This window comes from Coregonus clupeaformis, chromosome 27, assembly GCF_020615455.1.
Source record: "Coregonus clupeaformis isolate EN_2021a chromosome 27, ASM2061545v1, whole genome shotgun sequence".
In the NCBI taxonomy this organism is placed as follows: Eukaryota; Metazoa; Chordata; class Actinopteri; order Salmoniformes; family Salmonidae; genus Coregonus; species Coregonus clupeaformis.
The window spans coordinates 23889832-24034010 of NC_059218.1; the positions used below are offsets into that span (position 1 = coordinate 23889832).

General features: G+C 42.7%; 7 protein-coding genes and 1 non-coding gene across 11 annotated transcripts; 3 read left to right on the forward strand and 5 right to left on the reverse strand.

Annotated features, from left to right (window-relative positions):
* Positions 1–4032: 4032 nt before the first annotated feature.
* Positions 4033–35458, reverse strand: LOC121541650 (taperin). Its single transcript, XM_041850823.1, has 4 exons — positions 33242–35458; positions 7724–7919; positions 7002–7126; positions 4033–6840 (listed from the first exon to the last, which is right to left on the reverse strand). Exons 1-4 carry the CDS (start codon positions 35420–35422, stop codon positions 6778–6780), a joined length of 2565 nt encoding a protein of 854 aa, XP_041706757.1. The 5' UTR covers positions 35423–35458; the 3' UTR covers positions 4033–6777.
* Positions 35459–36783: 1325 nt separating this feature from the next.
* On the reverse strand, positions 36784–40221 carry LOC121541652 (transmembrane protein 203-like). Its single transcript, XM_041850826.1, has 2 exons — positions 40133–40221; positions 36784–38024 (listed from the first exon to the last, which is right to left on the reverse strand). Exon 2 carries the CDS (start codon positions 37708–37710, stop codon positions 37294–37296), a length of 417 nt encoding a protein of 138 aa, XP_041706760.1. The 5' UTR covers positions 37711–38024; positions 40133–40221; the 3' UTR covers positions 36784–37293.
* trnac-gca lies at positions 38938–39014 on the reverse strand. Its single transcript has one exon. It is a non-coding gene; the product is annotated as a tRNA-Cys (tRNA).
* Positions 39359–44095, forward strand: LOC121541651 (delta-aminolevulinic acid dehydratase-like). Of its 2 annotated transcripts, none has more exons than XM_041850825.2 (12): positions 39359–39563; positions 40848–40970; positions 41127–41177; positions 41717–41813; positions 41927–42062; positions 42167–42250; positions 42388–42476; positions 42642–42697; positions 42791–42878; positions 42975–43061; positions 43276–43405; positions 43512–44095. In XM_041850825.2, exons 2-12 carry the CDS (start codon positions 40855–40857, stop codon positions 43568–43570), a joined length of 993 nt encoding a protein of 330 aa, XP_041706759.1. In that variant the 5' UTR covers positions 39359–39563; positions 40848–40854; the 3' UTR covers positions 43571–44095. The 2 variants fall into 2 exon arrangements, with proteins under 2 accessions (XP_041706759.1, XP_041706758.1); XM_041850824.2 differs by lacking the exon at positions 39359–39563 and adding an exon at positions 40171–40310.
* A 6399-nt stretch (positions 44096–50494) lies between these two features.
* On the forward strand, positions 50495–69133 carry LOC121541653 (F-box/WD repeat-containing protein 5-like). Its single transcript, XM_041850827.2, has 9 exons — positions 50495–50721; positions 51677–51872; positions 52220–52377; positions 52897–53080; positions 63849–63997; positions 64313–64621; positions 67052–67380; positions 67620–67832; positions 68156–69133. The coding sequence occupies exons 2-9, from the start codon at positions 51686–51688 to the stop codon at positions 68421–68423; spliced, it is 1797 nt and encodes a 598-aa protein (XP_041706761.2). The 5' UTR covers positions 50495–50721; positions 51677–51685; the 3' UTR covers positions 68424–69133.
* A 9708-nt stretch (positions 69134–78841) lies between these two features.
* On the reverse strand, positions 78842–102885 carry LOC121541654 (TNF receptor-associated factor 2). 2 transcript variants are annotated; one of them, XM_041850828.2, is made up of 11 exons: positions 102801–102885; positions 100741–100948; positions 96756–96834; positions 96474–96572; positions 84031–84192; positions 83819–83893; positions 83364–83438; positions 81233–81472; positions 80512–80815; positions 80072–80220; positions 78842–79803 (listed from the first exon to the last, which is right to left on the reverse strand). In XM_041850828.2, exons 2-11 carry the CDS (start codon positions 100917–100919, stop codon positions 79585–79587), a joined length of 1581 nt encoding a protein of 526 aa, XP_041706762.1. In that variant the 5' UTR covers positions 100920–100948; positions 102801–102885; the 3' UTR covers positions 78842–79584. The 2 variants fall into 2 exon arrangements, with proteins under 2 accessions (XP_041706762.1, XP_041706764.1); XM_041850830.2 differs by lacking the exon at positions 102801–102885 and adding an exon at positions 102578–102794.
* A 309-nt stretch (positions 102886–103194) lies between these two features.
* LOC121541655 (ubiquinone biosynthesis protein COQ4 homolog, mitochondrial) lies at positions 103195–120399 on the forward strand. 2 transcript variants are annotated; one of them, XM_041850831.2, is made up of 7 exons: positions 103195–103277; positions 106287–106439; positions 107893–107989; positions 108142–108244; positions 108351–108480; positions 118668–118792; positions 119559–120399. In XM_041850831.2, exons 1-7 carry the CDS (start codon positions 103211–103213, stop codon positions 119751–119753), a joined length of 870 nt encoding a protein of 289 aa, XP_041706765.1. In that variant the 5' UTR covers positions 103195–103210; the 3' UTR covers positions 119754–120399. The 2 variants fall into 2 exon arrangements, with proteins under 2 accessions (XP_041706765.1, XP_041706766.1); XM_041850832.2 differs by having other exon boundaries at positions 118668–118761.
* Positions 120400–139381: 18982 nt separating this feature from the next.
* LOC121541162 (B box and SPRY domain-containing protein-like) lies at positions 139382–143098 on the reverse strand. The gene is made up of 6 exons (XM_041850140.2): positions 142605–143098; positions 141705–141803; positions 141319–141549; positions 140995–141020; positions 140743–140867; positions 139382–140538 (listed from the first exon to the last, which is right to left on the reverse strand). Exons 1-6 carry the CDS (start codon positions 142998–143000, stop codon positions 140003–140005), a joined length of 1413 nt encoding a protein of 470 aa, XP_041706074.1. The 5' UTR covers positions 143001–143098; the 3' UTR covers positions 139382–140002.
* Positions 143099–144179: the final 1081 nt, after the last annotated feature.

Genomic DNA, 144179 nt, shown 5'->3' on the forward strand with positions numbered 1-144179 from the left:
CAGTTTTGCTATATTTTATGTCAGCAGTTGTTATCAATCAATCAATCAATTTTATTTTATATAGCCCTTCTTACATCAGCTAATATCTCGAAGTGCTGTACAGAAACCCAGCCTAAAACCCCAAACAGCTAGTAATGCAGGTGTAGAAGCACGGTGGCTAGGAAAAACTCCCTAGAAAGGCGAAAGCCTAGGAAGAAACCTAGAGAGGAACCAGGCTATGAGGGGTGGCCAGTCCTCTTCTGGCTGTGCCGGGTGGAGATTATAACAGAACCATGCCAAGATGTTCAAAAATGTTCATAAGTGACAAGCATGGTCAAATAATAATCAGGAATAAATCTCAGTTGGCTTTTCATAGCCGATCATTAAGAGTTGAAAACAGCAGGTCTGGGACAGGTAGGGGTTCCATAACCTCAGGCAGAACAGTTGAAACTGGAATAGCAGCAAGGCCAGGCGGACTGGGGACAGCAAGGAGTCACCATGGACGGTAGTCCCGACGTATGGTCCTAGGGCTCAGGTCTCTCAGTTGGCTTTTCATAGCCGATCATTAAAGAGTTGAAAACAGCAGGTCTGGGACAGGTAGGGGTTTCGTAGCCGCAGGCAGAACAGTTGAAACTGGAATGAATTATGAATCATAATGAATGGCTTTGAAAATATAGGCTAGTGTTATGGAGCTGATTAGATGTAGTGTTGGTGCGAATAACGCCTCTCTTAAACTGTGAAGGAGATCTTAGTCAGTAGCTGTGGTTTGAATTAGACATGACATCTAGCAGTGGGATTGAATTAATGTATGATTGACTCTCTGTCACACACACACCTCCCTTATCCATCATAGGCTGGAATGGGCTGATTCAGTAGGAACGGGCTGCTGAGTGAGTGGGACCTCAGCTTAGACCTCCGCCTCCCTCATCCCTTTTAGATTGTGCACAACAAGTCTGACACGTATTTAGGAGGATAGGTTATAGACCGCTAGGTTGTTTTCTCTTTGAAATACCCATATTTTCTACAATTTTAATGATGTTGGGACTAGGAATGCAGGCCCAGGCTATATTTGATGGTAAGCATTCATAATTATAAATAATTGATCTAGGCTACAGCTCAAACACTGTAAAAACCGAGACATGTATACATGAAGTGAATACCATGGTTGTTTCCACATTCCACCTCCTAACAGCCAGTGTTGTTTCTTTCTCCCCAGGTATCGAGAGGCTGTGTTCTAAGAGGGATGAGCTGAACCGTCAGATCCAGCAGGAGGAGGAGGAGAAGGGTCGTCTGCAGCACGACATCTGTGTCCTCACCGAGAAACTAAGCCGCGTCAATGAGAGTCTGGCTCGACGACTCTCCGTCCGCGCTGACTTTGACCGCACCATCTGCGAGACCAAGGGTGCCTATACGAAGGTCAGGACAAGCCAGGGTTTAGGGTTTCTATTTTTCATATTTTTTCTCTGTGTGTGTTTTTCTGTGTTAAAACCATGAAAGCATATTATGTGAGCTTTACAGTACATATCAATTTGACTGCAAAAGGACCTGTAAATGTACTGGGTAAGACAACATTCTCCATGTCTTCTGACTCTCAAAAGAACGCTGGATGGAATTATTTGCAGCAATTCCAGACAGCAAACATCCCACGTGTTATCTTAATATCCAACTCCCTTGGTGTTACTAAGAGCCTAATGGCAGAGCAAACAAACGCCCATAAGTGTTGTTAATTAAAAACAACTGAGTGCTCAGAGCCAGACTCTTCCAATCAAATTGTTGCACAGCAGATTGTCTGATTAAAGTGGTAGTCTAGCTGTATCCGATCCCACTTGACTCAGTCTATGGTATTTCATACAGTAAATGCAATGGGTCTTATGTTGATTCATGTCTTACACTCTCTTAGATTCTGGAGAGCTGTCAAACACTGCTGAGTGTACTAAAGAAGGAAGCAGGAAATCTCGGCAAAGCCACTGAACCCGGAAGGAAAGACCACTGACGTCCAGACTACTGCCCCTAAACCTTACCTCTCACCCAGACACCAACACTTCCCCTCACCCTGGTAACTGTGGAATATAAATGCAACATGTGACAATTTCAAAGATTTTACTGAGTTACAGTTCATAACAGAAAATCGGTCAATTTAAATAAATTCATTAGGCCCTAATCTATGGACTGGGAATACAGATATGCATCTGTTGGTCACAGATATCTTTTTTAAAAAGGTAGGGGTGTGGTTCAGAAAACCAGTCAGTATCTGCTGTGACCACCATTTGACTCATGCAGCGCAACACATCTCCTTCGCATAGAGTTGATCAGGCTGTTGATTGTGGCCTGTGAAATATTGTCCCACTCCTCTTCAATGGCTGTGCGAAGTTGCTGGATATTGGCGGCAACTGGAACACGCTGTCATACACGTCAATCCAGAGCATCCCAAACATGCTCAATGGGTGACATGTCTGGTGAGTATGCAGGCCATGGAAGACCTGGGACATTTTCAGCTTCCAGGAATTGTGTACAGATCCGTGCGACATGGGGCCGTGCATCATCATGCTGAAACATGAGGTGATGGCGGCGGATGAATGGCACAACAATGGGCCTCAGGATCTCGTCATGGTTACTCTGAGCATTCAAATTGCCATCGATAAAATGCAATTGTGTTCGTTGTCCGTAGCTTACGCCTGTCCATACCATAACCCCACCGCCACCATGGGGCACTCTGTTCACAATGTTGACATCAGCAAACCGTTCACCCACACAACGCCATCTGCGCGGTACAGTTGAAACCATCCGTGAAGAGTACACTTCTCCAGCGTGCCAGTAGCCATCGAAGGTGAGCATTTGCCCTCTGAAGTCGGTTACGATGCCGAACTGCAGTCAGGTCAAACCCCTGGTGAGGATGACAAGCACACAGATGAGCTTCCCTGAGCCGGTTTCTGACAGTTTGTGCAGAAATTCTAAGGCAAAAGCTCTGGTGGACATTCCTGCAGTCAGCATGCCAATTGCTTCCTTAAAACTTGAGACATCTGTGGCATTGTGTTGTTTGACAAAACTGCACATTTTAGTGGCCTTTTATTGTCCCCAGCACAAGGTGCACCTGTGATCTTTTATTTCAACTCATGAAACATGGGACCTACACTTTACATGTTGCGTTTATATTTGTGTTCATATTTGAGTTCAGTATAATATACATTGAGTATACAAAACATTAAGAACACCTGCTCTTTTCATGACAGACTGACCAGGTGAATCCAGGTGAAAGCTATGATCCCTTATTAATGTCACTTGTTAAATCCACTTAAATCGGTGTAGATGAAGGGGAGGAGACAGGTTAAAGAATGATTTTTAAGCTTTGAGACAATTGAGACATGGCTTGTGTGTGTGCCATTCAGAGGGTGAATTTGCAACACGAAAGATTTAAGTGCCTTTGGACGGGATATGGTAGTAGGTGCCAGGCGCACTGGTTTGGTCAAGAACTGCAACGCTGCTGGGTTTTTCACGCTCAACAGTTTCCCGTTTGTATCAAGAATGGTCCACCCCCCAAAGGACATCCAGTCAACATGGGCCAACATCCCTGTGGAACGCTTTCGACACCTTGTAGAGTCCATGCCCCGTCAAATTGAGGTTGTTCTGATGGCAAAAGGAGGGGGGGCGTGCAACTCAATATTGTGAAGATTCCTTTCTCATTTACCTATTGCAGTGTATGGGACACACTCAAATGTCATTCCATGGGTTGTGTTTCTTGAGCGCTAGTGTCTTTCAACAGCGGCACATGAGACAAACACACACACACAGAGTCCCGGAGAGGTGCTGTCTGACACTTTGATGTGTAAATACTGAATAAATATAGCACAATGCAGGTTTAGGTGGAAGCACGATGCTCTATTCTTTCTACAGGCAAATCTCCTTCACATCAAATAAAAGCTTTTCTCTGAGATTTTTGAAGCTTTTTGTCCGCTTTGTTGATGTTCTGTTTATTAGGTCAGGTTTAACACTGCATTTATGAGTTTTGGCAGGGATGAAGTCATCAGAAACACTATAACATACTATTCACAGTCCTTCAAAGCTTCATCTATTTATTGAGCTTTTATTTGTACAGTTCTGACATCTTTTTTTCCCAAACCGTTAACAAGTACACATTTTACAGTAAGCACATCTCTTTGATGCTCGAGATTTATAGACAGAGGAAGAGAAAAACAAGATGAGACGGGGCTTCAGTATGACAGACAAGTACTGTTTCTTCTCAACAGGACCAGACAGATAGGACAATATCAATATCTTTCAAGTGAATCAGTCTCCATCACGATAATGGCCATCTCAGTCTTGCTTGTGTCACATACAGTATGATCACTGGAACATCCAATGATAAACCCTGGCTCTTGGGCCTCCGCTTCGATGAAAGCCAACATTAGAAGCACGTTTCCCAGGAAAAGCTGTCGGCCTCCTTAGGGATTTGGTCCTCAAAGGCAGCAGTTAGCACAGATGAATGGCGTGCGTGCTCTGTATTCTGTGTGAGATTGATCGAAGGACCAACAGTAGACACTAACCAGTGATCATTCTCTGGTCTTCCAATATCGTTTCAAGGTTGTGACAAACATTTTAAGAGATCATGGTATTATTGGGCAGTGAATTCCTCATATTCACCTATTTCTACCCGATGAGATACATATACATGGATTGATGAGCACCACTTTCCACTTTCACCTTTACTGTATTTCTTCTGAGGTGCAAAACAAAGCTAATACAATGACAGTGCAAATTAAAATACAATCTTGACATAAAACATAATCCAAGTCTGTCTAATCATGATACAGTTACAGTATACAGAAAAATGTAGCCTCCCAACAGAGCAGTCCCTTTGTGTCTGTTCAATCTAAACTGTTCTTTAGATTGACGATATGGAGAAAGAAAAAAGCCATAAGAGATTAAAGTAATACATTATTCTCATGAAAACATAATTGTAGATTATAGAAACTACATCAATACTGGCCAAAGGAGAACATTGGAAAATGATGAGAATGCGTGTGGTGGCCACAACAGCAATAGATGGAACACTTGACTCAATTGGCATTATAAGTAACAAATATTTCAAAGACTTGGAGCAACCTTGTAAAAAAACAAAACCCCGTTTTATTTCTTAATCTTTCACCACAGGTCTCAGATACAGACACAATCATTAGTTTCATAATCAATGTCGTCTTCATTACTAAAATGGACCAGCTCACGCTCTATGGAATGTGAGGCCAGGCTGTAAAGGTCAAAAGATTTTCAATGGTCAATGTGAAGGAAACACACACAGCCAAGAGGAGGCACGCACCCTTCCCTTCTACACCAGCTATTTGATCCATATACTATACATGAACGAGTCTCTGACATGCAAACTTCAACATTAAGAGGAAAACTCAAGCTTTCACAAACCCACGTGCTGGCGAATGGTTTCTCTCAATATTTGCTATTCATGGTTTATGTTGGATCTTTTTATCTTTCACAGGCCAGGGGAAATTGTTCTAATAACATTGTAGACAGTGGGTCTAATTCCAGACGACACCAAGGCATTTATACTCTACTATGCCTTTGACATGAAGCTTCTCGCAGAAGATATACATAGTATCAAATTTCCTCCCAAGGCAATCTTTTAAGCAGTACATCACATATCTTTGATAATCAAACATTAAATTGAGCAGGTCTACAGAGCTTTGCATAATCTTAAGGGGGAAGTGTTGAAGTTTGCTTGATCCTGGACTCTTCAGGCAAAGTCTCCAACACAGCATTGTCTTAAGGAAACATACAAAAACTAAAAGCATACTGAAGAAACCTACAGTAAGGGGAACCAAGTCAATAGAAATCAGAACGTGCAGGTACAAAAACAACAATGAACTAGACTTGTGGCACCCTTTCACTATTTAAGTCTTCAGTTTTAGTTTTTTGGTCTGCCATCCCCTATGGCGTGTGGAGTCCTCAGCCTACATTCTGGGAATCCAGGACACGATAACACAGTCTCTTCTTCACCACGATAAGGACGGGTACTGATGGCTTCCTTGTTTTGAAGGAATTTGGTCACTTACCTTCACAAGGTGATCTCCACCACTACATACATCTCCTTTACAAGAAGGACACATGGAGACCATAGACACCATATATACACATTATGTATAATATGACATTATTGATGGAGACACAGAGGCTGCGTTCAGACAGGCAGCCCAATTCTGATATTTTTTTTCACTAATTGGTCTTTTGACCAATAAGATCAGCTCTGAAAAATATCTGAAGTAAAAAGATCTCATGTGATTGGTCAAAAGACTAGTAGAGAAAATATCAGATTTGGGCTGCCTGTAAAACAGCCATAGAGATAGAGACATCGAGGCAGACAAATTGGAGCCAGATTGGCTTCTTCTGGAGACCGTAAGTCTGGGAAACTGCATTATAATGCATATTTATCTTAAAATCTCTGATTTATTTTGACAATCAAATACAGTCTGTCAGATCTGGTTCAGACTTCACTGCTCAATGGCAGTCAGTGAGAGGAGGTGGAGGAAGTGGAGGGGAAAGACAGATCAACTGTACAGGTAAGGTGAGGACAGTCCAGCTGCTTGAATCTGTGGTGGTTGATTGGTTGGTGGATGTCTGGGTGTCAAACTAAACTGTGTGAAAAAGAGGAGTGCTTTGACTGCGTTGAAGTGCGATTTGATGTCCAGTTCTGCTAAGTCTCACTGGTCCCGGCTGGGGGTTGTGGTTCCTGTGATTCTGGCTGCTGGTTCTGGTACTGGAGGGCAGTGGTCAGTCCTGTTTGGTCCAGGCAGATCAGAAGTACAGCGCAGGTTCACTGTTGAAGTCTGACAGAGAGGAGCTGTCTGCTGGGGTGAGCTGAGAGATAGATAGGGAATGAAGAGCAGGGTGGGAAAAAACACAGTTACATTTGTAAACCATGTGCTGTTATGTCATTCTTATAGTGTACAAGTAGCCCCGCACAAGTTAAGGTTGATGAATGAATGTGTCACATCATATACTTTAAAAAGAAGCCTCACCATAACTTCCTCTGACATCTGTGCGTGCTGGGAATTGGTGTCCCCCTGGTAAACAGGGTCATCAAGCTTATGTTCCTGCCAGGTGTTAAAATCCACAGTGTGCTTCGGAATGTAACTGGACAGATCTGAAGACATAGGAAATGGGGCAAAGCCCAATGTAAGTCTGTAGCACAATGGGATCATATATTCTGCATTAATTCTTCCAAGAACATAAGCATGAGCTCATGTACGGGTTAGTTAAAGATTGGCAATAAACTGTGTAATGAATAACTAATGTAGAGACATACTGCATGGCTACTGTTTACTGATAAACATTTTATGGGAGAGCAGATAAACAGCAACTTGTTTAGTTACATCCCACTAAAAGATTGTTCTTGCTTGCTGAATTGACCGCCCCAGCAGAGTTTCTATGTGTTTGGATGTAATGCAAACTCTAACCAGTAGGTGTCTCCCATGCTACATTATAACCAGTAGCAGTTCATCGCCAAACCCCCATTCAGCCATTTCCAGATTACTAATAGGTTGGACGGAATTAATTTCTCTCCCTTTCCTTATCTTACCCTCCTTACCATGGGAATAGGTTTCATTTAGTCTGTTGGATTCATTTCCCTCTAACCCTTTATCCTTTTCTCACTCCTCCAATTCCATCCCCTCTCTCTTCCTCTCATACTATCCGTTTCCTGCTTTCCTTCCCCTTCCCCCATTTCCTCTAGTTCTCTCACCAGTGCTGTTGCTGGTGTGAGTGGGGGAGCTGGTGTAGCTTGGACGAGGGATGTGGATACGGCCCACCATGCTGGGCTGATCTTCCTCCTCCTCCTCCTCCTCCTCCTCCTCCTCCTCTCCGCTGTCCCATACGCTGCTCTCGGAGGGGTACTCATAGGTGCTCTGGAGGCTCGACTCGTTGAACGAGATATTCAGCTGAAAGAGGGGGAACGGAGGATTCAAACAGACTCTGTGGTTAAATGCTAGGCCTGTTGTTTTCTTTACGATTTAGTGCTATGAATTGAATTGAAAATCAGGTTATTTCAGCATTTTCAATTAGTTAATTTATGTACAAAGCTTGCCACAAGAAGCATTTTCTTCCTCAGCACTACAGTACTAGTTCAATATGACAGTACTGCCACAACATATTAAACCTTGCAGAATTAAAATACCACCGGTTTATTGTGCATACTTAACTTTACTTGCCTATGATGACAGAATCATTTTATGACCACATAAAACATTAACAAAGCATTTTGTTTCCTTATTACTATCATTAAATCAGGCTGGCCTACTTTGATTGGATGCATTTCAACACCAGCATTATACGTATGTATGTGTACATGAACCAAACTGAACATAAGCACAATATCTTTATTGATTGGGGTTACCTTAAAAGGCACTTGTAATTTATGAGAATCTGTTCTTGGCCTGTGAGTTTAATTTCCCAGTGTCTGTCTCTAGTACCATGGCACAGGGCAGGTGGCAGCCTTGCAGGGGCTGCTGGTATTGTGATTGATGGCTGGGGAGCTCGTAAAACATCTCTGTTTGGCAACACCCCAGCGCTCTACAAACATTCCACCGTGGGGTGAGACTGTTGCGACATGTTGCGGAACACGACTGTCAACTTCACAACGGCAAACCTCAATGGTCTTAAGGCTTAAAGAAGCTCAAAAGAATGTTTAACTTTAAATGTCCAATAAACTGTTACAATTAAGCGTACAATGCAGACAAGTCCACAGTGTACTGCTGCATCTCCCTGGAGTCAGCTAATATCAGTGCTGAGGCTCTGATGTACCTCTCGCCCCTTGGCCATCTCCCCTTGGCTCCGCCCCCTTCAGTAGGTACTGCTCTAAATCACCCCTAATCTCCATCACATAGCCCAGCCCTTACCCTTCTCTAGCCCCTACCCCAGCTCCAGACCCAGTCTGGCCTGCTAGACTTATGGATATAGGGGCCAGACAGGGAAATCTAAATGTACACAGGCTAAGCATTGCGTCAATGCAATCACAAGAGATTTAAACTGTTCTCCTCTACAGCCAGAAATTCCAAGCTGGATTAAGCTAAATTCTAAAATGGCCTCCTTTAGATTCATGTTATAATTTAGTCTAATCAAAATGAGAATAGGCTATACCTCATCCGTTCAATAACTCAATACTTTCTCAAACTTGTCATTTCATTAGCCCTGATGGTATGCTTTGATGAAACAATAAAATACTTTGAGGCTTATTGCCTTAGAGGTCATTGCTAATTTAGGAAGTGCTTTAATTTTCACTTGTTGTGCATTTTCAGCTAATCATAAAAAACGTGTGCTTTGAGTGAAGGGAACGGGTAGCGCTGCACAATATGGGCCCAAAATCTAATCCAATCTTTTTACCAAATATTGCGATTGCGATTTGACGTGCAATATCGATCAAAACACTTGGGTGAACTGTTGGAATCACAGAAATAGAATGACTTGTATTAACAAGCAAAGTGGAATGCAGCATTGTCTTGTTGGAACAATCAGTTGACCGCATTTGACCTAACAGAACAACATGCAAACCTATAGTGAATCTAACAGCGAGGAGGAGTAACTGCGCTGCTTGAGTGACAGTGGGTAGCGCTTGGAGAAAAAAAACCATTAAACTAGAAAAACTGACATTACACGCGGCTGAGATGTGTTTCAAAATATTGTGTGCGATATGGATATTTATTTAAATTTGATTAATCGTGCAGCCCTAGGAAAGGGCTAGCTAGCAGACTTAAATTGTGACACGTCCAGAAAAGTATACCGCCAACTACCTTGAGTCGCTTCTTCTTCTGTGGGTTTTATGGCGGACTACATCCAAAAGTTGTATTGCCGCCACCAACTGGACGGTTTGAAACCATAAATAAAATAAATCCATACTTAAGTGATTCTAACAATCCACCCTAATAAAATAGTACATTGCCAAAACAAAACTCCCACTTCTTCCTTCTTTTAGTTCTCCATATCTCCCTTCTCAGGCTCTGAGAAGGTGGTACTGCTTTTGCTCATATTCCATGTAACTCCTTTGCTGTGAAATCTTTCAGCCCCAGGAACCGCTCCGCCTCAATCACAATGAGTTCAATCTTCCTAGATCTTTTCTCCACCTTGGCAGTGCCATTTATCACCATTGCGATAAAGGCCACCTTTTTAACCTTTAAAATGTCAGGATCCTCTTGGTGTAAGACAACCCCTGCAGCCTGCAGTGAAGACCTATCCACTACCATGGACTCTTCTGGTGCAACATTCAAACCCTCATCCCTTTTCACAGCTTCTGCAGATGAAATGCTCTGCACAACCCTGACTTTGGCCACCTCATTCTCCTTTACCCTTGTGGGGCATTCAGAAGACGTGGCTTCATGATTCCCACCGCAATTACAACATGTCACATTTTCTTCACTTTTATAACACATATGATCTTTTCCACATCTTGTACATCTCAGCTTCTCCCTTCTGCAAACACTTTCTACATGACCAAAAGCTTTACAATGTTCACACTGCATTGGTCTTGGGATAAATGCTCTAACGCTGTAGTTAATATACCCTAACCGCACTTCATTAGGGAGAAACTCCATTTCGAAAAACAAAAGAACATAAACTCTTAACTTTTCCCCATTCACCACTCGATACATCCGACGTGCTTCAATCACTCCAGGAATATTTTTCATCTCTTCCAAATCAACTTCCCACAAAACACCAGATATAACCCCCTTGAGGGAGTACCCTGTTCAGAAGAGACACACACACAACACTTCAAACTTATGAAATCGATTAAGACACAACGTACATTCCTTCTGATCCACAGAATCACAAAAAAATCAAAACAAGCCTGACTCTCGTGATCCTCACATCCTTCACTTTACCCAGCACTCTCTCCACCAGTGTGGGTAACTCAAATGGTTTCTTGAAGATTGGTACTCTGCTCAGCTGCTCCTTATTAACAAACCGTACTCCTCCTAGATACGAAGGGTCATTCTCATCACTGTACCCTACTTTGCTCCGTTTCCCATTATTTTGAACAACACTCAAATTCTCCTTGATTCTACCGCCATTGTATTCAGATTCCACTTCATCATCCGCTTCCGCCATCTTCCGTGAAGCTCACTTCGAGTCACTATCAGTCGATACTTACAGTTGAAGTCGGAAGTTTACATACACTTAGGTTGGAGTCATTAAAACATGTTTTTCAACCACTCCACAAATTTCTTGTTAACAAACTATCGTTTTGGCAAGTCGGTTAGGACATCCACTTTGTGCATGACACAAGTAATTTTTCCAACAATTAGTTTACATACACTAAGTTGACTGTGCCTTTAAACAGCTTGGAAAATTCCAGAAAATTATGTCATGGCTTTAGAAGCTTCTGATAGGCTAATTGACATCATTTGAGTCAATTGGAGGTGTACCTGTGGATGTATTTCAAGGCCTACCTTCAAACTCAGTGCCTCTTTGCTTGACATCAGGAAAAATCAAAAGAAATCAGCCTAGACCTCATAAAATAAATTGTAGACCTCCACAAGTCTGGTTCATCCTTGGGAGCAATTTCCAAACGCCTGAAGGTACCACGTTCATCTGTACAAACAATAGTACGCAAGTATAAACACCATGGGACCACGCAGTCGTCATACCGCATACCGTCAGCCGAGCATACGGCTCCCAAGTGGGTGGGCCTATGCCATGACTGCACCCCTGCCCAGTCATGTGAAATCCATAGATTAGGGCCTAATGAATGTATTTAAAATGGACTGATTTCCTTCTATGAACTGTAACTCAATAAAATCTTTGAAATTGTTGCATGTTGCGTTTATATTGTATGCACTCACTAACTAAGTCGCTCTGGATAAGTGCGTCTGCTAAATGACTAAAATGTAAAAAATGTAATACCGCTCAGGAAGGAGATGCGTTCTGTCTCCTAGAGATGAACGTACTTTGGTGCGAAAAGTGCAAATCAATCCCAGAACAACAGCAAAGGACCTTGTGAAGATGCTGGAGGAAACAGGTACAAAAGTATCTATATCCACAGTAAAACGAGTCCTATATCAACATAACCTGAAAGGCCACTCAGCAAGGAAGAAGCCACTGCTCCAAAATCGCCATAAAAGAGCCAGACTACGGTTTGCAACTGCACATGGGGACAAAGATCGTACTTTTTGGAGAAATGTCCTCTGGTCTGACGAAACAAAAATAGAAATGTTTGGCCATAATGACCATCGTTATGTTTGGAGGAAAAAGGGGGATGCTTGCAAGCCGAAGAACACCATCCCAACCGTGAAGCATGGGAGTGGGCAGCATCATGCTGTGGGGGTGTTTCGCTGCAGGAGGGACTGGTGCATTTCACAAAATAGATGGCATCATGAGGAAGGAAAGTTATGTGGATATATTGAAGCAACATCTCAAGACATCAGTCAGGAAGTTAAAGCTTGTCGCAAATGGGTCTTCCAAATGGACAATGACCCCAAGCATACTTCCAAAGTTGTGGCAAAATGGCTTAAGGACAACGAAGTCAAGGTATTGGAGTGGCCATCACAAATCCCTGACCTCAATCCTACAGAAAATGTGTGGGCAGAACTGAAAAAGCGTGTGCAAGCAAGGAGGCCTACAAACCTGACTCAGTTACACCAGCTCTGTCAGGAGGAATGGGCCAAAATTCACCCAATTTATTGTGGGAAGCTTGTGGAAGCCTACTCGAAACGTTTGACCCAAGTTAAACAATTGAAAGGCAATGCTACCAAATACTAATTGAGTGTATGTAAAAATCTGACCCACTGGGAATGTGATGAAAGAAATCAAAGCTGAAATAAATCATTCTCTCTACTATTATTCTGACATTTCACATTCTTAAAATAAAGTGGTGATCCTAACTGACCTAAGACAGGGAATTTTTACTAGGATTAAATGTCAGGAATTGTGAAAAACAAAGTTTAAATGTATTTGGCTAAGGTGTATGTAAACTTCCGACTTAAACTGTACCTTGTACCTATATTTGTCCTGTGTAACTGCAAACTTTTCTTTGGGTGCTGATATCCTTAGTTCTTTATAAAAATGTGTGACTTCAAAAGTTAGTGACTTCAAACGACCACTACCACTCAATACTTAATTTGATTTAACCTGTACTTTGACAGGGAGTCATGCTGAGAAAGTCTCTTTTACAGATACGAAAAAGCACTACGAAAGCACTCTTTTACATTATGAAAAGCAAAACAGAGATACAAAACACAAATCATAGAAAAACACATTCCTCAGTAAAAAGGTCCTCAATGAGCTGTCTGAATTTCCCTAGAGGCACCAAATCAGAGTTTGAGATTATTCCTCAAGTAAGGTGCAAAAAGGTAAATCTGCTTTTAGTTTAACTCAATACAGATCGAAGAGTTAGCCATCCCTGAGACCGGGTCTGGTAACTCGTCCATCTGTAGGTTAATAATGAAGTAAGGTTTGTGCATGAGGGCTTCATAAACAAAGAGCGCAATGCATTGATCTATGAGACTTCAAAAAGAGGGCCAGCCTACTTTCTGATAAAGAATGCAGTGATGTATACTGAACCTATCGCCTGTAATAAAGCTATGATAAACTGTGTCCAATAGCTTCAATACAGTGGCAGCTGCATTAATAGACATAATCTATAACCGGTGTCAATGTTGACTGAATTATTTGTTTTTGGCTATTTAACAAAATACATAACCTGTTCATATAAAGGAATGCTTATGGTGTACCTGTACTTGTCCTGATTGTCATAGAGTTGTCAGTGGGAGTTGGAATCCATTGTTTTTAATTCAACAAAATAAATTCTATGCGTCCCCTGCCAAAACAAAAAAACCTGCCGTGCAATATGGCTGCTCCTTCTCCGTTAACAAACAACTTGGAAAGAGGTCGGGTAAAATATTATTTTTTAATCAAATACTACAAATTTCAGCACTCAAAAGAAAAGTTTGCAGCTACACAGGACAAACATAGGTACAAGGTAAGCATTAAAGAATGGACATTTTTAAAAGTATTGACTGATAGTGACTCGATGTAGTTGGCGGTACACTCTTCTGGACGTGTCAGTGTGACTAAGAAGAGAAAGATTTGTAAAATAATGTAGATATAGATAGAAAGATTTTAGTCATAATGTAGATATATACACCTAGGAAATAGGGCTGGGAATTGCCAGGGACCTCACGATACTTAGGTGCAGACACGATATGTATTGCGATTCTCACGATTCTATATGTATTGCAATTCAATACTTATACTTGATAGGGCTGGGCGATATGGCCTAAATATTATATCACAATATTTTTCACATTTTGATGATATATGACGGTATTTTATGTTTTTGAATAATTAAAAAAGGTCAGTGCACACAAGGGGCACTATTTATTTCCACACCCCAGTGAGGTGGGGGGCACCCCAAGCTTTAGGGAGGCCCCAACCAAAACGGTATTGAAAACCATACCGTGGGTATTTCAAAATACCCCGGCATTAAAGTATATACAATATACCGACCCAGCCAAAAACCAACACTTTTTTAATCCTGTGATCTATCATACAGTTGCTGTGTGTTAGGCCTAAAATGTCCATGGCTGAGACAAGGTGACAGCCGTGGCCTTTCAGTGACAAACGACCAAATTAGGTGCACAAATACTATTTTGGGGCACATAAATCCATTCCTTTGGAGTCTAAAACCATATCACTGGATCTCTAGCCCCAAAAAGACCATCAGTTATAGACATCCGCTCTTTTATGTCTAAAACCTTGATCTCGCCCAAGTTCCCTGCTCAACTTAATCTCACCAAAGCATTTTCACCAAGTGGCTCATGTCCTGCTTTAGGAGTCTCCATGCCAGAGGAGTGTATCAATAAATCAGACTAGCCACTGGGTTAGCTTCCTCTCTGTGTAGATCTGGACTGAGACTTCAAGGCTGCCCCCCTCTCTCCCTCTCTCCCTGCCCACCCGTGGCTATGAAGGCCTGTATTATTGAAGCAGAAGCGATTGCCCTCCTCCTCTCTCTGGGCACTGAGACAGGCCAACAGAGGGCCGATTCAGGCCCCAGGCTCTTCCCATTCACCAATGCACACTTCAGCAGGACGGAGACCATAGAACCGGATTGTTTGAGCACTCTCGCTCTCCAATAACGGGACAATGACCAAGAAATGACTCAGCTGAAGAGAATGGCCAATTTGAGTATGTTTGGTGTTGGTTGTTCGTGATTTTCTTTCTTCAAGAGAGTAGTGAGTGTATAATTGTGGTGTGTTGAATATCATGTTTCTTTGTTTGCAAATCTGTCTGTTCGGGAGAGAAAGAGAACAGAGAAAGAGTAACAAAGCAAGAGAGGGAGAGAAAAAGCGACAGAGGGAGAGAGTGGGTTGTCTGTATGAATGTGCCTTGGCAAATAGGCGAGATGGGATTCGAGCCAGAATTGAAATTTTCCAGGCCACCCAACATGCTCTGTCCTAGTTTGGTTGAGGGTATAGAGACATGTTGCCCAATGACAGACACAAACACAGGGTAGCGAGGGTAGAGTCTGGTCGAGTTCCTCCATTCTGGCAGCAGATTGGAGGTGAGCTCTGCTGTGGAAGTTGGGTAGGCGCTACAGCAGCAGTAAGTACAATAGCGCAGGGTTTGTGTGGGTGTGTGTTGTGATAGGAGAGGGAGGGAGGAGGGGAGGGGAGGAGGGATTGCCTTGTTAATGCCTCTCATTGAGGTGTGGGACAGACTGACCAGATGCCTGATTAAAGCTAATCTCCTGCCAGGCAGTTACTATTAGAATCCTACTACACTCGAGGACTCAGGCAGCCACGCACATACATTGTCACATAAGTAGAGAGGAGATTGAGCATGGTTTGGAGTTATACCACTAACGCCCACCTAAAATGTTAATTTCAATTCCAATTTTGTACAAGCCTCAAAAGGAGACTGCACCAGCTCTACTAAACTGAATACAAAATGGCAGCAGGAAACATTGGTTTCTGAACTCTAACAAGCCTTAGCCAATCTTAGGACTGGTAAAATTACTGTATAATTGTGTAAATGACAATTATGGATGAAGTTACCATCATAACCGTTTAAACAGCTGATTGAAGACTGGACGGCTGGGCATTTGTGCGGCCGAGTCAGTATCCGCGGTAACATGGACTCTACAACATGAAACTTTGTTGTTCCTTGCTGAAACAAGCAAGGTGTTGTAGCAGTCTTTGGTTGCCTAGGCAACACCTCCTCCCTGCAGCAGCAGCACATGCAGGATTATATCCAATAATAGTCATCCAAAATTCCATGATCGTCACAGCCCTAGCAAATCTTCAACCATGTGTTAGTAATGACACTTACAGATTAAGTGTCTTGAAGAAGTACCCGCTTCCTCCTTAAAACCATAACAAACATGTGGGCAGAATCTCTCACAGTTGTGGATGGCAGTGTGGGTGAGCGTGGCAACATATGAAATCTCTGTTTACATTGCATGTCTCAAGAGTAGATTTGTCACGATTCCAGTATTGCAATAATTAGAGGTATCGCGGCAAGGAAACAAAATATGAAACGGACTGAATTTCCTGAGGAAAACAGTCCTAATGTTGGAAACACGCAGCTTTATGTTGCCACCCAGAATCACGTTTATTTTCCAAGCTATAGCACACAATATTTTACATACAGTAGGTTTTTTAAAGGACCAACGAGTTTAGTCTGCTTTGTGTTTCCTTTTTCTATGGAAAATCAGGTATCGTAGGATCACAATACCGGTGTCGTGACAACCCTACTCAAGAGTGTGAGTCACTCCTCCAGTTTGCCCTTTGTAGCTGTGTGTCTCGGTCGGTCGGTCTGTCCATGTTTGTGTGTCTGTACACCTGTTGGGCAGGGAATAAGGTCTCTCTCCAGGCTATCAGAGAGGGATTAGTGTTATGAAGCTGAAGTGAGTCAGACAGAGAGAGGGAGGGAAGAGGGAGATACTATGAAGTGTTTGTTTACTGCAGTGTGAGTTGTCTCTTAGATACAGTCGAAGAAAGAGAATGAGTGTACAGGTGAGAGATGTCAAATGAATGAAAAAGTGAGCTACTGTGCCCAGCAACCCAGCACCAATTAAGAGGAATTAAATGCAGAAATATGAGTCTTAAGATTAATCATCCATTACTTAATTACAATGTCAAAGCTAAGGTAAATATAAGACTGTGCCTTCAGAAAGTATTCACACCCCTTGACTTTTTCCACATTTTGTTGTTTCAGCCTGGATTTTAAATGGATTAAATTGAGATTTTGTGCCACTGGCCTACACACAATACCCCATAATGTCAAAGTGGAATTATGTTTTTAGAAATGTTTTCAAATTCATTCAAAGTGAAAAGCTGAAATGTCTTGACTAAATAAGTATTCAACCCTTTTGTTATGAAACGCCTTAATAGTAGGTTCAGGAGTAAAAATGTACTTAACAAGTCACATAATAAAGTTGCATGGACTCACTCTGTGTGCAATAATAGTGTTTAACATGATCTCTGTACCCCATACATATAATTATCTGTGAGGTCCCTCAGTCGAGCAGTGAATTTCAAACACAGATTCAACCACAAAGAACAGGGAGGTTTTCCAATGCCTCGCAAAGGGCACCTATTGGTAGATGGGTAAACAATTGTTTTAACAGACATTGAATATCCCTTTGAGCATGGTGAAGTTATTAATTACACTTCGGATGGTGTATCAATACACCCAGTCACTACAAAGATACAGGTGTCCTTCCTAACTCAGTTGCCGGAGAGGAAGGAAACTGCTCAGGGATTTCACCATGGAGGCCAATGGTGACTTTAAAACAGTTACATAGTTTAATGGCTGTGATAGGAGAAAACTGAGGATGGATCAACAACATTGTAGTTACTCCACAATACGAACTTAAATTGACAGAGTGAAAAGAAGGAAGCCTGTACAGATAAAAAAAAATATTCCAAAACATGCCTCCTGTTTGCAATAAGGCACTAAAGTAAAACTGCAAAAAATGTGGCAAAGAAATTAACTTTATGTCCTACATACAAAGCGTTATGTTTGGGGCAAATCCAACACGTCACTGAGTACCACTCTTCATATTTTCAAGCATGGTGGTGGCTGCATCATTTTATGGGTATGCTTGTCATCGGCAAGGACTAGTGAGTCTTTTATAGGATAAAAATAAACGGAATAGAGCTAAGCACAGGCAAAATCCTGAAGGAAAACCTGGTTCAGTCTGCTTTCCAACAGACACTGGGAGACATATTCACCTTTCAGCAGGACAATAACCTAAAACACAAGGCCAAATATACACTGGAGTCGGTTACCACGAAGACAGTGAATGTTCCCGAGTGGACGAGGTACAGTAAAAAAAAAAAGATTTTTTTTTTGTTACGAAGTGGATTTAAGGGAAAAGTTCTGGAATCCTGATGGCAGAATAGAATGGCCGCGGCTTGCGTTGCCGGGGCAACAGGCACCATGGACATACAATGCCATTGGATTTCTTCAAATTGTAGTATTACAAAGTGGGATTTAAATGTATTTGTTATTTTTTGTCAACATACACAAAATACTCTGTCCAAGTGGAAGAAAAAACGTTTTTTAAAGATAAATCAATTCCTAACTATACTGAAAAAATATATGAACGCAACATGCAACAATTTAAAAGATTTTCCTGAGTTACAGTTCATTTAAGGAAATCAGTCAATTGAAATAAATTCATTAGGCCCTAATCTATAGATTTCACACGAGTGGGAATACAGACATGCATCTGTTGGCCACAGATATGTTTTTAAAAGTAGGGGCGTGGATCAGAAAACCAGTCCGTATCTAGTGAGACCACCATTTGCCTCATGCAGCGCGACACATCTCCTTCGCATAGAGTTGATCAGGCTGTTGATTGTGGCCTGTGGAATGTTGTCCCACTCCTCTTCAATAGCTGTGCGAAGTTGCTGGATATTGGCAAGAACTGGAATGCGCTGTCATACACGTCGATCCAGAGCATCCCTAACATGCTCAAGGGGTGACATGTCTGGTGAGTATGCAGGCCATGGAAGACCTGGGACATTTTCAGCTTCCAGGAAATGTGTACAGATCCTTGCGACATTGGGCCATGCATTATCATGCTGAAACATGAGGTGATGGCGGCGGATGAATGGCACGATAATGGACCTCAGGATCTCGTCACGGTATCTCTGTGTATTCAAATTTCCATCGATAAAATGCAATTGTGTTCGTTGTTTGTAGCTTATGCCTGTCCATACCATAACCCCACAATGGGGCACTCTTTTCACAATGTTGACATCAGCAATACGCTTGCCCACATGACGCCATACACATGGTCTGCGGTTGTGAAGCCAGTTGGACATACTGCCAAATTCTCTAAAACAAACCTCTTATAGTAGAGGAATTTACATTAAATTCTCTGGCAACAGCTCTGGTGGACATTCCTGCAGTCAGCATGCCAATTGCACTGCTCCCTCAAAACTTGAGACATCTGCGGCATTGTGTTGTGTGACAAAATTGCACGTTTTATAGTGGCCTTTTATTGTCCCCAGCACAAGATGCACCTGTGTAATAATCATGCTGTTTAAATCAGCTTATATATGCCACACCTGACAGTTGGATGGATTATGTTGGCAAATGGACGTAAACACAGGAATGTAAACAAATTTGTGCACAAAAGTATGTGGACACCCCTTCAAATTAGTGAATTTGGCTATTTCAGCCACACCCATTGCTGACAGGTGTATAAAATCGAGCACACAGCCATGCAATCTCCATAGACAAACATTGGCTGTAGAATGTACTGAAGAGCTCAGTGACTTTCAACCGTCATAGGATGCCACCTTTCCAACAAGTCAGTTCATCAAATTCCTGCCCTGCTAGATCTGCCCCGGTCAACTGTAAGTGCTGTTATTGTGAAGTGGAAACGTCTAGGAGCAACAACGGCTCAGCCGCGAAGTGGCAGGCCACACAAGCTTACAGAACAGGACCACGAGTGCTGAAGCGCGTAAGAATCGTCTGTCCTCGGTTGCAACACTCACTACCGAGTTCCAAACTGCCTCTAGAAGCAACGTCAGCACAAGAACTGTTCGTTGGGAGCTTCATGAAATGGGTTTCCATGGCCGAGCAGCCGCCAACAAGCCTAAGCTCATCATGCGCAATGCCAAGCGTCTGCTGGAGTGGTGTAAAGCTTGCGCCATTGGACTCTGGAGCAGTGGAAACGCGTTCTCTGGAATGATGAATCACGCTTCACCATCTGGCAGTCCAACGGATTAATCTGGGTTTGGCGGATGCCAGGAGAACGCTACCTGCCGGAATGCATAGTGCCTACTGTAAGGTTTGGTGGAGGAGGAATTATGGTCTGGGGCTGTTTTTCATGGTTCAGTCTAGGCCCCTTTGTTCCAGTGAAGGGAAATCTTTACGCTATAGCATTCAATGACATTCTAGACGATTTTGTGCGTCCAACTTTGTGGCAACAGTTTGGGGAAGGCCCTTTCCTGTTTCAGCATGACAATGCCCCCGTGCACAAAGCGAGGCCATACAGAAATGGTTTGTTGAGATCGGCGTAGAAGAAATTGACTGGCCTGCAGAGCCCTGACCTCAACCCCATCGAACACCTTTGGGATGAATTGGAACGCTGACTGCAAGCCAGGCCTAGTCGCCCAACATCAGTGCCCGACTTCACTAATGCTTGTGGCTGAATGGAAGCAAGTCCCTGCAGCAATGTTCCAACATCTAGGGGAAAGCCTTCCCAGAAGAGTGGAGGCTGTTATAGCAGGAAAGGGGGTGGACCAACTCCATATTAATACCCATGATTTTGGAATGAGATGTTCGACGAGCAGATGTACACATACTTTTGGTCATATAGTGTAAGCTTTTTGTGCGTATGGAACATTTCTGGGATCTTTTATTTCATCTCATGAAACCAACACTTTACATGTTGTGTTTATATTTTTGTTCAGTATAAAATAGTCGTTGCATAAGTATTCAGCCCCTTTGTTTAGGCAAGCCTAAATTAGTTCAGGAGTAAAATGTATAATAGGGGTTGACATGCTTTTTGAATGACTAACCCTTCCTCTGTTACCCATACATACAACATCTGCAAGTTCCCTCAGTCAAGTATTGAATGAAACTGCTCTTAGACTTACCCAAGAAGACTCACAGTTGTAATCGATTCCTTAAAGGTGTTAACATGTATTAACTCAGGGAGCAGAAGATTTATGCAACGACTATATTTTTGTTATTTAATTTCAATTGATCTTTAAAAATCTTGATATTTCCTTTGACAATTTTGTGTAGATTGTTGGCCAACATTTTTTTTTTTTTTTATCCCACTTTGTAACACAGTAAAATGTGAAGAAATCCAAAGGGTCTGAATACTTTTGCAAGGCACTGTATGTGAGGGAGTGAGAGAAATGGGAGAGCAGAAGTGGAGCACGAGTAGGCTGTAAAGGGATGAGAGAGAGGAACAGGCATGCTACTAGAGACAGACCGTATTATGTATGCTCATTGAAAAAGGGGCACAGTGTGTGAGAGACTTAACTGAGTCTGATCATATTCTTACCACAGAAACACATAGTACAAGAATAGAATAACCTACAGCACGCAATGTCACCACAGACACAAAGATGATGGGTGAGAAAGACTAACTACCTGGTTGGTGCTGTAGCTGTCACGTCGGGGTTAGAGGGGAATTTGAATATTATTTGTTTGTATATAAATAGACAGTAGAACTGAACACCCACAGTGTGACATATACAGTCCAGCACCATTATCTACAAGAACACACCGAGGGCTCTATTTTCAGCTGGCATTAAGCCAGCGCAATCGTGCACTTGTTTGTAATATCGACCTGTTAAAGCCGACGCTCTTCTGTTTTAAAACCCTAGCGAAAGGATGGGTAATTTATCTTTCTTATATGAGCTTGCTTACACCGAGGTGGTAATATCTGAGGTGTGTCCTTAAAAACGTTTGCCAAAGTGACAATTTCAGGCCGCGCTGGTGGTGATATTTAAAACTAACGAAAAGCTGGTCTTAGCGGTAACGCGGTTGGTTATGACCAGTGGCGACCCTTCATTCAGGGCAGAGCCCCACCTATTTAGCTAAAAAAAAATGTTGGCCTGTTTTGCATGTTATTTTGGCATTAATACATGTCACATATCAGTTTGCAAACAATGCAAAAAATTAAATTCACTGAATTAATAAAGCTGCATACAAACATCTATTTTTTTGCTTTCTTTGAGTAAGGCAGCTCCAAAAAGCAGGTATTTCAGCCTAGCTCAGTGCTTTCTGTGGTGGTGGGGCAGCCAGCGGAAAATACGGAGCGTAGCGGTTGGTTATGTTCTCTAGTTGCGCTGTGATTAGCTCAGTGTTCTGTCACTCATGGGGACACTATGGCACTGCATAATCTACGGGGAGAGCTTGAAAATTCTAGCCCCTTTGGTGCTGCCAAAGAGTTACATTAGAAATGCCCATCCAAGAAGGCTCAAGGTCATTGGCCACAGATAAAATGACATCAAATCATGTTATATCTACCATAGATTTGATTGGGCTGATCATGTCAACATCATACTTTCAAAGTCTTAGCTAACAAGCTAGCAGTCATCATCATGAATCAAGTCAACAATCTACAGGCAAATCCTTTTCAAATGAAGATAAATTATAGATAAAACATATCTGTGTTCATCGGCCATTGGACATAAACATTACACAAGTTGGAAATTGCAAATTCAACAATGAGGGGTTTGGAATGAATCAGTGGCTAACTACAAGCGTTGCAAAGCAATCAATAGCCTGCTATTCAGTGGAGTGGGTGTCTGGTCCAAGTCTGGGTTTATGGGTGTCTTTTCCAAGCTTAAACGGATAAACAGTCGCATGCCATGGGCCAGAAAAGGTTGAATACATTGGCCATGCTGTCAATCCAGCATGACTTCTGCCGCGTTCAAAACAACCAGAAACTCGGAACTGGGAAATCTCAGATTTCAGTGAGTTCAAGACAACTGGGAACTCTGGGAAAGACAAAAAAACTAGCTCTGACTGGGAAAATACGTTTTGAACGGTCATCCAACTCGGAATTCCAAGTCGAGAACTCTGGCCTCTTTCTAGAGCTCCGACCTGAAGATCACTGACGTCATGATTCGACCTTGTTATTTTCCGAGTTCCCAGTTGTCTTGAAAGCACCATAAATCCAGAGAATGCCAGACTTTGATGACAAAGATTGACGACAAAATTTGCCCACGAAGGACTGCCGCGCCACCTTCCTGTTGAAGTGAGCACAGCACAACAAGGCGAGTCCAAAAATGTATTGTAGGCTGCTGCATAAATGATGTAATATGCCAGGGAGATATGTACAGTGGGGAAAAAAAGTATTTAGTCAGCCACCAATTGTGCAAGTTCTCCCACTTAAAAAGATGAGAGAGGCCTGTAATTTTCCTCATAGGTACTCGTCAACTATGACAGACAAAATGAGAGAAAAAAAATCCAGAAAAATCACATTGTAGGATTTGTAATGAATTTATTTGCAAATTATGGTGGAAAATAAGTATTTGGTCAATAACAAGTTTCTCAATACTTTGTTATATACCCTTTGTTGGCAATGACACAGGTCAAACGTTTTCTGTAAGTCTTCACAAGGTTTTCACACACTGTTGCTGGTATTTTGGCCCATTCCTCCATGCAGATCTCCTCTAGAGCAGTGATGTTTTGGGGCTGTCGCTGGGCAACACAGACTTTCAACTCCCTCCAAAGATTTTCTATGGGGTTGAGATCTGGAGACTGGCTAGGCCACTCCAGGACCTTGAAATGCTTCTTACGAAGCCACTCCTTCGTTGCCCGGGCGGTGTGTTTGGGATCATTGTCATGCTGAAAGACCCAGCCACGTTTCATCTTCAATGCCCTTCCTGATGGAAGGAGGTTTTCACTCAAAATCTCACGATACATGGCCCCATTCATTCTTTGCTTTACACGGATCAGTCGTCCTGGTCCCTTTGCAGAAAAACAGCCCCAAAGCATGATGTTTCCACCCCCCATGCTTCACAGTAGGTATGGTGTTCTTTGGATGCAACTCAGCATTCTTTGTCCTCCAAACACGACGAGTTGAGTTTTTACCAAAAAGTTCTATTTTGGTTTCATCTGACCATATGACATTCTCCCAATCCTCTTCTGGATCATCCAAATGCACTCTAGCAAACTTCAGATGGGCCTGGACATGTACTGGCTTAAGCAGGGGGGACACGTCTTGCACTGCATGATTTGAGTCCCTGGCGGCGTAGTGTGTTACTGATGGTAGGCTTTGTTACTTTGGTCCCAGCTCTCTGCAGGTCATTCACTAGGTCCCCCCGTGTGGTTCTGGGATTTTTGCTCACTGTTCTTGTGATCATTTTGACCCCACGGGGGTGAGATCTTGCGTGGAGCCCCAGATTGAGGGAGATTATCAGTGGTCTTGTATGTCTTCCATTTCCTAATAATTGCTCCCACAGTTGATTTCTTCAAACCAAGCTGCTTACCTATTGCAGATTCAGTCTTCCCAGCCTGGTGCAGGTCTACAATTTTGTTTCTGGTGTCCTTTGACAGCTCTTTGGTCTTGGCCATAGTGGAGTTTGGAGTGTGACTGTTTGAGGTTGTGGACAGGTGTCTTTTATACTGATAACAAGTTCAAACAGGTGCCATTAATACAGGTAACGAGTGGAGGACAGAGGAGCCTCTTAAAGAAGAAGTTACAGGTCTGTGAGAGCCAGAAATCTTGCTTGTTTGTAGGTGAGCAAATACTTATTTTCCACCATAATTTGCAAATAAATTCATTTAAAAATCCTACAATGTGATTTTCTGGATTTTTTTTCTCAATTTGTCTGTCATAGTTGACGTGTACCTATGATGAAAATTACAGGCCTCTCTCATCTTTTTAAGTGGGAGAACTTGCACAATTGGTGGCTGACTAAATACTTTTTCCCCCCACTGTATACTGTAGCTAAGAAAGTAATACTAAGTGTATGTTGTGCAGTAAGCTGTTAGTAGCCCATGTGCCTCACCCTAATAATTTGGTACCTTTCCCCCTCATAACTTACCCTACTGTTCTGACTTGGTGGTGCACATGTAGCCTATAGCCTGTTTTAGAGAAATGTAATCATTGAATATTGTAAGAGCTTTCATTGTGTGCTTATATGCCCCTTTTAATTATCCTAAGGTTCTGACTTTGTGTACAGGGAGAACACTGTAATAACGGCCCATGTTCTGAATTCTGTCGCTGTACATTTCAAAAGTGCAGAACAAATAGTTATATTGACGACGCCCGTCCTAGCTCGCTCATTAATGTCTTAATAATAAATGTAAGCAAGTCAGCCATATCAGCTATGTTTTTTTTTAAAGGCAGTAAATGAGGCTCAATGAACTGTTTCATGCCAAACAAGGCTCCACTGATAGCCAGGTGTAGTTGTGGTAAGGATTCACTCCATGGTGCTGAAAGGAAAGCTCTGCTGTTGGGACAGCTTTATGTAGGCCTTAACAGTTTGTGGGCATCGTTTGTCACCATTATAGTGCAATTAATGTATTGTTTAGTGTTGTGTTGTGGCTTTGCTGGCATGCATCAAGAACTTGTGTTTTTTTGCCCCACCAAGATTTACATACAAGAAACGCCACTGGTTATGAGATTGATTTTGACAGCGGAAGCGCAACCTATCCAGCCGTGATGCACAGTGCCCATATGCACATGGAACAAGAGAGTGCTTTTTGTGCCCGTAAACCTCTTTTTCCCACCAATTTAATTTAATTTAATTAAAAACAAAGTATAGCCTCCCCTCCTCTCAATGAAGGCCATTCTTTTGTCCTGCCCAATGCATTCGCCAAGTAGTCAAGACCATCATAAAGGGTTTGGCTTGTGATAAATCTTAAAATCACCAAAGCTTTATTAAAATAAGGTTTGGGAGAATCCCCTTTTTATCTATGTAGGCTGTTGTACATTATTTTAGCCAGCTCCTGTAATTATTTTGCATGTGCGTAAAAACCCCTCCATGTAGGCTATATGCCCATCATGGAATGAGAGATGATCCGTTGACACTCGTATTTATAAACATTAGTTATTTTCCTGTAATAATTGCTTGTTTTCCAGTTTGTTTGATTTAAAAAAACAAGCCCTTCCCCTACTATAGCGAAAGCTGGTTCAACAGCAATCAGTCTGGTGTCTTCCTTATCCTAACCATACATTAGTGAAGTAGCCTATCCATAAAAGGTTCTTTAAAAAATGGTCTACTCATTAGTCTTTTGCCGTAATGGCCATAACAGGCTACTCCATTCGGCGTGTATCCATCCCCATTTCCAAAAAACAACTTGTCCGGTTAACAAAGACGCACTCCTCCAAACAAATTCAAATTATTCAGTCCTATAACACCATATCAACGGTATCACTAAGCAATATTTTGCTCAGTGAGAACGTGCCTCACACATACAATTTAGGGGAGCCTAGTATTTTTTTATTTGAGGAGAAGTGTGATGTGTAAAGGTCTTTACTTGTTGAGGCCAATTACAATAATTATGACTGTCGGTCAACACTCCAAACGTATTGAACAAACACTAGATGTTTTGGTTTTGTACTGTTGCTATTACTCGTTACTGCAGCCGATGCTATTTAATAAACTATCAATCCACAATGGACCAGAAAGAGAATATTCCGTGCCCCCAGCCAAATTGGAGTTGATGACAATGCAAAGACCATCAATAACCTACAGAACTTGAGACAACGGCATGCAGTATTAAGCCATGAAACACGTTGATTGGCCAGTGAGTGGCCAAGCCCTCGTCACACCTATAATTTATATATTCATCACAACCCAGCCATTTCCCACCACCGCCAGCTATTGCGCTCATAATTCCCGCAGTGAAAATAGCCAAAATATTTCTGACACACCCCTGGACCTATAGCCCTACCGCCAGAGCTAAGATTGACCATTGTGTTAGGTTTGTTAAAATACAGTCCTCAGTGATATAAATAGTTGCTGTTCCATCTACCCACTTGACATGATCTCTCCATACACCCTCGCTGTCCTTTTTATACACATTTGAAACCACCTCTGCAGCATTCTGTCCATCCTGTTCTCAAACACTTTCTCTTACCTTTTCCTCTCTCTTTCAATCTCTCTGACACACACACACACACACACACACACACACACAGAGAGGGGTCAGGCCTGAATTAAAACATGACAATGGCACTTTGCTGACTAAATTGGCTGTGTGAGTGTGTGTGTGAGCATGTTTGTGCTAGAGCTGGGACAATAAACCTAAAATAAATCGACACTGACCATTCATCGCAGGAATTTTTATATCGTTCATTACAATAAGTAGCCTATAGTAGAGAATGTGAAGTTTGTGCATGTGTTTGCGATATGGGACTGTGTGTGTATGACTGTGTCTGTGTGTGCGCGCATGTGCCATCATCATGTTGCCATGGCCTCATTCCAATCGTCCCGTTTCTCACCCTGCTCGCCAGGCTCACAGAAGAACCCTGCAGCCAGATAACACTTACTGGAAATGTCACACTTGTCACAGGCACGCCGCAAGCAGGCCAGAATTAAGCTGTAGTCCCAGTATCAATGGCATAATTACACCTCTCCATGGGTCCGGAGGGAAACACTGTCCTATGCTGCAGTCGCTGCACATTAAAAACAGACCTACTGGAGAGGCACAGGCAGGCATGCTTGCGACCGTGAGACATAGTCATGTTGAATGTTCAAAAAGATGCTGAGGAGAGTGACTTAAACGATTCATCTAAACCGCACTGCGCCTCTTGGCTATGACAAACACACAAAGGTACACACACAGACAGACACAGTCAAGGAGGGAGCAAGGAGAGTGCAAACAGGGAGGAGCACAGGAGAAAATGAGGGCGTGAGGTTAGAGGAGAGAAGGGTGTGGTTACAGAAAGTGTGATGATGAGGGATGGGGAATGACTTGATGTGGTAAATAATTAAACAAAATGGACTTTCACATCTGGAGCCCAAGAACATAATAAGAATGTAGGAGTGTTTCCTTTCATTGTCCTTCCTGTGTGACAGACATGGTGCGTTGGTGTTATTTAAGTTATTTTTAACTTCCCTTACGCATGGCATGACATTTTCACAACCAATAAAAAGTAGCTTCTCTAAACATTGGATGACTGCTGCTAGGATTCTAGTTCTTCCAATTATGACATATTGCAACTTCATAACAACTTTGTATTAATGGTATAAGGTACAGCAGTAAAAATGGGATCTAGTGTTTGGTAGTTAGCCTAGATTGTCTATGCTAGAAAGTTTTGATACCTTGCTGATTCATCATATCCTCCTACTTCATTCTGGCCTATGTGGCAGTGTAACATTGCATGTAGCTCAGTTGGTAAAGCATGGTGCTTGCAACGCCAGGATAGTGGGTTCTATTCCAGAGACCACCCATATGTAAAGAAATGTATGCACGCATTACTAAGTTTCTTTGGATAAAAGCGCCTGCTAAATGGCATATGGTCATTTCCATGTAAAAGGACCCATGAGCACCAACGGGAAGTTCAACGGAGCACGTAAATTTGGGTGTCAAAGCTAGTGTATATTTTTGAGAAATTAAGGCATATTCATTTTTCCATCCTAAAAATTAGGAATAAGCAAAGGCTTTGATTTCTGGTCTAATAGATGGAAAGTTGGTCTTAGAAAACACCAGAGAAAGTCTTAAAAAGATAATAGAAAACAGTACCAGTCAAAAGTTTAGACACACCCACTCATTCCAGGGTTTTTCTTTATTTTTACTTTCTACATTGTAGAATAATAGTGAAGACATCAAAACTATGAAATAACACATATGGAAGAATCATGTAGTAACCAAAAAAGTGTTAAACAAATCAAAATATATTTTATATTTGAGATTCTTCAAAGTATCCACCCTTTGCCTTGATGACAGCTTTGCACATTATTGGCATTCTCTCAACCAGCTTCATGAGGTAGTCACCTGGAATGAATTTCAATTAACAGGTGTGCCTTCTTAAAAGTTAATTTGTGGAATTTCTTTCCTTCTTAATGCGTTGGAGCCAATCAGTTGTGTTGTGACAAGGTAGGGGTGGTATACAGAAGATAGCCCTATTTAGAAAAAGACCAAGTCCATATTATGGCAAGAACAGCTCAAATAAGCAAAGAGAAACGACAGTCCATCATTATTTTAAGACATGAAGGTCAGTCAATCTGGAACATTTCAAGAACTTAAAAGTTTCTTCAAGTGCAGTCGCAAAAACCATCAAGCGCTATGATGAAACTGGCTCTCATGAGGACCGCCACAGGAATGGAAGACCCAGAGTTACCTCTGCTGCAGAGGATAAGTTCATTAGAGTTTACCAGCCTCAGAAATTGCAGCCCAAATAAATGCTTCAGAGTTCAAGTAACAGACACATCTCAACATCAACTGTTCAGAGGAGACTGTGTGAATCAGGCCTTCATGGTCAAATTGCTGTAAAGAAACCACTACTAAAGGACACCAATAAGAAGAAGAGACTTGCTTGGGCCAAGAAACACGAGTAATGGACATTAGTAAATCTGTCCTTTGGTCTGATGAGTCCAAATTTGAGATTTGCGGTTCAAACCGCCGTGTCTTTGTGAGACGCAGAGTAGGTGAACAGATGGTCTCCGCATGTGTGGTTCCCACCATGAAGCATGGAGGAGGAGGTGTTATGGTGCTTTGCTGGTGACACCGTCAGTGATTTATTTAGAATTCAAGGCACACTTAACCAGCATGGCTATCGCAGCATTCTACAGCGACACGCCATCCCATCTGGTTTGCGCTTAGTGGGACTATGATTTGTTTTTCAACAGGACAATGACCCAACACACCTCCAGGCTGTGTAAGGGCTATTTGACCAAGAAGGAGAGTGATGGAGTGCTGCATCAGATGACCTGGCCTCAACAATCACCCGACCTCAACACAATAGAGATGGTTTGGGATGAGTTGGACCGTAGAGTGAAGGAAAAGCAGCCAACAAGTGCTCAGCATATGTGGGAACTCCTTCAAGACTGTTGGACAAGCATTCCAGGTGAAGCTGGTTGAGAGAATGCCAAGAGTGTGCAAAGCTGTCATCAAGGCAAAGGGTGGCTACTTTGAAGAATCTCAAATATAAAATATATTTTGTATTGTTTAACACTTTTTTGGTTACTACATGATTCCATGTGTTATTTCATAGTTTTGATGTCTTCACTATTATTCTACAATGTAGAAAATAGTAAAAATAAAGAAAAACCCTTGAATGAGTAGGTGTATCCAAACTTTTGACTGGTACTGTATATACACACACACACACATTTTAGTCATTTAGCAGACACTCTTATCCAGAGCGACTTAAAAAGGAGCAATTAGGGTTGCCTTGCTTATTTTTCACGTAGTCGGCTCGGGGATTCGAACCAGCAACCTTTCGGTTACTGGCCCAACGCTCTTAACCACTAGGCTACCTGCTGCCGACAGCATAGGTCCAAACTACAGTAGCCTATACTCCTCATCAGGAGTCCCATAACCGGATACCAGGCCCTAAACTCCAGCAGTAATGAACAGTAAACAGAGCTGACAGACAGCTGCTGCCTGATCAGCCTGGAAGACAAACAGCCGTTATGAGTGTCCTATCAGATAGCTGACAGTCACAGGCCTTTCCACTCACTTCCTGATGATGAGTGATATGGCCTTCTGCTGAGACAACAATATGATTATTCCTCGAGGAAGACACAGTTTATGTTTACTGATCGATAAATATGGAAATCAGTGCAAAAGAGACAGGGATCAAAGCATTTTAAAGAAGGTTATACTTTTTCAGCGATATGTTTGTGGAAAAGGTTTAGGCCTTATTATGAGAGTGAAGTACATTTGAAAATAGACAAATCCTTGAGGCTATGACCAGAACATCTCGTGTTAGTAGTCCAGCCAGGAGCTTACCTCTACGGGTATTTAGGTTAAATTGGGTATTATCAGCTTGTCACAGGCTCTTTTCCGTTTGAATCAAGGTTATTTACAAGTCAAATACAGTATTTGTAGTCTGGAATGACTGGCATTACTACCACACAACAACAGTATTTGCGAGAACAGCACAGTCACCAAACCGCTAAATCATCAACTTGAATGAAGACATATGAAGACATAATTACCTAATGTGTTGTATCAATTACACATTACACAGCTGAGCAGGGCCAGGCCCAGGCCTTCCACTGAGCAAACACATGGAAATGGCAACATGGATATGCAGTAAGAACATAAACGGCAGGAATGGTCTCTGCCCGTTACATCACAAACACATGGGCTGTCTCCTGTTTCCATTAATAACTTCAGAAACAACCACTCCTCCCCTTTCCATTCCCATCTCTTCCTGCCAGCTCCATCTCTATTCAATGACAGGGAAGTGCCATATATTATACAACAAAAGCTGTTCTAAAGGTACTGAACATTAGCCTAGAACCTTTGTAACACAAACCATTTTCAATCGAAGAGACTCAAGGCCAATGAAATTATAAATTCAATCTAGGCATGTAACGTACTTTAAGGACTTCCTAGATTTCTTCTTATGCAAATCAAAGCTGGTGCAGTGTAACGGGTCCACTTGATCGTTATGAACTACTATCACTCCTTGAAGAGAAGATCACAAACAAACAGTAAAGGAGCAAAGAACAAGCTTGATTATCCAACACAATGAATACAGGGTTACAGTAGGACTAGGTACATGTAAGGGACTTATTTGAGTGAGTCATAAAGATCTGAGAGCGCTGCAGAGATTTAACTCCAACATTCTGCGGAATCCCCCCCACGACAAAATACCAGAAGTACAACCTTTAGAACTGAACCAGCAACCGTGGCCAAAAAATGAGGGAGTGGAAGTTATTTTCAGAAACATACGAGCCTAGTAGGAGGCGATACACTGTGTTCAAGTTCCGCTCTCTTGTCATATTGATGTGTTTGAAAACAAATATGCATCCGGCAAGCTCAGTACCTCTTAAAATTTGAATGGGAAAAAGAGCCTTCAAAAAACCCAACCCAAATGCTGAACAGAAAACCCAACTCAGCCAGGCTGGTTTCACATAGCCAAGGAATTCCACACAAATTACATAGGCCTACCCTTGATGGTTTTGCAATTGCTTGTGGCCCTGCCCTAGCTTTAAAAGCAGAGGAACCTTGGTCATGAAATGATGACCGGGAGGAGAAGCATGCATGCACAAACAACAAAGGCGAGGGAATTTGGTGAAACAAACATAGCACGCCTAATGAATTCAATAGAGTTCAGAGAACAAAAACACTGAATGCTTCTGAGGGAGCTGGCCTTATTCACTGCCTGTGTTCGCTCTCTGGCCAGGGACAAACACAGTGACACACACGCTCGACCTGGTTGGGTGTGACTGGAGCTGCGGTTGAAAGGAGTGAGACCAAAGGACTAGGATATGACAGAGACACTGCTGCACTGCCAAGTATGTAGCCTAGATCTCAGGTAAATGCCAATAAACACTGATCTCCATCTGGGGGGGGGTATTGATTAATGAAAGGAAATGGTATTGATCCCGACCCTGGTCACAAAAACACCAACATCTCCATGCTGCAAACCATGTTGAAGGCTGGTGCTATGAACAGCAGCTTCTGCCTTGTTCAATCTTACTACTAAAGATGCAATAAATCCTGTAGAGTTAGGAGAATTTCATGTTGAATATCGCACATTTCAGCAACCGGGACCTGTTCTATCCCTTCCTTCTTTGGGACAGAGACAGGGCTGTTTGGAATGAGGCCTTACATTAACCTGTGTTTAAAGAAAGGCCTAGACACCACACGAGGACAGATAAAACAGGCCTACTTAGTTAGACTAGGATCCAGGGGTAAACCGGACTATAATAGAAGGCCCATTCAGTCCCATAATTTAGAGAGGTGGGTTTTCCAAGTAAAATCCTGGGGATCAAGTAACAGCTTGATGAGATATGTATGCTTCAAGCACAGACTAACCCAATAAAGCACTAGAAAACAAATAACATGCTTTTGCGGGACAGTGGTCCAACCAAAACACTAATACACTAATACCAACCAAAACTAAATACAAGTGCCACACAAACACTAAACAATATAATCTACGGAGGCATACCGTAATGAGATGGACAGCCCTAAATTAGAAGCTTAGCCTAGTCCATTCATACGCATGCACCCACACAATTTGTTTAATTATACTAAATGACAAAGCTTGAACTGAGAATTTAAATAATGAGTGTTACATAATCAGTGTAAAAAGGGCTCTGTTGATGTTCACTTTATGTATAACATAAGTCCGCTGTTTGGCATCATGTCTCACCTTTTTGCCAGTGGAGCCTGTCTTGGTCAGGCAGGAGCGTCCCAGGGACTGGTACCCCCCGAGGACCTCGATATCCTCCACGGCAGGGTAGCGCTTTTTCAGCAGTGAGCCCAACTGGGCGTAGGGGGCCTGGGGTGGCGTGGAGGATGACTGGGCCCCTCCGGAGGGCTCCTGGGGCTCTGACTTACGTTTAGGCACCACAGTGAAGGTATTCCCCTTCCGCCTCTGCACCACTGGAGTGGGGCTGGGGGCAACGGGCTGCAAGGGGTCCACGTCTATGTCATCTATGTTGGTGACAGGTAGCTGGTCAGCAGGGGCTTCCTCTGGAGGAGGCGACTGGACAGAGGGGACTGGGAAGGGTGCTGGGGGTGGAGGGGAGGGGGTCGTGGTGATGGTGGGTGGGTCTGGTTTGGTTGGCCTGGCTGCCCTCACCTCCTCCCGTTCTTCCTCTTTCCTCTTGGAGGCTGCTGGGGTGGGTGGAAGGGTGACAGGGGTTGGCACTCCTGGAGTGGGCATCTCTGCCACTCTCTGGGAGGGAGGAGACTTGATGGGGCTGGAGGGGGCCGTGCTGCCCGGGGAGGAGGCGAACCTGTGGCGTTTGGGGAAGACTGTGAAGGAGTTGCGGGACTGGAGACGCAGGTTGGCAAGGGCACGGGCCTGAATGTCCCCGACAGGCAGCAGAGAGAGATCAGGGCGGGGTGAGGGGCGGATCTCGAATCCAGGCGATGGGGGAGACATCGGGGGCGTGGTGGGACTGGCGGGTGACTCGGCACGGCTGGTCTCTGGAGAGAATGGCACCTTGGGTTTGGAGGGCACCTCTGTGCTCTCCCAGTCTCTCTCTCGGAAAGGCTTGGTCTGGGACCCCTCTGCCTCCTCTCTGGGGTTGAACACCGAACTGTGGCCCCCACTCACCTCAAAATGCTGGCGGTAGGAAGACACTGACTGAGAGGGTCCGGCAGAGCGCGTGGTGCTGTCAGGCTCACAGAGAGGGGGCTGTGGCTTTGGTTTGGAAGACTGGGAGCTCTGGAAGACTGAGGATGACAACTGTGTGTTGCCTAGGGTGCGGACTGGTGAGCTAGGCTGGGCTTGTGACTTGTATTTTGGCACCAGATCTGGCTGTGGCTTGGGTCGTTGTCTTGGCCTGCTTGAACTGGTCTCCAAGTCCAGGAGGTTCTCTGTGCTGCGAGACTTGGGTTGCAGTTTTCCGTAGTTGCTGTCGAATTTCTGCAGCATTCGGCTCACCCTACCATGACCCTCTCCTGTCTCGAATGCGGCCTCGTGACCAGGACGACCCAGCGTGCTCAAATTCTCCTCGCTCCGGCTTAGTGCGGTGTCATAAATGACCACCTCCTTCGCCCGTATCTCGGTAACCCCACTGCCTCTCCGGTCCAAGAGGTCGTTGAGGGAGCTGTAACTGCTCAACCCATTCTGCTGCAGATAAGACTCGCTTTTTATTCCACTCGCCTCCGGAAAGTAATCCGGATCGGATTCTATGATAATGATATTCTCAGCGCGTATAGTCCGAATTCCAGGAACACTGCCATACAATTCCAGTATGTGCTGAACCGGACGAGTGGCGCTCTCCCTGTCCTGTTGTTTCTTTCGCTCCTTCTCCAGTTTGATAAAGGGGTTCTCCTGCAATGGGCCTAGACTGTCCTGCAGAACCAGGCTTTCCTGTCCCTCGCCATCACTTACAGTTTTCTCCGAGTCATAAGGGTCGGTGGCAGTCCAGGGGTCTTTGTTTGTTTTCCCCGGCGAGAGCTCTGGGGAGGTGGGGGCGCTGCCACGCTTGCCTGCAAAATGCTGGCTCGCTGGAGTGATGGTGTAGTTCCGACCTGAATTAGCGCTGGTTCCATTGTCTGTTTTTGGGGCGCTGCTGTTTCCCGTTACTTCGCCATTAACCCGCGATGAGATCGTGCCTGGGCAAGGCTCAGCTGCACCTGCTCCAGACGCGCCGCCCTTTGCTTTCCTCCGCTCGAGAATCTCTCGTTTCCAGGCCGGCATCCTCGGGCTCTCCTGCCCAGCCTCCTGGCGGAGCACACGGACTTCTCCTCCACCAGACATTTTAGGGAGGAATTGAATATCTCCGGGGTTTGGGAGATGGTGTTCCCCGACTGGGACGGAACGCTGTATCCTCTGTCTGTCGCTGTACCTGCAGCGCCGATTACAGTATATACACATACATCCCCACCGTCTCTTTCAGTCTTTCTACGTTCTTCTCCCTCCCTCCCTCCGCGACTCCTGGCCCGCCCTCTGCACCTGTAAACCTACAACGTCATCCTTCAGTCTTCAGAACTGCGCCCTAAGAAGCAACCTCATTTGCTCATATCGATTTAGAATACACCCCTTTCACAGATCCCTCCTCTTTCTATTGTTGAGTGGGCAAAGAAAACTGTCAGTCAAGGAAACTCAGCTCAGCCCCCTTTTACTGCTTAACCCTTTCAGTGAATATCTTTTATTCTAAGATCCCGTATCGACCACTACATTTGTTTTTTAAATAATAACATTATGCATTTCATTTAATTTAATTCATGAACTAAACATGGAAATTATACCAATAAATGGTTTTAAAAGATGAAAGGCTATGTAAAGATAGTGTTTGTGAAGCAGGGTGAGGAAATTGTCGCCCATCAGTCACTCATTAGTTACGTGTAGGTTTTGCTGTAGCATCCTATGGAATATTGACCTGTTATAGCATAGAGCTCTTCGTATCTATTCAGCAAGAGGTTGATGATACCGCCTGACAAATAATCCTGTTGAGATAAATGCATTACGAAATAAATGAGGCGGTATTACAGAGGTCTATTCTGGGTACAGCACGTAACAGATTTATATTGTTCCTCAAACATTAATCACCGCACTGTCATTACGAGCCGTGAATACCAAGGAGCCATTTAACATATGGATGGACACTGAAGAAAACAGTGTGTTCTATAGAGCAGTCTCAGTCAGTCGTAAATTCTGTTATAGATGATTTGTAAAAACGCATCCTATATGCAATGTAGTTTTTGTAATTTGTTTTTATCTGAGTTGTACCTAGAGAAAGAGAGAGCGAAAGAGAGTTCAGTTCCATATTTTAAACTTCTGTATTTGATATGCTGTGCTTAAAAAGAACAAAACTCTGAGGTTGTCATCTGAGCAAAGTCCAAGACACGGAAAAGTCCTTGCTGTTGCCTCTAAAGAACATTTTAGAGATTAGTGCTTGATGAGCCCAAAATGATCAAACAGCTCAATACAACTTTTTGTATTTTTTATTAAGCTTATGACTTTTCCTTCCATGAACTCACTCCAATGTGAACTTTGCTTTAGTTTTATTACTTGGTCCTTCCCAATGTTGACTTGGGCATCGGAAATTGAGGAGTAGGTCACCACGCCCATCTTCAATGTAAATAGCGACACCTTGTGGCCAAACCTCGTCCTCACAAGGGATAACAGTGGACATAACAAAGATCTACACCGGACATAACGGTATTGTGTCTGTTCAGATTTGACTGATTAATGTTTCATAGATTTTTGAGGAGCTGAAATAATATTGCATGATAAACTTTACCAGCTTAAAATGTTTATTTACACATATATACAAACACCAACAAGGGTACCAAAAACAAGAAAATAATAAATGGACTAAAACACTAACAAAGCTGGAGACATTCTTACCAAATTCAAAAGGAGGATTACATCAATTCTAAATGTCCCTCCCCAGCATCACATTAGGAAATAAATTACACTGAAGGATAAAATTAGGCCATCAATACATGCTTGAGCAAGAGGTTCTTAACAGATCAAATACAAAAAAAGGTATCCACAGGCAGCAATTTTCAGCGGAGAGCCATGCAGACAAAGGACTGCTCATGGAAAACACATTCTGTCACACTGTCCTCAGACGAGGTCAGAAATGGAGGGGTAGCCTGTGACCCTCATCTCTCCAGCCATTAGTCCAACAACTATTCCTCAATAGTCAGTTAATTAAAACAGTCACCTATTATGAATAAACCTGGATCTTCTATGGCTGATAACCGGTTCCTGCCCTCATTATCACACCGCCAATGGCCTCAGTTGACACGGCAGGCGCGGATCATCAGTAGCTGCAGGAGGATGAAGAGTGGTGAGACGATGAGACCGAACCACAGGTCGCGTGCCTGTTCCTGCTCAACCAGCTTCTGGCACAGCAGCACCTCACACACCAGCTTGAGGCTGAGCACTGTCAGCACCCACAGCAGCCTCAGCACTGCCAGCCTTTTCTCATTCTCCTGGTACAGCCGGATTGACACGATGGCCGTGAAGTAGGTGCTCAGGCCATCCGCGGCAAACAGAGGGACGAAGACCATCCACCAGCTCATGCCAGGGGCAAACCGGTCAGCCTGCAGCGCTACTAGCACACTGAAGACCAGCAGAGCCCCAAGGTGGAGGAAGAGCTCGAACGTGGCAAAGCCCAGCCATTGGACCAGCTCCCGCAGGGAGAACAGCATGGCCTTAGGGTGGAGGGAGTGGATGCAGGTGGACTGTTCAACCAGGGACCGAATGGGGTAGACTCACTGGTTCGACTCAGGAGAGGTGACGTTTCCAGACTCAGGGTGGTAAAGTGTGAAGGAAGGGAGACATTGAGATCTGGGCAGAAATCCACAGAAGGCAATAGGAAATGGCCCTTAACGAGGAACTGCTGCAGAGACGATCAAGCTCACCAACATCATTGAAGACAGTGGGGGCAGAGAGGACGAAATACTGTGAGCCAGTGAAGAGCTTCACATGTGGAGGATGTCTTCAGGGAATCAAGTTGTTCTGCCTTTATTTAGAAACAGAGACATTTTATTGAGAGCATGACAAGAGTTTACAATGTATTGAAATTGACATGTTACACTGTAAACATCAACAAAATGACAGTATTTACTTCAGCTCCCTTTTACCAAGCTATATTGTAACAAGCCTGAAGTCGGTTGAAACAACTATCAAACGTTGCAAACATTGTTACAATCTCATTCTGTCTTGACTAACAGTCTAGAAGTGGAAATGTATGTGTCCTTCACAAATAGCCTACAATGTATCAAGGGTTGATGACAGTATCCCAATAACGGACTAAAGGAGCCTAACGTTACTCCTTATAGTCCAAGGACCTTACATTATCTGTTTAGAATCTAATTGGTTCTGGCAGCCAAAACAGCCAAATACTCCAGCTAAAGTGAAAATATTTTCCGGGAAGCCCAATTCCCCATTAAACAACTGGTGAAATCCCCTCACAATGACATGAAACTGTGTTTCTAATAAACAATTAAATTAAAACAGACTACCCCTTGCTAATCAGGAAACTTGTGTACGTTGCGATGGACTGTCATTACAACTGCTTCACAGGAACCTGGTAAAATTATGTTTGAAGTGTAGCTAGCCACTGAATTCACTGTCAGCATGCAGTCAAAGCTATAACCACTTTTGGAGCAAACTAGTGCTCTCAAATCGTATCCTAATGTCAACAGCAGATGGGAGTTGTATTCATAACATTGCTAACTTAGCTAGCTAACATACATTGAGAAAATAAGTTATATTAGGTTGCTAGCAACACCTTGTGGTAAATGAGACAGAGCTATCTAACTAAACAGCTGAGCTAGATTTTTTTTTTTTTACAAAAGTAGCTATAATTTCAAAATATTGAAAACAAAAATGAGCTTTTACATTTACATTTTAGTCATTTAGCAGACGCATACTGGCCCCCGTGGGAATCGAACCCACAACCCTAGCGTTGCAAGCTCCATGCTCTACCAACTGAGCTACACCGGGGGCTTTTAGTTCATAATTTAACGCTGCCATATGTAACTTTTTGGGCGACCCGACCAAATTCATATAGAAATGTGAGGGCAAACTAGTGAAATCAGTACTCCAAATGGGAACAACCAGTTCAATTTATTGATGTTGCTAGAGATGAACGTGACAGAAGAATATATTAATTGTTGTAATGAGCCTTCGTGCGCCCCAGTCTGTTGGTAGCTCTGCCAGCCTATGAAAGCAGGACATCAATAGGAGAATAACTTTAATCTGTTCTAATTATTTAGAATTATTTATTATATTTGGTCGAACAGGGCGGAGATGTTTTCCATGCTGCAGCCTTGCAAATCACATGTGCATCAAGTACGAAAAATGTGGGCTAGACATCTGGCAAAAACAACATAAGGCAAAATGCATGTGCATCTGGTGGACATATGGTCTAATGCTTACACAGGTGTTTGGAGCATGCTAGATAGCTAATTAACGGTCGCCTCGTCTTCATCTGTTTTCCGTAAACAAGCGCTGTAACGAGGAGATATGGTCATGTGGGAACACTAACCCTATAAAGGTGTGTATCAATGTAACTTTTTTTTTTCTTGCTGATATTAAAGATAAGGTCCTTATGCTTCCAAAACCGTACCGCAAGCGATGCATGTTAGTGTTCAGACCGAGCGTCGGGGATCTTCACATAACTCCCCACTACAGAAGACGCCTTTGTCCAATTACTTATGTGTAATGTAATGGAACGGAGAGTAATGATCAAGGACTATGCCATGGTGACAGTTGAAATCGTTTGTCAGCTAGCTAGCTGCCTGGCTACATTCATGGTTTTAACTGACAACAACCGCTCACAAACGATTCCCAATAACGTTACAGCATTTTACAAGCTAGCTAGACCGCTGTATTGTCAGATCATTAGGCTAGCTAGTAGCTGGCGTTAGCTGAGCTACAGTTACGTTACAGCAAAGACAGTGTGGTTTCAGTGCTAGCACAATCAACAACTAGCTAGTTAGCTACCTCGTAGCCCTTATCCATCTCATACTAGCTACATATAATTTCTCCCTCTGTGCATGTGTGTCAAGTAATATGGGATATTATAGGACATGACAAGGTTTTAGCGAAATGTTGTGGTTTTACCTCAATTCAGTCAATTCCGATTCAAGTGTCAGGTTAGCCTTTTCGTAATGTTTTCATTCCTTCACTCAAAGCTACGGTGTACTATCGCGGGAACTTGTACGTTTACGGAACAATTGTACGGTGACCGGTTAGTGTCTGCGCCTAGTGCAAGCAAAGGAGCACGGACGTACTGTACAAGGCAAGAACACCGAAATTCATTGATTTATTTGAGTAACGTTAACCTTGTTGTATGTTAATTAATGCTGGCAAGTTACGTTTTGGATGTAGCAAGGTGAACAAGTTATGAATCTGCGGAATATGACCAGGAGGAGTTGAAAATGTGTTTGCTAGTCGTGTGGTGCATGGAGCATATAATTGGCACATTTGAGCACATGATTGTTGATAGTCGAAGTTAGCTTTCTGTCGTTACATTTCATTGTTTTAAAACTGTTGTTTTATGTCTGATTTTGCTTAGTTCTCGTAAATGTAGACTTTTCATGTCAATAATCTTGAAATTATAGAATTAAAAGGATCTGGAATGGGCTTTCATAAATGTGAGCAATTATTCTTCCTCCAGCTGTGTGAAAGCCAGCATTATCACTGCTGTCACTCAGGGTCATCCAATTGTTTAGTTTATGTCAGGTTATGTGTAGCCTAAACCACTCTCTCATTCCAATGCATCTCAGAAATGTGGGGGTGAATAAAGGTGCCGTTGTCAAACCTCTCTCTCTCTCAGCGCAAAGATGCAGCAGGTCGATTCTCTTCTCCACAGTGGCTATTTTCACCCAACACTCAGATACTGGCAGACCTGCGCCTCAGACTTGAGACCTGAGAACCTCATCTACCCCATCTTCGTCACGTAATGTCTCCTCTCCAACACAGACACTAGGATGTCATCTTGATGTTGTGATACAAATGACAGATGCCCTTGTGTCAGTCAGTTACACTGTAGGCTATATTTGGGTGGCTATGTGTTTTTATGACATGACAGCTTTCTTGTTCTTTTCTCCAACAGTGACAGTCCTGATGCTGTGGAGCCCATCGCTAGTCTGCCAGGCCAGGCCAGGTAATGACTCCAGATTACCTGTTCATGTGGTTGATTTTAAAACATATATGACTTTGAAACAAAGACTTTGAATGAGAATTCTCATTCAAAATCATCTGATTGAGTGAGAATGAGCAGGGGATGGGGACCATTGAGATCAAGGCTGTGACCTCCAGATAAATACTGTGAGGCAGGGTGGATCCAGAGCCAACAACTGTGCCAAGATAAGAAGATAATCCGTTAGCTCTTTGTCCCTCACAACCCTCCCTGCTCATGCACCATTTGGTTACTATATAATAGGCTGTAATGTAATACTGAGCCCTAATTCTTGGTACTATTATGTGTCAGTGTTGAAATTACTGTCAATAGTTATCTCACTCAGTCTGATTTGGTTTGTTGCCCAAAACAAACCAGATTTTAGGCTAAAGAGATCAAATACATCCCAGTGCATTGATAATGAAGTGCCACTTAGTAATTGCTTGCCTCAAAGTGGTATTGAATTAGCACTTTGTAGTTTGTCCATTCCCTGTGTCCCCCTCAATCTCTTTTTCTCCCCACAGATATGGAGTGAATAAACTGGAAGGCATGCTACGCCCCCTTGTGGAGAATGGCTTGAAGTGTGTGCTGATTTTCGGGGTGCCTGCCAAAATCGCTAAGGTACAGTAAACTATATGCACTTGTAAAATGTGTCTTTTTTGCCACTACATCAACTCCAAAGCGCATATGTCTACACCCTTGCACACTGTCATACCTTTTACCTTTCTTCTCAGGATGAGAGGGGTTCGGGTGCAGACACAGACGATACTCCGGCAGTATTGGCTGTGAAGAAGATAAGCTCTCTTTTCCCTGACCTGCTGATGGCCTGCGACGTCTGCCTCTGTCCCTACACCTCACATGGACACTGTGGTCTGTCACTCTCTATCACATCTTTTCGTCTACAACTAATGCAAATCTAATTTCCTTTGATTAACACTACAGTGTTATAAGACTGCCCTCTGATTCGCCCTCAGGAATCTTGCGGGAGGATGGCACTCTGGACAATGGTGCCAGTTGCCAGCGTCTGGCAGAAGTGGCATTGGCCTATGCCCGTGCTGGTGAGTCTGGTCACTCCTCCCCCCACTGTTATCTACTCTCACTTCTAAAAAATAGTGGACTGGACCAATGTTGATACTGCTCAATGGGGAGCCACACCCATGTCAATAGTTTAAGATCTCTTGTTCTTATCGTACAGGCTGTCACATCATTGCACCCTCTGATATGATGGATGGGCGAGTGGGAGCCATCAAACAATCACTGATGTCCAATGACATGGGCAACAAGGTAACAGATGGGAGCACTAGTTTGTACATAACCTTATATTCATAGGGACTCAATAAGGAAAGGAAAGCATTTGCCATAAGGAAACCCTTAGTAAAGAAGACATTTGCTTGAATTTCCTGAAAGAAAATGTCCAAGAAAAGTAATGTATTTCCTCCTTCTCCCCAGGTTTCAGTGCTAAGCTACAGTGCTAAATTTGCTTCCTGTTACTATGGTCCCTTCAGGTAACTATCGATTGTAAAGCCAAGTATGGACAGAAAAGGCATTTACTTACCAGTTATTTGACAGGATGCTCTAAGGAAGCTTTTTTTTTGTAGAGATGCAGCACAGTCCAAACCAGCATTTGGAGACAGGCGTTGTTATCAGCTGCCCCCTGGTGCAAGGGGCCTGGCACTGCGAGCTGTGGTAAGAGTGTCTGTGAAATGTACGCATATGTATGAAAGGTAGAGAGAGAGTCAATTTACCCAGGTGGTTGAGGTTTTGTTTCTGTTTTTCTCTCAGGACAGAGATGTCAAGGAGGGAGCAGATATGCTGATGGTGAAGCCAGGACTGCCCTATCTGGACATAGTGAGGGAGGTCAAAGACAAGGTTCGTATGTTCTACCTCATTTTTCTCTGCATGGTTACAGAGTTTCAGGCTCTGGGATCAGTATTGATAGTTTGAGCTAAATAACCAAACTACACTAAGTTCACATCCAAGGGTACACAAACAAGTCTATCATCAGTTGTTATGAAGACTACAAAACCCTTCTGCTTTTACCTGCTCCATATTTTTCTTACCACCCTCCTCTGCTCCCTTCCAGCACCCCACTCACCCACTGGCAGTGTATAACGTGTCAGGGGAGTTTGCAATGCTGTGGCATGGAGCTCAGGCTGGAGCCTTTGACCTGCGCACCGCTGTAATGGAATCTATGACCGCCTTCCGCAGGGCAGGTGAGAGGGGAAGTGAGTCATGGGGTCTGGAGGAACAGTGCTCTGTTCTCAATAGAGAAAGAATCAGTTCTACTGCTCTAGTTCTATATTCTTCCCTCTGCTCTAGGTGCTGACATCATCATCACCTACTACGCACCTCAACTGCTCACCTGGCTGAAAGAGTAACAGACAGAAGGATGGACCTACGGATTGACATAGAGATGGACCATGCGATTAACTCCTTTTTACCTAGCTGTGCAAGGGGTCTACTCAAACTAAACTGACATGTGAGAACAGGCAATCTATCTTCATACATTCATTTACAGTTTCTTTTTCTATATAACATTGATACTTCATAATGTTCTGAGACTCTTTTTTTCATGTGCAGCAACCACAAATTCTCACCAAAGATGGTATTCTTCAAGCTAGTAACCACTTGTAAAGCGTATCAAATAAGCTTTGAAGGGTTAGCCTAATGTTAGATGAAAAAATGGGAATGTAAAAGCTATCTGTTGATTGACTTGTTGGTTTATGGGTGTTTTTACTATTCTATAGATTTCCGAATTGAGTAATCATGGCCTTTATTTAACTGTTTCTATTTTATTCTGTGTTATCTGTAAGAGGCACTCTGGCTTCAGCACTGTCCTATCCAATAAAATATATATTTTTTTGAATAACAGCAATAAAGCTACAATCGAGTCTGAAATATGATCCATAGAGTTACTTTTGTTTTATTACATATAACTTTGTTCACATTTTTTAAAAACTGTTAAATGCTTACTTTACGAGCCCTTTCCCAACAATGCAGATTTAGAAAGTTTTAAAAAAGGAAATAGTAATAAAATACTGAGTCAATGTGCAGGGGTACGATGTAGTTGAGGTAATTGGGGTAATATGTACATTTAGGTAGGGGTAAAAGTGACTAGGCAATCAGGATAGATAAACAGAGTAGAAGCAGCGTGTGTGTGAGTTGGAGTGTCAGTGTTGTGTGTGGGTAGAGTCCAGTGAGTGCATAGAGCCAGTGCAAAAACAAAGGGGGTCAATGCAAATAGTCCGGGTAGCCATTTGATTAACTGTTCAGTGGTCTTATGGCTTGGGGGTAGAAGCTGTTCAGGAGCCTTTTGGTCCCAGACTTAGCTCTCCTTGTACCGCTTGCCGTGTGGTAGCAGAGACCGCAGTCTATGACTTGGGTGGCTGGAGTCTTTGACAATTTTAAGGGCCTTCCTCTGACACCGCCTGTTATAGAGGTCCTGGATGGCAGGGAGCTAGGCCCCAGTGATGTACTGGGACGTATGCACGTACTACCCTCTGTAGCACCATACGGTCGTATGCCAAGCAGTTGCCATACCAAGCGGGGATGTAGCCAGTCAAGATGCTCTCAATTGTGCAGCTGTATAACTTTTTGAGGATCTGAGAGCCCATGCCAAATCTTTTCAGCCTCCTGAGGGGGAAGAGATGTTGTCGTGCCTTCTTTACAGCTGTGTAAGTCTGTTTGGACCATGACAGGTTCTTAGTGATGTGGAGACCGAGGAACTTGAAGCTCTCGACCCGCTCTACTACAGCCACGTCGATGTGAATGGGGGTGTGCTCGGCCCTCAGTTTCCTGTAGTCAACAATCAGCTCCTTTGTCTTGCTGACATTTGAGGGAAAGTTTGTTGTCCTGGCACCACACTGCCATGTCTCTGACCTCCTCCCTATAGGCTCTCATCATCGTCGGTGATCAAGCCTACCACCAGGTGTCATCGGCAAACGTAATGATTTTTGTATTTGTATTTTATTAGGATCCCCATTAGCTGTTGCAAAAGCAGCAGTTACTCTTCCTGGGATCCACACAAAACAAGAAACATTACATAATACAGAACATTAATAGACAAGAACAGCTTTAGGACAGAACTACATACATTTCAAAATGGCACGCATAGTCTACATATCAACACATACATACAAAATGTATAGGTAAAATAGGGGAGAGGCGTTGTGCCGTGAGGTGTTGCTTTATAAAAAAAATTTAACCAGGTTTGCTGATCATTTGAGCAATATGAGATTGAAGTGAGTTCCATGCAATAATGGCTCTATATAATACTGTATGCTTTTTTGAATTTGTTATGGATTTGGGGACTGTGAAAAGACCCCTGGTGGCATGTCTGGTGGGGTAAGTGTGTGTGTCAGAGCTGTGTGTAAGTTGACTATGCAAACAATTTGGAATTTTCAACACAATGTTTCTTATAAAAAGAAGAAGTGACGCAGTCAGTCTCTCCTCAAATCTTAGCCAAGAGCGACTGACATGCATAGTATTTATATTAGCCCTCTGATTACAATGAAGAGCAAGACGTGCCGCTCTGTTCGTTGGAGTTGTGCGCGGCCACGCAGTCGTGGGTAAACAGGGAGTACAGGAGGGGACTAAACACGCACCCCAGAGGGGCCCCCGTGTTGAGGATCAGCATGGCAGATGTGTTGTTGCCTACCTTCACCACCTGGGGGCAGCCCGTCAGGAAGTCCAGGATCCAGTTGCAGAGGGAGGTGTTCAGTCCCAGGGTCCTTAGCTTAGTGATGAGCTTGGAGGGCACTATGGTGTTGAACAGGTTGAGAGCTTCAAGTTCCTTGGTGTCCACATCACCAATGAACTATCATGCTCCAAACACACCAAGACAGTCATGAAGAGGGCACGACAAAGCCTATTCCCCCTCAGGAGACTGAAAAGATTTGGCATGGGTCCTCAGATCCTCAAAAAGTTCTACAGCTGCACCATCGAGAGCATCCTGACTGGTTGCATCACCGCCTGGTATGGCAACTGCTCGGCCTCCGACCGCAAGGCACTACAGAGGGTAGTGTGTACGGCCCAGTACATCACTGGGGCCAAGCTTCCTGCCATCCAGGACCTCTATACCAGGCGGTGTCAGAGGAAGGCCCTCAAAATTGTCAAAGACTCCAGCCACCCTAGTCATAGACTGTTCTCTCTGCTACCGCACAGCAAGCGGTACCGGAGCGCCAAGTCTAGGTCCAAAAGGCTTCTCAACAGCTTCTACCCCCAAGCCATAAGACTCCTGAACAGCTAATCATGGCTACCCTGACTATTTGCACTGCCCCCAACCCCCACCCCATATTTTTACGCTGCTGCTACTCTGTTAATTATTTATGCATAGTCACTTTAACTCTACCCACATGTACATATTACCTCAACTACCTCAACTAGCCGGTGCCCCCGCACCTTGTCTCTGCACCGGTACCCCCCTGTATATATAGCCTCCCTACTGTTCTTTTATTTTACTTCTGCTCTTTTTTTCTCAACACTTTTTTGTTGTTGTTTTATTTTACTTTTTTATTTAAAAATAAATGCATTGTTGGTTAAGGGCTGTAAGTAAGCATTTCACGGTAATGTCTACACCTGTTGTATTTGGCGCATGTGGCAAATAAGATTTGATTTGATTTGAGATTGAGTAAACAAAACTATGGTAAACTACACTTACAATTATTTGCTGTATAATTGTCATTTTCTTACCACTGAAGATGAGTCACAACATGGCTTGGCTTCAGAAGATGGTTTTGGTCATAGACTGTATGGGTCATAGACTGTATACACCCCGACCCCAGTACTCCGTTCTGCCACCTGTGGTCTCTTGGCCCTCCCACCCCTACGGAAGGGCCGCTCCCGCTCATCCCAGAGAGGAAGAGGCGAAGCGAGAGGGATAACTGTGCCAAAAACCTGTCTTCTCCAGCAGGTGGCGTTGTTTCGTTTCTTTCAGTCACCAGGCTAGGAGTTTTTGTGTGGAAGTAAATGAGTGTCGAATTTGGTCAACAACAAAAAAGTAATGGCTTATTTACTACGTGAGGTTTATTTGATTGAATATAAGTTTCGTAATGCTTAGATTGTTAAGAGTGTAGTGATATAAGTAGGACACGTGACATCCCGGCAACTTTGAGAAAAAACACTTTATATCGGAGTTGAGAAAAAAACACTTTATATCGGAGTTGTCTCAAGATGGCTATCCATATTTATGACATGAGGCTAGTAGCATAGCGTCTCTCTCCATTGAATACAGGCGGTTAACGTCAACACCTTCGTCGAATATTCAAAAACATATTAAAATAACGAGATGTATCTACCAATCCAACGAGAGGAATAGGCCAGAGCTTGCCAGCCTGCTGTTTCTGCTCAGTAAACAACGAATCCCATTGTTAGGGTGGAGACATACAGTGCCTTTAGAAAGTATTTATAACCCTTGACTTATTCCACATTTTGTTACAGCCTGAATTAAAAATGGATTCAATAAAAAAAAAATCTCACCCATCTACACACAATACCCCACAATGACAAAGTGAAAACATGTTTTTAGAAATTATTGCAAATGTATTGACAATGAAATATTGAAAAATCTTATTTACATAAGTATTCACACCCCTGAGTCAATACATTTTAGAATCACCTTTGGCAGCGTTTACAGCTTTGAGTCTTTCTGGGTAAGACTCTAAGAGCTTTTCACACCTGGATCATACAATATTTGCACATTATTTTTAAAAAATTGTTCAAGCTCTGTCAAGTTGGTTGTTGATCATTGCTAGACAGCCATTTTCAAGTCTTGCCATAGATTTTCAAGCCAATTTAAGTCAAAACTATAACTAGGCCACTCAGGAACATTCAATATCGTCTTGGTAAGCAACTCCAGTGTATATTTGGCCTTGTGTTTTAGGTTATTGTCCTGCTGAAAGGAGAATTTGTCTCCCTGTATCTGTTGAAAAGCAGACTGAACCAGGTTTTCCTCTAGTATTTTGCCTGTGCTTAGTTTTATTCTGTTTATTTTTATCCCCAAAAAACTCCCTAGTCCTTGCCGATGACAAGCAGACCCATAACATGATGCAGCCACCATCATGCTTGTAAATATGAAGTGTGGTACTCAGTGATGTGTTGTGTTGGATTTGCCCCAAACATAACGCTTTGTAATCAGGACATAAAGTTCATTTCTTTGCCACCTTCCGAAAACATCCGAAAACATCATCATGTACTTACTATGATTGAGATCTGTGGTTGTCCCACCTAGCTATCTTAATATGAATGCACTAACTGTAAGTCACTCCGGATAACAGCGTCCGCTAAATGACTAGAATGTAAATGTAGGTAGCTTGGACAGTCCCAAGAGCTGAAGAAAAGTGCTCAGTTATAAGTGAGTGCTCTGTAGCTGTTGGAAGTGTGTGCACTGTGCAGACTGCACGGACAAGCCAATGAGAGAACGTTCATCATCACAGATGTCTGCACCAGTAAGTACACTGCATTCGGAAAGTATTCAGACCCCTTCACTTTTTCCACAATTTGTTACATTACAGCCTTATTCTAAAATTGATTAAATAAAAACATTTCCTCATCAATCAACACACAATACCTCATAATGACAAAGCGAAAACAGGTTTTGAATTTTTTTTGCAAATGTATTACAAATAAAAAACAGAAATACCTTATTTACATAAGTATTCAGACCCTTTGCTATGAGACACAAAATTGAGCTCAGGTGCATCCTGTTTCCACTGATCATCCTTGATGTTTCTACAACTTGACTGGAGTCCACCTGTGGTACATTTAATTGATTGGACATGATTTGGAAAGGCACAGTTGACAGTGCATGTCAGAGCAAAAACCAAGCCATGAGGTCGAATGAATTGTCCGTAGAGCTCTGAGACAGGATTGTGTCGAGGCACAGATCTGGGGAAGGGTACCAAAACATTTCTGCAGCATTGAAGGTCCCCAAGAACACAGTGGCCTCCATCATTCTTAAATGGAAGAAGTTTGGAACCACCAAGACTCTTCCTAGAGTTGGCCACCCGGCCAAACTGAGCAATCGGAGGAGAAGGGCCTTGGTCAGGGAGGTGACCATGAACCCGATGGTCACTCTGAAAGAGCTCCAGAGTTCCTCTGTGGAGATGGGAGAACCTTCCAGAAGGACAACCATCTCTGAAGCACTCCACCAATCAGGCCTTTATGGTAGAGTGGCCAGACGGATGCCACTCCTCAGTAAAAGGCACATGACAGGCCGCTTGGAGTTTGCCGAAAGGCACCTAAAGGACTCTCAGACCATGAGAAACAAGATTCTCTGGTCTGATGAAACCAAGATTGAACTCTTTGGCCTGAATGCTAAGCATCACGTCTGGAGAAAACCTGGCACCATCCCTACGGTGAAGCATGGTGGTGGCAGCATCATGCTGTGGGGATGTTTTTCAGCAGCAGGGACTGGGAGACTAGTCAGGATCGAGGGAAAGATGAACGGAGCAAAGTACAGAGAGAGATCCTTGATGAAAACCTGCTCCAGAGCGTTCAGGACCTCAGACTGGGGTGAAGGTTCCCCTTCCAACAGGACAACGACCCTAAGCACACAGCCAAGACAACGCAGGAGTGGCTTCGGGACAAGTCTCTGAATGTCCATGAGTGGCCCAGCCAGAGCCCGGACTTGAACCCGATCGAACATCTCTGGAGAGACCTGAAAATAGTTGTGCAGCAACGCTCCCCATCCAACCTGAGAGCTTGAGAGGATCTGCAGAGAAGAATGGGAGAAACTCCCCAAATGCAGGTGTGCCAAGCTTGTAGTATCATACCCAAGAAGAATCGAGGCTGTAATCGCTGCCAAAGGTGCTTCAACAAAGTACTGAGTAAAGGGTCTGAATACTTATGTAAATGTCATATTTCCGTTTTTCATTTTTAACACATTTGCAAAAATGTCTAAAAGCCTGTTTTTGCTTTGTCATTATGATATATTGTGTGTAGATTGATGAGGGGGAAAAACAATTTAATCAAATCAGAATAAGGCTGTAACGTAACAAAATGTGGAAAAAGTGAAGGGGTCTGAATACTTTCCGAATGCACTGTATGGATGAATAATGCAGAGGACACTCACTCTGGCTGTCAACAACCTGTCAACAAATAGCTACATGGTTTTGCACATTCCATTTTCCTGTACCTAAGAGGAACTTGAGTAGGCCCACCTTTTACACACACAACAGATATAGTATATTTTGTTTACTGCTTACTATTGATATTTTGTGTTTATAAACCTCTCTGATGGTTATTTGTATTTTATTTTATTTAACCTTTATGTATACAGAGAATCCCAATTGAGACCAATGTATATTTTTCAATGGTGCTCTGCACAATAATTTACTAAGGACTAGTATACTCTGTATTTTATTGGAGTACCCTTCTTATGAAGTAGCGAGTGTTCTGAAATCTACTTGTTGGTTCTTTTAAAGGACGGGTAGACGTCTCGCCGGGTGCAGAAGATTGTTGTTGCATTTATTTATTTTTTCCCCACTGGCTAGCCATTTGATTTGTCTCCATAAAGATTGTCAACGGGCAGGTCGGTCACGGTTTTATATTATTGTACGAATTTATTTAGGAAATAAAATCAGAATAGTTTATATTGATATAATGTGGTTATGGAAGGATAACGTTACAAACTGCCATAGTTAAATTTAGGAACGAATGACAGCTAGCTTGTAACGTTAGCTTAGCTATATGGGGTTTGGTAGCTAGCTTTTGCGTAAGGTAGCTAACGTTAGCTAGCTGGTGAGGTTAAAGTTTTGTATCCCGAGACGTGTAACCAGTAGCTAAGCTAACTAGGTACCTTTTTATGATGTGTATTATTCCTCACATATTTCGAAACAAACATTAACGGTGTTGTCAGTGTTAATGTGACTTTTTTTTAGCTAGCCTAGGTAGCGAGTTGGCTAACGTCATAGCTGAGAATTCTGAACTCGATATGTAACTACCGTGCGTGAGTTGGGAATTCTCAACTAGCCTCGCTAGCTAACTAGCTAGGTACGTTGAAAATAGCTAACTGTTGTTGGCAATGTAGTTAGCAGTAGCTAGCTATCGTTTACAGGAAGGGAGTTGTCTTACTTGCGAATGCGAGATTAACGTTAGCTAGCAGCTCTTCAGAAAATGAGCTAGGTAACGTTGTAACTATAATTTATAGATATAGCCCACATTCATTGTTGTCATTATATCACATCAAGATGAATTATCTACATGACTGGTTAATTCCACTTCATTCTATCAACTTATGACATCATGCAACCAGTCCAGTGAAGTGGTTGTTAGGCCTCAGTGGGCAAACCATGCCTTGTGGTGATCTCCTGTCAAACTCTCAGCTGTCATACTTAATATAGAACGAGAGAGGGTGAGAGGTGGGGCAGGGTCTTACATATTTAGGGTGCTGCTGTCATGCATGTGTTACAGTATAGCCTAATACCAATACTTTGACCTAATGTATGTATCAGAATAACTCTTTCCCCTGTGCTGTTCCCATGCAGGATGTCAGGATGGACAATGGCCCAGCCCTGCCAGATAGCCTGGTGCTGGAGATCTTCCTGCGTCTCCCCCATGACACTGTGCTGAGCGCTGGCCTTGCCTGCAGACAGTGGTTGGCCGTGTCCAGAGATGAGTTCCTGTGGAGGGAGCTGTTCTACAGCTACTACAGAATCCCCCGCTCTGTGCCCAGACACCCTGGTAGGTCACATAGAACACCAGGCAGCAGGGTTGGGCTAATTCCATTCAAACCCAACCAACACAGGAAATGATGTTGATTTCAGCTAATGAATGGTTCCATCATAGGAAAGGATGGACACTTTTCAATTTATAAAGGAGGAAAGTATTGCACTCAACAACAAAAAAATGTGTACTGTAAAAACTAATGTGCCAGCACACAGTGCCCTTGTCCAGTTCCTACTTGAGGTAATTATTATTGCAGTACTGAGTCACTGATATCTTGTGTTAACTGTTGCTCATTGGCTTGAAGTACTGTCATCGCTGATTTGCATAGATGTTTGACTTCTTCCTCCTGTCTCTGGGCCTAGCTGCTCTGTCGTGGTACAGGGAGTTCAAGCGTCTGTTTGACTGTATCCCCTGTGTGGAGGTCCAGACTCTGAAAGAGCACCATGACCAGGTCCTCCACCTGGCCTTCTCCCACCGCGGACACCGCTTCTCCTCCTGCTCCAAAGACTGCACCGTCAAGGTCTGTCACATTATATGACTGGAGAAGACAGTAGCTTTAGCCTAGGGCCAGGGATAAGCCAAATAAAGATGTTGTATTCCACAACAACAGTCGCAATGATACATTTTTGCCCAAGGCCAATGTTAGCATAATGGCCCAAATGGATCCTTGACTGCTGTTATGCAAAAACTAAAATATAAGTATTTGTCAATATTACAGCACAGGAACCATTGTGGACCTTCATTCAAGCTTGTAGTGCCTAAAATGTGATGTAGGGGAAACAAATAAAATTGTAGAGATTTGCACATCATGGCTGTAGACAAAATGTATTGGTCACGTACACAGTTTAGCACGTTATAGTGGGTGCAGCGACATGCTTGTTTCTAGCGCCGGGCAGTGCAGTAAAAATGTCAAACAAGTACACAAATAATAATCAAAAACAAGAAATCACGAATGTCAGGATGAATCCAGTTAACCCAAATATACTGCTTGTCTCTCTCATTATCTAACATCCTCCTCTCTCCTGCCTGTGCTGGTCAGCTTTGGGACACAGAGCGGCCCGATGGCACCATCACCATGGTGCACAGCTCCAGCATGCGCCAGTTCAACTGGGGCTACACCCAGTTCTCCCAGTTCAACGGTGACGACACCCTGCTACTGGTGTCTGGAGTCTACCTGGGCCCTCATCACTCCTCCTCTGGGGAGATCGCTGTCATCAACTTGGGTAGGACACACACACTCTCCTGCTTTTGTCTCCTTCCTTGTCTCCCTTCTCTTCCTCTACTCGCTCTTTCTCTTGTGCTTTCATTGGTCATTTTTCTGGAAAGTGCATCACAAAGCCTAATTTCCTTTGTTAAAGGCCAATGACGTTACGACACACAGACATTGTGACTCGTGTGGAACATAGATGGAGCACAGTATGAGGAAATGTGGAGGAAAACTAAATGACATACACAGCACACTTTAATTATAACTATAACTGTTAAGCAACTAACATTTCCTCACACTTCTTTTTACATGCAAAACAGGTCTTAAAGTTACATATTTGCTCTGACACACCCAAGCCAGACCATAGCTACTACAACCAGTGGAGGCTGGTGGGAGGAGCTATAGGAGGACAGGCTCATTGTAATGGCTGGAATGGAATTAATGGAACGGAGTCGAACATGTGGTTTCCATATGTTTGATACTGTTTCATTTATTCCATCCAGCCATTACAATGAGCCCGTCCTCTTATAGCTCCTCCCACCAGCCTCCACTGACTACAACCCATTTCAATTGTGCAAGTGCATCCGTGAAAACACAAAGAATCTTACCACACCTGCGGCATAATACAGTACTGTTGCAACATATTAAATAGGCCTACCTGTATTCATGAACTTATCTGTCCTTTTGAAAGATAACAACATATCTCATATCTATAATGTAACAATAATATTTGTTATTCTCACACTCTAAGTCACGTGTCAAACACAAGGCTGGCCTGTGACGCATTTCTATCCAGCCCGCGCAATGATTTGGGTTGTCAAATAATTTATGCCCGCTTCCATCCTGCCTGTGACGTGCTGCACTACAGGTCACAGCATGCACTGCGAAACCTCTTCACAGACACACCCACACCCAGACATGAGCCAGTCAGTGTTTTGTATTACATCATCACTAATGGTACTGACCGAATCTTTTACCGGACCGGATGTTGAAATGTGTTGTAGGCTAAATGTAGATGCCAAGTTTCAGTTCCAACGGGTCATTGCTGTAGCCTACAGAAAATGTAATCTTGTCAAAAAATTATAAGATAAAGGATTCACTCACGGGTAAATTACTACTAAAGGACAATAGGACAGACACGTGAGTATAAATGATTCAACAGTTGAGTCATCTACTTTATGAAATTACAGCCTGATGCGCTCGCACCGGTGAATTCAACTTACATTTACAGTGAGGGAAAAAAGTATTTGATCCCGTGCTGATTTTGTACGTTTGCCCACTGACAAAGACATGATCAGTCGATAATTTTAATGGTAGGTTTATTTGAACAGTGAGAGACAGAATAACAACAAAAAAATCCAGGAAAACGCATGTCAAAAATGTTATATACAGTGGGGAAAAAAAGTATTTAGTCAGCCACCAATTGTGCAAGTTCTCCCACTTAAAAAGATGAGAGGCCTGTAATTTTCATCATAGGTACACGTCAACTATGACAGACAAAATTAGAGAAAAAAATCCAGAAAATCACATTGTAGGATTTTTAATGAATTTATTTGCAAATTATGGTGGAAAATAAGTATTTGGTCAATAACAAAAGTTTCTCAATACTTTGTTATATAACCTTTGTTGGCAATGACACAGGTCAAATGTTTTCTGTAAGTCTTCAAAAGGTTTTACACACTGTTGCTGGTATTTTGGCCCATTCCTCCATGCAGATCTCCTCTAGAGCAGTGATGTTTTGGGGCTGTCGCTGGGCAACACGGACTTTCAACTCCCTCCAAAGATTTTCTATGGGGTTGAGATCTGGAGACTAGCTAGGCCACTCCAGGACCTTGAAATGCTTCTTACGAAGCCACTCCTTCGTTGCCCGGGCGGTGTGTTTGGGATCATTGTCATGCTGAAAGACCCAGCCACGTTTCATCTTCAATGCCCTTGCTGATGGAAGGAGGTTTCCACTCAACATCTCACGATACATGGCCCCATTCATTCTTTCCTTTACACGGATCAGTCGTCCTGGTCCCTTTGCAGAAAAACAGCCCCAAAGCATGATGTTTCCACCCCCATGCTTCACAGTAGGTATGGTGTTCTTTGGATGCAACTCGGCATTCTTTGTCCTCCAAACACGACGAGTTGAGTTTTTACCAAAAAGTTCTATTTTGGTTTCATCTGACCATATGACATTCTCCCAATCCTCTTCTGGATCATCCAAATGCACTCTAGCAAACTTCAGACGGGCCTGGACATGTACTGGCTTAAGCAGGGGGACACGTCTGGCACTGCAGGATTTGAGTCCCTGGCGGCGTAGTGTGTTACTGATGGTAGGCTTTGTTACTTTGGTCCCAGCTCTCTGCAGGTCATTCACTAGGTCCCCCCGTGTGGTTCTGGGATTTTTGCTCACCGTTCTTGTGATCATTTTGACCCCACGGGGTGAGATCTTGCGTGGAGCCCCAGATCGAGGGAGATTATCAGTGGTCTTGTATGTCTTCCATTTCCTAATAATTGCTCCCACAGTTGATTTCTTCAAACCAAGCTGCTTACCTATTGCAGATTGTCTTCCCAGCCTGGTGCAGGTCTACAATGTTGTTTCTGGTGTCCTTTGACAGCTCTTTGGTCTTGGCCATAGTGGAGTTTGGAGTGTGACTGTTTGAGGTTGTGGACAGGTGTCTTTTATACTGATAACAAGTTCAAACAGGTGCCATTAATACAAGTAACGAGTGGAGGACAGAGGAGCCTCTTAAAGAAGTTACAGGTCTGTGAGAGCCAGAAATCTTGCTTGTTTGTAGGTGACCAAATACTTATTTTCCACCATAATTTGCAAATAAATAAATAAAAAATCCTACAGTGTGATTTTCTGGAATTATTTTTCTCAATTTGTCTGTCATAGTTGACGTGTACCTATGATGAAAATGACAGGCCTCTCTCATCTTTTTAAGTGGGAGAACTTGCACAATTGGTGGCTGACTAAATTCTTTTTTTCCCCACTGTATTGATTTGCATGTTAATGAGGGAAATAAGTATTTGACCCATCTGCAAAACATGACTTAGTACTTGGTTGCAAAACCCTTGTTTGCAATCACAGAGGTCAGACGTTTCTTGTAGTTGGCCACCAGGTCTGCACACATCTCAGGAGGGATTATGTCCCACTCCTCTTTGCAGATCTTCTCCAAGTCATTAAGGTTTCGAGGCTGACGTTTGGCAACTCGAACCTTCAGCACCCTCCACAGATTTTCTATGGGAATAAGGTCTGGAGACTGGCTAGGCCACTCCAGGACCTTAATGTGCTTCTTCTTGAGCCACTCCTTTGTTGCCTTGGCCGTGTGTTTTGGGTCATTGTCATGCAGGAATACCCATCCACAACCCATTTTTAATGCCCTGGCTGAGGGAAGGAGGTTCTCACCCAAAATGTGACGGTACATGGCGCCGTCCATCATCCTTTTGATGCGGTGAAGTTGTCCTGTCCCCTTAGCAGAAAAACACCCCCAAAGCATAATGTTTCCACCTCCATGTTTGACGGTGGGGATGGTGTTCTTGGGGTCATAGGCAGCATTCCTCCTCCTCCAAACACGGCAAGTTGAGTTGATGCCAAAGAGCTCGATTTTGGTCTCATCTGACCACAACACTTTCACCCAGTTCTCCTCTGAATCATTCAGATGTTCATTGGCAAACTTCAGACTGGCCTGTATATGTGCTTTCTTGAGCAGGGGGCCCTTGCGGGCGCTGCAGGATTTCAGTCCTTCACGGCGTAGTGTGTTACCAATTGTTTTCTTGGTGACTATGGTCCCAGCTGCCTTGAGATCATTGACAAGATCCTCCCGTGTAGTTCTGGGCTGATTCCTCATCGTTCTCATGATCATTGCAACTCCACGAGGTGAGATCTTGCATGGAGCCCCAGGCCGAGGGAGATTGACAGTTATTTTGTGTTTCTTCCATTTGCGAATAATCGCACCAACTGTTGTCACCTTCTCACCAAGCTGCTTGGCGATGGTCTTGTAGCCCATTCCAGCCTTGTGTAGGTCTACAATCTTGTCCCTGACATCCTTGGAGAGCTCGTTGGTCTTGGCAATGGTGGAGAGTTTGGAATCTGATTGATTGATTGTTTCTGTGGACAGGTGTCTTTTATACAGGTAACAAGCTGAGATTAGGAGTACTCCCTTTAAGAGTGTGCTCCTAATCGCAGCTCGTTACCTGTATAAAAGACACCAGGGAGCCAGAAATCTTTTTGATTGAGAGGGGGTCAAATACTTATTTCCCTCATTAAAATGCAAATCAATGTATAACATTTTTGACATGCGTTTTTCTGGAATCTTTTGTTGTTATTCTGTCTCTCACTGTTCAAATAAACCTACCATTAAAATTATAGACTGATCATTTCTTTGTCAGTGGGCAAACGTACAAAATCAGCAGGGGATCAAATACTTTTTTGCCTCACTGTATGCTTTGTCCCTTTTACAGCGGAGGGAAAGTGCTCAGACATGCCACAGTCCTAGGCTACTAAAATGTTGCAGTCTGGCTTTGGTTTTTAAAGCTTGACAATGAATAACCAAAAACCAAAACCTACAACAAAAGCAGAAACATGTAGGCCTATTACAGCAACATTTGAGCAGTAGCCTAGGCTGCCTACTCAACAGCAAGACATTTTGAGCGCACCATACAGCAATGCTGCATTCAAACGCGTCTTAAGTTGTTTAAATGTTACAACAACCTAGCTACGTTTTTGTTATTTTGGGTTTTTAAATACTTTTTTATTATGGTCACAGTATATTATGCACAGCAGCAAAGGCTGGACAAATACGGTAAAACTTAAATTAAACGTCTAGTCTCAAATAGCCGCTTGTCCCTTTTTTTAATAGCCGGACAATGGCACACGTTTCAGCAAATAAATGGCTGTTTCAAATAAACACCTGGTCTAAATGAATTGTTTTACGAGGTTACCATAAATGTTTTAAGCTGCAATATGTCACTTTTTGGGCGACCTGACCAAATTCACATAGAAATGTGTGTTATAGATATGTCATTCATATTGAACGCAAGTCTAGGAAGCGGTAGATCTCTTCTATGTGAGCTACTTCTATGCTTCCTGGTCTTAAGTTTTGTTTTTGCGTATTTTACTTTTGGTTCTGTACTCCAGCTGAAAATACAATATTTTTGGTTATGGAAAATATTTCACAGCAGTTTAGATGGTACAATGATTATCTACACTATACTTGCTTATTTTGTCACAAACTGACATTAGACAAACTATTAGAATTTTTGCAATCAGGAAATGGAGTGATTTCTGCATAGTGCATCTTTAAAGTTTGATCTGTTACATAAAAAAATTCAGTAGATTCGAAAAAATGATGGCAATCATTTGTTTTTATCTCCAGTAAGAAACTGTTAGCCATTGGCTGCTAACAGCTGAGAACTGCTAGCTAATATGGGTCGTCAGAGCGGAAGAGGTGTAATGAGAGAGGCCCAACTTGGCGGAAAATATATCTCCCTCCAGCAGGTGGCATTTTTAGTTTTTCCACCCACCAAGCAAGGAGTTTTTGTATGGAGGTCAAATTTTATGGCTTATTTGCTACGTGAGGTTTATTTGATTGAATAGAAGTTTCGTAATGCTTATGTTGTTACGAGTGTACTGATATAAGTAGGACACGCATCATCCCTGCAACTTTGAGAAAAAACACTATCGAGATGGCAATGTATATTCATGGCATTAGGCTAGTAGCATAGCATCTCTCTCCATTGAATACAGGCGGGTTACGTCAACCCTCATCAAATTTTCAAAAAAGTATTAAGATAATGAGATGTATCCACCAATCCAAAGAAAGGATAGGTGGGAGCTAGACAGCCCGCCGTGCTGCTTTGTGGACTACTACTCCCATTGTTAGGGCAGAGAGACAAGTATCTTGTCAGTATATCTATAATCTTTGGGGTCGTTCGGGAACTAGTGGCTCTTTTTGTACAGATCTTTTTGGTGAACGTCGGGAAACCGAATTGCATCGGTGAAAGTGACGTTCATTTGGCTCCCTGATTTGCATACTGCTATTGCTGCTTTTTGATCTCAAAACAATGATTATCTGCAGATAACTTACAAAATAATTATCTAAAGAGGGTGCGTAGAATCCTCACTGCAGAAACAATAAATAGTGGGGAGGGCACGTCATTCTGGTCCACGCTCATTTTTGCAGTGCATTAAAAAAAATTATAAACAAAATGTATATACATACACACACACAACCGTTCAAAAGTTTGGGGTCACTTAGAAATGTCATTTTTTTGTCCATTAAAATAACATCAAATTGATCAGAAATACAGTGTAGATATTGTTAATGTTGTAAATGACTATTTTAGCTGGAAACTGCAGATTTTTTATGGAATATCTACATAGGCGTACAGAGGCCCATTATCAGCAACCATCAGTCCTGTGTTCCAATGGCACGTTGTGTTTGCTAATCCAAGTTTATCATTTTAAAAGGCTAATTGATCATTAGAAAACCCTTTTGCAATTATGTTAGCACAGCTGAAAACTGTTGTGCTGATTAAAGAAGCAATAAAACTGGCCTTCTTGAGACTAGTTGAGTATCTGGAGCATCAGCAATTGTGGGTTCGATTACAGGCTCAAAATGGCCAGAAACAAATAACTTTATTTTGAAACTCGTCAGTCTATTCTTGTTCTGAGAAATTAAGGCTATTCCATGTGAGAAATTGCAAAGAAACTGAAGATCTCGTACAATGCTGTGTAATACTCCCTTCACAGAACAGCGCAAACTGTCTCTAACCAGAATAGAAAGAGGAGTGGGAGGCCCCGGTGCACAACTGAGCAAGAGGACAAATACATTAGTGTCTAGTTTGAGAAACAGGCGCCTCACAGGTCCTCAACTGGCAGCTTCATTAAATAGTACCTGCAAAACACCAGTCTCAACATCACCAGTGAAGAGGCGACTCCGGGATGCTGACCTTCTAGGCAGAGTTGCAAAGAAAAAGCCATCTCAAACTGCCCATCTTAATCTTTTCTTTTTATTGGCCAGTTTGAGAAATGGCTTTTCCTTTAATGGACAAAAAAAAATCATTTTTTTTTTTAAACAAGGACATTTCTAAGTGACTCTAAACTATATATATATAGATAGCCTACTTTTGGGGCTTTACATTGGAGATTTGCAATATTTTTCTGTTTCTAGGTCGATTTCTAAGCATTTAGAACGAAGAGCCGTTTGGGAGCCAAATGAGACGTCTCTTTTACTTGAACGGAGCCAAATGAGCCGGTTCATCGAAAAGACTCAGAATGCCCATCACTACTAGCTAACTGGCAAGCACAAAAGCAGTCAACAACTTCGGGAGTACAGACCAGGGTTGCCAGGTCAAACTAAAATGTCTAGTCCAATGACTTCTCAAAACCTGCCCACAAGGCCTGAAAACTAGCCCAATTAATTATTTTGCAGCAAGAGATGACCTGCCACATTTATCCAATAAACCCTTTTTCCATAACGTTATCTAGTGAATTAAGAAAGAATGTCAACGTAATTTGTAACGATGTAGGCTAAGAAGCATAATAATAATTATTGCGAGTTTAAGAATGTCCCAAGAAAAAATATAATTTGCCCTTATTAAACTGGCCAGATCATTTTCCATCAATGGATGTCAATTTAACTTGTTTGACTGCAATGATTAAGCATAAATCCCGAGGAGGTGTGGTAGGATTAATGAGTTTGACATCTACTGTCCAACTTTCATCACTCAATCTCTGTGCAAGAAACACTTGGCCCATATACAGTGAGGGAAAAAAGTATTTGATCCCCTGCTGATTTTGTACGTTTGCCCACTGACAAAGAAATGATCAGTCTATAATTTTAATGGTAGGTTTATTTGAACAGTGAGAGACAGAATAACAACAAAAAAATCCTGAAAAATGCATGTAAAAAATGTTATAAATTGATTTGCATTTTAATGAGGGAAATAAGTATTTGAACCCTCTGCAAAACATGACTTAGCACTTGGTGGCTAAATCCTTGTTGGCAATCACAGAGGTCAGACGTTTCTTGTAGTTGGCCACCAGGTTTGCACACATCTCAGGAGGGATTTTGTCCCACTCCTCTTTGCAGATCTTCTCCAAGTCATTAAGGTTTCGAGGCTGACGTTTGGCAATTCAAACCTTCAGCTCCCTCCACAGATTTTCTATGGGATTAAGGTCTCGAGACTGGCTAAGCCACTCCAGGACCTTAATGTGCCTCTTCTTGAGCCACTCCTTTGTTGCCTTGACCGTGTGTTTTGGGTCATTGTCATGCTGGAATACCCATCCACAACCCATTTTCAATGCCCTGGCTGAGGGAAGGAGGTTCTTACCCAAGATTTGACTGTACATGGCCCCGTCCATCGTCCCTTTGATGCGGTGAAGTTGTCCTGTCCCCTTAGCAGAAAAACACCCCCAAAGCATAATGTTTCCACCTCCATGTTTGACGGTGGGGATGGTGTTCTTGGGGTCATAGGCAGCATTCCTCCTCCTCCAAACACGGCGAGTTGAGCTGATGCCAAAGAGCTCCAATTTGGTCTCATCTGACCACAACACTTTTGCCCAGTTCTCCTCTGAATCATTCAGATGTTCATTGACAAACTTCAGACTGGCCTGTATATGTGCTTTCTTGAGCAGGGGGCCCTTGCGGGCGCTGCAGGATTTCAGTCCTTCACGGCGTAGTGTGTTACCAATTGTTTTCTTGGTGACTATGGTCCCAGCTGCCTTGAGATCATTGACAAGATCCTCCCGTGTAGTTCTGGGCTGATTCCTCACCGTTCTCATGATCATTGCAACTCCACGAGGTGAGATCTTGCATGGAGTCCCAGGCCGAGGGAGATTGACAGTTATTTTGTGTTTCTTCCATTTGCGAATAATCGCACCTACGGTTGTCACCTTCTCACCAAGCTGCTTGGCGATGGTCTTGTAGCCCATTCCAGCCTTGTGTAGGTCTACAATCTTGTCCCTGACATCCTTGGAGAGCTCTTTGGTCTTGGCCAAGGTGGAGAGTTTTGAATCTGATTGATTGATTGCTTCTGTGGACAGGTGTCTTTTATACAGGTAACAAGCTGAGATTAGGAGCACTCCCTTTAATAGTGTGCTCCTAATCTCAGCTCGTTACCTGTATAAAAGACACCTGGGAGCCAGAAATCTTTCTGCTTGAGAGGGGGTCAAATACTTATTTCCCTCATTAAAATGCAAATCAATTTATAACATTTTTGACATGCATTTTTCTGGATTTTGTTGTTGTTATTCTGTCTCTCACTGTTCAAATAAACATACCATTAAAATTATAGACTGATAATTTCTTTGTCAGTGGGCAAACGTACAAAATCAGCTGGGGATCAAATACTTTTTTCCCTCACTGTAATAAAAAATAACTTTGACAAACTCCAAAAACGATTGTTAGGCTATTTTCTGGCAATTGTGCAGTTAAGACTACAAACCATAATAAATTGCCTATTTGCGAGATTGACTTATTTCAATAGGCATAGGCTACTGACTAAAATCTGGGTTTATAATTGCAATTCAGCTTTGCCATGGTTTGCTGAGCTAGATGCAGGTAGCCTATAGCCCCTGATAGGCCAACATCTCATTTCAGGGAAAAGTCCACAATGAAACTGACATTAAATGTGGAGAATACTACATTTGCTATAGATCTGTGACCATGATCACAATTTATAACTTCCAATTTAATTAACTAAACATGGCCATTTAATAACTGCATAATAACACAAGGCTACAACAACAATAAACTGAAGTCTAGGTTTGTGGTATATTGGCCATATACCACAAACCCCCAAGGTGCCTTATTGCTATTATAAACTGGTTACCAATGTAATTAAAGCAGTAACAAGAATTTGTCATACCCGTGGTATACGGTCTGATATACCACGGCTGTCAGCCAATCAGCATTCAGGGCTCGAACCACCCAGTTTATAAAAATGAATAGCCTACTTGATGGCCAACAGATGCAAATATATCATTCTCCACATTTAATGTCAGTTTCATTGTGGACTTTTCCCCATAACAGAAGCACGCGAGGGGGTTTCATAACTTCCATTTCAAATGCCATGGCGGCATGGAAGTAGCCCAAAAACCCAAAACTCGCGAGTAATACATTATTACCCACAACATCGTTTTCAAAGTAGCCCCATTTGGCCGAAAAACTGTGGACATGGCAACCCTGGTACAGACCCCTAGAAATTGTTTGATTGCCCTCTAGTGGCAAAAGTAAGAACTGGCCAAAAAGGCACAGTCAGAGGAGAATAATTATTCTGTCAAGGAAAGGTATATTATATATTTTTGAGTCATACTAAGACAAAAGAAACGTGACACATTGGTGCAGGAAATGAAGAAATTGATAAATGCTGGAATTAAACAATTAACTATGCAAATGAGCAAAATCTGTGTGCATTAAGGAAATGGATGCCTGGCTCAAATAAAAGCCTGTCTCTAAGCACCTGTTGTCTTCAGTGATTTAAGCAAATAAACGCTGGGGTTTTTAATGGAAGTTTTACGGTAGGCTATTATTTATATTTTTTTATTTGTTAATGCTATATACAGGGTCCTATGTACATAAGTGGACATTTTATAAAGGGGCATATTTTTTAAATAAAACAATGGCCAGTTTGGGTTGCAGTTGTATGCACTTGTTTTTGTAAAAACAAACAGTCTGGCCCTCAAATTAGTTTTTGTTTTTTCAGTATGGCCCATGCGGTGATTTGAGTTTAAGTGATCATTATCCGATGTGGATAACCATAACTGTGTCTTGTCCTGTCGTCCTCCACAGAGAACTACACACTCCTGTCCCGTGTAAGGAACAAGCCCTACGATGTGTTTGGCTGCTGGCTGAACGAAACCCACCTCATCTCTGGCAACCTGCACTGGATCGGCAACATGACCTCCTGCTCTGTGCTCTGGCTCAACAAAGCCTTTCAGGTCGGTCCCATACATGGTCAAAATGTTATGGTTGATAGAGGACAAAACAGTTGTGGAACTATTTATATAGTGACCATTTTGACTGGATCATTGTGTGACTGGTCAAACTGAGATAAATTGTGGATGTCTCTCACACAGAATTGTGAATTGATCAGTTTCTTTGTCTGGGGATATAGTCCATGTCAGCTCTCTCTCTCTCTCTCTCTCCTAGTCACAGCTATCAGCCCCCTAAGTATATTTGCTTAGGTTCCTTCCAGTCTAATGACCTAAATGTATTTTACAGGCATGCATGACCCGTATCCTTTTTCTCCCCAGGACGTGGAGTCTGAGAATGTCAACGTGGTCAAGCGGCTCTTTAAGATCCAGAACATCAACGCCAGCACCATCCGCACCGTGATGGTGGCCCACTGCCGGCGCCACGACTCCCCAGACCTGCTGCTGGACTACGAGGCCCAGGCTCAGAGCCAGCCACTGAGCCACCAACCCCTGCTCTTTGACCTGGGCACCACTGACAGTGAGGAGGAGGAGGAGGACGAAGAGCGCCGGAGGGAGATGAGACTGCAGGGTTTGTCAACAGCCCACCTGCCTCAGCTCACCCCCTCTGGGCTGGAGCATGTCATACAGGTGAGCACTCCCAAAGGTTGTGTGTTACAGTAGAGTAGGCCAGTATGAAAACAACATGTATTGCTTTGTAACCAATGGAAAGTCTACGAAGTAGTCTCATTTGGCCACATGCACTATGACTTCATCTCTTTGTCTCCATCTTTATAAGGAATGGGAATTTGACATTATTTCACTATATCATATCATGATATTTTTTCAACTATCCGGATAGTCGAAATTACAACAAATAAAATATAAATGTTCTCAAACAATCAAAATGACACAAATGCACATGGCAGAGGTAAACAGCGGACAGGCTGCTTTTCTCCTCTAGTGAAAAGTCTGATTTTCGCCATGATGGAACTGATTCTGTTAAGGTTTTCTGGTGAGTGTTTTGCATTGATCTGTCTCAGGTCTTGTGGAAACTCTGTTAGCTGCGCCCCTGTAATTGCCATTTGAAGTGGGGAAAATAGCATACAGATCTCAGGGCAGACTGGGGGGCTAATGCCGCGTTCATGTGCTTGTCAGAACTTCCCATTTCCTAGATGTGATGTCGGAAATACGACTGTTTCTTTCATGTGCTTTTTGGCCGGAACAATTGTTCAACCAACAAGATTTTAGCAAGCTTGATAAGCTAGCTAACATTGCTAATAATACAGTTAGCTTGCTTCACATTGACAGTATGGTCAAACTAGCTACATTATCCATATTGATAAGGTTGTAGTAGTTGTCAAAACAATTTTTTATCTTTTGGTTGAAAAGGTCAGTGGTGAAACGTTGCAACTCGGTCCACTTGTAATTCCGATTTGGAGGGTCGTTCAAGTGAAACTTCCCAGTTGGAACTAGGAATTTCCGATAACTCCGATAGCATGTGAACGTGTCATAAATGCGCAGCAGCAGCTCAACGCATGTTATAAAAACTACATTCAAAATGTTTTATTAAATTAAAGGCCCAGTGCAGTCAAAAATGTGATTTACTGTGTTTTATATACACAGTGTACTAAACATTAATATTGATTTGCACCCACTTTTGCCCTCAGAATAGCCTCAATTCGTTGGGGCATGGACTCTACAAGGTGTGGAAAGCGTTCCACAGGGATGCTCGCCCATGTTGACTCCAATGCTTCCCCCAGTTGTCAAGTTGGCTGGATGTCCTTTGGGTGGTGCACCATTCTTGATTCACAAGGGAAACTGTTGAATGTGAAAAACACAGCAGTGTTGCAGTTCTTGACACACTCAAACTGGTGCAGCAGTTTACTGTAGGTATGGTAGTACTGTAGGTTCAAAGGCACTTAAATATTTTGTCTTGCCATTCAATCTCTGAATGGCACACATACACGATCCATGTCTCGAGGCTTAAATAGCCTTATTTACCCTGTCTTCTCCCCTTCATCTACACTGATTGAAGTGGATTTAACAAGTGACATCAATAAGGGATGATAGTCAGTCTGTCATGGAAAGAGCAGATGTTCCCAATGTTTTGTACACTATGAGATTGGAATAATACTGTGAAAATGATGACGATCCCCTTTTAGTGTAAGAGCTGTTTGAAAATGCAGGGTGAAATTTCAGCCTGTTTTGATGGGATTGAGTTTTGGCCTGCCTTGTGACATCACCAGGCGGTACATTCATTAATAGACCAATAAGAGAACATTCCAAACCTCTCTGCCAATAACAGCTAATTTTCAGTCTTCCCCTCCCCACTCAGACCACTCCCAGACAGTCCTAGCAAAATTCTTGCTTGAGAAATTGCTCTTTGCGAAGAAGCTATTTTTGTTTCTTTTTGACCATTTTAATTGAAAACATTCACAATAAGGTACTTGAAGCGGCAGTAGAAACAATAACAAAGCGGTGTCCCTGCCCCTGGTTTGGTAAAAAGCTGATGGGCCTGGAGAAATGTAACCACTCTCAAATTCATAGACAGCGCTATGGATGTAAGGACTGCCCATCCATGATATCAAATTATAGTTTTAACCATGTTTTGCTATATAGTTTGTAAACAAAGAAAGTATAAACAAACATTGGAGTAAAACAAGCTTATATTTTGGGTTCTGATGACAGTTGAACTAAGCTCATGAGGCAATCTACATTTATATATTCTTTAAAAATCAATGAGTACATATCATTAATTCACAAGTCCAAAAATGGATGTAGCAACTGCTGATTGCCCGTTTAATTGTTACCCAGAAATTATTCGACGTTGACGTTGATGATGTTAAAAGGTCCAATGCAGCCGTTTAAGTATTTCAAATGTCATGGTATATCCTTTTAGGTAACAATGTCACAAGGATAATTACATTTGTAACAAAGCATTGTCAAATCTAAAAAAATTACCACCCACTCAAGTAATCTAATACTAACATCCGTTCGGTTATTCGATTAACTGTGCCCATCCCTAATCTTGATTGGGTACTCGCTGACCCTTTCTCCCCTCTCCCTCTGGTGCCCTAGGGTCGTCACAGTGAAGCCCCAGAGGCGAGGGAGCTGGAGACCAAGTGGGCCCAGCTCATGGCTAGAGCCCACACCAAGGCCCCAGACCCCAACGTGCTCTCCTCGGCCCCTGGGGACGAAGAGGACAAGACCTACCTGCTCTTCACCACCGGCAGCCTTACCTACTCCCCCCACCAGATTGGTATCAAGCGGATCATGCCTGACCAGATGACCACGTCTGGGCCTGTCCTGGGAGAGGAGCGCAGCACTGACGAGTTCTTTGACTCTCTGGACCATGTGATCGACATCCACGGCCACATCATCGGCATGGGCCTGTCTCCAGACCACAGGTGAGGGAGTGAATGTTAGTCATGGGCAGCAGTGTGAAGAGGCTGGGTAATTTGGTTGCAAAGCTACAGGTGCAAAGATGTGGCAGGAGGAGTGTACCTGAAACCCCTTGAATAACTGTCATCGTAACCTCATAGTAACTATTTGTCTTGCAAAATCACCTTGCTTTCCTCACTTTGTTTTTAATGCTGAACAAGTACACCTTAACCAAGACCATCCATGCTGTTGTCCGTCTGTCCAGGTATCTGTATGTGAACAGTCGGGCGTGGCCGGCGGGCTGCGTGATCTCTGACCCCATGTCTCCGCCCCCCATTGCCGAGGAGATCGACCTGCACGTCATTGACCTGAAAAGCCTGCGGGAGGAGAGGCGGAGCCTGAGGGCCCACCGAGCCTTCACGCCCAACGACGAGTGCTTCTTCATCTTCCTGGATGTCAGCAGAGACTTTGTGGCCAGGTATGTATGTCACATCTGCTGTAACAGTTACAGGCAGGATGGGGTTACTATGGTTGTGTTTATAAAGAATTTAATATCCCTTTTGCAAAGTTGTCTGTGTAATGATATTGGGCTTTTGTGGCCGATACTAACAGGGAGTAATTGTGTGGATTATATGAAGGACATGTTTGACCATATGCAGATTTCTGATTTGATAACACCATAATCCTGTTCAGAATGTGTCTTATGAAGTTGACAAAATATAATGGAAACCTCAGCTGAGCACAGAAATCACTTACTTTACTAGTCATTCACCAGTGACTTGTCTATCGCTCTCCTCCTAGTGGTGCAGAGGACAAACACGGTTACATCTGGGACCGCCACTACAACATCTGTCTGGCGCGGCTGCAGCACGACGACGTGGTCAACTCAGTGGCCTTCAGCCCGGCTGACCAGGAGCTGCTGCTCTCCGCCAGCGACGACTCCACCATCAAGGTGTGGCGCTCGCCGCGCATGGTCCGCCTGGCCCACGCCCCACGCCCACGCCCACGCAACCTCCTCTCCTGGCTGGGCCGCAACAAGAACGCCACCTCCAACAACGGGGAACTCTGAGACAAGGGGACTGGGGAAATACTCTTTCATGGTGACGCACACTCCAGGAGTAGCTATCTTCAGTGTGGGCAAATCACACTGTTTTATCTTGAACTCACTATCCACCTAATGACATGTGAGAGCTGGGGTAAGCCACAAGGAGGCGCAACAGTCCTCTCCATAAATGTCCTTTTGAAAGGTGACACCTAGCAAGGTGAATTGCTTCTAAGGTGAAGATCATACCCTACAGGCAAGTTCCTCCTGGACCTTTGCAAAGTCTGGGGGGAATGACATTTATTTGTTATAATGATCATGTTTCCAATTCAGGAGAGAAAATGATAGTTTGTTCATTGAAGGAAGAGGAGAGATGTGGACACTAAAATATGGTCAAAGATTACCCCATATCTGGTCTTGTCTTCGGTTTTTAAGTCTTTCGCTCTGTGTGTGTGTATGTATGTCTGTATACACGTTTGTATATATTCTTTCACGTTTTTTTATGTTGGGTTGTACTATCACATCAGTGATGTCATGATTGCAGAGCTGAGGACGTCTGAAATTACCTATCCCAGTTTGTCATGCATTGTCATTTTATTGTGCATTGAAACATATTGTAAAATTAAGTTAAATGTCTTGCTGTTTCATTTTTTTCCTCCACTGGCTATTCTGCAACTTTACGCCAGCTTTGAGTGAACTTTAAAAATAAATAAGAAATTCCTATCACTTTCATGATAGGTTCAATCTGTGAGTAAGTTGCCAAACACACAAGTATTCAACCAAAGACTGAGATTCTCAACATTAAGTCACCACAATTTCATATCAATAATTTCTTTAGGACAGATGCAAAATAAGTTTTATTGTCAAGAGATCCATTATGTCTCAGGTTCAGCTACTTTTTTTTTTTTTTTTTACAGTCAGTTATTTGGTTGTATCAGGTATAGGACTGTGACGATCATGACATTTTGTCAGCTGGTTGTCATGCAACTGACTGCCAGTCTCACGGTAATGGACCGTTAATTAACAAACAGGTTCAGCATCTCCATGCATACAACCTGCTACAAGCCGCTGATGCAAGCCTTTGGAACATCTACGTTTAAAAAAAGGAACAAAACCATTTAATATATACCATCACAATAAATCCATGTATTTTAGGCAGGTCTAAAGAAACATGATATGAAGGAAATGAGTTGGCCTACTGTATGTTATTTGGCTATGGGCCAGGCCGTAGGCTAGTTAATTTAGCAGACAGGATATGCTTAAGTTCCGTGCCATTTTATGATTTTATAGTAAGAATATAATTGAACTTAGCTGAATAAAAGAAAGGATATTTTTCCCATTCCAGTGCGCATATGAAGTGGCTATGTTGAGTGTGTAGGTGATCATTTGAAATAGGTCCTATACACTAGATTTGAGTTATTTGGCAACTTTAGTTGTGAATGATACAAAACTTAATGTCTTAAAAATCAAAACATATGGGCTGCATGATGCGACTACAGAATATTGATGATTTGAGAAAAAAAAAAAGCCTGCACTCTGCTCCTTGCCTCAGGTTGCACATGCTGTTCTCTCATCAAGTGATAATATTTTCAATCAGGCTATTCTCAATTTAATCTCGTCTTTACTAAAATGTGAAATTAGTTGAGATTTAGAATGTCCAATTATCAAATTGGCAGGGGAAAAAAGACATCATCCTTATGCCCTCCAATAGCAAATGGAGGCAGCTTTCCCGATGCCAGGTAGGCTACTCCCATTTTATAGTGAAGCATGTGCTTAATATAAGCAGCTAAAGAATAACTATAGTAGCAGCTGGGATCTTCCTCTTTTTAGTGGCAACCATCAAAACTCTGCTTTCACACGCAATTGCATATAGAAATGTCTTGGCTTAAAATAACACTTATTTCACTCCAAGCATCACTGTTCAAGGAACATGCAGCCTCTCACTGCACAACAGATAATATTCTGCCCAAAATCTGTATCCCATGGGCTCTCCAACCCTGTTCCTGCAGCTAGCCAGTGCTTACATTTGGGAAACCAAGTGATATCTGTTCAGGAACATCGTTAGTAAAATGTTTTCCCAACTAAACATATTTCATTAAACTGCACAATCAATGAACCAACAACATCGCTGAGGCCTATATGCTCTCTCCCAGACTCAAGGATAGAAAGTTTGGAGCATAGCATAAGGTAACCAGTCCATCCAGCATGCGTAATAATACAGTCCACACTCAAAGGCGATTACTAGAATTTGTTTAATTTTGGAGTATAGGCCAAGTATGTACCAAAGACAGCTTACTTTTACAAATTATTTGTAAATGTTTTTCTGCCATGTGTAATATGAGAGGTAGGCTATTAGTTGAATAATGACAATTTAATTCAGGGTTTTTTTCTCCTCCTATCTTTTCTATCATATACAGGCCTATGCATATTGACAATCCGCTAATATGGGTATGGGTGTCCATTTCGTTGTTAGGCTTTGAAACAACATCCCCAATGACCATGTTTTCCACTCCTTGTCTACCTGTTGTAGAACTTCTTTCTTCAAAATGGATTGATCACAGTGAGGTGAGTTTTAAACGCATGATACAGCTTTGATAAGTGTTTGATGTGCTTTTCGATTTTGCATTGTCAGAGTGGTTAGAGCAGCGTTTCCCAAACTCGGTCCTCAGGACCCCAAGGGGTGCACGTTTCAAATGATCAAAGCTTGATGATTAGTTAAATCAGCTGTGTAGTGCTAGGGCAAAAACCAAAACGTGCACCCCTTGGGGTCCCCGAGGACCGAGTTTGGGAAACGCTGGGTTAGAGGGACAATAGACCGCTGAGTACCAGGCCATTGGCGACCTGACAGTGTAGGTTGGTGGAAATCCCCATCATTGAGAATGAGGAGTCATCATTCTGTAGATGTGTGGAAATTATCCAACCATTATTTAGAATAAACTACATTTATCAATCTGACTCCAATATTATGTGAATAAATGCAACAGGCCCTGTACGTCTCTGAAGGAATCTAGTCAAGGTAGTGACCCTTACATCACCTCTCAGTATGACTATAATGAACATGTCTAACTTGCACTGTTATGCCATTATTACTAGATACAAATAGCTAATCCTGGCGACCAATGTTCTAGCATTAATTTATTGACGCAAGCAGATCAGAGATGTCAAGGTGGTACCCAAGCATGTGCTAAGTGTATAGTGTATTTAACAACTACCAATAAGCCAAAATTATAAGCGTATAGTCAAATTATTACTCTGTCAGCAATTTTTTTGCAAAGATCACAACCAAACAACCTTAGCGACTGTTCAAGCAAGAATAAAAAATAATAATTCTAACCGTATGAGAACCTCAGTGATTTTGTTTAGAAGTAATAACGTAAATCTAGGCTATATAGAATGGGCGCAGATGGCGATGGCTTTCTTACTGCCGCCAAGAGTCACACGCATCTGTTCGTGACGTCAGTGTATTGTCTACTGGAAAAGGGTCTACAGTGGCCTGCGAATGTATTCACCCCCCTTGGCATTTTTCCTATTTTGTTGCCTTACAACCTGGAATTAAAATAGATTTTAAAGGGGGGGTTTGTATCATTTGATTTACACAACATGCCTACCACTTTGAAGATGCAAAATATTTTTTTTATTGTGAAACAAACAAGAAATAACAAAAAAACTACTTGAGCGTGCATAACTATTCACACCCCCAAAGTCAATACTTCGTAGAGCCACCTTTTGCAGCAATTACAGCTGCAAGTCTCTTGGGGTATGTCTCTATAAGCTTGGCACATCTAGCCACTGGGATTTTTGCCCATTCTTCAAGGCAAAACTGCTCCAGCTCCTCCAAGTTGGATGGGTTCTGCTGGTGTACAGCAATCTTTAAGTCATACCACAGATTCTCAATTGGATTGAGGTCTGGGCTTTGACTAGGCCATTCCAAGACATTTAAATGTTTCCCCTTAAACCACTCGAGTGTTGCTTTAGCAGTATGCTTAGGGTCATTGTCCTGCTGGAAGGTGAACCTCCGTCCCAGTCTCAAATCTCTGGAAGACTGAAACAGGTTTCCCTCAAGAATTTCCCTGTATTTAGCACCATCCATCATTCCTTCAATTCTGACCAGTTTCCCAGTCCCTGCCGATGAAAAACATCCCACACAGCATGATGCTGCCACCACCATGCTTCACTGTGGGGATTGTGTTCTCGGGGTGATGAGAGGTGTTGGGTTTGCGCCAGACATAGCATTTTCCTTGATGGCCAAAAAGCACAATTTTAGTCTTATCTGAACAGAGTACCTTCTTCCATATGTTTGGGGAGTCTCCCACATGGCTTTTGGCAAACACCAAATGTGTTTGCTTATTTGTTTCTTTAAGCAATGGCTTTTTTCTGGCCACTCTTCCATAAAGCCCAGCTCTGTGGAGTGTACGGCTTAAAAGTGGTCCTATGGACAGATACTCCAATCTCCGCTGTGGAGCTTTGCAGCTCCTTCAGGGTTATCTTTGGTCTCTTTGTTGCCTCTCTGATTAATGCCCTCCTTGCCTGGTCCGTGAGTTTTGGTGGGCGGCCATTATTTTTTAATAATGGATTGAATGGTGCTCCGTGGAATGTTCTAAGTTTCTGATATCTATTTATAACCCAATTCTGATCTGTACTTCTCCACAACTTTGTCCCTGACCTGTTTGGAGAGCTCCTTGGTCTTCATGGTGCCGCTTGCTTGGTGGTGCCCCTTGCTTAGTAGTGTTGCAGACTCTGGGGCCTTTCAGAACAGGTGTATATATACACTGAGATCATGTGACACTTAGATTGCACACAGGTGGACTTTATTTAACTAATTATGTGACTTCTGAAGATAATTGGTTGCACCAGATCTTATTTAGGGGCTTCATAGCACAGGGGGTGAATACATATGCACGAACCACTTTTCATTTTTTTCATTCCACTTCACCAATTTGGACTATTTTGTGTATGTCCACTACATGAAATAAATAAAAAAATCCATTTAAATTACAGGTTGTAATGCAACGAAATAGGAAAAACACCAAGGGGGATGAATACTTTTGCAAGGCACTGTATACCTACTTACATTTTGAAAGCTAATAGATTGCATTTAGTTACATAATTGTAATCAGAAGATAACAATAATATTTACATGTTAATAGTAACAGAATACATAGCAGAAGAATAACTGCAGATTACATTGAAAGTTGTACACCCATAGGCTACTGCCCCTTTAAGAGCTAGAATCGATTTTGTACCCCATGTTGTGATTCTCACCAAATATGTTGTCTTCTCACACTATTCAAACCCCACAAGCGAATTAACAGCTTCTGAAGCTCTCTTTATAGATCACATACTGTAAACAAATAATCTGAACTAAAAACTCCACACATATTTTTGAATTTCTGTGCATCCGTGACAATCGTTAATCAATATCCCAAAACAGCACGTTTCTTTCTGAGAACCTCCACATCATCATCTTCCCTCTTGTGTGGTTCCAATGTGAGGGGTTATGGCAGAGGAAACCGTGTTGCAGTATTCTATTGTCTGGTGCAGGAATAATGACAAGTGAACCTGGGGAGCTTTGTGTTCACCTTGCCATAAAAAAGGGAACCAGACAGAGGAACCAAACTCAGACCACCTCTCGAGATAGTCTCAGTTCGGTTCGCTTCGGGGGCTCTTTAGAGGGGTATGACTTCCTTTGGAGTGTGCACACTGAACAAAAAAATTAAGCGAACCGCACTTAATTCACAAAAATTGTCTGAAAGGGACCAAGTGTGAAAACACCTTAAGATGACTCAACGGTCAAGTGGAATTTTACTGCCGGTGTGGCAGTAATAAGGTCACTTCAACAGCCCTAATCAGGTACAGTAGTACTATGTCATTAAGGTATTTTGCTTCAACTACTACAATGACAACCAGATGATAACTATTTTTGCTATAGTATTGCAACATTATTTTGTATCATATCACATTGTCAACACTTGCTAAAGTGAGACTTGACTTTCCCCCAATTTTTTTGGAACATAGTTCACACACCAAGAAAACCTGCATGTGCAATAAAATTATTATTATATATATTTTTTTTTTGTCATTTAGCAAACGCTCTTATCCAGAGCGACTTACAGGAGCAATTAGGATTAAGTGCCTTGCTCAAGGGCACAGACAGATGTTTCACCTAGTTGGCTCGGGGATTAGAACCAGCAACCCTTCGGTTACTGGCACAACACTCTTAACCACTAAGCTACCTGCCGCCCCAGGTAACAACTAAATGTAACAAAGATCACTGTTACATAAAACTTCTCCCTTAAATTGACAGAATGTTGTAACTAAAGAAAAGATTCATACTAGATCTACGTTTAGGCCGTCATTGTAAATAAGAATTTGTTCTTAACTGACTTGCCTAGTTAAATACAGTGGGGGAAAAAAGTATTTAGTCAGCCACCAATTGTGCAAGTTCTCCCACTTAAAAAGATGAGAGGCCTGTAATTTTCATCATAGGTACACGTCAACTATGACAGACAAATTGAGAAAGAAAAATCCAGAAAATCACATTGTAGGATTTTGAATGAATTTATTTGCAAATTATGGTGGAAAATAAGTATTTGGTCACCTACAAACAAGCAAGATTTCTGGCTCTCACAGACCTGTAACTTCTTCTTTAAGAGGCTCCTCTGTCCTCCACTCGTTACCTGTATTAATGGCACCTGTTTGAACTTGTTATCAGTATAAAAGACACCTGTCCACAACCTCAAACAGTCACACTCCAAACTCCACTATGGCCAAGACCAAAGAGCTGTCAAAGGACACCAGAAACAACATTGTAGACCTGCACCAGGCTGGGAAGACTGAATCTGCAATAGGTAAGCAACTTGGTTTGAAGAAATCAACTGTGGGAGCAATTATTAGGAAATGGAAGACATACAAGACCACTGATAATCTCCCTCGATCTGGGGCTCCATGCAAGATCTCACCCCGTGGGGTCAAAATGATCACAAGAACGGTGAGCAAAAATCTCAGAACCACACGGGGGGACCTAGTGAATGACCTGCAGAGAGCTGGGACCAAAGTAACAAAGCCTACCATCAGTAACACACTACGCCGCCAGGGACTCAAATCCTGCAGTGCCAGACGTGTCCCCCTGCTTAAGCCAGTACATGTCCAGGCCCGTCTGAAGTTTGCTAGAGTGCATTTGGATGATCCAGAAGAGGATTGGGAGAATGTCATATGGTCAGATGAAACCAAAATATAACTTTTTGGTAAAAACTCAACTTGTCGTGTTTGGAGGACAAAAATGCTGAGTTGCATCCAAAGAACACCATACCTACTGTGAAGCATGGGGGTGGAAACATCATGCTTTGGGGGTGTTTTTCTGCAAAGGGACCAGGACGACTGATCCGTGTAAAGGAAAGAATGAATGGGGCCATGTATCGTGAGATTTTGAGTGAAAACCTCCTTCCATCAGCAAGGGCATTGAAGATGAAACGTGGCTGGGTCTTTCAGCATGACAATGATCCCAAACACACCACCCGGGCAACGAAGGAGTGGCTTCGTAAGAAGCATTTCAAGGTCCTGGAGTGGCCTAGCCAGTCTCCAGATCTCAACCCCATAGAAAATCTTTGGAGGGAGTTGAAAGTCCGTGTTGCCCAGCGACAGTCCCAAAACATCACTGCTCTAGAGGAGATCTGCATGGAGGAATGGGCCAAAATACCAGCAGCAGTGTGTGAAAACCTTGTGAAGACTTACAGAAAACGTTTGACTTGTGTCATTGCCAACAAAGGGTATATAACAAAGTATTGAGAAACTTTTGTTATTGACCAAATACTTATTTTCCACCATAATTTGCAAATAAATTCATAAAAAATCCTACAATGTGATTTTCTGGATTTTTCTTTCTCATTTTGTCTGTCATAGTTGACGTGTGCCTATGATGAAAATTACAGGCCTCTCTCATCTTTTAAGTGGGAGAACTTGCACAATTGGTGGCTGACTAAATACTTTTTTTCCCCACTGTAAAGGTAAAAACTAAAATGTTAAAAATAAACATAAAAATTAAAATTAACACATGCAGAAACTTAATCATATATCATAAATGCTTTAGTAAATCACACATAGATAACGAATGTCCCAGAATAATGTTAAGTGTAGGCGATCTACTTGTAGCATATGTTAATGTTAAGATCTATATTGTCTTATTTCACTCTACACTAGAAAGATAAGGATAACCTGTCACAAGTAAATAACATTCAGAAACACTCCATTGCTATATTCAATACAATTGCTTACATCATGGATGGGCAACTTTAATGGGGGTGGGGGCCACAAAAAAAAAAAAAAAGAACTTATCATGAGGGGCCACAGTGGCTCATGGGTCTGTGTACCCACATCCACACCACCCACCAATTTCAAATTTTTTATTGGTCTGCGGGCCTACAAAAGGGGACCGCGGGCTGCCAGTTGCCCATAGCTTGCTAACGGTTATTTATGAACGAGCTCACTATCTAGAAATAAGCTTGTTATTTGAGAGTAAAGATGCATTTAGTATTTGAAAAGAGAAGGAGCTTCCTCAGCTTATCGCTTTATAACATAGTTATCTTATATAATTAATTTATCATATGATAGTATATTATATGATAATGTATTGAATCATATCTTTACTTTATATGTCTATGCTGTGGTGTACTTAAACAGTAGAGTATATACAGTGGATTCGGAAAGTATTCAGACCCCTTCCCTTTTTCCACATTGTTACGTTACAGCTTTATTCTAAAATTGATTAAATAAATAAAAATCCTCATCAATCTACACACAATACCCCATAATGGCAAAGCGAAAACAGGTTTTTAGACATTTTTGCAAATGTATAAACAATTAAAAACAGAAATAACTTATTTACATAAATATTCAGACACTTTGCTATGAGACTCGAAATTGAGCTCAGGTGCATCCAGTCTCCATTGATCATCCTTGAGATGGTTCTACTACTTGATTGGAGTCCACCTGTGGTAAATTCAATTGATTGACATGATTTGGAAAGGCACACACCTGTCTATAAGGTCCCACAGTCCGCTTGGAGTTTGCCAAAATGCACCTAAAGGACTCTCAGTCCATGAGAAACAAGATTATCTGGTCTGATGAAACCAAGATTGAACTCTTTGGCCTGAATGCCAAGCATCACGTCTGGAGAAAACCTGGCACCACAGCCTCATGCTGTGGGGATGTTTTTCAGCGGCAGGGACTGGGAGACTAGTCAGAATCGAGGGAAAGATGAACGGAGCAAAGTACAGAGAGATCCTTAATGAAAACCTGCTCCAGAGCGCTCAGGACCTCAGACTGTGGCGAAGGTTCACCTTCCAACAGGACAACGACCCTAAGCACACAGCCAAGACAACGCAGGAGTGGCTTTGGCACAAGTCTCTGAATGTCCTTGAATGGCCCAGCCAGAGCCTGAACCCGATCAAACATCTCTGGAGAGACCTGAAATTAGCTGTGCAGCAACGCTCCCCATCCAACCTGACAGAGCTTGAGAGGATCTGCAGAGAAGAATGGGAGAAGCTTCCCAAATACAGGTGTTCCAAGCTTGTAGCGTCATACCCAAGAAGACTCTAGGCTGTAATCGCTGCCAAAGGTGCTTCAACAAAGTACTAAGTAAAGGGTCTGAATACTAATGTAAATGTGATATTTCAGTTTTATTTTTAATACATTTGCAAACATTTCTAAAAACCTGTTTTTGCTTTGTCATTGTGGGGTACTGTGTGTAGATTGATGAGTGGAAACTATTTGATCTATTTTAGAATAAGGCTGTAACGTAACAGAATGTGGAAAAAGTCAAGGGGTCTGAATACTTTCCAAATGCTGTGTGTGTGTGTGTGTGTGTGATATATATATTTAGAGGCAGTGGTTATCTAGCCGGCTAACAGCATTAGAAGGAAAAAGTATATTTTGCTGGTAAGGCTTCTCATTTTCTAGTGAAGAATACTTTAGCAAAAATGTTTATAAACATTAGCTAGTTAGTGAATAATGATACTGATCTATTAAAATCTGTGGGAAATAGGCTGAGCGAGAGGGCCCATAGAGCCCCACAGTGGAGGGAAAATAGTTCCAATCGTTTTTCCACCACTTATTTTTCCCATAGGGGATTTTAGAAACAATTCAGCCAATTTATTTATTCCTACATTCCGCTAACATTAGTTAATCCAAAGATTATTACCATTGCCACGATTCAGCAGTTTTGTCCAGATCATCATGGCATTTGAACTCCTTTATGATAGCCACATTAGCAGCTAATTAGCATATAATCTTTGGGGGGTAAATACAGGCGGACATATTTTAAAAAAGTCACCTTGTCCTAGAGAGATTTACACAGTTATCAAAACATCACGCCAGGGTAAGCCTACATGAAACCCAGCCCTTATTTTAAGTGTTTCTAAAATCCCCTATGGGAAAAATGAATGGTGAAAAAACAAATGGAACCATTTCCCTGTTTAACTGCTAAGTTTTATGGGTATTATGACTCATACTGTGGTACTCTATTCAAGCATTGGTTCAGTTCGCCACAATTTGCATGTTCATGTAAAGGATTTTGAGACTTTTATTCATTCAAGGCAATGGTGTCCAATCCACTGATCTCTCTTTTTGTTACCAGTGAAGGGCCCTCCATTGCCCCATATGTGAGATCTATTTCTGACATCCACTATAAGTTACTGTAACTATTACTTTACCTATTACAGCGTGAACTATGGTGAACAATACGTCACTCATAGATGGCCCATATGGGGAGGGCTAGACCCTCCGTTGCAATCTGATTACCAATATGTTGAAAATCCCCTGTAAATGCCTTATCATGCAACTGGTGGTACCTCCTGCACACTTGATGGTTAACAAATGTGACTCCCAGTGCCTTCAATGAATACATTCACAATATCTATATAATCCTGCAGATCTGGTGAATGGACCGAATGCTTGAGATTAGCACTCTCCCTGAGATAATTTTTGACCAACCTGAGAGAATGAAAGTTTCCATTAGCTGGCTAAATAGACACTGCCTAGAGTATACTTATAATTATATTATTTAATGGTATTATATAATGTAATGTATTATTTTATGGTATGGCCATAAGTCATCATTTTGTGTGTTCTTCTGCTTTTTAGGCCTTTGACTACCACTTCCACAGTTTCAACAGGCCTTTGACTTCCACAGTCGCTACAGGCCTGTGAGGTCTACAATGGCCTTGATGAAAATTGTGTCATCCCTAAGGTAGGAACTCTTGCCTGCCAGTTTAGCCAATGGGCAGAAGAGTGGGCAGCCACTGGCTATGTTCATCTCACTGATTGGTCGCTGGAAAGAGGTGGAGCTTACATCGGGCCGGAACGCATCAATGATATGCTCCCTGTTATTCTGATCCAGCAGCATCAGTGTCACCTACAGGGAACGAGGAAAGAGGATGGAGACTTAATATATATATATATTTTTTTTTATAATGCATTTTGTTGTAGTTACTTATGTTAGATACAGGTAACAGACAAAATAAAGGAAACACAAACATAAAAGTGTTATAATAGGGCGTTGGGCCACCACAAGCTGCTAGAACAGCTTCAATGCACCTTGGCATAGATTCTAGTACCTGGAACTCTATTGGGAAGCACCTGCTTTCAATATACTTTGTATCCCTTATTTACTCAAGTCTTACCTTCTGACTGAAGGGCCATTTGAGAAGAGCGTCACACTTGCCCCTCATCACCACGAAGAAAAGAGAAAGGTGTGTCCCTCGACCCGTTCCGTCCCCATTCAGATAAAGTCTCAGACACATCTTATAGCCATATTTACTCGAGTAGAATGCTATGGGAGAAGAGGAACTATATTAGACTCACAGTATGTGCTTCTTTGACTTATTGAGTCACTTGTGGTAAAATTGAGGGCATGCTTGTGGAATTACATTGCCATAAATGTGCATTTCCATAGAGTATGGTATACTTATGATACACTAAAGAGCAAGGACATAAAGATATCAAATCCTATTTTCCTAAATTAAAATAGAACGATTATCAAGTCAAATCCAGTCAACTTGTAACTGCAGGCCTTAAGGACTGGTGAATAACATAAAAATCAAATAATCAAGGCAGATCTAACCTGGTGAGAACATAGCAGGTGTTCGTCCGGCCACAGCGTCCTGGCGGCGGCGTGAGAAGTCAGCGATCTTCCAGACAAAGACACCATCAAACGTGCAAAACTGGAGTTCTCTCAGAGTCTGGTCTGTCTCAGCCAGTTGTAGGTCCCGCATGGTAAGAGTACGCTCTAGTTGACGTACCTTGTTGCTGAGGTTCTCAATCTTGTCTTGGTCTAGACGATGTTGCCGTGAGAAGGCCTCTAAAGTGAGAGAACTCCTCTCCACTTCTCTGTTCAGTACACACACTATATTCTCCAGTGCTGTCACCTGCAGCACCACAACACAGAGAATACAATGAAGACAAGTCCTTCATTATGTGTTACTGCATCTGCAACATCTCTGTATGGATTAGTATTCAGGCCATCTGTAAGAGTTCAATAACAAGTAGGATGCCAATCTGTTTTATCATTTAACAGCTTGGTTGTCATTGTCCTGCTAAACAAGGGAAGCAAAAAACAAAAAAAAGACCAACAGAATAGCTTCTGTAGTATTTCCTATTCATCAAATGCATCAGACCAAATGTTTTACATTTTAGTCATTTAGCAGACGCTCTTATCCAGAGCAACTTACAGTTAGTGAGTGCATACATTTATATACTGGCCCCCGTGGGAAACGAACCCACAACCCTGGCGTTGCATGCGCCATGCTCTACCAACTGAGCTACACGGGACAAATGAAGCCCACCTTGTGATCAAGGCCACACATCTGTCCAGAGGCAGCAGCTCCTCCCCCAGCTGTGGCTGCAGTAGCTGTGGCTCCATCCTCAGGAGCGCGGTACAGGCCCAGCCCAGAGTCCTCCTGCCACTCCCCCGACCCTGGGGCCTCTGGACGCTGAAGACGCACCATAGACATCAGCGCCAGGATCAGACGCATGTGCTCCATGACACTAGTCTGCTCGTGGTCACTGTGTTTCCCATTATCAATCTGTGGTGACACAACACAAGGCATTTAGCACATTGAGTTAAATAGTCTGTATCATACTGCTCAGTGTCAATTTTAGATGCCCTTCAATATTGAGATTCAAGCTGGAATTAAATTGTAGGGGACTGCACATAAAGCTCATAGAGCATTTACTCTCAAAACACTAGATGTCTCATTAGACGTCTCTCTTTTGAGGGTGTGTCTAATACCCAAGAAAATACACTACATGACCAAAAGTATGTGGACACGTGCTCGTCAAACATCTCATTCCAAAATCACGGGCATTAAAATGGAGTTGGTCCCCCCTTTGCTGCTATAACAGCCTCCACTCTTCTGGGAAGGCTTTCCACTAGATGTTGGAACATTGCTGCGGGGACTTGCTTCCATTCAGCCACAAGAGCATTAGTGAGGTCAGGCACTGATGTTGGGAGATTATGACTGGCTTCGCAGTCGGTGTTCTAATTCATCCCAAAGGTGCTCGATGGGGTTGAGGTCAGGGCTCTGTGCAGGCCAGTCAATTTCTTCAACACTGATCTCGACAAACCATTTCTGTATGGACCTCGCTTTGTGTACGCGGGCATTGTCATGCTGAAACAGGACATGGCCTTCCCAAACCTTTGCCACAAAGTTGGAAGCACAGAATCATCTAGAATCTCATTGTTCGCTGTAGCGTTAAGATTTCCCTTCACTGGAACTAAGGGGCCTAGCCCGAACCATGAGAAACAGCCCGAGACCATTATTCCTCCTCCACCAAACCTTACAGCTGCATTCGGGTAGGTAGCATTCTCTTGGCATCCGCCAAACCCAGATTTGTCCGTTTAGACTGCCAGATGGTGAAGCGTGATTAATCACTCCAGAGAACGCGTTTCCACTGCTCCAGAGTCCAATGGTAATGAGCTTTACACCACTCCAGCCGACGAACAGTTCTTGTGCTGACGTTGCTTCCAGAGGCAGTTTGGAACTCGGTAGTGAGTGTTGCAACCGAGGACAGACGATTTTTGCGGGATACGCGCTTTAGTACTCAGCGTTCCCGTTCTGTGAACTTGTGTGGCCTACCACTTCGCGGCTGAGCCGTTGTTGCTCCTAGACGTTTGCACTTCACACTAACATCACTTAGAGTTGACCGGGGCAGCTCCAGCAGGGCAGAAATGTGAAGAACTAACTTGTTGGAAAGGTGGCATCCTATGATGGTGCCACATTGAAAGTCACTGAGCTCTTCAGTAAGGCCATTCTACTGACAATGTTTTTCTATGGCGATTGCGTCGCTGTGTGCTCGATTTTATACACCTGTCAGCAACGGGTGTTCTCCGAAATAGCCAAATCCACGAATTTAAGGGGTGTCCACATACACTATATATTACAAAAGTATCTAAATCAGAGAAGTTATTTTTGCACCCCAACAATGGGCAGGTAGATGTTTGATAATGCTGTACGTACTACTACGTTGGATACTACTTGTACCTCAACCAAGAAGTTGCCACAAAGTTGTTATCCTCACAGTTTCTGTTTTGTCTGTCTGTACAATTGTCTAACTATAAAGGTCTAAATATAAACCAGACAATCAACAGAAAATTGTTCACTGTCTGCACGACATGGAGTACTCACAGTACAATAGTCAAGGTGATTCAGAAACATAATAGGAAAGAGGGGATTGTTCTTGATCTAGAAGGCTACACAGTTTTCCATATTTATTTGACTGTCAAATGAGGTCAGGTCATAGGAAAATACAGAGAAGAACAAACCAGATTCCTCTGACAAACAAGAAATAGTATTCAAGAGCTGTCTGGGACATTACAATCAAAGATATGCATTTTTCAAATATCTAAGAAGGCCATCATCATATACTGTAGATAAAACCTTATCTGATTAGATATAATTGATATGCTATACGCACAACAGCCTTGCAGCCGACCTCACTGAATGGACATGCAGTCTTAGACTTGGCACAGGATCTGCTGTGATCTAGAAACTGCAGGGAGAGAACAGAAAGAGAAAGATCAGGGTTATGGAGATTAATGGGGGCTTAACCATGAAAATAACCATTATTTCAAATGTGAAAGTAGATGACTGTTGAGACAGAATAAAATAACCTAAGTTCAAATGGCCAACTCAAACGTAAAGTGCAACTACCTTCTTAGTTGTGTCATGAGAACTTCATAGTGAGACCTACTTCTACTAAAGGGTGATAAATTAGTCTGTTCATGCTCTGGCCTACTCCTCTTGACTAGGCAATCATGTATATTTATTGAAAGCAGAAACTGTATAGAACCAAGGCTGATAAGATACGATTAATTGACCTAGAAAGCAAACCAAATTAAGACTTTCAAAAGGACACAGTAGAGGACAGACCTTTTCCCGTGGGATCTTTTTCTTTCCACAGTCCTTGCACTGCATGGGAAACTTCTGGCAGATTTCATCATGAGCCTATAATACATCAGGAGTGGGAGTAGGTATGAGAATATCAGTTAATCTCAGAATAAACACATTCCATAACCATCTCATCAGAATCTGAATCTCTGGAGTACTGTAGGCCATTGGTGTTCTCCAGATAAGCGTCTCACCTTGATTTCCTTGAAGTTGAAGGAGACTTTGCAGTACTTGCAGTTCAATGTCCTTGCTTCACATTCTCTCTCGTTGTGCTTCTCTTTTTCACTGCGCAGGATGAGGGCCTGGCAGGCTTCACATGGTAACCGCTCATACTCACACTTGCCCTCGTGTTGTGCCTGGGAAATAAAAACAAAGACAGTTTTACTACTGACCATTTGCAGAAATGTGTACCGGTGTTAACCCAATGGAGTCCCACCATAATGCTGGTGCATTTTGGACTTCTAACCACTTTTAAACATAATGTGTTTGAGCTACAGACGTCTGGTTTGTACCATTGGATTTCTTCTGCATCCATAGATACCAACCATTAATCTGTGTGACAGGGGCTGGACGAGAGCGGTGTTTGTGAGACAAGGGCGGATCCCGAAGGGGCCCGGGGCTGGGTCTTGTTTTACAAAAATGTCTGTAGAGTCCGAATGGTTTGAGCTACAAAATATTAAAAGCTATCTATGAAAAGCTGAGACTCTCACCAACATGCAACATGTTTTGCTCTGACGCTCACAAGCTACACAAGAGTTGTTAGAAGGTAAGGGGTTCTTCTACATAGATCATAGGAAATCCCAGGACATAATGTCTATAATACTGTAATTAGCTCACATAGTTCCTGTCACAAACTCCACACAGTTGTCACTGACTAGTTGGGCATTCATTTCCCAGTGAGCAAACAATTACTGTACTTCCAGCATTCATATAAATTCATTTTTATCAGGTTTTTGCTTTGGCGGACCTTATTATTTTATTGACGTGTCAATAAAACTCATGAATGCAAGTGTTTATGTCAAATTGTTTTGTGTTCTACTTGTAGCCCTGGTTGTCCTGAAAAGAAAATGGTAAAACACTTAATTGTGAGGCTAAATATTAGGGCTGGACAAATGAAGGTCAGATAAATGAAAAGCCTATTTTTGCTGGGGTCTCGGGACTGAAGGGGTTAAGAAAAGGCAACCAAAACCAGCCACTGTAGTCTGTGTTAATCTATATCCTGTTTTAAGATTGAGCGTGCAAGATATCAATTTCCTTGTCAAACTTAATGTCAATGGATATTCCTGACACAAAAGGAGTGGTTTTAAAGCGAATGCCATTTAGAAGTAATTAAGCTAAACCAGTTCAGAAAGAAAACCAGAGTGCCCCGCCTCACACATCAGCTGAGATTTACATTTACATCATTTAGCAGACGCTCTTATCCAGAGCGACTTACAAATTGGTGCATTCACCTTATGATAGCCAGTGGGACAACCACTTTTTTTTTTTTTTATGGGGGGGTGGGGGAGGGGTATAATAATAATTACTTTTATACTATTCCAGGTATTCCTTAAAGAGGTAGGGTTTCAAGTGTCTCCGGAAGGTGGTCAGTGACTCCGCTGTCCTGGCGTCGTGGGGGAGCTTGTTCCACCATTGGGGTGCCAGAGCAGCGAATAGCTTTGACTGGGCTGAGCGGGAACTGTGCTTCCGTAGAGGTAGGGGGATAGCAGGCCAGAGGTGGATGTACGTAGTGCCCTCGTTTGGGTGTAGGGTCTGATCAGAGTCTGAAGGTAAGGAGGTGCCGTTCCCCTCACAGCTCCGTAGGCAAGCACCATGGTCTTGTAGTAGATGCGAGCCTCAACTGGAAGCCAGTGGAGTGTGCGGAGGAGCGGGGTGACATGAGAGAACTTGGGAAGGTTGAACACCAGACGGGCTGCATCTGGTGTAGGGGTTTAATGGCACAGGCAGGGAGCCCAGCCAACAGCGAGTTGCAGTAAACCAGACGGGAGATGACAAGTGCCTGGATTAGGACATGTGCCGCTTTCTGTGTAAGGTAGGGTCGTACTCTGCGAATGTTGTAGAGCATGAACCTGCAGGATCGGGTCACCGCTTTGATGTTAGCGGAGAACGACAGGGTGTTGTCCAGGGTCACACCAAGCTTCTTTGCACTCTGGGAGGAAGACACAATGGAATTGTCAACCGTGATGGCGAGATCATGGAGCGGGCAGTCCTTCCCCGGGAGGAAGAGCAGCTCCGTCTTGCCGAGGTTCAGCTCGAGGTGGTGATCCGACATCCACACTGATATGTCTGCCAGACATGCAGAGATGCGATTCGCCACCTGGTTATCAGAAGGGGGAAAGGAGAAACTGAATTGTGTGTCGTCTGCGTAGCAATGATATATGGTGGTACCAATTCGAGGAGAGTATTAATCATGCCTATCCAGAGCTTTCCCAGATATTACCGCGCCCTGTCGGAGCTTGATGTTGGCTAAACAACCTATCCCCTCTATTCAGGATTGGCCAGTGGTTAGAATCCTAGAGGTCCTCTATGCTCAAGATATATCTGCTCCTGTGGGGATTTCCCATTCGTTTTTTCTAGAATATAATGAATAAGAGTTAGTTTCCCCAGCCGAACCACCGGGTAAGGCGCCAGCTAAGAAACGTGGGTGTTCCAACGCCGGGCAAGCAGGCGAAGAAAGTAAAAAGCTTCAGCCCGCGCCTGGGGCCCAGTCAGCCTTCCGACCCGGTTGTTTCAGCCTTCGTAGACATCAAAACATATTTCGGTTGCACGAACAATCTGTCAAACAGTCAATATACCCAGTGTGCCTTTATTGTTCACTGCTTCGAATCATGCAATGCAGCCTTCCGCCCAATGTCCACCAGATGCATATGCGTTTTGTTGGATGTCTGGCCCGCATTTTCTGTACTTGACACACATGTGCTTCGATTTCATCTAGCTAAAAGCTAGCTAGTTGGAGTCTGTGTGTGTACTTTCGTTTGTACCACCGTACAGTAAAGCAACGCAAGTTGAAAATATTGAACGTGCGGCACACCCAAAGTAGCGCTCCGGACTGCTCCATTGACATTGAATGACTTCCACCTGAACGCAAAGAGTTTGATATATCTGGTGGGTGGACATGATGAGGCATTCCTCTATCAAGGCGTGCATAGCAGGCATTCAGTTCCATCTGCGATGTCAGGATCCTTCTGGGTCTAGTCGGCTGGGGAATTCAAATCCATCTACTCCTCAATGGGCTTCAGAAAGAGCGATCTTCAGGCAATTACAAAAGATTACACCATCACCCTCACTCTATTGCAAAAAAAAATTTAACGTTAAGGAAAGGGTGTTTCACCTCGTACAATGATATTTTATTAGAGCACTGTCTTATGGCTTTCTACAGGTTTTTACGGTGTGGGGAATACACTTCGTATTAATTTCCCTCTAATCCATTGCATGATCTCACGATTGCTGATTTAATTATAGACACTCACATGTTCTCCGTATTGTTAAAGTATTCTAAAACTGATAAGGGGAAAGGTACTCCAGTTGTCATTGCTCGAATTTACACTGCTTTCTGTCCTCTCTGTCCCATGTTATGCTACCTGCAATGCCGAAAACTGGCCACGCCAGGCAATCCATTATTTATCACTGATGCTGGGGTAACAGATGTTCAGCAAAGACAAGAAGACTGGTCTCAGCCCCAGTGTAACAGATGTGATCGTACTTCGTAACTCGTGCATTGTGTTTTTAAAGAAAGAACTGTCCAGCCAGTAATCCCAGTTGATTGGTGTTTATTCTGACGATAGACACAAGGAGGCACATTAGATGTGCAGGACAATAGTATGTTGATGGCTATAGATTCGTGATTCGTCTGTTAGCATGGAAATAACTGAAATAGCAGGGGCTAATGTGACCATTATAGAGCATGCTAGCTAACTCACTCTTACAGCAATTACATACAAAAGCACATCCCAGGATGCCCCCAATATCTAACAGGTACTGTACACACACGCACATACAGTGGGGAGAACAAGTATTTGATACACTGCCGATTTTGCAGGTTTTCCTACTTACAAAGCATGTAGAGGTCTGTCATTTTTATCATAGGTACACTTCAACTGTGAGAGACGGAATCAAAAACAAAAATCCAGAAAATCACATTGTATGATTTTTAAGTAATTAATTTGCATTTTATTACATGACATAAGTATTTGATACATCAGAAAAGCAGAACTTAATATTTGGTACAGAAACCTTTGTTTGCAATTACAGAGATCATACGTTTCCTGTAGGTCTTGACAGGGTTTGCACACACTACAGCAGGGATTTTGGCCCACTCCTCCATACAGACCTTCTTCAGATCCTTCAGGTTTCGGGGCTGTCGCTGGGCAATACGGACATTCAGCTCCCTCCAAAGATTTTCTATTGGGTTCAGGTCTGGAGACTGGCTAGGCCACTCCAGGACCTTGAGATGCTTCTTACGGAGCCACTCCTTAGTTGCCCTGGCTGTGTGTTTTGGGTCGTTGTCATGCTGGAAGACCCAGCCACGACCCATCTTCAATGCTCTTACTGAGGGAAGGAGGTTGTTGGCCAAGATCTCGCGATACATGGCCCCTTCCATCCTCCCCCTCAATACGGTGCAGTCGTCCTGTCCCCTTTGCAGAAAAGCATCCCCAAAGAATGATGTTTCCACCTCCATGCTTCACGGTTGGGATGGTGTTCTTGGGGTTGTACTCATCCTTCTTCTTCCTCCAAACACGGCGAGTGGAGTTTAGACCAAAAAGCTCTATTTTTTTCTCATCAGACCACATGACCTTCTCCCATTCCTCCTCTGGATCATCCAGATGGTCATTGGCAAACTTCAGACGGGCCTGGACATGCGCTGGCTTGAGCAGGGGGACCTTGCGTGCGCTGCAGGATTTTAATCCATGACGGCGTAGTGTGTTACTAATGGTTTTCTTTGAGACTGTGGTCCCAGCTCTCTTCAGGTCATTGACCAGGTCCTACCGTGTAGTTCTGGGCTGATCCCTCACCTTCCTCATGATCATTGATGCCCCACGAGGTGAGATATTGCATGGAGCCCCAGACCGAGGGTGATTGACCGTCATCTTGAACTTCTTCAATTTTCTAAATAATTGCGCCAATAGTTGTTGCCTTCTCACCAAGCTGCTTGCCTATTGTCCTGTAGCCCATCCCAGCCTTGTGCAGGTCTACAATTTTAACCCTGATGTCCTTACGCAGCGCTCTGGTCTTGGCCATTGTGGAGAGGTTGGAGTCTGTTTGATTGAGTGTGTGGACAGGTGACTTTTATACAGGTAACGAGTTCAAACAGGTGCAGTTAATACAGGTAATGAGTGGAGAACAGGAGGGCTTCTTAAAGAAAAACTAACATGTCTGTGAGAGCTGGAATTCTTACTGGTTGGTAGGTGATCAAATACTTATGTCATGCAATAAAATGCAAATTAATTACTTAAAAATCATACAATGTGATTTTCTGGATTTTTTCACAGTTGAAGTGTACCTATGATAAAAATTACAGACCTCTACATGCTTTGTAAGTAGGAAAACCTGCAAAATCGGCAGTGTATCAAATACTTGTTCTCCCCACTGTATATACTCTACTAAAATATAAAAGGCAACATGTAAAGGTGTTGGTTCCATGTATCATGAGCTGAAATAAAATATCCCAGAAATGTTCCATACGAACAAAAAGCTTATTTCTCTCAAGTTGTGTGCACAAATTTGTTTACAACCACATTAGTGAGCATTTCTCCTTTGACAAGATAATCCATCCACCTGACAGGTGTGGTATATCAAGAAGCTGATTAAACAGCATGATCATTACTGGGCTGGGGACAATAAAAGGCCACTCAAATGTGCAGTTTTGTCACGACACAATGCCACAGGTGTCTCAAGTTGAGGGAGCAAGCAATTGGTATGTTGACTGCAGGAATGTCCACCAGAGCTGTTGCCAGAGAAATTAATGTTAATTTCTCTACCATAAGCCAAAGTCATTTGAGAGAATTTGACAGTACGTCCAATTGGCCTCACAACCGGCCTAACCACGCCAGCCCAGGACCTCTACATCCGGCTTCTTCACCTGCGGGATCGTCTGAGTCCAGCCACCCGGACAGCTGATGAAACTGAGGAGTATTTCTATCTGTAATAAAGCCCTTTTGTGGAGAAAAACTCATTCTGATTGGCTGGGCCTGGCTTCCCAGTGGGTGGGCCTGGCTCCCCAGTGGGTGGGCCTATGCCCTCCCAGGCCCACCCATGGCTGCGCCCCTGCCTAGTCATGTGAAATCCATAGATTAGGGCCTAATTAATTTATGACAATTGACTGATTTCCTTATAAGAACTGTAAGTCAGTAAAATCGTTGAAATTGTTGTGTTTATATTTTTGTTCAGCGTGTGTTGGCAAGATAGGTAGATAGTTCACGTGCCAAGATTAAGCTCATCTTGCCTCAAGCGAGGGTACCCAGCTGTATGTCACAAGGGATAGAAGTCATACGTTGCTCAGTTTATGCCACACATGGTTAACATTCTTACATAGGTTTCATTGTTGCGATGGTAAGATTACTTAACTGGTCTATTCGATAATATCTAAATGGCGCTTCTGCCGTAGATACACATAGTCGTCTGGTGTAAGGTTCTGCTGTTTTGGGGGATTGGTATAGCTTACCACACTCACTGCCCATAGGCTACATTATGTGTTGACGCTTTGCTTGGGCAGTGAGCTACCCTGAAGGAGCAGAGCCTATATCGCCAAGACTTGCATTATTCATTGCTTAAAGCTGCAATATGTAACTTTTTGGGCGACCCGACCAAATTCACATAGAAATGTAAGTTATAAATCTGTCATTCTCATAGAAAGCAAGTCTAAGAAGTGGTAGATCTGTTCTATGTGCGCCATTTCTATGCTTCCCAGTCTTAATTTTCGTTTCTGCATCTTATACTTTTGGTTTTGTACACCAGCTTCAAACAGCTGAAAATACAATATTTTTGGTTATGGAAAATATATTTCACAGCAGTTTACAGTGGGGGAAAAAAAAATTGTCAGCCACCAATTGTGCAAGTTCTCCCACTTAAAAAGATGAGAGGCCTGTAATTTTCATCATTAGGTACACGTCAATATGACAGACAAATTGAGAAAAAAAAATCCAGAACATCACATTGTAGGATTTTTTATGAATTTATTTGCAAATTATGGTGGAAAATAAGTATTTGGTCACCTACAAACAAGCAAGATTTCTGGCTCTCACAGACCTGTAACTTCTTCTTTAAGAGGCTCCTCTGTCCTCCACTCGTTACCTGTATTAATGGCACCTGTTTGAACTTGTTATCAGTATAAAAGACACCTGTCCACAACCTCAAACAGTCACACTCCAAACTCCACTATGGCCAAGACCAAAGAGCTGTCAAAGGACACCAGAAACAAAATTGTAGACCTGCACCAGGCTGGGAAGACTGAATCTGCAATAGGTAAGCAGCTTGGTTTGAAGAAATCAACTGTGGGAGCAATTATTAGGAAATGGAAGACATACAAGACCACTGATAATCTCCCTCGATCTGGAGCTCCACGCAAGATCTCACCCCGTGGGGTCAAAATGATCACAAGAACGGTGAGCAAAAATCCCAGAACCACACGGGGGGACCTAGTGAATGACCTGCAGAGAGCTGGGACCAAAGTAACAAAGCCTACCATCAGTAACACACTACGCCGCCAGGGACTCAAATCCTGCAGTGCCAGACGTGTCCCCCTGCTTAAGCCAGTACATGTCCAGGCCCGTCTGAAGTTTGCTAGAGTGCATTTGGATGATCCAGAAGAGGATTGGGAGAATGTCATATGGTCAGATGAAACCAAAATATAACTTTTTGGTAAAAACTCAACTCGTCGTGTTTGGAGGACAAAGAATGCTGAGTTGCATCCAAAGAACACCATACCTACTGTGAAGCATGGGGGTGGAAACATCATGCTTTGGGGCTGTTTTTCTGCAAAGGGACCAGGACGACTGATCCGTGTAAAGGAAAGAATGAATGGGGCCATGTATCGTGAGATTTTGAGTGAAAACCTCCTTCCATCAGCAAGGGCATTGAAGATGAAACGTGGCTGGGTCTTTCAGCATGACAATGATCCCAAACACACCGCCCGGGCAACGAAGGAGTGGCTTCGTAAGAAGCATTTCAAGGTCCTGGAGTGGCCTAGCCAGTCTCCAGATCTCAACCCCATAGAAAATCTTTGGAGGGAGTTGAAAGTCTGTGTTGCCCAGCGACAGTCCCAAAACATCACTGCTCTAGAGGAGATCTGCATGGAGGAATGGGCCAAAATACCAGCAACAGTGTGTGAAAACCTTGTGAAGACTTACAGAAAACGTTTGACCTGTGTCACTGCCAACAAAGGGTATATAACAAAGTATTGAGAAACTTTTGTTATTGACCAAATACTTATTTTCCACCATAATTTGCAAATAAATTCATTAAAAATCCTACAATGTGATTTTCTGGATTTTTTTTTCTCATTTTGTCTGTCATAGTTGACATGTACCTATGATGAAAATTACAGGCCTCTCTCATCTTTTTAAGTGGGAGAACTTGCACAATTGGTGGCTGACTAAATACTTTTTCCCCCCCACTGTAGATGGTACAATGATTCTCTACACTATAGTTGCTTGTTTTGTCACAAACAGAAATTAGCCGAACTATACAATTTTTAGCAACCACAAAATGGCGGAGCGATTCCTGCATAGTGCATATTTAATAAATGGTTAAACATATTTCTGTTGCGTTTTCTATTTCTTTTTTAATGGGGGGGTGGGTAGAAGGATTACTTTTATACTATTCCAGGTATTCCTTAAAAGAGGTAGGGTTTCAAGTGTCTCCGCTGTCCTGGCTTCGTGGGGGAGCTTGTTCCACCATTGGGGTGCCAGAGCAGCGAATAGCTTTGACTGGGCTGAGCGGGAACTGTGCTTCCGTAGAGGTAGTGGGATAGCAGGCCAGAGGTGGATGAACGTAGTGCCCTCGTTTGGGTGTAGGGTCTGATCAGAGCCTGAAGGTAAGGAGGTGCCGTTCCCCTCACAGCTCAGTAGGCAAGCACCATGGTCTTGTAGTAGATGCGAGCCTCAACTGGAAGCCAGTGGAGTGTGCGGAGGAGCGGGGTGACATGAGAGAACTTGGGAAGGTTGAACACCAGACGGGCTGCAGCGTTCTGGATAAGTTGTAGGGGTTTAATGGCACAGGCAGGGAGCCCAGCCAACACCGAGTTGCAGTCATCCAGACGGGAGATGACAAGTGCCTGGATTAGGACCTGTGCCTCTTTCTGTGTAAGGTGGGGTCGTACTCTGCGAATGTTGTAGAGCATGAACCTGCAGGATCGGGTCACCGCTTTGATGTTAGCGGAGAACGACAGGGTGTTGTCCAGGGTCACACCAAGGTTCTTTGCACTCTGGGAGGAGGACACAATGGAGTTGCCAACCGTGATGGCGAGATCATGGAGCAGGCAGTCCTTCCGTCATATAGCAGACGCTCTTATCCAGAGTGACTTACAGTAGTGAGTGCATACATTAATACTTTTTAAGTACTGGTCCCTCGTGGGAATCGAACCCACAACCCTGGTGCTACAAGCGCCATGCTCTACCAACTGAGCTACACGGGAACCTGTTCTCAATAATTAGTAAGCCTTTAAAATCAATTTGTTAAACAAAACAAATCTGTTTTATAGCCTACTCCTATTTCTTTGGCTTAAGAGGGACAACCTGTATATTCAGTAAAAAAAATTCTCTCAAGTTCATAGCTTGCAAGATTAAAATGACAGTTGGGCTGATGGTTAACCAGTCTGTTGCATATGAGTTAATAAGCAGCCAGTTATGGCAGTTAGAAGAAGTCTATCTAGTTTAACTGAAAACGCCCACAACGGAGCGGGAAGTATGATAAGACTGTGGTGACTATACACAGCACTGAGAACTCCGGTAGATGCCAAAATTGGTTTTTTAAACACTGCTCTATTTAAATATTGCTAATGTATAGAAAAAGGTGTTGTGCTGAGACGGGAAACATTGTGTATGTTTGTGAGAGTAAGGCCTTTTGTGGTTGTGTGGGTGTTGCATGAAATTGCACATTGGGGTGATGCAAGCAGTTGTGCAACATGAACTCAACATTGCTTCTTCAACCACTGTGTCTGCCAAGGGTTGAGTTAATCGTGCCTCACAACTACAAAAGTTAAAATACAAAGTCAAATACAAATGAATCCATCTACAGTTGAAGTCGGAAGTTTACATACACCTTGGCCAAATACATTTAATCTCAGTTTTTCACAATTCCTGACATTTAATCCTAGTAAAAATTCCCTGTTTTAGGTCAGTTAGGATCACCACTTTATTTTAAGAATGTGAAATGTCAGAATAATAGTAGAGAGAATGATTTATTTCAGCTTTTATTTATTTCATCACATTCCCAGTGGGTCAGAAGTTTACATACACTCAATTAGTATTTGGTAGCATTGCCTTTAAATTGTTTAACCTGGGTCAAACGTTTCGGGTAGCCTTCCACAAGCTTCCCACAATAAGTTGAGTGAATTTTGGCCCATTCCTCCTGACAGAGCTGGTGTAACTGAGTCAGGTTTGTAGGCCTCCTTGCTCGCACACGCTTTTTCAGTTCTGCCCACACATTTTCTATAGGATTGAGGTCAGGGCTTTGTGATGGCCACTCCAATACCTTGACTTTGTTGTCCTTAAGCCATTTTGCCACAACTTTGGAAGTATGCTTGGGGTCATTGTCCATTTGGAAGACCCATTTGCGACCAAGCTTTAACTTCCTGACTGATGTCTTGAGATGTTGCTTCAATATATATTTGTTAACAAGAAATTTGTGGAGTGGTTGCAAAACAAGTTTTAATGACTCCAACCTAAGTGTATGTAAACTTCCGACTTCAACTGTACATGTGAATCGTTACTGTAAATGTCAGTCCTGCTATAGCTGAATTTTTAAAAAGCAGGTGGGAGGGGACAGGGGGGAGTTGCCATCTACACCATTTATTTTCTCATTCAGTGTGAAGTTTCAAGATAGAGGCAGCAGAGCAGGTAAGTGAGCATGTTTCTCCTTTAACTGCAGCTAACCATACTGGCATGGCTAGCTGTACTCTATAGCTAATCTTACCAAATACCCTTACCAACCCTTTTCTAAAATATCCCCAAGCCATCCCTAACCATAACTAAAAACAATAACTTGTTTAAAGTATTTTCCTAATTTGGAAACTCACGAAACATGAAACGGTTCAGCCCATGTCTGTATGATTAGCAACAGTGTTTATCTTTCCATTTCCCAGTGAATCATACAGTAAACACAGGTTGGTTTTTATAGCCCACTGAATACGTGTTATTGACTCCAACCACACAATCTCCCACAGACAACGACAACATTAAATAGGCCACTGACACAGGTTGTACTAATCATCAAGTTGGTTGTCAGCATGACATTCAACTGCACAATCTACATGAACACAAAAACATTCTGCTGAATCGGCCCTAGAAATGGAGCCTAGACAGTATCACTTATTTTTTCCCCTTGTGAAACCTGTTCTACTATACATATATCTTCCAGCAAATAAATACACTTCTTTCCACAGTTCTGAGGAAACAAATTAACCCAAAACCCCCCTTTTACTGAATTACCATAGTTGACAGTTGACAGTCTTTTAACATCCCCCACAAAACACATAGTTATAACCTACAACTAGATGCAAATCATCGAACTGAAGAAATAAAAGAGCAATGAACTTTTAAAACTTCCCCCTCCCTAACATTCTCTGTTATACAACAGTAAATGTTAGTATAACTCTTGGCTGTAGGCCTAGGTTTCCTTCCTCATAAAACTCCCCCCTCTTCCTGTTTTCAGTTTCTACAATCAACGGACAAATGGATTTACAGTTAAATTAGTCTAACAACAATACAATAATTTGCAGTTTAGCTGTATTATTATTATGATGATGATGAATTTCTCAGACTACTCAAGACAGATGGTAAACAGAATGTACATCTAAGCCTGCAGGCCTTGGGTACTTTCCACTCTCTGCCCAACAGGTTTCATAATAAAACTCCAGGGACTTTCCAAGTCATATAACAAAGGCAGGTCCTGTTTCACTCTCACATGACAACCAAACAGGCTCCGCATGTTGATTTTGTCTATCCCCGCCAGACACGTTCATGACACTCAGGTTAAAATACTAAAACCAACTATATTAATTTAGGGACAGGTTGAAACACATACTGTATGAAACATTCATGGACATTTAGCTAGCTTGCTGTTGCTAGCTAATTTGTCCTGGGAGATAAACATGTTTTTTTTTTACCTGAAATGCATATGGTCCTTATTTTTTTGCTGGATTTTTTAAAAAAATAGAACCAAGTTCTTTTATCTGGCTATGCAGATAAAATGATTGAATAACATGTATATGTACATTTGTTTTGCAACGCTCGCGCACGCAATGCGGGCAGTCTGGGGAGCATGTCAGATTGCAACTGTGTGCTTTGCTATTGGCTCTCAACACGAGAGACATGAGGGACGTCCAATCAGGCAACTCAAATTCAAAACATGCACAGGATATTCTCATTTGAATCACCCAATGACAACACAGTTAAACATAAGCATTAACTCCATACTATACCTCATATTCTTTTATGCAACCAGTCCAAGAGCATCCCTCACTGATACATTTGGCAGGCAGGCTGGCGATTTCTCTACCAGCTGCATTGTCTGGAAAAGCCTGAGGGCAGTGACAAGAACTGCATGGTTAACTTTTTCCCCTCAAGTTCAGTTCTCCCTTAAACATTGAACTGTAATAAATACTTTCGAAATTGTGAATTAAATCCATATCCTTTTTTTGCCAGGAGCAACATGATTCACCAGAGATGTTGTTAGAAGTTAAATGAATGGAACAGAGCCTTACCTCATTACTATTGAGAATGGACTGTGGCTCCTCATATATCTCCTCCTGTCGACAGGCTTCACAGGGCTTTGGGCCGGAGCTGATGATGGAGACACACGTCATGTGATTTTACAGTACAACATGATTTTAGTGGCCGACGGCTTGAGGGCTCTTAATGCATCTACGATGATTACCAGTAAGCTACAGAGCACAGGGTTAAACTAGAAAGATGAATCATATATAGCACTTTGGAGTATAAAGACAAACATACAGTACCAGTCAAAAGTACCCACCCACTCATTCCAGGTTTTTTTTTTTTTTACTATTTTCTACATTGTAGAATAGTGAAGACATCAAAACTATGAAATAACACACATGGAATCATGTAGTAACCAAAAAAAAGGTGTTAAACAAATCAAAATATGTTATATTTGAGATTCTTCAAAGTAGCCACCCTTTGCCTTGATGACAGCTTTGCACACTTTTGGCATTCTCTCAACCAGCTTCAGGAGGTAGTCACCTGGAATGCATTTAAATTTACAGGTGTGCCTTGTTAAAAGTTAATTTGTGGAATTTCTTTCCTTCTTAATGGGTTTGAGCCAATCAGTTGTGTTGTGACAAGGTAGGGGTGGTATACAGAAGATAGCCCTATTTGGTTATTAGGTTAGTCAATCCGGAAAATGTCAAGAACTTTTAAAAAGTTTCTTAAAATGCAGTCGCAAAAACCATCAAGTGCTATGATGAAACTGGCTCTCATGACCGCCACAGGAAAGAAAGACCCAGAGTTACCTCTGTTGCAGAGGATAAGTTCATTAGAGTTAACTGCACCTTAGATTGCAGCCCAAATAAATGCTTCACAGAGTTCAAGTAACAGACACATCTCAACATCATCTGTTCAGAGGAGACCGTGTGAATCAGGCCTTCATGGTCGATTTTCTGCAAAGAAACCACTACTAAAGGACACCAATAAGAAGAAGAGACTTGCTTCGGCCAGGAAACACGAGCAATAGATATTAGACCGGTGGAAATCTGTCCTTCGTTCTGATGAGTCCAAATGTGAGATTTTTGGTTCCAACCACTGTGTTTTTGTGAAACGCAGAGTAGGTGAACGGATAATCTCTGCATGTGTGGTTCCCACCGTGAAGCATGGAGGAGGTGGTGTGATGGTGTGGGGGTGCTTTGCTGGTGACACTGTCTGTGATTTATTTAAATTCCACACTAACCATTACCACAGCATTCTGCAGTGATACGCCATCCCATCTGCTTTGCGCTTAGTGGGACTATCATTTGTTTTTCAACAGGACAATGACCCAACACACCTCCAGGCTGTGTAAGGGCTATTTTACCAAGGCGGCGAGTGATGGAGTGCTGCATCAGATGACCTGGCCTCCACAATCATCCGATCTCAACCCAATTGAGATGGTTTGGGATGAGTTGGACCGCAGAGTGAAGGAAAAGCAGCCAACAAGTGCTCACCATATGTGGGAACTCCTTCAAGACTGTTGGCAAAGCATTCCAGTTGAAGCTGGTTGAGAGAATGCCAAGAGTGTGCAAAGCTGTCATATAAACACAAATGGGCAAGTCATATCAAGACTTGACTAACGAGATCCATAGCAAGACATTGTAATAATAGGTATTAAGAATACTATAATTAGTGGGCACGGACAAGACATACAAGGACAGGCACATCAGTATGCAAGGCAACACAAAGATTCAAACAAATAAACAGATTGAGAGGATTTAGTGTGAAGGAGTCAGACCACCAGTAGACGGAGGAGGGCTGTGAATGGAGATCATGTGCACTCTAAATAGTTCCCCTATGAGTTTTCTGTGTGGGTTCATAACTCAAAAAAAGATTGTAGACCCACTAGAAACCACTAACTCTGCGGTACGCATTTAGATAACCAACCATGACCATCTAGCTATGTTCAAACCACTCCCCATTCAGTTCTTAGCAACTGACATGTGGCAACTGGAATTTCTAGTGAGTTTCAACCGAAATAGGATTACAAATTGAAGTAAATTCCTGGGATAGATTACTAAATGACTGACTCTTGAATTTCAACATCAGCACTTCAAGTACAATGTATTTGACCTGAATTGTAGTGAAATGTATCATATTAAATTAACTGTGACAGTGAAGGTTCGTAACTCGAATGTCCGTTTCTCCTTATAAACAACTAATCGCCCATCCAGTATTTACAATTACCTTCCAGGCTTCCACGTACACTTTCACTTATTGTTGTTCTTTCCTGTGTAGATTCTACGTAGTCTGATCTCTGACAATGATGTCACTTCGCAAGTAAAAAATGCATGCCCAGTCTTGAACATACCAATAATAATCAGATGATAATCAGGACATCCTGTAACTAAGAAAAGCTTATGCTTCACTCCATCTTCTTTCCATTCCACTGCACAATTGTTATTCAAGTGGGCAAATTAAAAGGGGCAAAAACATTGCTCTATTATTTGTAGCAGCAGGTGAAGTATAAAAACTTCCATGATTCCACTTCTCTTTAAAGGACTAAAGGTGTGACAAAACTTTAAGATCATTGCTAAAAAGAAGGGGGAATCACAGAAGAAAAAATGTGCCCAAAGTTAGTGTTATAATGAAATTAACAAAACACAAATAAATAGAATTAGCTGCAGTGTGAGGTGGAGACATAGTTAAACTCCCAGTGAGTAGACATCTTTAGTAGGAATCAGCAAGAGCAGCTTGGTCCAGTGTTGCACCACCAGAGGTAAGATCCATTCCAGACAGTTCCAGTCGAAGTTGGCCCTGCATTAGTGCTAATCTGACTGGCTACCACACCCTAGGCTTGGGCGGTATACCGGATAACGGGGTATTTGGAAAAAGCCATGAGATGGTTTTCAATACCGTTGAAACTATTTATTTGAAGTTTTTTTTTATACATTTGAATATTTGTAGCTACTTGTGCAAAACGTTAGGAGATAAAGAACATTGCGTTCTTCATTTCACCTTACAGTAGTCCCCAGTCATTTGGTGTTTTTTTACAAGCACCCAACGATGAGAGACCGGAGCCTTGTGAGTCACTCACTGTCGTGCAGCACACGCTTCATAATTTTTAATTATGAAACTTTTTCATTATGATGCTTACCAGTACTAGTTTCCCAAAACAGCGGTTTGAACCAGTCACGTGTGTTTGTTTACAAAGAAGCACAATGAGAAAAATGGGAGCTTCTTGAGGTGAGTCATCTCTGCAGCGCAACTTAGGTAAGGTGATCAAGTTACACTTGTATGAAATTCACTACTAATGTTTGCCAGCTATATATCTTATAACTATTAAGTTCACTATCTAAGATGTGCCAAATATATTCTCTCCAGCAGGGTTTTGCTAACTTGCATTTTCAAGCGTACAAAAAGCCCCAAAAACATTGCTTACCAGAATGCTAACAAGCACTAAGGAATTCTCATAGAGATGCTAGGTAAATGCTAACGAGCGTATGCAAACATTTACTACTAGGACAGACAACCCAGCACATAAAGTTATGCAAGTATCTCAAAACGCAGCATGCACAAAACAAATATTATCTTAATCCAGGAGGGGATTGTCTCTGCTGCTGTTACCAAGAAGCTTGATCTTGCAAGCTAATGTTAGCCACTTAACTAACATTAGAAAATGTTGCCTTGTGTGATAATACCATATATCCCGGTATGTCACAGGCATGGTATGGAGGGATGGACATTTGGATACCGCCCAACCCTAACATACACCCACCACAGACCGACACACAGCATCCCGTGCCGACTCATCCTGACAGGGGCTGAGGTAAGTGGAAGGGCGAGATGCTGATGGGAGCCAAGGAACCACCAACAAGACCACCACCACAGAGAGACACTGCAGTGCTATAGCTACAGCAGGACTTGGTGGGGTGGAGCAGCATGCCCAGTGAGAAAGGGTTAAATAAAGTAAGGGGAACTTGAGGAAGGGTGGGGGTTTGCAGAGCCTGTAGTGGGGATGAGGAAAGAGCTCCAGTAGTCTACCTGGTGAGCAGTTTGAAACAATGGACACAGAAACGATGTCCACACTGAGCCTGGACCGGCTTTCTCAGGACCTGGTGACACTGCTGGCATTGGTACTTAGTTTCCATGGAAACAGCCAGCACACTCTGGGGTATCCCTGGAAGGGAGGAGTCCAAAGAAGGTAGGGATATGCGGGCCATGCCTCTCCATCAACGTCTCATACAGCTTCCTGTGTAAACAAACATCAAACACTATTATTAGCTAATTGATCAACCACAACCTATGTCGCAGGCCACTGCAAGCATAGGTTACCTACATAACTCACAGGAAATATGGGATAGCGGCAGCTGTTCTGTTTGTTTATTTGCAGCTGTTGCACATGGGATGCATGCACAGTTAAGCGTGTCTAAAAGCCAACTATGTTGTATGTCGTCTAAGCACATTTCTGGCATTCAACCTTTCACCTCAGGCCAAAACAACAAATAAATGCAATACAGTGTAGCAGTACTTAGTAATCAACAGATAAATCAAAAGGAGACAGGACAGGAGTGGCTTGACAGGCAGACCTGCAGTATGGACAGATTGAACTGACGCTTAATCCCTTTAGTCTCAGAGAGAGAGGATTATTGTAATACTTTGAAATGGTCAAGTGAAGTCACTTCAAGAGAAAGAGAAAAGAGATTTGAAAGGGGATGTGAAATTAAAAGGACTCCAGCTTCTCTGGCCTATACAAAACACTGCAGCATTATCATTGGACATAATTAACCTTTCTGATGCTGGCATAAGAGTGGCATCCATATAACCCATCCCAGACAATATTTCCATAACAAATAATTGGCCAACTGAATCAGCCATGTAAATCACATGGCCTTTACAAAATGCAAGACTTGCAAAAGCTTGAGAGAAATAAATGAGTTAAGTAACTATCTCTATCACTTTCTTTAGATGGCCGAGTCCATAACACTGGACTGTAAGCAAAGATCAGAACCTAATGTGTGGGAATCATACCTGACTAGACACAATAACACAGTCAAAGTCACAAAGCAGAATGTTTTGGGTACCAAGTGACAGATGGGTAGAGTGCCTTGTGGGTTTCCAAAGGCTATTGTAGAATGACTAAACAGGGGTGTGGGATGCTTTAAATTGAAGCAAGAATGAGACATCAAATCTTTAGCTCCTACTGAAGGCCTAATTCACATGGTGTGTCTTATGACACAGCTGTTAGGAACTGAATGTTGGTACAAAGAGTGACTGTGTGATGAAAAGTGCATGACTAGGCAAGGATAAGGCACAACAGATTGCAACCACATTTCATACAAGGCTAAAGGTTAAAGGATATGCTTAACAGCCCAGCTATTGATCATGGATCTTGTGCCTGTGAATAGAAACTAAAAGGGCTTTGACAAGGAAATATTCACAGATCATGTTTTTATTTGTGAGTTATGTTGAATATATTCAGATCATGCTACATATATTTACAGAAATAAGAGTCTAATGTACTCAACAATTAAAAATATAATTGAGAGCAAGCTGGCCTATGACTTTTTACTGCCAAAATGTCAATGTCAGCCAATAATGAAAATGTAGAAAGAACATTTTCCACAAATCTAATACCAACTGAACTTATAAAGTTTTTCTGGGGACAATCATTTCCTCCTCCAGGCTAGACAGACATCATATTGTACCATTTTTCTCCCCTTTTCGTAGGCCTAGATTAGATGGTTGCATTCTATATATTTTTTTTTACTGATCTGTTTGTCAGTGTCAGCAGAGTAGGCTACTAATGTGTCATAAAAAATAAAATACAAATAAAAAATATAATTTTCTTCCACAAACTTCAAACTCATGCCCCACAAACATTTTCAAAGTAGATCCTTCCATTTCCAAACATTTTCCTGCCAGTGGACATCTTGCTCAACTGTCGTCCTGTAGGCTTAGTTACATGTACTGACGGCATAACGTTGACTTTCTTCTCTGCATTGCACTAACTGCATCCTGAAAAGGTTTTCGGTGTGAGCGAGCCCCAATATCATGATAATTAATCCAACCTACAAAAAAAAAGAAGGAACTGTTGTACTTACCAAATTATGCCGTAATGTGCTACAGCTTTTTGTACTGTACTTTTCCTGTAGTTTTGTACCTCCACGTGACTGGTCCACGTGACAGACCCACGCCCGTCATTTCTCTATGCTTTTCATTCACTATTTCCAGCGTGAGCAAGCTCGTTCTCTCGCTTAAAACATACGCGTTTTGTTTGGAAACTGAGGTGGTAGGCTATATGGATAGCTACACAAATGTCAAATTATAGCTGTTTGCGGAGATGTATATTTATATTGAGTAGTGACTACTTTCTCAACGCACTACAATGTGCAAAGGTCAATTGAAGGACAAGTCACGGATTTTGTGACCACACAAGAGGTTACAGGTCACGCAAGAAAATAAACAACTCTGCAGAACTGCGCATGCTCTGGTCTTCTCTGTACTCGCTAGAATGCCACTTCTACGCGTACTCTCCGCTTCAAGAGCACACGCCAGCCGGGTCCTGTTTGTTTACGAAGGTATGCATGTGGGACTTGTGCCCGTATGTGTGTATGCGTAAGAGTCGGTGAATGAGGACAATCTATCTTATTTTGTCTGCCAAGGTCATTTTAGTTTGGCAAGCTCTCTGTGTGTTGACGTCCTCCAGCTTAAGCTACAACCCACCGCTGTCTCGTTGAAATTCCTTATTTAGCCTGTAATCGTGGTTGTCCAGCTTTGATTGATTTTTCTAAACCCTATTACGAGGTCTCAACCTGTCAATATTTATATAAAACACCACCTAAACGAGGCCATGCTGCACTAGTTTTACCTCACCCTGCAAACAAGGGTGAAGTGTAAACCCCGCCCACCTAACTTCTTATTCGATGAGGTTTAACGGCGGTTGGCAGCCAATAAATGATGCATTACCACCATTTTACATGTTTAGTCATTTAGCTCTTATCCAGAGCGACTTTATAGTTAGTGAGTGTATACATTTTCATACTGGCCCCCCGTGGGAAACGAACCCACAACCCTGGCGTTGCAAGCGCCATGCTCTACCAACTGAGCAATGGGGGACTACAACTAGACTGGAGTATAAATCCCTTATACTTTGCTATAAAACAAATACCCTACCATCTAGTACTACACTCACAAAAAAAAGTAACATATTTAAAACATAACTATAATAATAACAACTACCATACTCCACTATTGAAATCTATTTATTCCTACTTCATGCCTGAAAGGATGGGACACCACCACCTAACAAACCCTTTAACTTTTCTGATGTAATGTCTCGCACAACCAAATACCTCTCTGCAGCTGCCACCACAACCTCTATTTTCTACGACTTACATTCCATCCCTGCAGTACAGTTGATAACCATTTCTATAAATGCCAAAAATCCAATCTTACTGAAACATATCACTTGTTAGCCTATCCCTCTGTACTGGTACAGATCTACTACTCACACCACTCCTCTCAGGATCCCTCCCCCTTGACCCATCTTCCTCTACTTTCTTCACTGCCTCAGCATGACAACTTCTGCACTACTCTAACCCTGGAAACCTCAACCTGCCTCTCTCGCATGGGACATTTCTGATCCCCAGCACCATGGGCACCCCTACAATTAACACATAACACTACTTTCCCCAATGCTCCACATTCCTTTGTCTCATGCCCTTCTGCACACTTCTCACACCTCCCTCCTATACACACTGCTGCCACATGGCCATAATCTTGACACCTGTAAGAATGTAATAAATTCGGCACAAAAGCTCGTACCGGATAACTTATATCCTAACATCACTTTGTCGGGCAAAGACTCAACATCAAAACTCAAAAGAACAGACAATGACTCTTCTGTTTCTCCACTCACGCCACCAGGTTTGTGTCGCACCAAACGACGAGCATCACAAACACCAGGAATCTTCCCCTTGGTCAGCTTTCACATTTACCGCTACCCCAGTAATCACGGCTTTCAATGGTGCCCTTTTCTTAAGAGCAAAACAATTTACATTTCTTGTCCCCATTCGTTTAACACGGAGTGTCTGCTCCCTCTGACCAGCAGAAACACAAACAATTATCACTAGACCACTTCTGGTTACCCGATTCTACAGTACCCAACTCTGTTTTCACCCACCCTGAAACCACAAATGGATCAGCCAAAAGGCAAGGGTCCACTTTTTCCAAAAACGTCACTCCTATTGTCACAGACTCCTCTTTATCCTGACCCTCATTACTATGCTATAATAATGTTTGCGAAGCTAGCCTGAAAATAGTTTACCAAGCTACCAGTTAATTCACACTGGAAGAAGTTCAGCTACACTAAAACTACCCTTAAGAAAAATATAGTTTACTTAAGTAAAGTTACTTTGAAAAAGTAGTTCACTACATCCAAACTACTTTGTGAAAAAACATGGTCACAGAGCATTTTTATTATTCTGTAGGTAAATCTGAGACACACCATTTAGTATGATATATTACGTTTTTTGTATGGTATGTATTAATTTGTGGATGTCCATCATCCATTTCGGATGATATGTTACGAATTACAATTTGTACGATATGATACAAAATTGCAATTCGTACGATATGATACGAAATTGCAATTCGTACGATATGATACGAGATTGCAATTCGTACGATATGATACGAGATTGCAATTCGTACGATATAAATTGTCCTTGATGAGATTATAACACGCAACCATGCTAGACGTTTCATTGTAGATTACTAATAGATTACTTTGGGGTCATAATTTATCCTATGTTTCAAGTCAGAATTTGGCAGGTCTTATTTTTTTATTTTTTTTACCTTTATTTAACTAGGCAAGTCAGTTAAGAACAAATTCTTATTTACAATGACGGCCTACACCGGCCGACGCTGGGCCAATTGTGCGCTGCCCTATGGGACTCCCAATCACGGCCGGTAGTGATACAGCCTGGAATCGAACCAGGGAGTCTGTAGTGACGCCTCAAGCACTGAGATGCAGTGCCTTAGACCACTGCGCCACTAACATTTATGCTGAAAAAGAAAGGAAATGATTGCCTACTTCACCCATATTTTATTTTAGCAAAAAAAGTAGTTTGTAGTTCCAGTAGTAAGTTACACGGTAAAAAAAAGTTATTAACTACTGAAAACACTACTTAGACTTGAATTAGTTCAACTACCACTAAACTACTGCAAAATTGTGTTAAATTACTAGTTGAACTACATATAGTTCACTACTCCCAACACTGATAATAATGTCCTGTTTGTAAAATGTTTTTTTGTGTCGTGTGCTTTGTAAACATACAGTTAATGTGAAACTCAAAATGCGTTCAAGATTCCCATCACACTAATTTCCATGCTGGCCTCATTTACTAATTTGTTGCCAGTAAATAAGGAAAATTCATCACTGTTTGACTGTAAACTAGAGCACTGGAAACTACCCGTGGCCCCATCTGAGCAGTGATGATTAATGAACCATTGTGGATGGGAAGAATGACTGCTCCAGTCAGGTGTTCTGCATTATCGTGTCTGATGGTGTTTGTACTCCCCCACAGCCCTGTGTGTCCGGCAGCAGCACAGTGGTCTAGACTCTGCAGACCGCCACTATGACAGACTGTACCCAGGCCACATCCCTACCAACATCATCCAGAAAGCACTACTGGCTGTGGGCTCCGGGGTGGCAGCCCTGCAGGACCCCTACAGACATGGTGAGACGGATGCCCACTTCCAGTTGTGATATGTTTACATGGGCATTTACATATGTAGGGAGTTTTTAGACATCATCAAGAGTATTAGTGCTGACAAACTCCTTATTAACCATGGCCATAGATGTACAGTACCAAGAGTTTGGCAAAATGTAGATGGTACTCAGTTTGTATGGCTCTGATATTAACCCCAGAGCTCTGATATTAACCCCAGAGCAGGCAATGGGTCATTCCATCAATTCGGTGCTTTTGAGATGTTTTGGTGAAAAAAAACTTTTGATTTCACCTCATTTTAATATTCTGTGATAAAGAGCACATGTTCAACTTAATAAAATACACGTTTTCCCATCTCAAGAGGGAAAAAAATAAAATAACTATAGTAAGTGCCAAATAAAGTAACAGGGTTGACCATTACTCTTAAATCAGCAATACATCTCCTTGTGACAGGGGAAATGGAAGCTTGTTGTGTACAACAGGGAGGGGCAATTGAATGCAAATTAAAAACTTTTTAGACCACCTATCTATGGGTAATAGGGTTGACGTGTTATGCTCGGCCCACTCAGTTTTCCACCACAAAACACCAGAAAATTGACAAAAATAATAAAACAAGCTCACCTGCTTTTACACTGATTTGACTATTAGATGTTCAATGTTTCTTTTGAAAAAACTATTTAAAAAGGAATAGGGTCACCATATTCAAACGAGAGTTCAGTTCTCGTAACAGGGTTGACCTTTAATACAAGGGACAGGTTGTTTTCTTTACCTTAAAATGAATCACTAATCATGTTAAATAAATAATAATAATCAGAATTTACTTTGTCAAAGCAACAACATAACTAGGGCTTTACAATGATGGTGAAAACTTAAGTGGATAAAAAATTTGTTAAAATCTTCCTGGAAGTCACAGAGGGCAGGACATGTCAAAACAACTTTAACAACTCTTTATTCATATAAAAATCGGATTGATTAAATTATCCATGTGTTCTATATTAATTGGTACTTCATTGAATATAACAGGCTTTTAAATTCAATATTGGTGCACAATTTCTACTTAAAATATCAAAGGGACTCAAAAGGCACTTTATTTAATGGAACGACAACAATACTGATCCATAATGAGTTTGGTGTGGGTGGGGTGTTCCCGATTTCGTTTTCCTGTCTGCATTGGAAATTCAAAGTAGTTGATTAAGTTTAATTACTCAGTAATCGATACCAAGCGGGGTTATTTTGTGGTTTTCCTGTGTCATTTAGATCCTTCGTTACCAAGTCTGGAAAAACAAGAACAAAAACTGTGAAACTGTGTGAAACAGTCTTAGTGAAACTAGATGTAATGTTTGATTAAAACAAGTTATTGAAATTAACTTAAGTTTACTATTTTGGTGTAACATACTACACTGCATTTTTCTCAATAAAAATGACCATATTTTTCTCACTGTGATCCCTGTTCCCCATGTAGACATGGTGGCCGTTCTCGGCGAGACTACAGGACACCTTGCACTGATTACGCTCCGGGACAGAATGAGAGGAGACCCTGAGGGCTATACAATTCTAACGTATGGCACAACCTCTGCTGTCTGTCCTACTCAGTCTTTATGTCCATCCTGATTCCTGAAATATACATCTCTACGATTGGGATAAGTTCTGTGGGTACATGTGTTTGTCCATGAATGCTCTTGTGTGTATGTTTCATCTATTGGTGTGTTAGAGAGCGCCCACGGATCAGGCTATCCACATTGGATCTGTCCAAGATGGCCTCCCTTCCAGATGGATCCTTAGGGAGAGAGTACTTGCGTTTCCTTGAGGACAATGTGAGTTGTGAAGGTCATTGATCTCTTTGCAGAGGGAGTGTAGTGGTTTTTGTAGTGTATTTGCTTATCCTCATATCGCTCTCCCGTCTCTCTCTCTCTTTCTCAGAGGGTGACCCCTGACTCGAGGACAAATGTGAAGTTTGTAGATAATGAGGAGTTGGCATACGTCATGCAGAGATACAGAGAGGTCCACGATTTACTGCACACCTTACTAGGCATGCCCACTAACATGCTAGGTGAGTCTGCCACCATAGAAGTAGGATTCATCGATTACATACAGTGAGCTCCAAAAGTATTGGGATGGTGAACATTTTTAGTTTGTTTTTGCTCTACTCCAGCACTACTCTAGATACAATGACTACGACATTAAAGTGCAGACTGTCAGCTTTAATTTGAGGGTATTTTCATCCATATCAGGTGAACCGTTTAGAAATTATAGCACTTTTTGTACATACAACATTTTTTGTACATAGTGTATTCATACCTCTTGACTTATTCCACATTTTGTTGTGTTACAGCCTGAATTCAAAATTGATTAAATATATTTTTTTCTTACCCATCTACACACAATACCCCATAATGACAAAGTGAAAACATGTTTTTAGAATTATTTGGCACATACAGTGGGGAAAAAAATTATTTAGTCAGCCACCAATTGTGCAAGTTCTCCCACTTAAAAAGATGAGAGAGGCCTGTAATTTTCATCATAGGTACACGTCAACTACGACAGACAAAATGAGAATTTTTTTCTCCAGAAAATCACATTATAGGATTTATAATGAATTTTTTAACAAATTATGGTGGAAAATAAGTATTTGGTCAATAACAAAAGTTTCTCAATATTTTGTTATGTACCCTTTGTTGGCAATGACACAGGTCAAACGTTTTCTGTAAGTCTTCACAAGGTTTTCACACACTGTTGCTGGTATTTTGGCCCATTCCTCCATGCAGATCTCCTCTAGAGCAGTGATGTTTTGGGGCTGTCGCTGGGCAACACGGACTTTCAACTCCCTCCAAAGATTTTCTATGGGGTTGAGATCTGGAGACTGGCTAGGCCACTCCAGGACCTTGAAATGCTTCTTACGAAGCCACTCCTTCGTTGCCCAGGCGGTGTGTTTGGGATCATTGTCATGCTGAAAGACCCAGCCACGTTTCATCTTCAATGCCATTGCTGATGGAAGGAGGTTTTCACTCAAAATCTCACGATACATGGCTCCATTCATTCTTTCCTTTACACGGATCAGTCGTCCTGGTCCCTTTGCAGAAAAACAGCCCCAAAGCATGATGTTTCCACCCCCATGCTTCACAGTAGGTATGGTGTTCTTTGGATGCAACTCAGCATTCTTTGTCCTCCAAACACGACAAGTTGAGTTTTTACCAAAAAGTTCTATTTTGGTTTCATCTGACCATATGACATTCTCCCAATCCTCTTCTGGATCATCCAAATGCACTCTAGCAGACTTCAGACGGGCCTGGACATGTACTGGCTTAAGCAGGGGGACACATCCTGCACTGCAGGATTTGAGTCCCTGGCGGCGTAGTGTGTTACTGATGGTAGGCTTTGTTACTTTGGTCCCAGCTCTCTGCAGGTCATTCACTAGGTCCCCCCGTGTGGTTCTGTGATTTTTGCTCACCGTTCTTGTGATCATTTTGACCCCAGGGGGTGAGACTTGCGTGGAGCCCCAGATCGAGGGAGATTATCAGTGGTCTTGTATGTCTTCCATTTCCTAATAATTGCTCCCACAGTTGATTTCTTCAAACCAAGCTGCTTACCTATTGCTGATTCAATCTTCCCAGCCTGGTGCAGGTCTACAATTTTGTTTCTGGTGTCCTTTGACAGCTATTTGGTCTTGGCCATAGTGGAGTTTGGAGTGTGACTGTTTGAGGTTGTGGACAGGTGTCTTTTATACTGATAACAAGTTCAAACAGGTGCCATTAATACAGGTAACGAGTGGAGGACAGATGAGCCTCTTAAAGAAGAAGTTACAGGTCTGTGAGAGCCAGAAATCTTGCTTGTTTGTAGGTGACCAAATACTTATTTTCCACCATAATTTGCAAATAAATTCATTAAAAATCCTACAATGTGATTTTCTGGATTTTTTTCTCTCAATTTGTCTGTCATAGTTGACGTGTACCTATGATGAAAATTACAGGCCTCTCTCATCTTTTTAAGTGGGAGAACTTGCACAATTGGTGGCTGACTAAATACTTTTTTTCCCCACTGTATCTAATTTACATTATTATTCACACCCTGAGTCGAAACATGTTAGAATACCCTTTGGCAGCGATTACAACTGTGACTCTTTCTTGGTAAGTCTCAGAGCTTTGCACACCTGGATTGTACAATATTTGCACATTCTTTTTATTATTTAAAACATTCTTTAAGCTCTGTCAAGTTGGTTGTTGATCATTGCTAGACAGCCATTTTCAAATCTTGCCATATATTTTGTAGGAGATTTAAATAAAAACTGTAACTAGGCCACTCAGGAACATTCAATATCGTCTTGGTAAGCAACTCTAGTGTATATTTGGCTTTGTGTTTTAGGTTATTGTCCTGCAGAAAGGTGAATTTGACTCCTAGTGTCTGTTGGAAAGCAGACAATCAGGTTTTCCTCTAGGATTTTGCCTGTGCCCAGCTTTATTCAGTTTATTTTTATCCTAACAAAACTGCCTAGTCCTTGCCAATAACAAGCATACCCATAACATGATACAGCCACCACCATGCTTGAAAATATGAAGAGTGGTACTCAGTGATGTGTTGTTGGATTTGCCCCAAACATAACGCTTTGTATTCAGGACATAAAGTTTATTTCTTTGCCAAATTGTTTGCAGTTTTACTTTAGTACCTTGTTACAAACACGATGCATGTTGTGGAATATTTGTATTCTGTACAGGCTTCTTTCTTTTCACTCTGTCATTTAGGTTCATTTTCTGGAGTAACTACAATGTTGTTGATCCATCCGTTTTCTCCTATCACAGCCATTAAACTATGTAACTGTTTTTAAGTCATCATTGGCCTCATGGTGAAATCCCTGAGTGTTTTCCTTCCTGTCTGGCAACTGAGTTTGGAAGGACGCCTGTATCTTTGTAGTGACTGGGTGTACTGATGCACTAGGGTGTATTGATCAATGTGTCACTAATAACTTCACCATGCTCAAAGTGATATTCAATTTCTGCTTTTTTTTACTTTTACCCATCTACCAATATGTGTACTTCTTTGCGAGGCATTGGAAAAGCTCCCTGGTCTTTGTGGTTGAATTTGTGTTTGAAATTCACTGCTCGACTGAGGGACCTTACAGATAATTATATGTGTGGGGTACAGAGATGAGGTAGTCATTAAAAATTATTGCACCCAGTGACTTGTTAAGCAAATTTTTACTCCTGTACTTATTTAGGCTTGCCATAACAAAGGGGTTGAATACTTATTGACTCAAGACATTTTAGCTTTTCTTTTTTTATTAATTTATAACAATTTTGAAAACATAATTCCACTGACATTATGGGGTGTTGTGTGTAGCGAGTGACAAAAAATTTTCTCAATTTAATCAATTTTAAATTCAGGCTGTAACACAACAAACTGTGGAAAAAATAAAGGTGTGTGAATATATATACACTGCTCAAAAAAATTAAGGGAACACTAAAATAACACATCCTAGATCTGAATGAATTAAATAGTCTTATTAAATACTTTTTTCTTTACATAGTTGAATGTGCTGACAACAAAATCACACAAAAATTATCAATGGAAATCAAATTTATCAACCCATGGAGGTCTGGATTTGGAGTCACCCTCAAAATTAAAGTGGAAAACCACACTACAGGCTGATCCAACTTTGATGTAATGTCCTTAAAACAAGTCAAAATGAGGCTCAGTAGTGTGTGTGGCCTCCACGTGCCTGTATGACCTCCCTACAACGCCTGGGCATGCTCCTGATGAGGTGGCGGATGGTCTCCTGAGGGATCTCCTCCCAGACCTGGACTAAAGCATCCGCCAACTCCTGGACAGTCTGTGGTGCAACGTGGCGTTGGTGGATGGAGCGAGACATGATGTCCCAGATTGCTCAATTGGATTCAGGTCTGGGGAACGGGCGGGCCAGTCCATAGCATCAATGCCTTCCTCTTGCAGGAACTGCTGACACACTCCAGCCACATGAGGTCTAACATTGTCTTGCATTAGGAGGAACCCAGGGCCAACCGCACCAGCATATGGTCTCACAAGGGGTCTGAGGATCTCATCTCGGTACCTAATGGCAGTCAGGCTACCTCTGGCGAGCACATGGAGGGCTGTGCGGCCCCCCAAAGAAATGCCACCCCACACCATGACTGACCCACCGCCAAACCGGTCATGCTGGAGGATGTTGCAGGCAGCAGAACGTTCTCCACGGCGTCTCCAGACTCTGTCACGTCTGTCACATGTGCTCAGTGTGAACCTGCTTTCATCTGTGAAGAGCACAGGGCGCCAGTGGCGAATTTGCCAATCTTGGTGTCCTCTGGCAAATGCCAAACGTCCTGCACGGTGTTGGGCTGTAAGCACAACCCCCACCTGTGGACGTCGGGCCCTCATACCACCCTCATGGAGTCTGTTTCTGACCGTTTGAGCAGACACATGCACATTTGTGGCCTGCTGGAGGTCATTTTGCAGGGCTCTGGCAGTGCTCCTCCTGCTTCTCCTTGCACAAAGGCGGAGGTAGCAGTCCTGCTGCTGGGTTGTTGCCCTCCTACGGCCTCCTCCACGTCTCCTGATGTACCGGCCTGTCTCCTGGTAGCGCCTCCATGCTCTGGACACTACGCTGACAGACACAGCAAACCTTCTTGCCACAGCTCGCATTGATGTGCCATCCTGGATGAGCTGCACTACCTGAGCCACTTGTGTGGGTTGTAGACTCCGTCTCATTCTACCACTAGAGTGAAAGCACCGCCAGCATTCAAAAGTGACCAAAACATCAGCCAGGAAGCATAGGAACTGAGAAGTGGTCTGTGATCACCACCTGCAAAACCAGTCCTTTATTGGGGGTGTCTTGCTAATTGCCTATAATTTCCACCGGTTGTCTATTCCATTAGCATAACAGCATGTGACATTTATTGTCAATCAGTGTTGCTTCCTAAGTGGACAGTTTGATTTCACAGAAGTGTGATTGACTTGGAGTTACATTGTGTTGTTTAAGTGTTCCCTTTATTTTTTTGAGCAGTGTATTTTTTTTTACCCCCTTTTTCTCCCCAATTTCGTGATATCCAATTGCGATCTTGTCTCATAGCTGCAAGTTCCCAACGGGTTCGGGAGAGGCGAAGGTTGAGTCATGCGTCCTCCGAAACATGACCTGCCAAAATTGCGCTTCTTAACACCCGCCCGCTTAACCCGGCAGCCAGCCGCACCAATGTGTCGGAGGAAACACCTTTCAACTGAAGTCAGCCTGCAGGCACCCGGCCCGCCACAAGGAGTCGCTAGAGCGTGATGAGCCAAGTAAAGCCTCCCCGGCCAAACCCTCCCCTAACCCGGGCCAATTGTGCATCGCCCTACGGGACTCCTGGTCATGGCCGGTTGTGACACAGCCTGGGATCAAACCCAGGTCTGTAGTGACGCCTCAAGCACTGCAATGCAGTGCCTTAGACAGCTCCGCACTCGGGAGGCGGGTGTGAATACTTTCTGAAGGCACTGTAGTCCCTCCATTTGCCACATGCGCCGAATACAACAGCTGTAGACATTACAGTGAAATGCTTACTTACAAGCCCATAACCAACAATGCATTTTAAGAAAATAAAATATAAATAGCAAATAATTAAAGAGCAGCAGTAAAATAAAATAACAGTAGGGAGATTAAATACAGGGGGTACCGGTACAGAGTCAATGTGCGGGGGCACCGGTTAGTCGAGGTAATTGAGGTAATATGTACATGTGGGTAGAGTTAAGTGACTATGCATAAATAATAAACACAGTAGCAGCAGTGTAAAAGAGGGGGTTGGGGTGGGGTAGGGGGGAAATGCAAATAGTCCGGGTAGTCATGATTAGCTGTTCAGGAGTCTTATCGCTTGGGGGTAGAAGCTGTTAAGAAGCCTTTTGGACCTAGACTTGGCGCTCCAGTACCGTTTGCTGTGCGGTAGCAGAGAGAACAGTCTATAACTAGGGTGGCTGGAGTCTTTGATCATTTTTAGGGCCTTCCTCTGACACCGCCTGGTATAGAGGTCCTGGATGGCAGGAAGCTTGGCCCCAGTGATGTACTGGTCCGTACGCACTACCCTCTGTAGTGCCTTGCGGTCGGAGGCTGAGCAGTTTCCATACCAGGCGGTGATGCAACCAGTCAGGATGCTCTCAATTGTGCAGCTGTAGAAGTTTTTGAGGATCTGAGAACCCATGCCAAATCTTTTTAGTCTCCTGGGGGGGAATAGGCTTTGTCGTGCCCTCTTCACTACTGTCTTAGTGTGTTTGGACCATGATAGTTTGTTGGTGATGTGGACACCAAGGAACTTGACGCTCTCAACCTGTTCCACTACTGCCCCGTCGATGAGAATGGGGGCGTGCTCAGTCCTCTTTTTTTTCTGTAGTCCACAATCATCTCCTTTGTTTTGAGCACGTTGAGGGAGAGGTTGTTATCCTGGCACCACACGGCCAGGTCTCTGACCTCCTCCCTATAGGCTGTCTCATCATTGTCGGTGATCAGGCCTACCACTGTTGTGTCGTCTGCAAACTTAATGATGGTGTTGGAGTCGTGCCTGGCCATGCAGTCATGGGTGAACAGGGAGTACAGGAGGGGACTGAGCACGCACCCTTGAGGGGCCCCCGTTTTGAGGATCAGCATGGCAGATGTGTTGTTACCTAACCTTACCACCTGGGGGCGGCCCGTCAGGAAGTCCAGGATCCAGTTACAGAGGGAGGTGTTTAGTGATGAGCTTTGAGGGCACTATGATGTGGAACGCTGAGCTTTAGTCAATGAATAGCATTCTCACATAGGTGTTCCTCTTGTCCAGGTGGGAAAGGGCAGTGTGGAGTGCAATATAGATTGCATCATCTGTGGATCTGTTGGGGCGGTATGCAAATTGGAGTGGGTCTAGGGTTTCTGGGATAATGGTGTTGATGTGAGCCATGACCAGCCTTTCAAAGCACTTCACGGCTACAGCCGTGAGTGCTACAGGTAGGTAGTCATTTAGGCAGGTTATCTTAGTGTTCTTGGGCACAGGGACTATGGTGTTCTGCTTGAAACATGTTGATATTACAGACTCAGTCAGGGACATGTTGAAAATGTCAGTGAAGACACTTGCCAGTTGGTCAGCGCATGCTCGGAGTACACGTCCTGGTAATCCGTCTGGCCCTGCGGCCTTGTGAATGTTGACCTGTTTAAAGGTCTTACTCACATCGGCTATAGAGAGCTTGATCACATAGTCATCCGGAACAGCTGATGCTCTCATGCATGCTTCAGTGTTGCTTGCCTCGAAGCGAGCATCGAAGTGATTTAGCTCGTCTGGTAGGCTTGTGTCACTGGGCAGCTCGCGGCTGTGCTTCCCTTTGTAGTCTGTATTCGTTTTTAAGCCCTGCCACATCCAACGAGCGTCAGAGCCGGTGTAGTACGATTAAATCTTAGTCCTGTATTGACTCTTTGCCTGTTTGATGGCTTGTCGGAGGGCATAGCGGGATTTCTTATAAGCGTCCGGGTTAGAGTCCCACTCCTTGAAGGCGGCAGCTCTACCCTTTAGCTCAGTGCGGATGTTGCCTGTAATCCATGGCTGCTGGTTGGGGTATGTACGTACGGTCACTGTGGTGACGACGTCATCGATGCACTTATTGATGAAGCCAGTGACTGATGTGGCGTACTCCTCAATGCTATCGGAAGAATCCCGGAACATATTCCAGTCTGTGCTAGCAAAACAGTCCTGTAGCTTAGCATCTGCGTCATCTGACCACTTCCTTATTAATCGAGTCACTGGTGCTTCTTGCTTTAGTTTTTGTTTATAAGCAGGAATCAGGAGGATAGAGTTATGGTCAGATTTGCCAAATGGAGGGCGAGGGAGAGCTTTGTAGGGGACCAAAAGACTTGGGAGACATTTAAGTAGTCAAAGGTTTAGTATTTGGTCCCATATTCTTAGTACACAACGATTACATCAAGCTTGTGACTCTACAAACTTGCTGGATGCATTTGCTGTTTGTTTAGGTTGTGTTTCAGATTATTTTGTGGCCAATAGAAATTAATGGTGAATAATGTGTTGTGTCATTTTGGAGTCACTTTTATTGTAAATAAGAATATAATGTTTCTAAACACTTCTACATTAATGTGGATGCTACTAGTCTTGGGCGGTATACTGTATATCGGGGTATTTGGAAAAAGCCACAGGATGGTTTTTCAATACCATCAATGCCATTGAAATGATTTATTTTACATTTTTTTATACATTTGAATATTTGTAGATACTTTTTAAGTAAACACCTGCAGTCAACTTGTGTAATACTTTAGGAGATAAAGAACATTGCGTTCTTCATTTCACCTGTCACATTATTATGTAGCTTGCCGTAGTCGCCAGTCACGTGTCACGTGGTGTTTGTTTACAAGCACACAACATGAGAGACCAGAGCCTTGTGAGTCACTCACTGTTGGTGCAGCACGCGTCAGGTGATCTAAGTACAGTATGGAATTCACAACTAAATGTTTGCCAGCTAGATACAGTATCTTATAACTATTAAGTTAACTGTCTAAAATCTGCTAAATGCTCTGCAGTTGTGCATTTGGTTTGCTAATTTAGTAGCTAATTCGCTATCTAGCTAAGTGGTTAGCTTCTTCCAAAATCAATCATTCACTTGGTACTGTAACAGCAGAGAATCCCCTCCTAGATCAAGAGCCTTGCTGGCTAATATTTGTTTTGTGCATGCAGCAACTGTAAGTAGCATTTATGTGTTACTTTTATACTTGTATAGTTTAGGTCAGAAACTACAAAATGTTCGCAATGCGCTCGTTAGCATTTAGTTAGCATTCTCTATGAGGATCCCTTAGTACTTTTAGCATTTTGTTAGCATTCTGGTAAGTCACATTTCTTGGGTTTGAATATTAGTACTTTTTAAATAAATACCTGCAGTCAACTAGTGCACTAGGTAATAGATAAAGCCGATCGTGTTCATCATTTCGCCATTAGATATTTTTTCATTATGAAGATTTTTCATTATGAAGCTTACCAGTACTAGTTTCCCAAAACAGCAGTTTGAGCCAGTCACATGTGTTTGTTTACAAATAAGCACAATGAGCAAAATGGTAGCTTCTTGAGGTGAGTCATCTCTGCAGCGCAACTTAAGTGAGGGGATCAAGTAACACTTGTATGAAATTCACTACTAATGTTTGCCAACTATATATCTCATAACTATTAAGTTCACTATCTAAGATGTGCAAAATATATTCTCTCCAGCTAGGTTTTGCTAACTTGCTAATGTTAGTTAAGTGGCTTGCAAGGTCAAGCTTCTTGGAAACAGCAGCAGAGACAGTTCTCTCCTGGATTAAAGATATTTGTTTTGTGCGTGCTGTGTTTTGAGATACTTACATAACTTTATGTGCTGGGTTGTCTGTCCTAGTAGTAAATGTTTGCATGCGCTCGTTAGCATTTACCTAGCATCCGCTATGATAATTCCATAGTACTTGTTAGCATTTAGTTAGCATTCTGGTAAGTGATGTTTTTTTGGCTTGTTTTACGCTTGAAAAAAACATTGTGCCCTTTGTGTGTACTGCTGGTAATACCGTATATCCCGGGATGGCACAAGCATGGTACAAATGGATACTGCCCAACCCAAGATGATACCATGGTTACGGATAGTCCTGAATGAATCATGAATAATGAGTGAGAAAGTTAGACGCACAAATATCATACACCCCCCCCCCCCAAAAAAATGCTAACCTCCCCTGTTATTGTAATGGTGAGAGGTTAGCATGTCTTGGGGGTATGATATTTGTGCGTCTAACTTTCTCATTATTCACGATTCATTCAGGACTATCCGTAATCATGGTAGCATCCACATTAATGTAGAAGTGTTTAGAAACATATTCGATTCTTATTTACAATAAAAGTGACTCCAAAATGACACAATACATTATTTACCATTCATTTCTATTGGGTACAAAATAATAATCTGAAACACAACCAAAACAAACAGCAAATGCATCCATCAAGGTTGTAGAGTAACAAGCTTGATGTAATCATTGCGTGCTAGGAATATGGGACCAAGTACTAACCTTTTGGCTACTTTAATACACTTAAGTGAATTTGTCTCCTAAAATGGGTGGACTGTATACAAAAAGTGGTGTAATTTCTAAACGGTTCACCCGATATGGATGAAGGTACCCTCAAATTAAAACGGACAGTCTGCACTTTAATTCCAGTCATACATTTTGGAGCTCATTGTATTATTCTTGTTGCATATTACATTTAATAATTTATCTCAATCGCTCACTCTCAGGTGAGGTGGCAGTAAAGTGGTTTGAGGCCGTCCAAACTGGCCTGCCCATGTGCATCCTGGGAGCAGTGTTGGGACCACTCCGTCTGTCCACAAGGTGCAGCCCCCGTCAGACTCTCTCCTCCTCAGTCAGTTATGTGACGACACACTTAATTTCAGTCAGTGCACTCAATGTAACATATTGCTAAGGGAATACACTGTGTCACGTGAGTCAGGCTGAAGATGCGAGTCCTTTCAGCAAGAGTAGGAAAGTCATGTATTCCATTATGAGGTTAGTCTCCCTAGGCAGACGGGTTGCTTCCCACAATGTTAACAATATTCCAGCATACACGTCTGCACAAAGATCAGCGTCAGTTGGTCTCAGCCAGAGTCAGAGGAAATGGACGTGCAGGAAATTGGGTTTTCTTAAGTCACCGACTTATCCGCTTGTTGTCCTAGTGTAAACATCCCCACTGGACATCATTTATTTTTTATAGTATTTTTTTTTTGCCCCCTTTTCTCCCCAATTTTGTCTCAACGCTTCTTTCATGTTTCTAAGGGGATTATTTTTTATGAGCACAATTCCCGCCCTAATTTTAAGCCCTGTCTACCTAAACTCGTGATTTTTGGGGGGAGAGTTGTCTAGGTCTGGGATTTCTGAGACTATTAGGTGGGACTTTCAGTCTCATAAATGACACATCGCTTTGTAGGTTTTTAAAATAGAAATCAAATTGCATATGGAAATCAAATACTTCCTGAAAGTGTCATCATGAATTTAAAGGGGTATTGTCTGAGTATTAACATCAGCTGTAAATGCTTCCTTCTCTGTTATACAATAACTATTGGCATCAGTCTGGTATTTGTAAAGTAATGTGACTATTTCTGCCTGACTGTTTCCTTGTGACTCTCCCACAGTCGTCTGGAACCCCTGGTGACGTCCCTGGGACCGTGGGCTGTGAGGAATGGCCGACAGGCCCGCTGTGTCCTCAGCATCTTCTACGAGCAACGTTGGGAGCAGAGTCTGCAGGACCTGAGACTGGAGCTGAACATCGAGCCTCCCCCCTGCTCACCGTCACAGATTCCAGCCAGAGGACCACATCAGACTCATAGCACTGACCTCTGATGTCAGAGGTCACACTGTGCAACCAGATGGTAGAGGATGCAGGGACTCTTTGGAGTGATGTAATGTCGGAATTGTGTGGGCTGACTGTATAATGGCAATTGTGTCAAGCTTCCCCATGTTTCAAAGTGAATAATGCTGAAGGAAGGAAAGGCCTATATTCACAATGAGGGCAGGGGATTTCCAGAGAGGCATTACCAGAGAGAGATTGTTACCCCCTAACCAAGCTTGAGACCATTTCCCCTCGACAATGGTTAAGTACAGTATGACCTGACATTGAGTGGAAGGGACTTTTTAGAACAAAACCTTGTTGAGGGTCTTGTATTACCCACTGCCATTCTTCAAGCACCAAGTCATTACCTCGGTTGGGCAAACCAAGGACATGTGAGAGCCTGTTGCAGCTGGTTACATCAACTGATGACTGTTGAAAAAGTAATGTCTGGTATCATTCAGACGCTGAGACTTAAATGTTCTATCTGACATGGCCTGGCTCTTATAACTCACGGTACATCACCCACATGGTACTGTAATCATTTCCTTTTATTTGACAATGTGTGTGTTCATGACAAGCACTGTTCATGTATCTCTGGTATGAGATGTCGCTCATCAATAAATTATGTTTGCACTTTGTTGAAACCTTTTTCGATAATGCTGGGTTTAGTACAGAACAGTATTATGCAAATTACTACTAGTCTAACTTGTTGCTCAGTCAGCTGGAGCTGAAGTTTGCTTAGATGTTTTATTCCGGTTTGTTTGAAGTCGGAACTGACCATCAGCATGTCAACAGCAATGTGACACTAAGATGGGAACAATCTGTGAAGCAATTGAAGTTTTCCAAACTACTACTCACTTATACAGAACGATCTTTGATTATCATTGTAGGGAGTTTTCTATATTTTCCTCTTTCTCTAGGAAGGCAGGTTTTTCTTATCCACAAAGAAGAAACATCCATTAAAAGTTCCTCATACATACTTTTTCCACTAAAAGGGCTCTTCTTTTATTTGTCTCTAACTTGTAGGAAGTAAACATATAGTTAATCAACAAATCTCACACGTATCAGACACTGCAAACTCCCAGCTGAGGAGTATTTCTGTCTGTAATAAAGCCCATTTTTAGGGAAAATATCATTCTGATTGGATGCCAAGTGGGTGAGCCGATGTCCTCCAAGGCGCCCCTGCCCAGTCATGTAAAATCCATAGATTAGGGCCTAATGAATTTATTTCAATTTACTTATTTCCTTATATGAACTGTAACTCAGTAAAAATGTTATAATTGTTGCATGATGCATTTATATTTTTGTTCAGTATAGCTCTCTAAGGTATGCAATGACTAACATGACAAGAACTGACGATGCAATACCCAATTTCGAAATTGCATCTTGTGATTTCTACTATTACAAATTTCAAGAGTAAGTTTAAAGCCGGACTTACAGTTTGGGACGCCCCCACAGTTTGGGAACCACTGGTTTAACTGACGTCCAGCCCAGATAGAGAATTTGTATATACCGCCACATAGAGAAGTCAGATTAGAAAATTCCTAATAAGACACTTTTGCGATCACCTTTGTGCACAAAACATCCATTGAATTATTCAAATAATTGTCGCAGAGGCCGTTTTTCCCCTCTATCACTCATTAAAATGTTATATTCATCCAATGTGTGCCATGTTTTTGGATGACGTTGTCGGTGCTCGAGCTGCTCCCTGTGCACACTGAGTGCTAGTGCGCATGTGAAGTTGGGCCGTGTAAACTGGATGCAACCCGGATATAGACAGTCCATGAATCGGCGTATGCGTACGTGAGTAGATTACGTTGAAATCAAACGATCGGACACCTTGGACGCAGTCTCCAGTTCTTTTATACCTCGGTGTACCCAACACCCTCTAACAACTGTCCATGGTCCTGGCACATCACATTAACAGCAGTCTGTAATCTCAGTATGTTTTAAACTGACCACCATTGTCCAGTGGTGGAAAAAGTTGTTACTTTTACTCAATTGTCATACTTGAGTAAAAGTAAAGATACCTTAATAGAAAATGACTCAAGTAAAAGTGAAAGTCCCCCAGTAAAATCCTACTTGAGTAAAAGTAAAAAAGTATTTGGAGTATAAAGTACATTATTTTCTTTAGGAATGTAGTGGAGTAAAAGTAAAAGTTGTCAAAAATATAAATAGTAAAGTACAGATACCCCAAAAACGACTTAAGTAGTACTTTAAACTATTTTTTACTTAAGTACTTTACACCACTGCCATTGTCCCTGTTCCCAAGAACTCCAAGGTAACCTGCCTAAATCACTATCGCCCTGTAGCACTCACATCTGTAATTATATAGTGTATTGAAAGGCTGGTCATGACACACATCAACACTATCATCCCAGACACCCATGACCCACTCCAATTCGCATACCACACCCAACAGATGACGCAATCTCAATTGCACTTCACACTGCCCTCTCCCACCTGGACAAGAGGGAAAATAACTATGTGAGAATGCTGTTTATAGACTACAGCTCAGTGTTCAACACCATAGTCCCCTCAAAACTGATCACCAATCTGGGGTCCCTGGGACTGAGCACCTCCCTCTGCAACTGTATCCTGGACTTCCTGATGGGTCGGCCAAGGTGGTGATGGTAGACAAAGTGAAAACATGTTTTTAGAATTATTTGGCACATTTATTGAAAATGAAGTAGACATATCTAATTTACATTAGTATTCACACCCTGGGTCGAAACATGTTAGAATACCCTTTGGCAGCGATTACAACTGTGACTCTTTCTTGGTAAGTCTCAGAGCTTTGCACACCTGGATTGTACAATATTTGCACATTCTTTTTATTATTTAAAACATTCTTTAAGCTCTGTCAAGTTGGTTGTTGATCATTGCTAGACAGCCATTTTCAAATCTTGCCATAGATTTTGTAGGAGATTTAAATAAAAACTGTAACTAGGCCACTCAGGAACATTCAATATCATCTTGGTAAGCAACTCTAGTGTATATTTGGCTTTGTGTTTTAGGTTATTGTCTTGCTGAAAGGTGAATTTGACTCCTAGTGTCTGTTGGAAAGCAGACAACCAGGTTTTCCTCTAGGATTTTGCCTGTGCCCAGCTTTATTCAGTTTATTTTTATCCTAACAAAACTGCCTAGTCCTTGCCAATGACAAGCATACCCATAACATGATACAGCCACCACCATGCTTGAAAATATGAAGAGTGGTACTCAGTGATGTGTTGTTGGATTTGCCCCAAACATAACGCTTTGTATTCAGGACATAACGTTTATTTCTTTGCCAAATTGTTTGCAGTTTTACTTTAGTACCTTGTTACAAACACGATGCATGTTGTGGAATATTTGTATTCTGTACAGGCTTCTTTCTTTTCACTCTGTCATTTAGGTTCATTTTCTGGAGTAACTACAATGTTGTTGATCCATCCGTTTTCTCCTATCACAGCCATTAAACTATGTAACTGTTTTTAAGTCATCATTGGCCTCATGGTGAAATCCCTGAGTGTTTTCCTTCCTGTCTGGCAACTGAGTTTGGAAGGACGCCTGTATCTTTGTAGTGACTGGGTGTACTGATGCACTAGGGTGTATTGATCAAAGTGTCACTAATAACTTTACCATGCTCAAAGTGATATTCAATTTCTGCTTTTTTTTACTTTTACCCATCTACCAATAGGTGTGCTTCTTTGCGAGGCATTGGAAAAGCTCCCTGGTCTTTGTGGTTGAATTTGTGTTTGAAATTCACTGGGGACCTTACAGATAATTGTATGTGTGGGGTACAGAGATATAATAATATAATAATATGCCATATAGCAGACGCTTTTATCCAAAGCGACTTACAGTCATGTGTGCATACATTTTTACGTATGGGTGGTCCCGGGGATCGAACCCACTACCCTGGCGTTACAAGTGCCATGCTCTACCAATTGAGCTACAGAGGATGAGGTAGTCATAAAAAATTATTGCACCCAGTGACTTGTTAAGCACATTTTTACTCCTGTACTTATTTAGGCTTGCCATAACAAAGGGGTTGAATACTTATTGACTCAAGACATTTTAGCTTTTCTTTTTTTATTAATTTATAACAATTTTGAAAACATAATTCCACTGACATTATGGGGTATTGTGTGTAGCGAGTGACAACAAAAAATCTCAATTTAATCCATTTTAAATTCAGGCTGTAACACAACAAAATGTGGAAAAAGTAAAGGTGTGTGAATACATATATATATTTTCTTACCCCCTTTTTCTCCCCAATTTCAATCTTGTCTCATAGCTGCAAGTTCCCAACGGGTTCGGGAGAGGCGAAGGTTGAGTCATGCGTCCTCCGAAACATGACCCGCCAAACCGCGCTTCTTAACACCCTCCCGCTTAACCCGGAAGCCAGCCGCACCAATGTGTCGGAGGAAACACCGTTCAACTGAAGTCAGCCTGCAGGCACCCGGCCCACCACAAGGAGTCGCTAGAACATGATGAGCCAAGTAAAGCCTCCCGGCCAAACCCTCCCCTAACCCGGGCCAATTGTGCGCCGCCCTACAGGACTCCCGGTCACGGCCGGTTGTGACACAGCCTGGGATCGAACCCAGGTCTGTAGTGACGCCTCAAGCACTGCAATGCAGTGCCTTGGACAGCTCCGCCACTCGGGAGGCGGGTGTGAATACTTTCTGAAGGCACTGTAGTCCCTCCATTTCAAATCAAATCAAATGTTATTTGCCACATGCGCCGAATACAACAGGTGTAGACATTACAGTGAAATGCTTACTTACAAGCCCATAACCAACAATGCAGTTTAAGAAAATAAACTTGTGGCTGTGCTTCCCTTTGTAGTCTGTAATAGTTTTCAAGCCCTGCCACATCCAACGAGCGTCAGAGCCGGTGTAGTACGATTCAATCTTAGTCCTGTATTGACTCTTTGCCTGTTTGATGCAATGTGAGTAAGAGTTAGACCAGACAACAAAGGAGAACTGTCTAAACCAAGATAAAGGGGCCTCCCAATTTAGGGAGGAGAGAAACTGTTAGACTTTTTGAGGAGTATGCAGGATATTGTGAGGATGCGATAACTGAAGTTTGCCACCTGGCCGAGCAAGGAGTAGGAAAACATAAGAACAGTGTGTGACCTAATGGTCAGGAGAGCAGAGGAAAATATGAGCTGAACCGAAGTGTATGTGTGCTTACAAGATGTGTATAGTGGAAAAATACAGGCCGCCGGGGGGGGGGGCAGGATTTTTCGTACGACTTATGTGTATAAAAGGATTGTACCACCATTTTGTTTTAGAATTCTCAATGAATAAATATCTCTGACTATGCAGACCGAGACTTTGTCCGTTACTTAAATCCCAAAAGACTTACAATCTTTTGGGAGACGCACAGAGACACTGAAATAGTTTGTTAAATAATTCACATAACAGCTTGGTCCTTCTGAGCCGGACTCCAATACCTGCTTCTGTCATTCCAGGTAACTCTGAAAACCGTCGACGGGCGAATGATACATTCGTAAATAGAAAGTCCTGCCCTTTGACATTAAGGGTTAAGACAGGCCAGAGGACACCTGATTAATGACAGAGACGGTGACGGAATCCAAACCTACAGTGGGGAAAAAAAGTATTTAGTCAGCCACCAATTGTGCAAATTCTCCCACTTAAAATGATGAGAGAGTGTAATTTTCATTATAGGTACACGTCAACTATGACAGACAAATTGAGAAAAAAAATCCTGAAAATCACATTATAGGATTTTTAATGAATTTATTTGCAAATTATGGTGGAAAATAAGTATTTGGTCACCTACAAACAAGCAAGATTTCTGGCTCTCACAGACCTGTAACTTCTTCTTTAAGAGGCTCCTCTGTCCTCCACTCGTTACCTGTATTAATGGCACCTGTTTGAACTTGTTATCAGTATAAAAGACACCTGTCCACAACCTCAAACAGTCACACTCCAAACTCCACTATGGCCAAGACCAAAGAGCTGTCAAAGGACACCAGAAACGAAATTGTAGACCTGCACCAGGCTGGGAAGACTGAATCTGCAATAGGTAAGCAGCTTGGTTTGAAGAAATCAACTGTGGGAGCAATTATTAGGAAATGGAAGACATACAAGACCACTGATAATCTCCCTCGATCTGGGGCTCCACGCAAGATCTCACCCCGTGGGGTCAAAATGATCACAAGAACGGTGAGCAAAAATCCCAGAACCACACGGGGGGACCTAGTGAATGACCTGCAGAGAGCTGGGACCAAAGTAACAAAGCCTACCATCAGTAACACACTACGCCGCCAGGGACTCAAATCCTGCAGTGCCAGACGTGTCCCCCTGCTTAAGCCAGTACATGTCCAGGCCCGTCTGAAGTTTGCTAGAGTGCATTTGGATGATCCAGAAGAGGATTGGGAGAATGTCATATGGTCAGATGAAACCAAAATATAACTTTTTGGTAAAAACTCAACTCGTCGTGTTTGGAGGACAAAGAATGCTGAGTTGCATCCAAAGAACACCATACCTACTGTGAAGCATGGGGGTGGAAACATCATGCTTTGGGGCTGTTTTTCTGCAAAGGGACCAGGACGACTGATCCGTGTAAAGGAAATAATTAATGGGGCCATGTATCGTGAGATTTTGAGTGAAAACCTCCTTCCATCAGCAAGGGCATTGAAGATGAAACGTGGCTGGGTCTTTCAGCATGACAATGATCCCAAACACACCGCCCGGGCAACGAAGGAGTGGCTTCGTAAGAAGCATTTCAAGGTCCTGGAGTGGCCTAGCCAGTCTCCAGATCTCAACCCCATAGAAACTCTTTGGAGGGAGTTGAAAGTCTGTGTTGCCCAGCGACAGCCCCAAAACATCACTGCTCTAGAGGAGATCTGCATGGAGGAATGGGCCAAAATACCAGCAACAGTGTGTGAAAACCTTGTGAAGACTTACAGAAAACGTTTCACCTGTGTCATTGCCAACAAAGGGTATATAACAAAGTATTGAGAAACTTTTGTTATTGACCAAATACTTATTTTCCACCATCATTTGCAAATCAATTCATTAAAAATCCTACAATGTGATTTTCTGGATTTATTTTTCTCATTTTGCCTGTCATAGTTGACGTGTACCTATGATGAAAATTACAGGCCTCTCTCATCTTTTTAAGTGGGAGAACATGCACAATTGGTGGCTGACTAAATACTTTTTTTCCCCACTGTACATTGAATCTCGGCTGCAAGGATAAGGTCAGTAGTCTTTATTCATTAATTGGGGCAGTCTGGGATTGCTCAGGGTGGATCCGTAACGATTCACGGTAATAGGCCATTACCAAAATAAACTACCCTGTATTCAGAGAACTTGGGGTTAAAGAAATACAGGGAAGAGAAGGGATTTTTGAGTAAATTTGGACGGTTAAGATCACTAGAGGAGGGAGAACCCATTCCTGTTGTATGAGACTGTCAGGAATGATCAAGATTACATTGTGGGGATGAATTCCTCCATAGAGTATGAGATAATTCTGGGGGACTAGTCAAGACTACATATACAGGAAGGGGTGGTTCCAGGTGGTTGTATAGAAAAGAGGGAGAACCCATTCCTGTTGTATGGGGCTATCAGGAATTATCAAGATTACATTGTGGGGATAAATTCCTCCGTAGAGTAGGATATAATTCTGGGGGACTAGTACCTATACAGGAAGGGGTGATTCCAATTGTTGTGTGAAACTGTTTTAAATAACTTGTTATATAGAAGAGGTGGCTAAGGGATTTTTAACAGTACCAACCATGGGGGGCAAATCCTCACAAGAGGTCCCAGAATTTACTGGGGACGGGAAATACATGGAAATGCGAGACAAACGAAATGTGTATTATGGACATATTTGGAGAAAGAAATATGGCTTTACTGGGCGACTTGATGTAATTAAACTGGAAACCACGATTAAACAAATGCATGTAAATTGTGATACTGATCTAAAGAAACAGAAAAGAGAGGGCTTAGAAACAGCCAGGGTGTGGCTAGTAGAAGCTAGAAAGCGGGAAGAAGGCAGGAAGAAAAGAGAAGTGAGTGAGAGTGAAAGAGAAGTGAAGGTCGAGGTCTCAGTGCCTCCCCCAGAGCAGAGGGCAGGAAGGTTATATCTAGTCCTGGCAGAACAGGCTTGGAAAGGGAACCCAGATGATGGGGTTGTTGTGTATAGAAGAAGAGTAGGACAGATCCCCGCACCTCCCCCGTCATATGACGGCAAAGCCGGACTGTTGAAGGAGGAAGGAGCAGGGGGAGGGTTACTCAGAAAACTTAGAGAAAGAAGGGAGAATAATAGACAGGACCGAGTAAGAAAAGAACAGAAGGGAGCAGAGTTTTTAATAGCCACACTAGGCGAGATAGCGGGTAAGGGTAGAAACCCAGGAAAGAGTGAAGGCTACAACGGGGGGAATAAGTGCTTTAACTGTAACAAGGGGGGTCATTTTGCAAGAGAGTGTAAGGCACCTTGTACTTACTGTAATAAGACAGGGCATCAATCCCGACACTGCAGAAACATAGGAAAAAGCAGACAAGGGGAAGAAAAAAAAAGAATAGGAGGGATATGAGAAATCTTGTTGGAGAAAAAGGTCACGTGTACGGGGTTGAGCATATGACGTCAACACATTGTATTTCGGTCAAGCTTCAAGGGAGTAATTAGATTTGAGAAATGTTGAATTGCATTGTTTAAGCAAGAATAGTATTAAATTCATGCTTTCTAGTTATGTGTATGCAAATATGTTATTCGTTTTTGGTGGTGTGTGGATAGAATTTACTAATGCCAGGATTTAGTAAACGAAGCAGAGAGATGTAGTGAGAGCAGTGGAAGGGATACCCCACCCTAAGACGGGGGTACACCAGTTCAGAAGAGATATGGAGGGGCTGACCGCCAGCTTTAAGCTGAATACAGGGGAACTAGACTGAGAGATGTGTTCAATGCAAACAGTGGATTTATTAAACAATAGGTTTATATTTTAAAAACATCAATACAACAGGTTGCGATTATTAAATTAAGAAAGGGGTTATAGGTTTATATTAGAAGGTGTAGTGAACTTAATGAAACATGGTATTATATAGTGTCTTCCAGGATTGATGGAAGTCTCCTATAGCATTATGTTAAGGGGATGCCTGGGATAAAATATAATGTCTTACTTACACAGAGTATGTGATTGTATTGGCTAATTAATGAAATATGACATTTACAGGGGCGACAGGAACAATAGAAGGGGAGACAGATTTTCCTATGGTGTTGATCAAATAATTGATAATGGATTATTTGAGATGAGATCACATGGAGCAGATTTAGGGGTTCAATAATCATTGTGAGATTTAAAGAGGATATGATCTGAAGGGTAATCAATTAAACATAATCATTGTATACTCGAGGAATTTTGAGTGGTTTTATGGATTAGTTATGAGGAATTAGATTGATACAAACGATTATTGATGAGTTAGGACTGGGGATATCTGTATCATGTTTTGTGTGTACTTACCATCTTTAGATTACTGATGGTAATTGAAGGTTAACAAAATGAATAATTTATCTTCCAGGAGAAAGAGATTCGCTTATCTCATTGGAATGTTGCCCAGTGATAGGGGGAGCAGTTTAATGGAGTTAGGCAGTATTTAGGTCGTAAAAGTGAGCTACCAAATTAAGTGGGGCCTGGCTATATTTGGTTGTTGTTTTTCAATTGGGTTTTTCAAATAAAAAACAACACACCTAGTATGATGTGTATAAAGGGTTGTTATTTTGATTTTAGGGGGTTTTCAACAGGTCAAAGGTGATAAGTCTTAAAGGAGCACACACAGTGAATTTTATGGAGTTTTTCGGTTTTGACTGAGTTTAGGGTATATATGATTTCTTATGAGAATAAATGTCATGAGGACTTAATGAACACTTGGGATAAGTAACATTTATGAAATATTTAGAATGATGGTAATGTTTAGTATACTATGAGATGGAACAGTTCATTGAATGATTTCAATTGCCTCTGAACTCTGTTTTGACTTTCTGGTGTTAATTAATAATCCAAACTGGTAATTTAAGGCATGAGAGGAGGACTTTAAGATAGTTTATTTTACCAAGTTGAGGGTAATTTATAATACTGTGAAAAGTGTGAAGATTATAATTTGGTAATAATATATATGATTTGAACCATAAAATAACAGAAGAGAGAGAGAGCTTTCCCTGAATGAGGGATACCTGTTGCTAGTCAATTGTACTAATCTTGGATTACTTTTACGGGATAGAAGTAAGTTGAGGTATTATCAAATGTTGTCATTTAAATTTCATTTTTATTATGCTTTAATAAACAACAAGTTGGTATTTGAAACTAAATTAATGCAATGAGCTGCAGTAATCAGAGGAAGGCACAATCTAATGCGAAACAGCTATTACCTAGATCATTTATTTAGTAATGAGATCAGGAAGATAGGAGCAATAAAGAAGCAAGGGACAGTCTCAAAAATAAATAAGGGATGGCAATTGGATGATAAATTACCAATATTACCTAAGTGATTGTTTAGGTAGGTGGTAATATTGACACATGGGCAGTGACATGTGTCAAAAGGAGGGATGGATGGTAGAGCAGATTAGACAACACTTTATGGATGGTAGAGCAGATTAGACAACACTTTGTTGCATATGGGATTACTAATTATTTAAAAAAAACTTTTGTTCAAGATGTGTTATCTGTGCTCAAATAATCACCAGGGCAGACAAAGGGCACCTCAGGGTAAGTATCCTCCGGCTAAGTACCCTTTCCAGCAATTGGAAATGGATTTTATAGAGTTATCACGGAGTGAAGGGAAGAAATTTAGAGTAACCCCAGATATAGATGGGTTATCCCCCTTTGAGAAAGTGTTTGGAAGACCTTACAGAATGCCACAGTTGGCAGGACCAGAACAGGCAGACATAGAACTAGAGAATACACTAGCAGAACACATGAGAAAATTGTTCGTTAACCATACACGTATGTCTAAGAATTTGTGTCCTACAGGAGAATTAAAGGAGAAGGTGATTCATAGTATATAACCTGGAGACTGGGTGTGGATCCAATCGTTGAGGAAAAAGGATTGAAAGTAGTCACGCTGGGAGGGACCATACCAAGTCCTATTGGTAACTGCCTTCGCTATAAGAATAGTTGAGAGAGCCACTTGGGTCCACGTTACCCACTGCAAAAAGGTAGGCCCACATACCAACACCGTTGAACACACACAGAGTTAAAGAGAAGAACTGAACCACTAGGGTTAGGGGGTAAACTCTGTTAACGAAGAAACCCTACCCCGATCTTTCATCACTGTGTTTATAGAGGTGTGGGTATGGGGAAGCACCAGGCAGGTGGGTCAGGGACAGGATTGGGATGGCGGTTTTTGGGATTTTGGGGGACTCTGAGCTGCATCATCATGTTAACCATATTATGGATTAATCCAGGTCAACCTAAACAGGGAAATGATGCACTGATTCGATCTCATAGAAATACTGAAACCAAGAAAGACTACTGGGGGAATGATTATTTTAATAGTTAAAGTCAGTTTAGGACAAGATGGGGGATTCAAGATACCATTCGACTTCTCCCATGAAGAGATAGGAGGTTTTGGGGGCTTTGGTAAGAAGGGGGCGGTGTCACGATCGTCTAAGGAAGCGGACCAAGGCGCAGCGTGTTGAGCGAACATGTTGACTTTATTATATTAAAGCAACCACGAAACAACAAAACAAAATGACGATAGTGAAGTCCAACAGTGACAATGACTGAACATGGAACAAAAACCCACAAACACAAGGTGAAAACACACAGTTTAAATATGGCTCCCAATCAGAGATAACGAGCCGACAGCTGACACTCGTTACCTCCGATTGGGAGTCATATGACAAACAAGAACAACCAAAACCAAGCACACCCAAATACCCAACATAACCAAACCAAACCCAACAAAACGAATACACCCTGGCTCAATTACAAAGTCCCGGAGCCAGAGTGTGACATAACCCCCCCCTTAAGGTGCGAACTCCGGGCGCACCAGCATAAAGTCTAGGGGAGGGTCTGGGAGGGCGTCTGTCCACGGTGGCGGCTCTGGCACAGGTCGTGGTCCCCACCCCACCATAGTCACTACCCGCTTACGTAGCCTCCTCCCAATGACCACCCTCCAATTTAACCCCACTGGATTAAGGGGCAGCACCGGACTAAGAGGCAGCACCGGACTAAGGGGCAGCACCGGACTAAGGGGCAGCACCGGACTAAGGGGCAGCACCAGGATAAGGGGCAGCACCGGACTAAGGGGCAGCACCGGACTGAATGGCGGATCCTGGCTGGCTGGCTCTGGCGGATCCTGGCTGGCTGGCGGATCCTGGCTGGACGGCTCTGGCGGATCCTGGCTGGACGGCTCATGGCTGGCTGACGGATCTGGCTGCTCATGGCTGGCTGACGGATCTGGCTGCTCATGGCTGGCTGGACGGATCTGGCTGCTCGCGGCTGGCTGACGGATCTGGCTGCTCGCGGCTGGCTGACGGATCTGGCTGCTCATGGCTGGCTGACGGATCTGGCTGCTCGTGGCTGGCTGACGGATCTGGCTGCTCATGGCTGGCGGAAGGCTCTGGCTGATCCTGTCTGGCGGAAGGCTCTGGCTGATCCTGTCTGGCGGAAGGCTCTGGCTGATCCTGTCTGGCGGAAGGCTCTGGCTGATCCTGTCTGGCGGAAAGCTCTGGCTGATCCTGTCTGGCGGAAGGCTCTGGCTGATCCTGTCTGGCGGAAGGCTCTGGCTGCTCCTGTCTGGCGGAAGGCTTCGGCTGCTCCTGTCTGGCGGAAGGCTCTAGCGGCTCCTGTCTGGCGGAAGGCTCTAGCGGCTCCGGTCTAGCGGACGGCTCTGAAGGCTCATGGCAGACGGGGCGGCTTTGCAGGCTCAGTACAGACGGGCGGCTTATGCAGCGCTTGGCAGACGGGCAGTTCAGGCGCCGTTGGGCAGACGGGCAGTTCAGGCGCCCGTTGGGCAGACGGGCAGTTCAGGCGCCCGTTGGGCAGACGGGCAGTTCAGGCGCCGTTGGGCAGACGGCAGACTCTGGCCGGCTGAGACGCACTGGTGGCCGGATGCGTGGTGCCGGAACTGGAGGTACCGGGCTGAGGACACGCATCTCAGGGCTAGTGCGGGAGCAGGAACAGGACGCACAGGACTCTGGGGACACACAGGAGGCTTGGTGCGTGGTGTAGGCACTGGTGGTACTGGGCTGGAGCGGGGAGGTGGCGCCGGAAATACCGGACCGTGCAGGCTTACTGGCTCCCTTGAGCACTGAGCCTGCCCAACCTTACCTGGTTGTATGCTCCCCGTCGCCCGACCAGTACGGGGAGGTGGAATAACCCGCACCGGGCTATGTAGGCGAACCGGGGACACCATGCGTAAGGCTGGTGCCATGTAAGCCGGCCCGAGGAGACGCACTGGTGGCCGGATGCGTGGGGCCGGCTTCATGACATCCGGCTCAACGCTCAATCTAGCCCGGCCGATACGTGGAGCTGGAATGTACCGAACCGGGCTATGCACGCGTACAGGAGACACCATGCGCTCTACTGCGTAACACGGTGTCTGCCCGTACTCTCGCTCTCCACGGTAAGTACAGGGAGTAGGCGCAGGTCTCCTACCTGACTTCGCCACACTCCCTTTAAGCCCCCCCCCAAGACATTTTTGGGTAGTTCTCTCGGGCTTCCAGTCTTGCCTCCGTGCTGCCTCCTCATATCGCCTCCTCTCGGCTTTAGCTGCCTCCAGCTCTTCACGAGGACGGCGATATTCTCCCGGTTGTGCCCAAGGACCCTTTCCATCCAGTATCTCCTCCCATGTCCATGAATCCTTTTCGTCCATGAATCCTGTGATGTGGGCTGTTCTTGCCGCTTGGTCTTGTGTTAGCATTTATAAAGCAACCAACCACGATAGTGAATCCACAACAATAATGAACAAAAACCCACAAACACAAGGTGAAAACACACAGTTTAAATATGGCTCCCAATCAGAGATAACGAGCCGACAGCTGACACTCGTTACCTCCGATTGGGAGTCATATGACAAACAAGAACAACCAAAACCAAGCACACCCAAATACCCAACATAACCAAACCAAACCCAACAAAACGAATACACCCTGGCTCAATTACAAAGTCCCGGAGCCAGAGTGTGACAGGCGGGTACTAGAAAGTTAGGTCCTAGAAGGTATGGTAAATACATTTGCACTGGGGAACGCTCATGTCCTTGGGCAAGGGTGTTTAAACATACCTGGGGAACATACTATGAGAATGGAATGGACGCAGTACACTGATGGGGAATTAAACAAACCCATGATAAATGTAAAACGGAACTGGTGATAACGGTAAAGTCAATTATGCAAGATGACATAGCAAGGAACTATTGGGCCTGTGTTGATGACTTCGGGGCAAATATATGTTTGAGGTTCATTTTTCAGGAGAGAAATGAATCTTCCACCCCCGAGACAGCATAGCAGGTAGATCTAATGTTATCACCAGAGGTACCAAAAAACTAGTCTAATACCCTTTGGAAGGCCCTCAGAAGGAATCCTAAATAGCACTAAACCACCAAGGGTAGAATATTTTCTCTTGCAGGAAATGAACCAAAGAGAAGTAGAAGGAATTTCAAATGAGAACTTCTGGGTAAGGTGGATTTTTCGTATGACTTATGTGTATAAAAGGGTTGTACCACCATTTTGTTTTAGAATTCTCAATGAATAAATATCTCTGACTATGCAGACCGGGACTCTGTCCGTTACTTAAATCCCAAAAGACTTACAACCTTTTGGGAGACGCACACACTGAAAAAGTTTGTTAAATAATTCACATAACACCCCCGTCAGACTCTCTCCTCCTCAGTCACAGTTTCTCCTACCTCCGTTATGTGACGACACACTTAATTTATGTCAGTTCACTCAATGTAACATATAGCTAAGGGAATACACTGTGTCACGTGAGTCAGGCTGAAGATGCGAGTCCTTTCAGCAAGAGTAGGAAAGTCATGCATCCCATTATGAGGTTAGTCTCCCTAGGCAGACGGGTTGCTTCCGACAATGTTAACAATATTCCAGCATACACGTCTGCACAAAGATCGGCGTCAGTTGGTCTCAGCCAGAGTCAGAGGAAATGGACGTGGAGGAAATTGGGTTTTCTTAAGTCACTGACTTATCCGCTTGTTGCCCTAGCGTAAACATCCCCACTGGACATGATTTCTTTTTTATTGTATTTTTTTTTAGCCCCCTTTTCTCCCCAAATTTCGATTTTGTCTCAACGCTTCTGTCATGTTTCTGAGGGGATTATTTTTTATGAGCACAATTCCCGCCCTAATTTTAAGCCCTGTCTACCTAAACTCGTGATTTTTTAGGTAACCTGCCTAAATCACTATCGCACTGTAGCACTCACATCTGTAATTATAAAGTGTTTTGAAAGGCTGGTCATGACACACATCAACACTATCATCCCAAACACCCAGGACCCACTCCAATTCGCATACCACACCCAACAGATGACGCAATCTCAATTGCACTTCACACTGCCCTCTCCCACCTGGACAAGAGGGAAAATAACTATGTGAGAATGCTGTTCATAGACTACAGCTCAGTGTTCAACACCATAGTCCCCTCAAAACTGATCACCAATCTGGGGTCCCTGGGACTGAGCACCTCCCTCTGCAACTGTATCCTGGACTTCCTGATGGGTCGGCCAAGGTGGTGATGGTAGGCAACAACACCTCCCCCATGCTGACCCTCAACACGGGGGATTATCAGGGGTGTGTGCTTAGTCTCCTCCTGTACTCCCTGTTCACCCACGACTGCGTGGCCATGCACGACTCCAACACCATCATCAAGTTCGCTAACGACACGACGGTGGTAGGCTTGATCACCGACGCCGATGAGTCAGCCAATGGGGAGGTCAAAGACTTAGCAGTGTTGTGCCAGGACCACAGCCTCTGTCAATATCAGCAAGAGAAAGGAGTTGTTTGTGGACTATAGAAGAAAGAGGGGAGAGCACGCCCCCATCCTACGATCCACATCACTAAGAACTTAACATGGTCCACCCACACCCGCACAGTCTTGAAGAGGGCACGACAGCGCCTCTTCCCGCTCAGAAGGCTGAAAAGATTTGACATGGGCCCTTGGTTCTACAGCTGCAACATCGAGAGCATCTAGACTGGCTGTATCACCGCTTGGTATGGCAAATGCACCGCCCTCGACCGCAAAGCGCTACAGAGGGTGGTGCGGAAGCCCAGTACATAACTGGGGCCGAGCTCCCTGCCATCCAGGACCTCTATATTAGGCGGTGTCAGAGGAAGGCCAGAAAAATTACCAAAGACTCCAGCCACCCAAGCTATAGACTGTTCACTCTGCTACCGTACAACAAACAGTACCGGAGCATCAGCGAGACAGCTTCTACCTCCAAGCCATTAGATTGCTAAATAGCCATAAGAATGCAAAATAGTTCACTAAATGGTTATCCAGACTATCTTGTACTGACTCTATGCACACTCACTCACACACAATACACTCTCACACAAAACCCACCAGTGGTGATTTTAGCATGTAAATCTTTGTGGGACAAACAAAAAAAGAGTGGAATGCATGCCAGCAAAGCCACAACACAACACTAAACAATACATTAATTGCACAATAATGGTGAGAAACGGTGCCCACAAACTGTTAGGGCCTACATAAAGCTGTCCCAACAGCAGAGTCCCAACAGCAGTCCCAACACCTTACCACAGCTACACCTGGCTATCAGCGGAGCCTTGTATGGCAGCGAAACAGTTAATTCAGCCTAATTTACTGCCTTAAAAAAAACATAGCTGATATGGCTGACTTGCTTCAACAAATGTGGTTTCTACTGACAATTGAGATGTACATACTATGGCATAAGGGGACGACAAGCAGATAAGAGGCAATCCGTAATGTCGATGAAGACATTAATGAGCAAGCTAGGACGGACGTAGTCAATATAACTATTTGTTCAGCACTTTGTTCAGCGGTCCTTCGTTGTGGGCAAATGTTGTCATCAAAGAAAGAGAAAGAGGCCAGATTTACAATTCCGAATTGGATGACCTTTCAAAACGTATATTCCCAGTCGGAGCTCGTTTTTTCCCGACTTCCCAGTTGCAATGTTTCCTTCCAAACCACTCATTGTTGAATTTACGATTTCCAACTTGTTGTGTAATGTTTATGTCCAATGGCCGATGAGCACCGATAAGTTTTATCTATAATTTCTCTTACTTTTATCTTCATATGACAAGGATTAAAAAGGATTGTCGACTTGATTCATGATGATGACTGCTAGCTAAGATTTTGAAAGTAAGATGTTGACATGATCAGTCCAATCAAAGCTACTGTACATATAACTTGATTTTTTTTGTTGTTGCTAAAAATGTGCGGCTCAAAACAGGTGGGGACCTGCCCTGAATGACGGGTCGCCACATTCATATACACTTCATAAGCACACAAACGCATACCGACACAACACATACACTTACCCTGCCTTCATGTAAATATCTACCTCAAATATCTCGCACCCCTTCACATTGATCTGGTACTGGTACTCCCTGTATTTAGCTCCATTCTTTTGTATTTTATTATTCTTGTTGTTTTCCCCGTTGTATTTCGCGTATGTGACAAATACAATTTTAATTGCATCCCCTAATCAGCTATTTAAAGATGCGCTATGCAGAAATCGCTCCGCCATTTCCTGGTTGCTAAAATCCTAATAGTTTGCCTAATTTCAGTTTATATGGCAAAACAAGCAACTATAGTGTAGAGAATTATTGTAACATCTAAACTGCTGTGAAATATATTTTCCATAACCAAAAATATTGTATTTTCAGCTGTTCGAAGCTGGTACAAAACCGAAAGTAAAAATGCATAAACAAAACGTAAGAACGGAAAGCATAGAAATAGCGCACATAGAACAGATATACCGCTTCTTAGACTTGCTTTCAATGAAAATGACAGATCTATAACACACATTTCTGTGTGAATTTGGTCGGGTCGCCCAAAAAGTTACATATTGCAGCTTTAATCCTATGAAACTACAGCTATAGCCTACTTCTTTTTTTCTTTTTTCTTTTACTTCACAAAGAAGTTGTTACTTGCCACGCTTTTGGGCGTTTGCAGAACATCATTATCATCACGTTCCCTAACGGAAATATGCAAATATTTCATTTAACACGCCAATAGCATCTCGTTAGCTCGTGCTTGGATCTGCGGTTGCCCACCTCCTTCCTTGTTCTGCCCACTATGCTTCATTTGCTCACATTGAAAAAGACACGATTAACTATATTGGGTTAGTTATAAATATGTTTGCAATTATGTTGCCCTCTGCTGGTTGCCTCTGAACCTCAGTCAAAACAAAAGTACTAGTGATATTATGACATTGATCATTCATTGCCATAATTTTGCACCCACAGCAGATTGGTCAAAAGTGAAACAGAGTAATCAGCGTGAATGCATGGGAAACGGCTTTAAAACCTCTTAAGGATCGGACCCTTTTTTTTTTTTTTCAATTTTCGCCTAAAATGACATACCCTAATCTAACTGCCTGTAGCTCAGGACCTGAAGCAAAGATATGCATATTCTTGATACCATTTGAAAGGAAACACTTTGACGTTTGTGGAAATGTGAAATTAATGTAGGAGAGTATAACACATTAGATATGGTAAAAGATAATAAAAACAAAAAAACATGTTTTTGTTTTTTTTGTTCCATCATCTTTGAAATGCAAGAGAAAGGCCACAATATAATGTTGCAGTTTAGGCGCAATTTAGATTTTGATCACTAGATGAAGCATTGCAATACTATACTATTTTGTTCAAGTCTGCCAAAATGTGCCGAATTGGTCAATTGATACATTTTCTATTGGTCAATTAATACATAACTATAGAGAACATACAAAAAGGATATGGTAATACAAAATGTAAATTTACACACTCCCAGGAATGTCATACATGATGGATCATTAGCTTATACACTAACTTTCACACATCTAGATGGCCAGGCAGGGTTGGTGTGGAGCCAGAGACAGCAGGGGTTCAAACTGTAGAACCCAGTTCCTACATTTGAATACAAAAATTGATTTTATCAAACAAAACTATGCTACATTTGATCTCTGGGACAAATCAGAGCAAGATTACTGAATGTAAGTACATTATTTACCTTCAGAGGTGAATGTATCAAACCAGTTGCCATGATACGTTTTTTGTTGTTGTACACTCTCCTCAAACAATAGCATGGCCTTTTTTCACTGTAATAGCTACTGTAAATTGGACAGTGCAGTTAGATTAACAATAATTTAAGATTTCTGCCCATATAAGACATGTATATGTTCTGGAAAGTTTGCTGTTACTTACAACAGTCATGCTAATCACATCAGCGCACGTTAGCTCAACCACCCGTATACCGGACACCGATCCAGTAGAGTTTAACCCAAATTGAGCAGAAAGACTATACTTTTGACACCATTGATGGAAGAAAAACACTACAATGCCCCCTGCTGTTCATTTTTAGATTGTGTTGTCTGAATTGCGTCTGGCATTTAATTCAATTTCTTTCCACTGAGGGATGGATGGAAAGCGGGATGTGAGTTCATACTCACTCAATAGAGGCATACATTGCATATCAGACAATCAAAAATATTTTAATACATTTGACAGGTAGCACACTGAGCAACTTCTGGATCAACCAGTCCCGCACACAGGGGTCTCTCTAGGTAGAAAACGTTCACTTCACTTAAGTTATCAAAATGTATTATCAGATCATAACAGTACAATAAATATAAATAGCATACTTCAAAACTTAAATGAAGAGTTTGGGACACACTTCACTACAAATGCATCACTGACACATTAGGACTACTGTATAATTTGCTCAACAGACACATACAGAAATATATACAGAAGCAGTACTTCAGATAAACAAAGAATACATTATAAATATAGTTCTCATCAAAGAAGAACTGACTGCATACCTCATCTATGCAGACAGACATAAGAGCCTAATTTTGGCCAATTTGATTACATTAAAATACATTGTGAAGCTTTGATAGTATTCTATTCTATTAGAATTATGTACAAATATGAGTAATTCAGTAAGATTTTATTAGCAGGTATAATGCATTATTACTTGTTATAAGAATTAATAGGCCCTTAAAATGTTATGTTATCAACTCATATGATATGGCTTATGAAAGTGTTATCTGTAATTCTATATCAATGGCAATACAGACGGTTACTTCAGATGTCAGTGCAGTATGGTGATACTGCGGTCAGCCACGGCGAACGCAGGCAGCAGCGGGCTACTGAAGGCATGTCTGACAGAGTGCAACACGGCACTGGAGTCTGGGTCATAAAATACCAGGGTCTGACTGGGCCAGTCCAGGAGCAGCCCTAGACTCTTGGGCTTGTGGATCACGTGCAGGGGTGTGTTCTTCCCCGCATGGCAGAAGGAGAAGTCCCAGTCATATTTGGAGATCACCCAAGACTGGGCGTTGTAGCCCAGGCGTGAGTCGTTGCCCGAGCCCTTGCGCCCCATGCTGGCGTAGCATACCCCCATCTTGAAGGCCCCGCTCTCACCCATGTCCATCACCCAGCTGTGGGTGCCGGAGGAGATTGCCAGGGTGCCCAGCGCATTGGGCCAGCTGTCGAAGCGCGCCGGGTCGTAGGGCGGGGACTGGCGTGACCTCTTAGGCAGGAAGGTCAGAGTGCAAAGGTCTTCTGAGAGGGACAGTAGGGAGCTGACGGTGCGCTCGTCAAATGTCAGATGTGCTGAACCATAAGCTAAAGGGGGAGAGGGAAGAGAAGAGTGTATTGTTATTCATCATTAATTAAGCACTTATGCTTTGTTAATAACATAGTAATAGTGTCTGAACAACTGGCAATAATGCATAACTACAACTATTTGGAACAACTGTACCCTGAACAAATCAAGGTTGGCCTAACCTTTATCATGGAGATAAAGATAAAAGCATTAGTACTAGTTACCAGTTGGCCCCAGCAGTATGGCGCTGGCCCATAGGCCCCTCATGAGTTTGCTGTCACAGCAGCCTGCATTCAGGTTGAGCTGGTCAGTGTCATAAGGCTCACCCACCCCCTCTGCATCCTCAACCCTGATTGACACACACAAGAGACAGCTCATGTGAATCTGGCTAATGATTGCTTCAGTGGGTGAACTATTGAACTATGTATTCTTACTACTTGCAAAAAAGACTAAAAATTGATTAAAACCATGTTTACCTCTCAGCTATTTCTTGGCCAAAGGTCTGAAAACACAGGACACAGAGTCAACAATAATTTCTGACAATGAAATTGATCTTAATTACATCATCATCATCATAATTATCAGGGTTATTGCTAGGGTTAGGGTTGAGCCAAGGTGTGGACATGAAGCTAGGGTTAGGGTTATGGTTAGGGTTGATCATGATCATCATCATCGTTTGCACCGTCCCATTCAGTCTTGTCGACCCTCTCCCTATCCATTCTTCTTCTTTCCACCTCTGTACTCTCCAACTTCCCCCCCTCTGTCCCCTTCCCTGTGCCCATAATCTTTCCCCTACTCACCGCCAGCTGTATGTCCGGTGTGTTTGTGAGAGTGTGCACCAGGAATGTGCGTGTCTGTGTGAGCATAGCCAGGGCCTGGCCCCAGTGTGCTCTCTGGGTGAGGAGGCACTGCTCCACCCTCTCCTCCTCCCTTTGCACTGCTTCTAGCAGCAGCTGCTCCTCCTCCTCCACAGCCTCCCTCACCACACTGACCTGTGCCACAACTCGCTCCCGAGCCCTGCTCGCCTCCACCTGCATGGGCACACAGCAGAGGGGGTATGAGTCACAGCAAAAAGACATATGATGGAATCCATTACATATCTGTGTGTAGAGCTTGTGAATCCAAGGCTGTGTGTAGTGTGAGCACATAAGGGACTGAGTGTGTGTCACAGAGCCTGTGTGCTCACCTGCAGTGTCAGCTCTTTGGCAGTCAGGGTCTTGTTAATAAAGCGCTCGATGCGCTGGGCCTGCAGCTGCATTTTCTCACACACGTCAACCAGCTGGTTCTGTTCAGGATAACACACACACACACACAGTGACTGGCACGAAGAAGAGTAGTGTTGGACTTGAAAACCACAGTTGATCAGGTACATTTTCGAAGGCAGGTGCCATTATTCTGATAGGCCTATTCCTGTAGTGTCATACTGCCATCACCAACATGTCATTGTGTATCATGAAATAATAATAATTTGGAAGAGCACTGATGACAATTTATGCTGCTTATATGGACAATATTTTTGTTAAGGCTTTCCGTATCTTCCCAACAGCTTGAAAATCCTGTCTCCTCACATTCCATGAGACATCAACTGGGGAAACTCCTCAGTGTGGTGTCGGAAAAGTGTGGCACACCCTACACACCCACCAGGCATGCGAAAAAACACTTTCCTAACACAAACCAGCTCGGCCTTTGTACTGTAGTACCTCAGGTGACCTAAGGTAAAGTCAAGTTTGCCTGTTCCATTCCAACTCCTAACTGTAGGTAAACAGTATCCCGGCCCCAAGCCCCATTCACTGTGACAAAGGTCCATATGAAGCACAAGCAGCAGCTTGTAACTGCTCAAAAATGAGTTGGTATTATTGAGCCTATAGATGGTATATTCTAATATAGTGGTATACAAGTGGTCCTCTGTAGCTCAGCTGGTAGAGCACGGCGCTTGTAACGCCAAGGTAGTGGGTTCGATCCCCGGGACCACCCATACACAAAAAAAAAATGTATGCACGCATGACTGTAAGTCGCTTTGGATAAAAGCGTCTGCTAAATGGCATATTATATTATTATTAAGAACAGGAAAAGTCGGGGCACTCACCCTGACTGCTGTCACTCTGCTGGCCAGGGGTGTCACCTTGTGTCCCTGGCAGGATCCCATTATGGCGCAGTGCGAGCATATGAGTTTCTGCTCTGAGCAGCAGAACCAGTCCAGGTCGGATTCATGTTCCACACAAAGTTCCGATTCACCGGAAAATATACCAGATTCTGAGTCGGAGGTTGTCACCGCTGATGTAGCAGCAACCTTTCCAGACAACCCGGAGACGTCTTTAGCTGAGTGAATTTCATTCTGGAGTACATTCAACGCGGAGAAAATGGGCTGTTGTAAATCCATATTCAAGTTTCCCGAACTTTCTGTAACTTCCACTTCAGTGTCCGGGTCGTCCTGTAAAGAGGACACAGGTGTTAAATTACATGATTCTGGCTCCGCACTCATGACACGTTAAATAGTGAAATGGCTCACAAGAGTAATAGCAATAAAACGTGGCAGGTGGTTTCAGTATCACTATCTACCGCACCTATAACACAGGTGTATCAAGGTATGAACACGGAAGTAACACCGACACTAGAGGTCAGAGCTGAAAAGCAAGTTTAGCAACTGCAGCAACAGGGCCGTTTCAATGATAACGTTTTTTGTTCCGGTGCATTTGTTATAGGCTACCATTGTTTTTACCTCCTTTACCTGTAAGATGACACAGTGTTTCCATATTGTCATTTGACCTCATAACATCTTCAATCATCAATTACCCTCTCTAGTCTAATTATATGCTAAATGTATTATAGTTTAGTATAGGCTAAATAGTCCAACCAAAGTTGGGGCAATATATTTGACTACAGGATTTTAAAATGTAGGCTACATTTAGCCTCTAGGCTATGCTGAAATATAGCCTATAGGCCTACATGCCAATGATGCCAATTTCTTTTGAGACATATGCACATGACTGATGACTGATGATATTTTGTAACGTAAATTGCCTATTGTAAATCCACTTGTGCAAACCCCACAGTAAATGTGTAGGCTAGGTGTATATGCAGTGCATTCGGAAAGTATTCAGACCCCTTCCCGTTTTCCACATTGTTACCTTACAGCCTTATTCTAAAATTGATTAAATAATTTTTTCTCTCATCAACCTACACACAATACCCCATAATGACGAAGACAAAACAGGTTTTTATACATTTTTGCTAATTTATTACAAATAAAAAACAGAAATACCTTATTTACATAAGTATTCAGACCCTTTGCAATGAGACTCGCAATTGAGCTCAGGTGCATCCTTTCCTTTGATCATCCTTGAGATGTTTCTACAACTTGATTGGAGTTCACCTGTGGTAAATTCAATTGATTGGACATGATTTGGAAAGGCACACACCTGTCTATATAAGGTCCTACAGTTGACAGTGCATGTCAGAGCAAAAACTACGCCATGAGGTCGAAGGAATTGTCAGTAGAGTTCTGAGACACGATTGTGTCGAGGCACAGATCTGGGAAAGGGTACCAAAAAATGTCTGCAGCATTGAAGGTCCCAAAGAACACAGTGGCCCCCATCATTCTTAAATGGAAGAAGTTTGGAACCACCAAGACTCTTCCTAGAGCTGGCCGCCCGGCCAAACT

What these genes read in the sequence shown, in the direction of transcription:
- LOC121541650 (XM_041850823.1), bottom strand. Translation starts at nt 35,422, where the DNA reads ATGTGTATATACTGTAATCGGCGCTGCAGGTACAGCGACAGACAGAGG. An exon ending in CAGGCTCCACTGGCAAAAAG is followed by an intron (nt 7,920 to 33,241) that starts GTGAGACATGAT and finishes CCCCTCTTTCAG; the next exon opens with CTGAATATCTCGTTCAACGA. An exon ending in TCACACCAGCAACAGCACTG is followed by an intron (nt 7,127 to 7,723) that starts GTGAGAGAACTA and finishes CTATGTCTTCAG; the next exon opens with ATCTGTCCAGTTACATTCCG.
- LOC121541652 (XM_041850826.1), bottom strand. Translation starts at nt 37,710, where the DNA reads ATGCTGTTCTCCCTGCGGGAGCTGGTCCAATGGCTGGGCTTTGCCACG.
- LOC121541651 (XM_041850824.2), top strand. Translation starts at nt 40,180, where the DNA reads ATGTTTTCATTCCTTCACTCAAAGCTACGGTGTACTATCGCGGGAACT. An exon ending in TGCCTGCCAAAATCGCTAAG is followed by an intron (nt 41,814 to 41,926) that starts GTACAGTAAACT and finishes CTTTCTTCTCAG; the next exon opens with GATGAGAGGGGTTCGGGTGC. An exon ending in TGAGGGAGGTCAAAGACAAG is followed by an intron (nt 43,062 to 43,275) that starts GTTCGTATGTTC and finishes GCTCCCTTCCAG; the next exon opens with CACCCCACTCACCCACTGGC.
- LOC121541653 (XM_041850827.2), top strand. Translation starts at nt 51,686, where the DNA reads ATGGACAATGGCCCAGCCCTGCCAGATAGCCTGGTGCTGGAGATCTTC. An exon ending in GATCGCTGTCATCAACTTGG is followed by an intron (nt 53,081 to 63,848) that starts GTAGGACACACA and finishes CGTCCTCCACAG; the next exon opens with AGAACTACACACTCCTGTCC. An exon ending in GGCTCAACAAAGCCTTTCAG is followed by an intron (nt 63,998 to 64,312) that starts GTCGGTCCCATA and finishes TTTTCTCCCCAG; the next exon opens with GACGTGGAGTCTGAGAATGT.
- LOC121541654 (XM_041850828.2), bottom strand. Translation starts at nt 100,919, where the DNA reads ATGGCCCGCATATCCCTACCTTCTTTGGACTCCTCCCTTCCAGGGATA. An exon ending in TGTTTCAAACTGCTCACCAG is followed by an intron (nt 96,835 to 100,740) that starts GTAGACTACTGG and finishes CTCCATCATCAG; the next exon opens with CTCCGGCCCAAAGCCCTGTG. An exon ending in ACCTGCTATGTTCTCACCAG is followed by an intron (nt 80,221 to 80,511) that starts GTTAGATCTGCC and finishes CTTCTCCCATAG; the next exon opens with CATTCTACTCGAGTAAATAT.
- LOC121541655 (XM_041850831.2), top strand. Translation starts at nt 103,211, where the DNA reads ATGCCACTTCTACGCGTACTCTCCGCTTCAAGAGCACACGCCAGCCGG. An exon ending in GAGGGCTATACAATTCTAAC is followed by an intron (nt 107,990 to 108,141) that starts GTATGGCACAAC and finishes TTGGTGTGTTAG; the next exon opens with AGAGCGCCCACGGATCAGGC. An exon ending in GTCAGACTCTCTCCTCCTCA is followed by an intron (nt 118,793 to 119,558) that starts GTCAGTTATGTG and finishes ACTCTCCCACAG; the next exon opens with TCGTCTGGAACCCCTGGTGA.
- LOC121541162 (XM_041850140.2), bottom strand. Translation starts at nt 143,000, where the DNA reads ATGAGTGCGGAGCCAGAATCATGTAATTTAACACCTGTGTCCTCTTTA. An exon ending in CCAAAGAGCTGACACTGCAG is followed by an intron (nt 141,550 to 141,704) that starts GTGAGCACACAG and finishes GTGCCCATGCAG; the next exon opens with GTGGAGGCGAGCAGGGCTCG. An exon ending in GGCCAAGAAATAGCTGAGAG is followed by an intron (nt 140,868 to 140,994) that starts GTAAACATGGTT and finishes TGTGTCAATCAG; the next exon opens with GGTTGAGGATGCAGAGGGGG.